The sequence below is a fragment of the Urocitellus parryii genome, chromosome 2 (genome assembly GCF_045843805.1).
Source record: "Urocitellus parryii isolate mUroPar1 chromosome 2, mUroPar1.hap1, whole genome shotgun sequence".
NCBI lineage: Eukaryota > Metazoa > Chordata > Mammalia > Rodentia > Sciuridae > Urocitellus > Urocitellus parryii.
Genome location: NC_135532.1, coordinates 26,349,770 through 26,471,665, shown reverse-complemented (window position 1 = coordinate 26,471,665; position 121,896 = coordinate 26,349,770). Strand labels below are relative to the sequence as shown.

Sequence of the window (121,896 nt, the reverse complement as noted above, 5' to 3'; positions counted from 1 at the left end):
ATCGGGGGACTATCACAGAGGGCTACTGGCCAACTCCCAGGGCCCTCGCCTGTTACTCACAGGTATGTGTTTTCTCCCACCCCCCATCTAGGCATTCTCCCACCAGCTGCAGGGATTCATAAAAATGGGCCCCCTTTCTTGGCTGGGGTGGGGGGCACTGACACATTCTCTGTCTCCCTTCTCACTTGAGCGGATGCCCCTAGAAGGCCTTGCCTGTGCTTGAATTCCTCTGGGTCTAGTCTCATTTCCGCCACCTCTGGACCCAAGAACCTGGATCTGCTAGCCGTTGTACAGAAGGAAAAGCAACTCGTGCCTCCTGCCATGTACCTCTGTAGGCATTTAAGTTTGAGACTTGCTTTTGCAAACAGTAACTGCAGGGCCTGTGCCTTCAAAAAAGATCTAGGCCTTGCCTTGTTCAGAAAACCTTTTCTGCACTATTAAGAACTTCACTGATCACAAGTGGCAGAAGTCCAGCTCAGTCCAGCTTGAATCAGTGCAGAAATGAATTGCACAAGCCTGGGGTGCAGATGGCTCAGGAGCGGACACCCCAATCTCAGCAGCTTTCGCTCTCCTTCATTCATTCATTCTCTCTCATGTCTCCATTCTTTTGAGTTGTTTGTCCTTAAAAGGTTGGAAGAAAGACTACAGGTAGCTCTGAAGGTGTCCTCTTACAGCCTTATTAACAATAGACAAAAGACTGCTCAGCCCACACCCCCCTGAGGACCATCCTAGGCAGAGGGTAGCATCCTTGGTGAGGTACCAGTCCAGGGAGGGCATGGTAATCTCCAGTCGCCCTCAGCACCATATGGCTGTGGATGAGGATAAGAGGGTAGCCCCAAGCAGGCACATTGCTCTGAACTAATTAAAGAATGCGTTTTTATTACATTTGTTTGTCAGTTTGAGCCATAAACTCCTATATCTTTAAGAATAGTTATTGTGTCCTTTATCTTTATATCTGGCCCAATATGACATCTGGAAAAAAAGATCTTTTAAAATATATTCTAAAAGAGATGTTAGATAAAGTCTAAGTTGTCATAGTCATGCACTCCAGAGTTCTTAATAATGCAATAATAATTTCAGTAAAATCCGAAGAGAACAGTCACAGAGCCACGCGCAGGGTGCTGTGAGATTTCTGTGGAGATTTGCCTAACCCTGTCAGAAGGATCAGAAAAGGTTTTCTGAAAAAGACAAGATCCAGATCTTTTTTGAAGGCACAGGTGCTACAGTTACTATTTGCGAAAGCCAGTCTCAAACTTAAATGCCAACAGAGGTACATAGCAGGAGGGACGAGTTGTTTTTCCTTCTGTATAACGGCTAGCATTTCCTAGGATATGAATGCAGTCTTTCTTTTTCTTTCTTGGCCTTCCTCCCTCCCTCCCAAGCAGGAGGCTTCCTTACATTCTAAACCATATTTGTCATCCACTCCTGGGTTGGTTTGGTTTCTGCAAGCTTGGCCAGCAGTGTTGGTTACATTTTGCCTGGCTTCCACATCCCTTTAACATCCTTCTCTAGTCTGTTGGGTGCCACCAAAAGCTACCTGACTCTTTGGACTCCATCCCTCTCTGGACGTTGCTGTAAAGCTTCCATTGGACTTGGTCCCTCCAGCAGATTTGGCCATTGGCAGGAGATGAGATTGTATAGAGGGAAGGTGAAGGAAAGCTGAGGTATTTCTTTCCAGACTCTCCTGTCTCATGTGTCCAGCAGTGGCTCAGTCCGTCCCAGGGGACAGCAGCTCCTCCATAGCTCTGGACCTCCCTGGGCTCCAATCCATTCAGACCCAGAGAAAGTAACTGCTTCCTTCTTGTCACCAGTCTCTGGGAGCTTTTTCTTATTTATATTCTCAGTAGGTGATCCCTTCACTTGATCCCCAGATTTGGAACAAATGGGGTGATCATGTTGCTTGCCAAGACCTTGACTAAACCAACTTAACCTTAGCAGGTGCGAACTTCCCATTGGAACACTCCTCTAATTCACTGCTTCTTCCTGTCTGCTGGGCACTGGAATCACCTGGGGACCTTTAGCATCCACTGCTGCCTGGGCTCCATTGCCAGGATTTCTGATGTAATTGGTCCATGGAGAGGCCATAATCTCTCCATGTCGTTCTATTGTGCAACCAAAGTGAGAAAGAAGCCTTGCTTCTGGCTCATATGGTTCCCATACAGAGAGGGGATTCTAATACATAATGGGAATGCAACTGCATATAACCCATTTTATTTTATATATCTACAAATTATTGCAATCTCTGGTTTAAAGTGACAGTGTTTTCAACTTTTCCATTCATGAAAGCACTTTTGCATTTTTTTAACAAAATAGAACAAGTTCAAACACATTTACCTAAGTTTTCTCAAGAGGTTTCTAGAAAACACAGTCTCTCTCTCTTTCTCTCTCTCTCTCTCTCTCTCTCTCTCTATATATATATATATATATATATATATATACTCACACATATACACACACACATATATATGTGTGTGTAATTCATTATGTATGTGTATATATATGTATATATTTTAAATAAAATACATATAAATTTTATAGGGTGAGTTGAGGGATTAAGTTTTGCAGGAGGCTAAAAAGAAAATTATGGAGCCATGGGAGGATATCATAAGAGAAAATATTTCTGAACCACTGTGTCAAATATAATCATAGAGGTATTAGTAGTAGGCAATGAATTCACATGAGATGCATGGCTGATCCAATCTTTCCAATCTTCTCTGAGAAGGAATCTCATTAAACCAATCATTCACAACTTCTGGCACATTAAAATAAGCATCAGCCACTGTCCTCAGGAGAACTTTTGAGATGTCCAGTGTTTAAAATGCCTTCACCATGTAGCAGGTTTTTCAACAGCACCACACCCTCCCACTTTGAAACCCAATCATTTTTTAAATACACGTTTGTTAGTGGTGATTAGACTTACTTAATATTTTTAAGAGAACTTGTACACCAAGCCTTCCTTCTCATTTTGAGTGTTCCAGGGATATCTCATCTAAACAAATACTGCATTGGTCAGCTGGTGCTCCATTAACTTCTGTGGCATGAAACCAAAAGCATTTATTTCCCACTGTCTGTGGGTCCAGCCTGGGGTGACTTTCCTCCACTTGTCACATCCTCCTCCAGGGATCCACTGGCAGCCCAGGTATGGGTGCTAACATCCATTGACCAAAGAAAGTCATGTGACCAGGATCACAACTGAAGGCTGGAGAAATACACTGTATCTTTATGAGGAAGGGATACAAGGTTACAGAGCCAGGGGGAGGGATACAGAGAGATGAATTGAATAGGAAAAAATTTACCACAATACCTCAAGCAAATATATGTCAGTGTGCACCCAATCCTGTATGTATGGTAAAGAGAATTTCTGGCTCCAGATTGGCCAGTCATCGTTGAGTTCTAGAATCCTACTTATAGGATGGCTTTCTAAATCCTGACGGATGATGGCAATCCTCACCCACGTGGCGGGGAGCCTCAGGGCAAAGGAGCTGTTGGCTTTTCTCAGCTCTCCTTCCTGAAAGCACAAAAACCATCTTCCAAGGAGTAATATTGCGAGAGGAGGAGAAAATGAGAATGGTGGAGCGCAGGATTTTCAGGGCCGTGAGGTCATCCCACACGGTGCTACAGTTGTAGATACCATGGCACCGTGATTTTGTGAAGACCCATAGAACTTTATAGTACAAATAGTGAACATTAATGTATGAGAATTTAAAAAAATCCTCTAGGTGATCAGGGAATCCCACTTGGATGTGGAGGTTGGTGGTCAGCTGAAGATGCATGCACAGACATGTCCCCAACGGCTAACAACTGGAATTCCTCACAAAGCTTTGTCCCCAGAGTTTGAAAGAGAGTGCAAAACCCAAGTCATGTTCATGGGTGATCCACAACTTGACTCAACAGAAATCTAGAAAACATTCTAGAATACAGCAAGTAGAATACAAGGGTCCATGATCTCAGGAATATGAAGGCACCCAGGCCCCGACTGAACTCCTGTCTCCTTGACCTTCTTTTGCATAACAGTCCCTCTGTCCCTTGTTCCTGACCAACTCACTAGACTTCAGCCACCCTGCCTTCTGCAGGTTTCTAGGACATTTCAAGGTCTTTCCTATTTCAATGCACTTCCTTGTTGCTCCCCAATTCTGGAAAGCTATTGCCCCATCTCTACCTAGCTAACTCTTCCTCCCCATGAAGCCTCAGCTTACAATATTTGTTCTCAGTTGGAGCCTCCCAAGAGGCTTCTACTTGGAGATAAGCTCTGTGCATTTTACCATCACCTAAAACAATTCCTGGCACACAGTAGGTATTAAATATTCATGTAATGTTTGAGATTCTGATGGAATATGTGGACCTCTGAATTAGCGTGGGTGCTGTGAAGACAGTTGGGAAGTCCTACACCACGCATACGAAGAGAGAATCCATGTGAAGTTCTTGGGTGGCTACTGTTATAACGCTAACCCTCTAAGAAAGACATAGAAGCAGCTTTATGCTCAGGTGCTGGAAATTTAATCTTCCAATTCATATTTTGACAGTATTTGGAGGAGGGGCCTTCAGGAAGTAATCAGGGTTAAATGAAGTTATGAGGGTGGAGGTCCCATGATGGCTTTAGTGCTTACATAAGAGAAGGTATAAGGACCCAAGCTAGTATATTCCTCCTATTTCTCCATGTGATGCCCTCTGCCATGATATGACACAATAAGAAAGCCTTCACCATATGCACCTTGGACTCCCCAGCCTCCAGGTCTGTGAGAAGTAAATCTCTCTCCTTTATACATTCCCCATCTTGGATATGTTGGCTTAGCAGCAGAACACAGCTTAGGACACAGGTACTGGGCATATCTGAAGCTGTGAATTTTCCAGAGATTTTGAATGGGTGAAGCCTTGACTTTCCTTCAACCCTGGTGCTGTGCTGCAGCCATCAGTTCCAAGCCATGCAAGAGAGGTGTCTGCTGGATCCCAGGCAATGATCTCAGATTTGCAAATCCTGGCAGGCCCCACGTGGGCAGATGTGGGATGACCCCTTCTACGGGGTCACAGCTACCCACTTGCTGCTGGAGGATCTGTCCAAGGCTGGAGACCCTGGAAAACCTGGTGGAGGATGAAATCATGAGATAAACTTCTCCCACTCTGTGCAGCTGAGAGAGCTGTTCATCCCCCACTTGGAGGAAGCAGAATGGAACTCTTACCTGCATGTCAGCAAGTAAGGGAACTCTTCTCTCTAAGCCCGGCTCCTTTGCAGCTCACTCACTAAGCCAAAGCCAGCCATTCTTCCCCTGAGGCGCATTTTCTCTGACCAAAGAGACCACAATAGACCCACCTTCCATGAGAGCAAGGACGAGCCATGCTACCATTTCTGGGTACTCCATAAGTTGATGGAGAAGACAAGAGCCCACCACCAGAAACATGGCTGCAATTAATGCAGAGTCAATGGAGAAAGCAAAGAATAAAGTCATTTCAACAAACTATGATAACTAAAAGGGGATTCAAGTACAGAGAAAAAGACTTTCTGAAATTCAAGCTCCATAAAACACGATACCCTGGTTTATGAATGGCTGCTGCTGAGAATCAAACTGATGCTTTGAGTGAACAAAAGGAAGAAATTTCATACAAAAAAAAAAACCTTAAAAAATGGAAATCTGTAAACAAAAAAAAAAAAGAAAATCTGAGAACCTCTGATGTGATTGTTGGTTCAGGAAAGAAACATGGAAAGAGACAGAGGGAAGAAAAGTAATAATAAAAACAGGTGAGATAAAAGAAGTTTCCCAAAGCTAGAGAAAGATCTCAGATAAAGATGAATGTCAAAAAACGATGGACATATTATCCAAAGTACATGTACGAAGACATGAATTGGCGTGAACATACTTTATATACAACCAGAGCTATGAAAATTGTCCTCTATATGTGTAACAAGAATTGTAATGCATTCTGCTGTCATGTATTTAAAAACTAAAATTAATTTAAAAAAAAACACTGAAATGCTATGATGGAAAGAGAAAATCATAAACTTCTGGGGGAGGGGACAGGCCACTTAGAGCAGTAATAGAATAAAACTTAAAAATCATATTTTCAACCAGAAGAAAATTAACACAGTGACTGGGAACTCTGAGAAAATAAGAAAAAGTCCTGCTCATTCTATAGCTAGCCAGGACATCATGTAGAGAAAAAGAATGTGTTTGACAAGTAAGGCTTAAGAGTATTGCCCATCTTGTAACCCATCAGAGGAGGTACATAGAAAATATTCTAACCAAAGGAGAGTGAATCAGAATATGGAGCTCGTGACACAGAAAATCTGGGGAAGCAGGAAACCATGACAGTAACGAATAACTAGACAACACGGGTAACGTGGCTAAAATGTCATAGGTTTTAAACAGAAAAATAAATCTTTAACAAAACAAAATTCCACACTCTCTCAGCGTGCAAAACTATGTATGCGTGTGCATGTGTGTGCGTGGGTGTTTGTGCACATGCACACGTGTGTGTGTGTGTGAGCATTTACATGCAGATGATGGAGTGGGCAGGACAAAATTAAATGGGAAAACAAAAGTTCTCTTCTTGGTAAGCAAGGGTGGGAGGAACGGGGAAGTAAAAGGCACTGTAACATAGGGATTGTGTAATTTTTATATATGGTGGAAGAATCCAAATTTAGTAATGACTATATGTGTTAAAGACTATAAGTATAAAGAAAACTAATATATTTTAAAAATTCACACTAGAGGGGGAAAAAGGAAATTAGGAAAAATAAAACAGGAGAACAAAGACTAGAGGACAAAAAATATTGTGAACAACACAAAACCCAGTATGTAAAACCGTGTACTAACTTTATCAAAAGAATAATTTTCATATTAATTATGATATAAAACTCAGGCCTAAAGTATTGCTATAAATACATTGAAGCAAAGTTACAAAGAAAGATTGGAAGTAAAAGGGGTTCAAGAAGGTACTAAGCAAATGCAAAGGTTAAAAAAAAAGTATGAATGGCAACATTTTAATATCAAGTAAAATGCAATTCAAACCCAAAAGCATTAACCAGGTTAAAGAAGACAGGGAAAAACTTAATCAGTGAAGAAGCTCTGTGTAAGACATAAACCTCAATAGAATAAACAACGTAGCTGTCATGCATATTAAAAAAATCCCAGAAATACAAGGAGAAATTGACAAAATTATTTATTGTGGAAAGTTTCTAATATTAATATTTTTCTTTCAAAATTTGACAGTTCAAGCATACAATTAAGGCAAAGATACAAAATATTTGAAAGGTACAACAAATTAAAATTTTCCCTCATATTCATGTTAACACAAAAATCAATCATATATTGGATGAATGGCATTGAAGAAAACTTTGATAAACTTCCCAAAGCAGATGCATTTATTTTACTCCATTCAAAAAAGAAATCAACAATCAGAATATTTTTAAAAATCTTCTAGTTATTGGGAAGTTAATAAATCTGTTCCACACAAATCATGGTTCAAAGAGGAGATAAAAACTGAAAACAAAAAATCAAGATCCAAAGGTAAAAGACATTATATCAAAATCTATCATATACAGCTAAAGCTATGTGCAGAGGGAAATTTGTAGCCTTAAATGACTTTATTATTAAAAAAACAAAACAAATCCACAGGCTCAAAACCATCACAATGCATTTGGAGTAATACGTATCTATTTTTTCTTGATTTTTCTAGGTAGGCCCCATCGCTTCCACTGATTTTCTGGTTTTCATCACTGAGCAATTTCCCTCTTTCATTTCTTTCTTGATGCCACAGTAAGAATGGAGAAAGTGATCAAGAATTTCTCTGTCTGAAAATCACGAAGAAGAAAATCCAGATGACAATTTCATGCAAGTATTTAAATGCTAAATAGAAAAATTCTAGGAAGGAGGCGAATATCTGATAATAGTACTAGATTTACAAATTTTTTTGATGGCAAATCAAAAGAATCAAAGGATAATTATGTTTAATACCTAAAGAAGTACAGATGCATAATCGTTAAGAAGAGTAAATTTAATATTCAAGGTATTAGAAAGATTTTAGAATGGAACAGAAGTAAGTCTCAGTGCTGTGCTGGCCAGTGTTAACAAGCCACTAACTTCTCTCTCCCCTTCTCTATTCCCTCATCTTGGAACACAGCCCACAGTACTTACCTTACCCTCCCGTAGGGATGGGTTAAGGATGTGTGTGAGGCACCTAGATGATGCCTGGCCCATCAAAGACATCTAACAGCCCTACCCTTTATCCTGGCTATACCGTAATAAACATTGGTGATAAACAATTGAGACTTACACCTAAAGTTTCACAGAAGCTAGCCTGTTTTTCTATCCACCAAAGCCGGTACATTTTATTATTCTTGAGAGATGACTGTTGAACCCTGGGAATGTCCTTCAGCTCCCTGGTTCCCACTTCCTCATCTATGAAATGGAGGAGTCTTTTATGGTTCTGAACATCTGTGATTCCCAAATTTTATTTTCATGTCTTGTCAGCAATACAGAGTGGAGCTGTAAAATTTGGTTCACTTCTAGAAATTGTCATGTGTGCAGCCAAAGCCAAAAAGAAGAAGAGTGCAAGTGATAACATGTGAAGCTCAATGTTTACATCATCCTGCTCAATGTCACAAAAGGCAGCAGGAGTCCCTAGATCCCTAGATATGTGTGGTATGTGTGTGTGTGTGTGTGTGTGTGTGTGTGCACGTGCATGCACACATATGCATGTGTTTTCTCTCCAACTATATTTGCATTTATTTGTCTTTGCAGTCTCATGTTTAATTTTGAACAGCCTCTACCTTTCCCCATACTTTTTTTGATGCCAGTACTTTTCCATTGAGGTACCCTTTCTATAAAAATTAATGCACTGATCTTTCATGTACAGTTGGATCAACTGATACTTACACACTTATGTGCCACACCCATATGAAAATGTCAACTATCCCACCATCCCAGAAGATCCTCCATGTTTCTTCCCAGTCAATAGCTTACACCTCAAGACTGCTGCTGTTCTGATTTCTTTTAATCAAAGACAAGATTTGCCTGTTGTAGACCTTCCCCATCAGTGAAATCATATAGATGGTGTTTTGTGTCTGGCTTTTTTCATTCGGCATGTTTTTATGGCTCATAAATTTTGTTGTATACATTAGTAATTTGTTCCTTTTTGTTCTCACTATGTTAATATGTCATAATTGATCTATCCATTTTCCTGCTGATGGGGATTTGAGTCATATCCAGTTTGGGGGTACTGAGAATAAAGGGGTTATAAACATTTTCATATGAGTCTTTTTGAGGACCTGCGCTTTCTTTTCTCTAAGGTGAATATCCAGAAGAGGAATTTTTGAGTCATGAAAGAGTCATATGTTCAACACTGCCTGATCTGTTTCCAAAGTGATTATACTATTTGATATTCCCCCAAAGTCTGGGAGTTCTGATTGCTCCATGATTGCTCCATGTCATCCACAACTGCTATCATCAATTCTTTTCAGTTTAAGCACTGTCTCTAGTTTTAAACTTTATAGTAAAGATTTTATTTTAAAATAAGCAAATCTTGTATGCATATCTTTCCAATGCCAAAGATATGCATACAAGATGAATCAAGTATGGCATGCATTAGTGAAAAGGATGAGATTGTGTAAAATATAATGTCAACTTAAGTTGACAACTACCCCCAAAGACTGCCAATTGTAACTCAAGGGCTACCCATGTTTATCATATACAGATGCAGTTTTGTGTCTCCATGATTTTACCAATGCTGTTCCCTTTGCTAGGAAGGGCCTTGCCTCTTCTCGTTGTGCATCTAGATTCATCTCTTCTGAGTAGCTTTTCCTCATTCCATAACCCCTGTGCATTGTCAGGGTTAAGAGTACCCCACGTGGACTTCCCATATACCCAAAGATCCCTTGCTTACAGCCTACAACATTAAAACTACACGTCTGTCTCTCACACCAGGCAAGGAGCTTCCCAATAAGAGGGTTTATTTTTCACTCATCATTTATCTTTGTATCAAATGAACATTATAGGTCTTCAATTAATAGAGTTTGTTGAGTGATTAAATAAATGCATTTTGGGTAGCACTGGAGATTAAAGCCTGACACGTGCTCTACCACTGAGCTACATCCTCAGCCCAATAAGTGCATTCTTCATTACTGGGAGCCATCCCTGACCCATGCGTAAACTGAGTGACGTTGAAACCGTTAGGCAGGGAAGCCTGGTTTGGGGAACTCCCAGTCAGAATCCACTGGCTTGAGAACTCCCAATCCATGTGGTACCCTGTTCTAGCTCACCATTTAAGTTCTAGCTTGGCTATGGAGATGGGACTGACCCGTTAGAGCCACACAGCCTCCCAGAGATGGGGAGATGGGTATGGCTTGCCAAAACGCCATTCAACCTCTTCAGTGCAGGACCCCCGCCATACCAAGAAGCAAGCACGGAACCAAGACTCCTCCCGCTGAAACTTTATCCCTGCCTTTGATGTACTCCCCCCTTAAATAAAGAACTGGGGCCTTTTCGGTGATTCAGTCCTAGCTCCCATCAGGACTGGAAGACCCATCAGATGCTCCCCTTTTTATATCTAATTTCTGGCTTTGTTTTTATTTCTTACTGATTATTTCAGACCTTTTATTTTCCCAGGCAGCTCATACCTCCTGAGTAAGAACCTATCCTGCTGGGGTTGCTGGTCACCTCGTTATAATTAATACTACAAAGAGATACCTTCTTGGCAGCCGTATTCACAGGAGTTTGTGTTGGAAAAAAAGATGGGGAAGGAGTAGTAGCTTTAAAATTTCATAGAAAACCAGACTTCAGAGAAATTTATCTTTAAAAAAAAATGTTGGTGGTGCTGGGAATTGAACCCAGGGCCTTGTGCATGTGAGGCAAGCACCAAGTACTCTACCAACTGAGCTATATCTCTAGCCCCAGATATTTTTATCTTTTAAGTGGGAAAAATGGGTAGATTACACGATATTTACCAATGGATAACAGACACCCAAAGAGAGTAATAAGGGTGGTCTGAATCAGACCTAGGGATTAAAACAATTTGGAAAACAGACTGGTCACTAAACAGATCTAATCCAATCTCTTCAAGTCACAAATGAACTGTGGAGGATCCCTTATCAAAAATGCTTAAGACCAGATGTGTTTCATAATTCTGTTTTTTTTTTTAAAAAATTAGAATGTATTTGTATAAATACAATGAAATATCTTGGGGATGGGACCTGAGTGTAAACATGAAATTCACCTGTGCTTCGTATACACCTTATCCACATAGCCCACAGGTCATTTTATACAATGTTTTTGGTGCACCTGGGTTTTAAGTGCAGCCCATCCCATGAAGCCAGGTGTGGAGTTTTCCACCTGTGGCATCCACCTCTGTGCTCACAAAGCTTTGGAGTTCAGATTTTTGGATGAAGGATGCTCAACTTGTACCAAATATGGCAACAGAGTTAATGGGAATAGAAGGTTCGTTCCCCTTAACCACTTTCTCCTCCCCTCTCCTTCCCCAGGATCTTTCATCTTCCTGGAGTCTTCCCTATCCGTCCTCACCTTTCCTTCTCTCCAGACTATTCTCCACCCTGGTCTCAGGCCTTTACTGAAGGTGAAGGCTGGTCTTTCCACCCTTTGTCTCTCTCTCAAAACATTCCTGTTCTGGGCTCCTATTCCATCAGGCCTACGACCCATGAAGGGTAATCCAGTAAAATGATTCAAACTGAGCTGATAATAACTGAGCCCGCCACATCTGCCAGGTGTTTTATTCTCTGCTTACTCACTCGGTACCATCAAAAAAAGGGGGGGAAAAAAAAGCACCTCTGAGATCTTCACCAGCTGAAAAGCATCCGTGTCACCCCTGACATTAGAAAATACAAGAGGTTTGGGGCACGATGCAAAGGTAGCCTCCTACTTGCTAGTCAGTGTCTGACCCAGCCAGCACGGATGAGTGAGCCATTCTAAAGTGAAGAGAGATGCGAAACCCACAGGAAGCAGCTCCTCCGTCCGCCCACGTCAGCGCAAAATAGCTGAAGGCTGGGCCATGAGCTTTCAGGTACCTGTCCCCAGTGCTGTCCGAAGGCAACCCAGGCACCTTGAAGGATGAAGATGCAGGCTGAGCAGAGGTTCCACCCTTAGGGGACATCACCAAGGCTCAGGCTGCATACGACACAGAGAGGAGACCCAGGTGCCCAGCAGCCACCATGGCTCCCCAGGGGCAGAAGTGGTGGCTGCGATTCTGTGGCCAGTCCCTGGGCAGAAGGAAGCATCTGCTGAGGGAAAGACAGAAATGGTCCTGCTGTAGGTCCCCACAGATGTGCCTCCTGGGAGTGCAATGAGCTCTTTGTAAAGCACAGAGGACGGTTTACATGTCTGCCACAAAGCTGAGCAAAGAGTGAGGAAGCAGCTCGGGCTTGCTCTGAGCTTCCTCTCTGCTTTCAGGATGAGACCAGAAGACCTCCAGGAATCTCCTGTTTTCCTTCTGATGTGACAAACTGGCCCAGAGACATCTGTTAAGAGGCGTCAGGATCCCACCTGAAAATATCCACTTCTGCCTCAGTATGAGGCAAAACATCTGCTTTTCGGGTTTCCCTGAAACCTACCATTCAAGCACTTTTAAGGGTAGAAAAATACCTGCTTTTTCTCCCCAACCTAGACACACGCGTGTGCGCACACACACAGGCATGCACACATGCACATACCCCTCCCTTTCAATCTTGTTTGGAGCAGGAAAATCCAGAAACAAAGGGTGGGTTTCAGTGAAAACTTCAGAAGAATCATGGGTCTGTCTGGGGACAACTGGGAACCCAAGAGAAGCAGGTGGACGACAGAGCAGCTGGAGGGCTGCAGAGGAGCTGGGGGAAGTCCTGACCTTAGGCCTGGTCAAGGGGCACGAAAGAGCTGATGACCCCCACATGCCCGTGAGCACAAATATGGGTGCAGGAGATGACCCTTGGGTGCAGGGGAAAACAGCAGAACCTCTGTTTATATTTTTTTTACTTCCTCAACTCTAAGTTTTCTAATGGCCTGATACACTAGTTCATGTAAATATATATATTTATCCGTCTTGGGGCATGTATTTAAACAGGACCTCTGACCCCTCACAGAGGGAACATGGGAAGAGCTCTGCTTCCTCACACTCCTTCAGTCCCCAAGTTCATATTTTATACACACTCAGTTGGACAACCAGCTACCCCTGCGATGTTCCCAAATCCATCCCCACCCCACCCCCGCTCAGCCTGGGGATGGGTAAGTGTTATGAAGAGGAGGAACGACTTGCCATCCTGAAAATGGAATGGCTCTCTGGCAGGTGTGAAAAATGGAGGTTCTCAGATACTGTCAACAGCTGTCACAAAAATGTGCCACCAAATAGGAAATAGTGGGGGGAAAAATAAACAAAACATGAGATAATACAGTCATCCACTAGAGAAATCAATTAGCTGGAAGAAAAAGAGAAGCCATCCTGGAATCATTCAACTGCAGGCAAAATGGATTGGGAATGAGTGGAGAGCTCTACCTCCTTTTTAATAAGTGGGAAAAAAGTCACTGGGCCTCTCTTAGGGAAAAGGTTCTCAATAGGTTGAGGTTCACGCAACACTTGGGGATTTTTTTTTTTAAAGCAATTTTTTATGGCTAGAAATGGGGACAATTGCTATTTTAGTATAAAGCAATGTGCTACGATCTGTAAATGAAATGGGAAACTTCAGACTCCATCTCACCTTTGTCAGAAACAGTCTTAAGGTAGTTATTGATTTGCCGGGGCGTGATGGAGTTCAGGATCATTAAGAAGTCCAGGCGGTCCTTCCCGTAGTCGCTTTGGTAAGTGGTCTGCTTCTTTGTACGTTCTTGGGTCCTCATGTAGCTGTGTAGCACCGAAGGGACTACAGAAACACAAGGGAAGGACCGACGCAGCGGCTGTCACCCAAGCAGAGAACTCTTGTCCCGCTTGTTAGAACCTGCCCCTGGCAACCCTGACCGCAGTTGGAGGTCACTCTGCATCACTCTGCATACTTCACGACGCTGGAAACTAAGGTGCTGTGTGAGTCTGCTTCCTCCAGTAACTAGGGGCTGTGCAAAGCTGCTGCGACTTCCAGACCGTTGCCATTAGAAGAGGGAGGGATGGGGCACAAGAAGTTGTTCTGACGTGAGCTCATATGCAGGTCAGTGTGTTGGGATGGCAGTGGGCACCACCAGGTTAATAAACAACCACCTTCCTAGAAACACCTTTGTCTTTCAGGACATGTCCTGTGCAAACTTGGGTTGGTACACTGAGACACCTCCTTCCGGTGGCCTGGGAATCAGTCTTGGGATGAGCAGTTTGGAAGAAAGATGATATTTACAGCCAGCACTCACTGTCCGTTCAGACTAGGAGAGGTAAGAGGTGTGGGCAACCCCAAGGCACTTATATAATGAATATTGTTATTCTAATGTGGATTCTGATACTTATAGAGCTAACATGTTTTTAAAATGAAGACGTGATACAAAAATCCAATTTCTACAACTTTCTCAAGCTTTTGGTAAACTTTGGAAACACCTTCAATACTGTTTCCAGTCTCAGGTTCCCCTATTAAAGGGGCCATTGGCCACATAAAAGGACCAAACTATTGAGGGGTTTTGATGCTCCTTCCTGAGATGAGTGTCTGTAGGGTCTGGAAATGCTTTAACTGGAAAAGAAGACGACTAAGAAGTTCTACGATGACCTTTATATAGAATAATAGATTTCTGCTACTAGTTAACCCCCATGAAAAGAAGCAGAATCAATGACTAGAAGTTTAGCAGGGAATATTCCAGCTATGGGAACAGTGCAAGGCTTGGAACATGGAGCACACCCTGAATGCGAGGGGCACGTCAACCCTCAGCAAGGATGAGGTGCAGGCAATTCACGAGTGCCCTGAGGCTCTAGACGAGGTATCTTCTGGACTACCCTTTAGCCCCAGGATGCTAGGCTTCCACTCAGCAATTCTTCTGTCTCAGGGACCATCTGGTCCCAATTCTTCTTCAGAAGACACCAAGTTTTCTTCTTAACCAAAAGCTTGGAGAGGACTTGGTCATGGAACTTTTAAACACTTTCGAGATTGCCCAAGAACACTCAAACAGATGAGTGCTAAATCTGAAGACGCTGGAGGGAGGGAGGGTGCCCTCTGAACCCAGCAAGGTTCGGACTGCCCGCCAGGATCACGGCCCAATCACAAAGCATCCACAAGTTACACCTGGCCTGGTGTGCAGGGTGCAGACTGCTCCACAAAGACTCGGCATTACACCCAGGCAGCCCTCTTACTCCTCACCCCTGCTAAACTTCAATTCCTTTGCTAAGGGCCATCAGGGAGACAGATCTGAGTAGGCCTCCTCCCACCCCCTTGTTGACTGATATACAATAAATTTCTCTCTTTGTGCAAAAACCTGTGCCACGGTACCGGCTTCCGTGTGTGCCAGGGAGCAAGCCCTTGCGTGGTATCTACGGGATCTCTGGAGTTATTTTTAAAACCACAGGTGTACTTACCTAGTCCTTTAGAAGCAGCTGACAGGTTGGAGTAGCATCCATATCGGAAGCTAAAATCCTGCGACTCAGGAAGTTTAGCTGGAATTTGGTAATTCCGTCGAAATTCAGTGTCTGGGGGCCGGGGAAGGTACTTTTTCCAGTCCAAACACACCGGAGAACTGTTCTTAATCTCCTGAACTGGGGTAGAATGGAAAAGGGAAGAAATTAAAAAAAAATACTCCTTGTAACCTATTTCTGAGTAGCATTTCTTTCCTTTTTGCTTCTGGCAGTAGCTTCCAATTTGTCAGACAGACCCCTCATCCCCACCCCCCCCCCACACACACACACACGCCTCTTGTATTTAGAAGAATGGTCAGTGTGCTTTTTATGAATACTTAACTTATTTTCTGCTTTCTCAGAAGATAGGGTATCCTCACATAATTATAAGCAGTCCCTAATGAATATATCTGTCTGCCCCTTAGAGTACCCCTTGTTCTGCTCTGTGAGCACAGAAGGCGTTGATTATCCCCCTGCCAGTCTCTGGAGCAGGGGTGAGGGGCAGAGAGGGAGAAGGGATAAAGATTTTGGATATGACTCATGTTGCCATTTGAAACACAGGATGCCCAGTTTAATTTGAATTTCAGACAAACAATGAATACTTTTTTCATATGAGTAATTACTCATTATCTACTACATATCATTATTCATATTTAACTGGGCAGCTTATATCTTTATTTGCTTAACCTGTCAACCCCAGATGGGGTGGTATGTGTCATCCTCATTACCTGGAAAAGAACCATTGAAAGCTTATCTGGTAGAGGGCTAGGGGACATCATTGTTATTAGTGATAATAACATTATTTGTTTGAAATAATAATCTACTAAAAACATTCATTAAGTATACCATCATTAAATGAAGCACTGATTAAACATGAGTTTCAAAAACATGACAGAGGAGCCACAAGCCAACTCATTTAGTTATGTTCACCCTTCGTTTTTGCTGGCAAAGCCTTAGTTCGGGGGCATATTATAAAACACCATCTTTATTCAGAAAGATAAAGATGTTAAAAAGATGGGTTTCATGAGCAATGTCTAAACAGTGGAAATGCTTGTTGACACTAAACTCAATTCTCTTGGAAACTAATCTTCAATAGGTCTTTTCCAAATAAAATTCTAATAAACACTGTACGTCAAAGGGTTCATACAATGGCATCTACTGGTCTACACTGTGTATCAAAGGAAACATTATTGCATCTACCAGCACATGACAACATTTAAAATACTGATTTTTTTAAAATAAGCTCTCTGTCTAGACCAGCGAAGGTGAAGTTCATTGCACCAAGCTACCTCTAACTTTGGATGACCCAGGAGAAAAAAGATGCAGGTGCTCAATGGCCTCAAAATGACCTCAGAAACTGCCCATGGAGATACTTTGGAAAACCATCTGGTATTGTTCCCAGTAACTTGCATCTCTAACTTGTTTTTTGCCATTTACTAATAGCTTTATAGGAGAAAAACAAGTTTATGTTGAAATACATCATGCCTGTGTCTCTCTCCCTGTCCCCCAGGGCAACCATTCAATAGCGAATGTTTTCATTCCCCAGATGTGTTGTGTGCTGCTTGCCAAGGTGATCAATAATGAAGTCATCGTTCTACCTTCAGACAACCCCAAACCAGTGTGATTAAAGAGATCTCTCCAGGACCAACAGATATGGGACACGAGAAGTCTTGCAACCACAACAGGAGGAACTGTGGAGAGGCCGGAATCTCCCGGGAAGGGTCTCTAGAACAGATCCCTGTGGATCCTCATCTCAGACGCTGAGCAGCTCCCGAAGTGGGAGTGCCAGGCTCTTCACTGTGAACAGACTTCCCGTGTTTTTAGGAATCACTGAGTCAGAGCTCTGCACAGGGTGCCACGGAAGCCCAGAGGAGAGTGAAAGAGGAGGAAGACGCATGCATGGCAGATAGACGCTGGGAGGGGCCCTGACAGAGGGTCAGCATGGGGCGAAACACACAGTGGGCCCCTGGTGTGTGGCTGGCGGAGTGCAGGGCGCCCTGGGCAGGAGGAGGAGTTGAGGGTGACGCGGAGAAGTGACTTGGGAGCTGGCTGGGGAGAGTCTTGGAGGTCTTTTTACATGGACCAGGATGGACCAGCACAGAAGTGGGATCAGTGGAGATGAGGACCTAGAAAAGGCACAACTCGGGACCTACACATACTTTAAGTTCCTCTGAAGGCAGAGATTAAGCTTTATTCTTCATTTATTCTCTGTACTCATCACATTAATAGGCCTCATTAAATATTTACTAAATTTATGAGTGAATGACAAAAACCAGCCGGAAACATGATTGCTATGGATTAGCACTTAAAGTCTTTTGAACCGCACTCTGGCAACTGCCTCTGTGATATATGTGTCAGGTAACTCCCAGTCTACTGTGTCATCTTCCTCCGTAGCCTGGGCTTAGTGTTTCTCAGCTAATACATTTGTTGTCTTCATAAAAGTTTCTTGTTAATGAGCTCCTTCAGGCATTACTAAGAAGGGAGGTTCTTCATACAAAGGGACCAAATGAATGACTGAAGCCCCCCCATCCTGGTACTGAAGTAGAGACAGATGAGGTAACCATGATCCAGAGCTAAGCTGGCTGAAGGCCTCACCCAAGGGGTCATCTGTGCTCCTCAGAGGCTCAGTTCCCTTTGGTTTCTCTCCACTTGAAAACTGTACCAGTAAATTTTCCCTAAAAAGGAAACCGGCCCATTTAGATCAGGCAGGGCTCTGCAGAAAGGCTCAAGCCAAAAGGAATGTAGAGCAAGGAACATTCAAAACAATTAGGACCATCGGCAGCGATACTCTAAAGCCAAGTGGGATGTGGTTCTAGTGTCTTTACCAACTGTTCTAACTCATCAAAGCCAAGTTCTCCAAGTGTGAATGTGAAAACAAGCATCTTGCTGGGTATGGTGGCATGTGCCTGTAATCCCAGCAACTTGGGAGGCTGAGGCAGGAGGATTACAAATTTGAGACCAGCCTGAGCAACTCAGTTGAGATCCTGATTCAAATTTTTTTAAAAATGAAAACAACAGGGGATGTAGCTCAACAGTAAAGCATCCTTGGGTTCAATCCCCAGTACCAACCAACCAAACAACAAACAAAAAAGCACCTTTTGGTGCTTCTCATTCATTTGCCTTAATTCAATATTCAATAATGAGGATACCAAGCTAAGACACAGTCCCCATGCCTCAGAAGCTTAAAGTCTTAGAGAAAATAAGCACACAGAACATAACCGCAACACTATGTGATAAATGCAATGCTATGTGATAAGTCCTCCAAAAGAGGTTAGAATGGGGCTACGAAAACAGTTGGGACAGCCACTGAGACAAAACTGGAGACCAGAGAAGCTTCCAGGACAGAAATGACACCTGCGTGTAGACTCCAGTGGTGGGCAGACATGCTGACAGGAGGAAGGGGGACACTCTGCACAGGAAGCAACAACGCGTGCAGGCAGGAGGGGGCTGTGGAGAGTGTGGGCAGCAGTGCAGTCTCAAGAGGGTTGTGGGGACAGGCGGGGGGAGACTGGGGGGAGGCTGGACAGGGGCAAGGGTATCCATTATGCAAATTAAGGCATTTAGCTGCTGTCCAGAGGACTATGGGGGAGTCCCTAAAGGGAAGTAGAGCCTAGGTGACCTTGGTTTTCACCTCCAGAAGTTCACTGTGACTGTAGTATGCACAGTGGGTTGGGGGAAGGAACTAGAAAAGGGAATTGGATCAGAGGTCATCCAAGGTAGACACTGGTAATTAAGGCAGGGCTGTGGGCAGCTAGAGAAACAGATGGATTTGAGAAATTTAGGAGGGAGTCTTGACAGGTCCTGAATATTTACCAGCACTTGGGGGACATGGTGATTCGCTGAATGGACAACTTTGATGAAAACCCAAAGACATCTTGAAGAATTTTGGCATTTCCAATGTTTTTCCTCGATCCTTTTTGTTTATCTGCAGGTACACTGGTCTTTTGACCCCGTGCCCATCTATAATCTCAAGAAGGGCATTTCCCATATATTCTCTCTGACTTTCAACAAATATGTCCCGGGCTTCTTCTATCCACCAGGCCCTGCACTAAGCCCCGAGTGGGCAACTTACTGCATCAGAGATGAAGGAGTAAAACAAGAACAACAAAAGACAAGAATCAGGAACAAATGATTTCAAAGTGCAACAGGCTAGATGAAATGAGACGAAGGATAGAAAGTCAGTGGAAAGAGGCCATAGAATAACGGGATCCAGTCTAGATGTTTAAAGATCATCCATCTGCCTTGTGGGGGAGGGACTGGAGGGTCCAACAGGTAACATAAGATCAGTTGAGGGAAAGGAGGCCATGTGTTGGGACCCTCCTAGACTTCTCCAAATATATGGAACTGAGAGGTCTGGGGGAGAGACCCGAATGTGGGAGTCCAGGATAGCTGCTACTTAAGGAATCAGGATCTCTAGCAGATACCAAATGGAAAAATGACCAGAAAGTAAGAGACAAAAAATAGGAAATCACAGGGAGAAGGTGACAACACAGAAGTTCAAAGAGAAGGGTGTCCCAAGGTGTTCCAAGAGCGAGCGAGTGGCCAGCAATACTGACTGCTGCTCACGGGCTGGGAAAGACGCAAATGGGAAGATCCTAATGAAGGGCCATCGAGCACCTTGACAAGAGGAGTTTCAATAACTGGATGGGGACAAAACCCAACCTGGAGGGGGTTGAAAATTCAAAGGGTTAGCAGTATCTCACATTGAACCCAGGGGATTGTCTCCACTGTATTCCTGCCTTTAGGACCCTTCCATGCCCAAACGTCATCAGAGTGACTGTACGGGAAACATGCTGACACTTGGCCAGATGCTGAAGAGCAAACAAGATACAGCAACTGAATGAGCAAAGCAGAGGAAGCGGAATCCTAGGGACTGCAGAAGGAAATAACAGATAAGTGAGCTAAGCCACTGTATGGAACTCCAGCAGGCTCAGACTTGGATATGACAGCTACCGTGGAAGACAGGGTGTGAGGCTCAGGACTGGACTTAGAGGCCTGGCTGGAAGCTTGGATGCAGAGTGGTTCCTTGCTTCACCTTCTTAACCCATGCAGTCATATGACGATGGCCCCTTCCTACTGTGGTTTGAAAGTCCCCTCCGAACTCATATTGAAATGTAATTGCAACAGTGACGGTATTAAGAGGTGAGACCTTTAAGAGGTGATTAAATCACAAGGGCAGAAAAGGATTAATAAGATTATGGGGGACTGGGTTAGTTATTGCAGGAGTGGACTCTTGATAAATTTGGAAACCACCCTTCCTCTCTTGCTTTCATGTCCTTTCATCATGCAATGCCTTCCATCACGTGATGATGCGTCATGCAGGCCCTCACCAGATGCAGCCCCTAATCTTGGACTTCCCAGCCTTCAGAACCACTAGCCCCAAATCTTCTTTGTTTATAATTTACCCAGTCTCGGGTACTCTGTTACAGCAGCAGAAAATGAGTTACGACATGGTATGGTTTGGATGTGAGGTGTCCCCCAAAAGCTCACATGTGAGACAATGCAAGAAGGTTCAGAGGAGAAATGATTGGGTTACAAGAGTCTTAACATGATCAGTGAATTAATCCCCTGATAAGAATTAACTGAATGGTAATCAAAGTGGTAGGGTGTGGCTGGAGGAGGTGGGAATTGGGGTGTGGCTTTTGGGGTGCATATTTGTATCTGGCAGTAGAGACTCTCGCTCTCTGCTCTCTGATCATCATGTGAGCTGCTTCCTTCTGCCACACACTTCTACCATGATGTTCTGCCTCACCTCATCCCTGGGGAATGGAGCCGACCTTCTATGGACTCAGACCTCTGAAACCGTGAGTCCTCAAATAAACTTTTCCTCCTCCACAGTTGTTCTGATTTGGTCCTATAGTCACAGCAGTGAAAAGCTGACTAAGACAACTTGCAACGCTGTGACCAAAATGCCCAACAAGAACAACTTAGAAAATGTTTATTTGTGGCTCACAGTTGCAGAGGTCTCAGTCCACAGATGGCTAACTCCATTGCTCTAGGCCCAAGAGGAGGCAGGACATCATGGGGGAAGAGCCCAGTGGAGGAAAGCTGCACAGTTCAGGGTGGGGTAGAAAACAGAAAGAGACGAGGAAAGGGAACACAGGGAAGATGCACCCTTGCAGGGCACACCCCAGCGACCCACCTCCTCCACTCATGCCCCCCCTGCCTGCAGATATCACTCAGTCCATTCAATCTAGGAGGAACTGATGAGTGACAGCTTTCAGGATTCAATCACTTCACTTCAAACATTCCTGCGTTCACACAGGAGCCTTCGGGTGACACCTCATATCTGAGCCATAACACTTCCTAACTAGAAATTTATCTTCTGAAAACCTGAGCCAAAGAAGCTCTGAACTTTTTAAAAAAGTTTCCAAGAAAAAAAATACAAAAGGATCAGAAATTAAGATAGCATCAGTCTTCTGTATCCTAGATGCTAGAACATATTTGGAAGAATGTGTTCTGAGGGAAAATAATCATCAACCCAGAATCTGTATCCAGCCAAACTATCAAACAGATGTAGCAAAGTAAAAAAGACTTTCCCAGATTGGCAAAACCATTTCTCCCTTCAGCAAAATAAAAGGAGGAAAGAAAAGGAAAGATGTGGACTCAGGAAACAGGGGATCCATTGCAGGGAAGATACAAAAGAAAATTTCCAGAATGATGAAAAAGAAGGTCCTGGGCCCAGTTGGGTGGCAAACCTATGGAATGACCAATTGAGTCCAGGAGCTAGGGGCCAGCCTGGGCAATACAGCAAGACCCCATGTAAAAAAACGAAGCAAACAAAAACAGAAACATCTATGTCTTTCACCCTTAAAATTCCTTTAAGGGTCAAATTACATATGCTATTTTCCAATTCTTGTTGATCACTATTTTTAAGAATTAAAAGTTACTTTTATTAAATAAATGTAGACATATATTTTAATGGTTAGACTAACTAATCTAGACTCAGCTAGCCTAGATTAGAGGACAATGATGGCGGAGAGAGGGGTCGGGGGCGGATCAGAGGATCTCCAGGAGAACTACTAGAATGGACAGAACGTACTGTTGGAAAAAATCTTGGCAAGTGTATGACAAAGTATTTGGGGGAAAAGTAGTGAAAGGCACATAGAAAATAAGGTATATGGAAACAAAGTCAAATATTAAATGGTAAAAACAAATAAAAAATAATAATCGTGTAATACACACTGGCTCAGTGATAAATGTTACATAATCATATCATATTATGTGATCATAATATGTCCTGTCATTATAATCATAATGTAAGCAGTAATGATGTAATGTAACCAAAAATTTGGAATATAATTCTACTGAAAGGCTGAATGGAGGAGGTAAGAGAAATAGTTATAGTACCAGATCCTCCACTACCTACAGCAGGATCAGTAATAATGCCTAAAATTGGTGACTTAAAAATAGCAGCAGTATTTAAAATTATGGGGAATCACATAAGAAGAAACTATTAAGAGGATTAAAATTGATCACTCAGGGCAGGTAAGGGTGTCAGTGGAAAGTGGCAGGTCAGGAACCATTGTGATTTCTTTATACGTCTGAGTAACCACTTAAATATATGCATGTATTTGTTTAATAAAAATAACTTTTAGTTTTTAAAAATAGTGATCAACAAGTTAAGAATTGGAAATAGCATATATAATTTAACTCCGAAAGACGCAGATGTTTCTGTTTTTGTTGGCTTTGTTGTTTTAGATGGGGTCTTGCTATATTGCCCAGGCTGGCCCCGAGTTCCTGGACTCAAGCAAACCTGCCACCTCAGCCTCTCGAGTAGGTAGGACAATAGACATGCACCAGTGTGCCCAGCTAGGGATGTGGGTTTGACACAGGGTTCATATCCTAGACTGCACCTGTCACTAGCTGGGTGATCATGGGCAGGTTGCTTCACCCTCTGAGTCAGATTTCTCATCTTGGATTGGGGGTGATAACTTCATCGCTTGTTATGAAGATTCAATGTGTTAAATTATGAAAAACTAAGGGGTTAGTAAACATTAGCAGTTTTTGTGAAGAGAATCAGAGAAATGCACAGTTGCCAAACAGAGACGTGAGTCAGGAAAAGCTCTTGTTCTTGTTTGGTATTTTAAACACTGCACTAGAGCCGAGTGAACGCTGGTGGGGGGGACAAGGATGCCACAGAGACAGACGGAAAGGTGGTTTAGGAGGAAAAGCCAGATAACTGGAGCAGAGTAGCTCCTGTTCAGGGAGAAGGGAGGAGCAACCTGAGTTCTCCAGGGTGGACTGAGCTGTTGAGACGGAGGGGGCAGGAATGAAGGTGGAGACAGAGGACAACATAGGCATCATGATCCTCCCTTGACATCCAGAGTCTCAGGGAGATAGGGGCCCTCCGTGCTCCACAGTTTATGTTCAAAATCCACAAGGCTGCCAAGCTTCCTCAGGGCCATGTGTTCTTACCAAAGAGGTGGGAGAGCACCAGGCTCCAACCGCCATTTTGTCACAAGGCTTGGAGCAGCCAACCAGAGAGCACTGCATTCTCCACTACAGGGAAGAGTTTTAAAACACCTATGATCAATTTTCATGAATTCTCATAAAGCAAACTTCTTGCCTATATAAAAGACCAAAATTGCACTGTATGTATATATATGTCATTTCTGGAAAATGGGTCTGACTCCACAAAGTTGATTTGAGTCCCCTGAGAAATGGCGACAGTTATGGCATCATCTCCACTTACCCTACAGAAAACCAAGGCAAATGTTATCCCAGCTACAGAATCCTAAAGGGCAGAGCCAAGTGAATCATGGGAGAATCTAGATTCTTGCAGGGGAAGATTTGTATAGCAAAAGTCCAATTCTAGAAAGAGGCATGTGTTTTTCTAGGAGGCAGCATGAAAAGAGTGCTAGACTCTACCTCTGAGCTACAGAGAAATTGAAGTGGGCCTTGATTAACCCTCTATTGTTTTTTATACCTGTGTACAAAAGGTCCCACACCATCCCATCCCATCCTTAGTTAGCTGGCTCCTTTGACTTCCTTATCCCTGTCATCCACCAGTCACTCAACCCTATGGTTCATTCATTTGTTCTACCAATATTTCTTTTCATGCTTATGATGAATCAGACACTGGAGTGGGCACTGGTGGTACACTGTCTTAAACAGGTAAACCATCCTCCACCATGCTGATGTGGACAGAAGTGCCCATATCATCATCCTGCTGGTGCCACACCTCCATCCCCACTGCACAGCCCTGCTTCAGGCACTACTCCCCCCCGGGGGACTGTTTTGACAACCTCTTGGTGGCCTCTTTCCTCTAGTCAGGACTACCCCCTTCATGCTAGAGTCTACATCTGAACTATATCGCCACTCTAATATGAACCTTTTGATTGCTCCTGGGATATTCCTGTGCTTTAGATCACCCTTTCAAACTGAATTCTCTTTGCCTGTGCTGATTTCTTCTCTCATTCCTCCCACTTGCCCTTGACTTCATCTCTACACATGAAGTCCTTTTAGTTCCTCAAATGTTCCTCTATGCCTTCACAAGACAAAAGTGACACTCTCCCCCACCCCCTTCATGTTTACCTGGATCATTTCTCTTCATCCTTCAGGTCCAGAAGGGAAGCCTTTCCTGACCTCCACTTCCACCTCCCACTTCACCACCTCGTGATGTTTTATGTTGTGCCCATGGAAACCTGCATTTCTTAAAACATGCACCTGTTTATGCCTGACTCTTTTTGCACATGACATTTCCTGTTTCATGTCTAGATTGTGAGTTCCTCAAGGGAAGGGACCACAACCATGCTGCTAACTACTGCAACTCATTGACCAGTACATGATCAGGGTCCAGAGGAAAACAAACACGTTTACCTTTGTCTAGATCCACAAAATCTCTCTTGGTGTGGGAAACAAACTGATTTGCTATGGCCTTCTTAATTTCTTCCATAGAAGCAGGAATTTTCCAAGGAACGCAGCCCCTTCTTGTCTCACTTGGTTGCTCTGGAGGTAGTGTCCATTCAATGTAGCCCTATCAATGCAAATACAATTTTCAACAAAATTGATACAGATTCACCTAATGGAATCAAGAATACGAGCATTGGTGTGGACATAGTCTCTGGAATCCTTTATATCCAGTTAGAACTCTCTGGTTGCCTGAGTGCAGGGAGCCTGTTAATGAGATCCATTGGTTTACCTAGCTGTAGCACAGTTAGTTGTGCATTTCTTTGACTTTTCACACTGATGAAAAAAAAAAAATGTGATTGCAAGCACCAAAAAATTGTGCTTCTAAAAAGAATTCTCCTACAGATAAGACCAAAAAAGGAGAAAACCCATACTATTCTAGTTCTGGCTACCTGGTCCCAAAAGAGCAGAGACAGTGGCTGCTTTCCCCTTGGGAGTCCTAGAGAGAAACATCTCAGAGAGAAACCCTGGCTCACAGGCAGAGGCCTTAGCAACACTGTGGGGGTCAGGAGAGAAAAGGCACTGTCTCCTCTTTACCTCCAAAGCAATTCTAGGATTACAAAACGTGAAACCTGCACTCCCTGCTGCCGTCTTCCTCTTTCATGACCTCACTCCCTAGCTCCCTAGGAAAATGGAAGCCATCAGGAGAGAAGCTCTGTACACCAACTCCCATCTGCCACACCTGCCCTGGCATCTCTGATGAGAGTACCTGCAGTGCTGCCAACAGGACCCAACCCACTTGGGCAGCTAGATCCAGTTCCCTGTAGTGTGCTCCAGCGACCCTCACTTCTAGAAACTTCAGTGTCTTCCTCTCTGTTGGGTGGCTGCCTTTATTTCTTCTACCTTGTAAAGAAACCCTTCTCTTTGCCTAAGTTCCTGGGAATAGTTATATATTCATACTGTTTCCAAATTATCTTTTAAGTCTCTTTTAATCTTCAGGTTCCCTCTCAATCCCCTTCTTTCTCTTATCATTTATCTACTGAAGAAACCAATTGTAAATATGCCAGCATCTATTGAAGCAGCTCTTTGATGCATAGAGGTTCCAAGTCTGGATTTTGTTGATTACATACCCACAGTGCCATTTAAAAAGTCTTTAGGATTCAGATTCAGGGTGGATCTCTTGGACCATTCTCTAAGTGGTGTTCAGCAAGATCATGGGAAATGATATTGAAATTATATTGCTATTTCTCTTTGGTAACAGTTGTTGAGGCTCAGTGACCAGATCAGTAGGGTCAACAAATCTGACTTGCCAAAACTCATTGGCTCGGGGCTGGGGATGTGGCTCAAGGGGTAGCGCGCTCGCCTGGCATGCGTGTGGCCCGGGTTCGATCCTCAGCACCACATACCAACAAAGATGTTGTGTCCACCGAGAACTAAAAAATAAATATTAAAAAAATTCATTAAAAAAAAAAAACTCATTGGCTCAAAGTACAAAGGACCATCTATAACACTAGCTCTCATTGGCTGAGAGCACAAACGACAGTCGGCCGCACCAACTCACACCAGCTCTCATTGGCTGAGAGAACACAGGGAGGCAGCCATGCTAGCTCTCAGGGTGAGAGCCTTGGATAGCACTTAGATAAATGAATCACATGTCTATTTGTATGTATACACATACAAATACAGCATAATGTAATTAACTCTTTCATATTTATTTTAGGATTTTAAGGAAAATACTTAAGACACATATAGATGATAATGAAAGTGTGCCACGAGGAACCAAGTTAGATGGGGTATGAGTGTATGTTCTAAGGATTCCCAAGTTTACCTCTCCAGCTTCCCACTCACAGGAGCTCCAGACCTCTATGTGCAGCTGCCTGCCTGCCGAACAGATCTTCACCAGAACTCCCATTCCCTCTTATTCCTTTCCCCATCAAACCTGGTCTTCCACCATGTTCCAGCTCAGAAAACAGCATCAGCACACACCCAGCCTCCGAGAAAGAAATATGAACATCCTCCTTCCCTCTCTCTTCTTCATCTTTCACATCTTTCACCAAAGCTACAAGGTGGAATCAACCCAAACATCCAACAGGGTGGTATGGACAAATAAATTGTGGCCTATACATACAACAGTATTCCATCACAGAAAGCACTGGTACTTGCCACCCCAGAGGTGAACTTCAAAAATATTATACTAAGTGAAAGAAGTCAGGCACAAAAGGTTACCTGTTGTATGATTCCACATGTAAACTACTCATAATAGGTAATTCATAGAGATAGAAAGCAAATAGGTGGTTTCTAAGGGGAAGGTGACAGGGATTTTTGGGGGGGCGGTGGGTCACTCTTTAATGGGCATGTGTTGTTTTGTTTTTTTCTGGGATCATAAAAATGTTCTGCAACAAAACAGAGAAATAAATAGAGATAGAGATAACATGGTTAGAAATAAAGATGAGAAGGTAGGAAGGAAATCGTCCCAGAAGGACCATATAGCTCATCACAGAAGAAAGTGAAGAGTGTTTGTGACATATTCAAACTCTTATTCTCATGGATTGTTGACACAGTATTAAATTCGACACATATAGAGCTATTATCTTACTTGATTGGCTTACTTTTTTGTGTCTCCTTAGTCCTCTTGAAGACCCATTTTTTATGGTATTTTCCTTAGAATATGATTTCCAAACGTACTCGTCACTGTATCGTGTATTCAGAATGGGATCACTAAGTGCATATGCATATCCTAATCTTCTGATACTTTTTTGACTACAAAAAAAGTAGAAAATAGAGTAAGGGATTAAATGCCAGATCTCACAATAGTGCACATGTCAAACCATTTGATTAATGATATATTTTTTAAAGATGGGTTAACTTAAGACTTGATGCCAGATATAATTTAATTTGAGGGTTCCCTGATAAGAAACGATTCTGTGACAATTGTAGGATGGCTTTAGCAAATGTACAGGGATCTAAAATGAAATTAAGAATAACAACCTAAGTTTATGATATTTTTTAAAGATACTCTCATAGACAAAAAGTACCTCAATCTAACCACAGAGTTGGTAAGGAAAAGATTAATTCCAGAGACAAAAAGAAGCAAATTAGGATGTTCATTTTTGGCTTGCAAGTCCTCAATGAAATGATGCATCTAGGCCATGATCAGCCATGTCACCTAGAACTCAAAAGGAGGGGTTCACCGGGTGTGATGTGCTTCTGGTTGAATATACTCACCTCCACCTGTTAAATGTTTTTGCCAAAATATGGAATCTGAATCAAATGAAGTCTGCAGAATATTGAATTACAAGAAATGGAAGAGAAGAGAAATATTTTAAAACACATGATGGGAATGGAATCAGAAAAATTCCAAACAATGATTCTGTTTCTTCAGAAAAAAAAATGGTCAGGGAGAAAAAAAAAAGTGCAGAGGTAGATTAAATGAGAAAGGAGACATAATAACCAAAAGTAATGTGTGGACTTTGGATTCTACTTCAAACCTTTTTAAAATTTTGAGACAAATTTTTGGAATAAATTTGATTGCTGACTGGCTATTCGATACTAAGGGATTGATTTTTTTTTTGAGGATGAAATAATGAAATTATATTTTTAAAGCCTCCGATTTGGGGATTCTATTTTGATACATAGAAAATATTCAGAATTAAAATGATATGCCTTGAATTGATCTTGACAAAATCCAGTATGTTTATTGTCATAGATGGTGATTGTGTTTATTCCTTTGTGCGTGTTTAAAATAGTTCACATTGACTTTTTTTAAAAAAAAATTTTTTTAAGAGTCTAAGCAGATTCATGTGTTCGAAAGAAACAAACATCTGGGAAGTTGGGCACATCTGGATGATTGATGATTTTCCTGTCATTCAGATATAAACTGGAGGGAGATTCTCCAAAAGGGACACAGCAGAAATAGCTTTAAAGGAATTAGTTTTCAGATCTCAATTTCTCAATATTTTTTTTCCTAAATTATGTCTGCCTGATAGGTGGGGAGGGGTGGGTGCTGACTATGTAAGCAAATCCTTTCCTTCTTTACCACGCCCCTTTCCCAGGGCTCTCTTTCCTACATTATCAGTAGGATCTTTCTAGGGTGCATTGCCTCCAGAGAGGCAAAGGGGTATACCCAAGGGGCAGCTTGGCCAGAGAGGCCTCCTGGTCATTGGAGCTCCACACCCTTGTCCAGGGCTTGTCTTATCTAGGAGTTTCTGCAGAGTGAGAGATGGTGCTGTAACCGGGCATCGCCTCCTGTGTGGGGTGTTACAGATTTTGGTAGGCGTGCTTCAAAGTCCTGCCCAGTTTTCTGTCTCCTACTAATTGCCAACTACTCATCCATCTTCAGGGAGAGGCTCTAAGAGCATGTAGAATGCTCCAAATGGCTTTTTTCCTCATGTACTTAAAGATAAGCATTTTTTCAGCTTAAAAAAAAAAAATCCCTGGGAAATGTCATTAGCTGGAAAGAAAAACATGTCGAGTGGGGAAGCAGTACAAGTTGGTGATGATGATCGCTTTAAATATAACTAGAATCTTTTCTGGGACATCACACTTTTTAAAGATTACTGGGTAAAAACTGGTAGATTAAAATCTTGTGGGATTTTTTTCTAGATCTTGTATTCATCACTTAGTAAGGTATTTAAATCTTATTTTTTTAAATATTTACTCCAGTGTAGCCAATCCTTATTTCCTTTTATGCTGTAAATTATTTAAAAATAAAATACTTAACAGTAAGTAAAAACATATGCTGGCTTGTCAGACCAATTAATTTTCATACTGTATAACTTTTTCCTTCATTAAATGCATAGGAAATGCCTGATGTCTAATGAAATCAATGAAACTCTTCCTGACTTTCACATGTGACTATAATTTAATGATTACTGAAAGTCAAACACCAGAGTTCTGCAGACATGAGAACACATTTAACTTTTTTTTTAAAAAAGCATATATTTATCAGACCCCTTGCTTCACAGGTAACTTGCACATTTTATGCATTATTTTTGTTACTTAGATATAATTAATTTATCAGACTTGAATCTTTTGGTACTTCCCCTATTTTTATAACCTTCCCTATAAAAGATATATACAATGATTTATTTTTCAGTTATTTTCATAACATTCCTCAAAACATATATTAACATTTATATGAACTGAAAGAGTAGGTAGATTTTGACAGGGAGTGAACCGAATTTCGCTCATTGGTTTGACAAATAGGACTGACTTAACCAACTAGTTATAGGCGATATAAACTGTATGAGCTAAATCTTCAGCTCCAAGATTTTGATAAGAATATATTTAAAGTAAGTGATGATAAAAGTCTTTTATACAAAGAATATTGTGTTGGAAAACATTTATTGAAATTAATGTTTCTGTGTTCCAATCCATATAATATTAAGCAAGCTAGCTACCTTCGAGGGAGAGGGTAACGGTGTAACTTAATGGTCATTTGTTCAAGCCATGCCTTCTGGGATATTTCTCAGAAACTGAAATCGGGAATAACTCAATAAGTGGATGACAAATCATCTCATTACTTGCTTTCAATAAAATCAGAGGAGTACTACTCCACCAAGTAGGAGGAGGATCCGTCATTAAAATCACCTTGTGATTTCTGACTCAGCAAAAACCAAGAAAGAGTTCAGAGTGCTGAGCCTGGTTCAGTAGCACACAACTGCAATCCCAGTTACCCAGGAGGCTAAGGCAGTAAGATCACAAATTCAAGGTCATCCTAAGCAAGCTAGGAAGAACCTATTGCAAAATTGCAAATAAAAAAAAATAATTAAAAAAAAAAGACTGGTTATGTGGTTCAATACCTACCTATTACTACAAAAAAAAAAAAAAAAAAAAAAAAAAGTTCAGAGCACTGGATGACACTGCTATGCTGAAATTCCTTTTCATATATATGAATAAACTTTCTCAAGTCTAACACCTATAAAATGGAAAAAAGAAACAGAAAAACTGATGCTACATATGGGTCATTCTAAAAACAATAACACTCACAGTTGAATGCATGAACTAACTGAAAGCAAAACAGCCCATTTATCTTTTTAGGATGCAGTTCTAAGCCAGGCATAGTGGTGCACACCTAGACTCCCTGTTACTAGGGAGCCTGAGGCACACGAGGATTGAGTCCAGGAGGTTGAGGCCAGCCTAGGCAACACAGGGAGACCTCATCTAAAAAAAAAAAAAAAAAAAAGGAAAGAAAAATACATACATAAATAGACATATGGTGGTGGGGAGGATGTAGTTTCAAAAATTACTTTTTGTATTTAGTATTATTATTATTAACATTGTAATTTATTTATTGCTCTGAGCAGTTGGGTACTAAAAATAATGGTGATGATACTTAAAGTCACATAGCATGTTTAAAAATTCACTTCAACTAAAATATTGAAACAGTTGCAAAGAACCACGAGTGGACAATAAGTTGCTTTCAAGCATAAAATATCTTATAGCATGGGGAAAATTCTATTGAGGAAGTGGAGTGGAAGAAGGAAAAGGAATGAAATGAGTTTTCAAAAAAGAGCTTGTTTGAGTATTTTTTTAAAAAAGAATCCTAATGAGTATTAATTTGCTAGGGCATTTAGACTGTGCATTGGTTGCATTTAAAATTTTTATTTTAAAATGTCAATATTTAGGATGGACTGGAAGTTTTATTTTCTGCAGCTATTTAAATGTATGAGAACTTTAAAAAAAATGTGAGTTTGAAAATCACTGACTTAGATTCTCCAAGTACATCTTTATTTTTGGCTTTTAACCCAAATGCTTCTTCTTTAGAAAACTGTTACCGCCTGTGAACCTGGCAAATTTATTTCAATCAAATGATAAATGTCCCAATTAAGGAGTTAGTTGTGGCCCCGTGGGGGTAACCAGTAACTCAGAAATCGGGAGTCTGGGAGCTTTGCACTTTTGAGAGCCTATCATATTTTACTAGGGGAAATGAAAGAAAATTACTGAGTAACCCCCTGTGTTAGTCCTTTACCTGTGTCCTCCTCCTCAAAACACTCTCTTAGGGATCATCAGTCCTGTTCCACCAATAAAACTGAGCCGTGGATGATTTGTTACTCGCCTGAGGGTAAGGGTGGGGCAGAGCTACCGAGGGTCAGCCTTGGCTTGGACGTGCCCATAATCCATCTGACTTCTCACTAACTTGAACTTACAAGGAGAAAAGATCCTCCTTCTGGGAAACAATTCAGAGTCAACACCAGCAAGGAAGGCTCTCTAGGCTGACTCCACACCTACCTAACAGGGACGGAAGGGATATCCTGGCACTCCCCTCCTGCTGAGCTCAGAGAGGCAGCTGGTGGCTAGGAATTCCCACAGCCCTCAGCTTGGGTGGGAATGGAGAAGTTCCAAGCTGACACTGCCGTAGCTGGAGGAGTGCAGGTAAGGAGAGGGGGACTGTGCACTTCCTTCAGCTTCCAGAGATGAGTGTTGGTGACAGTAGGGACAACAAGCATTCATTCATCCACTCAGCCATTCATTCAGTCGTCGAGGCCTGCTTCTATAACAGGGAGTGGCTTTGATTTGTGCATGGTGCTCAGGTGGCACCGTCGTCAAAGAACCTAAATGCTGGGTCAGTGGTAAAGAACTAGTGGGACCACTTTCTCTGTGGTCCTGTGGGAGGTCTGGCTGCTGTTTGAGAGGAGGGGCTTTCAAGATGCTTGGAGGGGAACCGTGGGCACAATGGCCCTACTCCACTGCATTTTTTAATGCCTTCTCCAGTTACTCTATTTGTTATGGATTCTGAATCGGAAAAGACAAGTGAACCAAGCCGCGAGTGTCTGTCGGGCTGACTGAAGGGGGATCTACCGGATCAAAGCGGGCACTGCTCCTGTCTTGCGGGTGAAATCCGTCTTCGTCCTGGTGGCATAGGAATCCCAGTCGGTGCCACCTGCTGAAAGGACAATAAAGCCGTTTTTTTTTTTTTTTTTAATTGTGCAACATTCTCACTTGAATGTTGCACAATTAAAATAATTTCTCAAAAGACAGGAACCTTCTGGATAGTGATTTTATATTACAGTCTAAAGAGCCATAAAGGCCAAGTGGTGGCCTGGAATAGGAGAGAAAGGAAGCACAACTTAATTAACTGAGTTTATCTCAAAATAAGAACGGCCTATTGTTTTCCCCAAACATTAGCACCCACTGTTTTAAAGAATTCAAGCCAAACATAAAAATCCATAAAGAAGGAAGTAGTTAATGGAAATTCTATCTTTGTTCATTATTGCTTTCTAGTGACCCATTTCCATTACATCACGTATATCTGTGCACACACGGAATGATTGTATACACAGGAGTCCATATTAGACATGCCAGCTCTTACCCCGGGCACCTCTTTGCTTTTCCTCTCCACCCGTCATTATCCTTTTCTGGGCTAGGCCGAGTGAACAACCCTGCCTGCTTCTCGCCATACTTGTATACACGTAATCCTCATATGCAATCACATGAGGATTTATGTGTACGTACAATTACAGAGACAAATTGTGATTTAGTTCTCACCATTTTGTTTTAAAAAAAACGGGCTCATATTACACCAAGTGTCCCAACTAACAGTGTCTTGGGGGAAAAACACTCCCATTCACCTGGTGCAATGCTAATTCACCGTTTGTGATAATGATTGTAACATTCAGTGGTGTAAAAGTTATTGACAATTATGTGCGTGGGTAAGAGCATTGAGGGGCAGAGTGGAGTTGGAAGAGAAGTCCAGGGCTGAAGCCCGGGCACTCGAAGGTCAAGGAGAAGAACAGCCAGAGAAAAATACAGTCAGTTTGGCATGAAGAAAAACCAGGAGCATGTCTCAGGTGTCCTGAGAGCCCAAAGAAGAAAGTGCTTCCAAAGGAGGGAGGAATCATCCATGGCAAATACTGTCGATGGCTCCAGAAAGATACCAGCTGTGAATTTAGCAGCACCCAAGCTGATCTACCCCAACTCCCTATTTTTAACAAAGTATCACCAAATTACTTGAGAATACAGTTGTCCCTCCTTATCTGTAGTTTCACCTTTCATGGTGTCGGATACCTGTGATCAACACCAACGGTCCAAAAAGATGAAATGAAGAATTCCAGAAATTAACAATTCATAAGTTTTAAATTGTGCACCATTCTGAGCACCATGATGAAATCTCATGCCATCCAGCTCCATCCTGCTGGAAATGTGAATTGCCCCTTTGTGTAGAGTGTCCACACTGTATGCACTACCTGCACGTTAAGTCATGTAGCTGCAGTATCACAATGCTCGTGTATAGAGTCAGCACTACCCAGGGCTATGCACTGGGAGTGCATAAGGGGGGGGGGGGGCTACTATATATATATTTAAATTTACTCATTCTCTCATTTTTTTAATATCTGGGCAGTTACCTGTGGATTTTTACATTTCATAAGCAACTGGGTTGGAATGTCTCTAATTTTTTAATAATAGGTACTGTCTAGGATCTCATCATCTCATCCCAAGAATACTGGAGCTATTCCCATTGGTTGAATTTGTTTCCAAGCCTGTATCCTATTAAAATGACACTAAAGTATCCTTTATCTTCCAATTTCCCAATATTCTTAAAAGCTATCTGCCTCCTGCCTAGCATAGAGAGCCCTGGCTAAACATTAACGGTTTCTGTCATCTGTGAACTTCTTAGTATTCATCTCCCCATCTCTCCCAGCCAGGTCGTTTTTAATTTAACAGGCCCTGGCCCCAGGCAGGGAATGGGATCTGCTCATCTGTGACTCTTCCCTGCTGCCTTCACACTGGTTTAAGCTTCGCGTCCACCCAGAAGCATCCCCGAGGGAGAACTCTTGCCTTGGCATTATCCTTGGAGACTCCTGCTTTGGTGGGAATCACTTTAGGCTTGAAAGCATTTTATTCCAATAGTGGATTTAAATGATCTTTGTGAAAAGAATTGCAAATGTGGAGAAGGGAGAAAAAAAATCCTGAGTAGCTGCTCTTAAAGAAGCCTCCCTTAGTTTGATTGGAACCTCTGCCTTGGGCTTTTAGGAGGACCAGGAAGGATCTCTGCAGAGATCACACTTCCCTGTACCCTTCTCACTTCTGAGAAGTGAGAAGTTTGCTGATAGTTTCCTTCCTCTCTCATTTCCCGTGCCTTCCCATGGACCAGGTCCTGTGCTTAGCACTGGGACACACATCCTGTCCTGGCTTTGGGGAACTTAACAGCTAGTGGAGGAGCTATGTATCCTATGAACATCAGATTAAGATTGTGTGTCACAGGAACCATGAGGAGCATGTGATTCTTCCTCAAAGGAGAAGAGGGGACAGCAAGGACAGGTCAAGGAGAGATTTCACCACATAGACAGCTTTCTGAACTTGGATTTTATCTGGTAGAAGTTTGACAGGGAAACATGGGAGATAAGGATGTTCTTGGCTGATTTAACAGGCAGAATGAGAATCCGAGACAGCAAATTTCAAACACAAATTTGAAATAAAGAGGAAATGACTAAGGATAATTCAGTGGGGCCCCCTGTGCCTAAGCCTACTCTGCTCAACTTAGGACCCACCAAAGGTGTTCACAGTTATGAAAAAAATTTTATAAAGCTTTGAAAATAGTATAAAACTAATATAATTAATATGTATATGTATTATACTTTACAAAGAATTTCCATATATATTATGATGTTCTATTCTGATGAAAAATGCAGGTATTAATGACCTCTAATAATCCTGACCTTACCTTATTTTGAGGAATAAAGGCATTGGTAAGTGTACATGCTTGTAGTGTGCTGAATGATGGCCCCCAAAAGATATGTGTATATCCTAAATCCCAGAACCTGTGAATCTGACCTTATTTGGAAAAGAGATTTTTGCACATGCAATTAAGGATTGCAAAATGAAGCAGTCATCATGGATCATACTCATGGATTTGAAATGCAATTATAAATGTCCTTAGAAGAGGGAGGCAATGTGACCTCCCCGTTGATGTATCTATCCACAAGTCAAGAATATTGACAGCCAGCAGAAACAGGAGGTAGGAAAGATTCTGCCCTGGAGCCTCCAGAGGGGTTGCACCCCTGTGCACACCTTGTTTTGGGATGTCAGGCCTTCAGAGCCAAGAGGGAATGAATTTTTGTCATTTTGAGCCACTAGTTTGTGGTTCTGTCTAGCAGCTATGAGAAACTACTAAACTGCACTTGAGTGTCCAGTCTACAGCGACTGCTCATCAACAGTTAACCATCATTGTCAACCATTTTATCCTGTTTTTAGACCAAAGTTGAGCAGTACCACATCAAGCCCACCTTTTAGAAGGTGAATGTCCTAGAGTGGAAGATGGAATAGCACACAGAGGCTCTCAGAGACCCCACACTGGAAGGGCAGAGTCAGACCTGCGCATGGAAAGGAAAACTTGATGGCTAAATCAAAGAAATCTGGTGATCACATCGAGATATCAAAGCAGCTGCCTCCCCTTCTGATTTCAGCAGCTGGGACCCTCCTCCTAACTGGTCTCTCAAAGCTTGGAAGGTTTGAGAAGGAAAGGAGTATAATTTTGCACATGTTGAATTAGAGGCCTTTCTGTGACATCCAAATGGAACAGTCTAGCAGAAAGCTGGATAGTTTGGTCTGGAAATTGGAAGAAAGATCTAAGTTAGAGACAGAGTAGAGAGTCACAGGCACCTTTATGAAGCACCTAAAGCTTTATGGCAGCATGTGGCCACTCATGGAGGATGCAAATTCTCAAGGAAAGTCTTGGAAGACTCTGGCATTTCCCAGCCAAGGACAGGGAGAGGAGACAATGAAAGAAACCAAGACGGAGTAGCTAGAAAAGGAAGAGGAAATTAAAAGGAGACCCCTCAGGAATCCCGAGAAAGCACTTCTCTCTCCTTTCTGCTTACCTTGACATTATATGGAAACTGAGTATATTTGATATTTTTGTGCTAATTAAGTATTTCCTCTTTCTATTCTTCATGTTCAAAGAATGAATTGAAATGAAAGTACACATTTCACTCACTCTCACGGGAGCACAATTCTAGGGAATTTGCAGCTGAACAATTCCTCCCTGCTCTGGAGCCAGCGTGCAGCCACAATTACCCAGCTAGACAGCAGCCACGGGCCATTATTGCCAAGGGAAAGGCCACGGTGTAGCTGACTACACAGTAATCATGCCACTAGCATCACAGCTAGAGCGGCTCTCCCCCCGCAGACTCGAAAAGCTGAGCTGGTAACCTGCTGCATCTGGGAGCAAAAACGAGGATGCAGAGCTCCCCATCTTTACCGACAGGGTCTCTTTGAAAGAGAAATGGTCCTACTCAGAAGCTGCGGCTGAAGACCTTAGCTCCATCTGTAACCACCTAGCTCCCCCAAACCACAAACCCTATTTCTTGGCTGTTTCCCAGACCCTCCATGGGGGCGGGGCTCAAGCCGATCTTGTTCTCTTCTGGGAGTCCCAGTCGCTCTGCTCCTTCTTTGCTTTTGGCCCTGTTCTCCTCGGAAAGGGCCCAGCCCTTCATTCCCTGGGTCCCTTCCTAGGCAGGCATGTCCTGGAGTGTTTTAGAAAGAAGTATGGGCAGGTCAAAGAGGAGGTTTAGCACAAGTATGAAGGGCTGGAAAGGGACAAGGTCATGAACATCGTCATTCTCCCTGACTCCCCAGCCGTCCCTAGTCCCTCAGTGGGGCCCATCCCTAAGAGGGAGACAGCATCATTAAAGATCGAAGTCCCTTGGCTGGATGCTACCCCTTCCCCAGGAAAGACCCCAACCCTGTCTGCAGACAGGTAGGGTACACAATCTTACTTGGCTGGAGCTTGTGGTCGTTTAAAGAGGGGCACAAAGCCATGAACTCAGGCTGGGCCATCCTGCCGAGGAGGCAGTGGAGCCCGGCTGAGGCTGCAGCCCGACTTGGCTCTGCAGGCGGCGCGCGGCTGCATTGTGACGCGTCGCCATGGAGACACGGGTCTGGTACCGGGCAACTTAAGTCGGGAGACTCAGATGGCTAGACCAGGCCCGCGCAAAGACGCGATGCAGAAAGCTAGTCCTCGCCTCCTCCTGTGGATACCTGACTTCTGTCTATTTGTATAGTTCTTGCAATGAGCTCTCCCGACTCTTGTGTTGTATTATCTGGGGACATAAACAAAAAAGGGGGAAGCAATTAAACAGAAAGCAATGTCAGACTTGGGGGGGGGGAGGGGGCACATGACAACTGAGCCACATTCCCCAGCCCTATTTCATATTTTATTTAGAGTCAGGGTCTCACTGAGTTGCTTAGCACCTCCCTTTTGCTGAGGCCGGCTTTGAATTTGCCATCCTCCTGCCTCAGCCTCTCCAACTGCTGGAATGTCAGTCTTTCAACTGATAATTTTCATTGATTCATAGATTTCAGTTTAAGCAAATGGAGGGAAAGTTGTCATGGATCTGACAAAATCACCAGTGGGGCCTGAGAAGCATCGATTCTGTGATGATCCATGCTATTCAAGGGGTCATCCTGTGTATCCGTCAGTTTCAGGTTACTACAAGGAAACACCTGACTAAGGCTACCTATGAAGAGAGGTATATTTTGGCTCATAGTTTTGGAGGTTTCAAAGGCCTAGAACAGGCTGGGCAAGGAGCCCCTTTACTGCCTCTCCTTATTGCTGGGAAAGCCAATGGCAGGTGTGGATGTCAGAACCAGCGATCCTGTGTCCAGCCAGGAAACAGAGGAAGAGACAGCAGTCCTACAGTGCCTCTGGGGAACAGATCACCCAATGACCTAAGAACCTCCCACTAGGTCCCACCTCCTGAAAGACCCAAGAGCACCACCATGGAGACCAAGCTTTTAACCCAGGAAACCTGGGGGTGGAGTCACTATTCAGAGCCAACCACAGCATCCCAGCTCATAAATCAGGAGAGGAAGCAGCAAGTGAAAAATGTGCTTAGAGACCAAGGGAAGAGGACCTATGTGTCACAGATCTCCTTAGCAGGCCATGATCCTGGCACCCACCTTAGTGCTTTGTGACTATCAATTTAGTTGTTCTTCCTCTCCCTCCCCCATCGACCGAGCTGTGTCTTCCACCCTCATGTGCGTTAGGGATGCTTAACTGGATGAGGAACTTCCTTTATTTTCATATTCTTGGCCACTCCCTGGTAGTCTGACACGTAGCAGGTGCTGAAGAACTATTGAAAAGCTCCAGGTTAAAACAGAGCCACCACTCACTCCTGTGAGGAGAAGAAGGAAACCCACTGGGACGGCTGGCAACAGTTTAGGAAGGAATCAACAACAGCCCCGCATCCTAAGAGGGGTTATCCTAACACCAGGCCTTAGTAAAGAGGGAGATGTAACAAGGGAGTTTATTAAGGGAGACAGAATAGACATCCAACCAAGACCCCAAACATATATGCAAGGAACATCTCTGAAGTGAAGAGCTAAACTAGAATTTTCTGCGGGTCGAGTCCCATCCACACAGCAAATGAATATAATAAATCTTAGACTCTCCGAGCAATGAATGGTGAAACTCAGTAGAAGGCAGACTTCTGTCGATGTTATTTAAAGGAACATGTCTAAATTAGGATTTAGTAGTGGCATCTAAATTAAAGAAAGTCGCACCCAATAACAGATTAACTGTCTGGAAATGGTAGAGCTAATTAGCATAGCATAATTTAAGAGAAATATGTTTTTAAAATAGAGCAGTTAGTATATAGAATTTTAAAAGTGAATTCTTATTAATATCTTACATTTGTTTCTTCTTGGGCTAGCTGAAATGGTGGGGTATGCACTGAACCAAGGGAGATGCAAAAGAACCGTCATATTCCCTCTGGGACCCCTTAGGGTAAGGCAGGTACCTCTGTGAGCCTCAGTTTTCCTTATTGTACAATGAATGTACTAGCACCACCATGCTGAGCTGTCAAGATACCGATCCTTACCGTAATCTGTCTATAGGAGACCGTGCAAACCGAAGGTGTTGTTCTTTTGTCTGATTACTATTCTGATCTTTTTTTTTTTTCTTTTTATAGTCTCCCATTTCTGCTTCAAAATGTGGTTTCAGTGAGGGTCTGCATTATTGTGAGTGGTATGGCACTGTTGCCGCCTTTGAATTGTGATCACCCGAGGCAATCCCTTTTCATGATTGAGTGCAGGGTTTTGGTTGTTTTTTTTTTTTTTTCTTTTTATTTCTTCTTTCCTTCAACTAATGCTGACTGTGCACTGGAAATGAGTTGTCTGGGGACATTAAGGGCAATGCCCTGGATATGATAAGAGCCTGGGGACAACTTCCTACAAGAAAAGATGCTTGAGCCGAGTCCTTGAGGATGTGCAGGGTTGACCAGGTGAAGAGGGAGAGGTGATATGGGGAGAGCCAGTCATAGCCTGCGGAACCCAAAGCCCTGAAGTTTGATGTTGCCATGTTGAGAAGATCGAGGGGGAGACTGAGAACAGGCTGGATGGGGAAGAAGGCCCTGCAGGTCACACTGAGAAGCTAGGACTTCACCTGAGCAGGTGGAGGATTCATTGAGTGGGTCAAGCAGCAGAGTGAACCGGCCTGGTGGCAAGTTTGAATAAATCCTGACATTTTTCCCAGAGCAAGGAACAGCAAAGTTCCATATCATCCTGCCAAAATAAGTTAATCATCCAGAAATCAAAACATCTAGGTTACGAATATGCCTTGTACAAGCTTCTCATTGATCCAAAACAATTGAGAATAGTTTTATTGAATGGGTAAAAAGTTAACTGGTTGTTTCCAACTGAAGTTATGATAATACATTTAGTTCTGCGCGCGCACGAGCGCGCACACACACACACACACAGAACATGATGTGAACTGCTAAAGACAAGGATGGGTGGCAAGGGTGAGGAGACAGCAAGCATAGAATACTCAAATTCTGGCTGTCGAGGAGAAGAAAGCCTCCAACAGGTGGAGAGAGAAAAAAATATGTAGGAAGCAGTATTACTTAAAACCGAAAGAAGTAAACAAGTTCACAGAGCAAGAGTAAGGAGCAGGGAAAGAGAACTTGAAGCTTCAGGAAAGACTAGAGGGGCCCAGGTATACTCTAGAGCTACCTCCTTCCTGCACCTGACCACCTCACACCTGGGCATCTGTGAGAACATGGACTCTGTCCAGTGGGGCCTGAGCTTCTGCATTTCTACCAAGACTCTTAGGTGACTCACAAAGTTAGAGAGAGACAGACTTAGAGCCAAGGAGAACCATAACAGCAAGTTAGAGCCTTGTGAGGGCAGCCTCGGCCTCACCTGGGAGTCTTTTATAAATGCAGAAGCTGAGGCCCCACCTAGAGGGGTTGAATCCAGATCTGCACTGTCACACGACCTGCAGAAGATTCCTTGGCACAGTTTGAGAAGCATTGCTCTAGATAATACAGGAGGCTGGCTAGGTCATCTCCTGAATGAAAGGGAGACTAGAAAATAATTGAAGGGAGAATTAGGAGAACAAGCCAATGAAGGATGTGTAAACAAAGATCAACAGGTGCCTATTTCCAAAAACCCAGAAGGTGATGTCCAGCTATCTTGTGTACAAAGATACTCAGTGAAGTTTCTCTGCCTCAATTTTTATATTTGGGCAAAAGAACTTTCTCTCTCTCTCTCTCTCTCTCTCTCTCTCTCTCTCTCTCATATCTCTCTCTCTCTCTCTCTGTATCAGAGGTTGAATTCAGAGGTGCTTAACCATTGAGCCACATCCCCAGTCCTTTTCATTTTTTATTTTAAGAGAGGGTCCCACTAAGATGCTGAGGCTGGCTTTGAATTTAGGATTCTCCTGCCTCAGCCTCCCAAGCTGCTGGGATTTCCGGTATGTGCCACCATTCCTGGCTATGCAAAAGACTTTCTACAACTATGTAATATGCAATGTTTCCTTCAAGTGTCCTCATGTTTAAAAAAATGGAATATTGCTTGTTCTCTCTCTCTCTCTCTTTCTCTCTCTCTCTCTCTCTCTCTCTCTCTCTCTCTCTCTCTCTCTCTCATTGATGAACTCAAAACATATTCTCAATTTCATTGAGGGACTATGTTAGGATTCTCCAGAAAAACAGAACCAATATGGAGTATCTACCAACCTATTGAGAGATTCGTTTTAAGGAGTTAGATCACACAATTGTGGAGGTTGGCAAGTCCAAAATCTGTAAGATAGACCAACAGGCTGGAGACACCTGGAAAAGCTAAAGTTGCATCTCAAATCCAAAGGCAGAATTCCCTTTTGCCTAGGGGAGGGGATTTTTGTTCTGTTCTAGCCTTCAGCTGATTGGATGAGGCCTCCCACAGTAGAGAGGGAAGAGTGCTTTACTCAAAACCCACCAGTTTAAATATTAATCAATCTCATCCAAAAACACCTCCATAGAAATATCCAGAATAATGATTGACCAAATATCTGGGCACTGTAACCCAGCCAAGTTAACATAAAAAATTAACCATCACCGATTCAGATGTTTTTGGTGTCATCCAGATCATAGCTGCCACACAGAGAGGTTGTGGATAAGTAGTCCCAGGGTAATTACTAGGATCTTATGGAAAAATCCAGAAAATTCTATGATATCCTCTATTTTATTCATGCAGTCTAGTTTAATGGGGATACATTCTAAACTCTGCTTCTAACTTGCAATTCACCAAATTTATTTCTGTTTCATCCAAGTAGAACCATAACAGCAAATTAAGACTATTAAGTCTATTAAAATCTTATCAGTCCCCTTTAAATGTGACCTCCCTTCTGGTCCATGTGGTCCCCTGGTTCTTGTGGTTTTCTCTTCTCTGAACTCTTAAGGAGGAAGCTGGCTGGGCCAGCCATTGGGTTATTATCAATGGCTTCTATTGTTAGTTCTCCTTTCAGGTCTATGCAAGTAGTGAACATCAGCCTATGCAAGCGCTGACGCTTGTTTTAAATCTGTTCTACCAATGAACGTATGTATATATTCGTTCATGCACATGAATGTTCTCTTCTTCAAAGCAATTTATTTTAATGATGCTTCCATTGCTTGAAGCATTTTTAAAATTCTTTAGAAACTCCCTTCAGAATCTGACACACATATTCTTTAGAATTCTTCATTAGGGTCATAACTTTGCTCTCCAAGTACAGATTGGATATTTAAAACTGTAAGCATACATTCAAGTTGACAATTAAGGCAGGTGACCAAGTTGGGCAATGTTATCCCTTAGCCAGAAATCAAATTATTTCCATCAGGTAATGAGAAAAAAACAGCTCCTTCATTCTGTAAATCATTTCTGAACTTGCATTCTTATTGGAGTAAATCGATAGCCTCCAAGGACACTGACAGCTTGTATAAATCAATCACTTGGGTAAATCAATCCATGTTTGTTTTAAACTAAATTTTGCAGTTATACTTCATTAATTTTATTGCCCAGACTGGATCACAGGTATCTTGGGCATTTTCCCTTTGGAACTTCTCTTGTAGCACATATTTTATTGTTCTTGTAAGCTTGTACCCCGGTGTGTTTGCTTGTTTGTTTTGGTGTTGGGGATTCAAAACAAGGCCTTGTGCATGCTAAGTATGTGCTCTACCACTAAGCTACACCCTTGCTCTGTCTTCTTTTTTTGTTCTAATTAGTTATACATGACAGCAGAATACATTTCAGTTCATTGTACATAAACGGAGCACAACTTTTCATTTCTTTGGTTGTACATGATATAGCATTGTACCATATTAGCAGTCATACATGCACCTAGGGTAATGATGATTACCTCATTCCACCATCTTTCCTACCCCCATTCCCTCTTCTCCCTCTTCTTTGCCCAAAGTTCCTCCATTCTCCCCACGCCCCGCCCCCATTATGGATCAGCATTCACTTATCAGAGAGAACATTCGGCCTTTGGTTTTGGGGGATTGGCTTACTTCGATCAGCAAGAGATTCTCCAATTCCATCCATTTTCCTGCAAAGGCCATAATTTTATTCTCTTTTAAGGCTGAGTAATATTCCACTGTATGTATGTATGTGTGTATATATATATCACAGTTTCTTTATCCATTCATCTCTTGAAGGGCATCTAGTTTGCTTCCACAGTTTAGCTATTGTGAATTGAGCTGCTATGAACATTGATGTGGCTACATCACTATAGTATGCTGATATTAAGCCCTTTAGGTATAAATGGAAAAGTGGGATAGCTGGGTCAAATGGTGGTTCTCTATCTTCTTTTAATAAAATTGGAAACTCCTTGACAACAAGGGTCAATTTTAAGCTCCATTATACACCAGGATCACCTCAATGCAACGCACAGATCATGACAGACACTCAATTATTCGTACTGAATGAATGAACTGAACAAATGGACAAATTGCTTAGGTCTTCATCTATATAGTTCATCTATACAGTTGTGTGTGGCTGTAATAGACTACCTGAGGCTAGGAAATTTCTAAAAGGAAGTAGGTTGAGTTGGATCTGAAGTCCAAGAGCATGGTGCCAGCATCTTCTAGAGTTCTGGTGAGGGCCTCCTGCAGGTGGGGACTCTATAGGTATTGAGGTGCCGAACATCAGAAGGACAGAAAGAGCAAGTTTGCTTGGGTTTCTTTTGGATGTACAAATCCACTAATACAATCACGAGGGCTCCTTTATCATGACCTCATCTAATCCTAATTACCGCCCCCAAAGGCCCACCTCTAAATTCCATTGACATTTGACCTTGGGGGTTAAGTTTCAACGTGAGTTTTGATGAGGACAAAACATATCCAACCATAGCATTGTCCTATAGATTTCTATGGATCTTAAACTGTTAAAACATACACATTGGGCCACATGTATATGAGATTGAGGCCTTTTCTGTCCAGGTAGATCTTTCCTGGACTTTTTATCAATTTTACAGATTTCTCAACGTCACTTCTTTGTAATATTTGCTAATAAAATACAGTAGGTAGCACGGTGCATATTTCCTTATAGGCAGTTGATAAAACTTGGCTAAGTGGAAATTGAATGCATTTGGTTCAGAGTCAACTAAAATGATTTTAATGATGAAAGAAACCTTCCAGATCTTTAGTTCATTCCTGATGTAATTACTAATCATTTTTCTCAGTTCAGCTACTTAAAAAAAAAATCCTTTGTCAATTTTGTGAAGAGTTTCTATTTCCTTTGGGAAGCATTTAATACTTTATATCCACCTAAGGTTTGTTTGCACTGGTATTAAACTTATTTTATTATTAATATTCTGCATTTTTTACTGAAATTAATGCTCATCCTCTCCTGCTACTAAGAAGCATTTCTTCCTATTTTTCTGAAAGATCAGTATCAGATCTTTCTTTCTCCACATACTTTACAGCCCTGTTCTTCAAAGGCTCTTCTTGAGAAAGTGACTGTTGAAAAAATTCTTATTGTAATTTAGTAAGTCATAATGCAAATACACCACGCAAAGACACCACCTGCAAACCACAAGGGAATGATCACACACACAAGGGAATTGGTGACCTCGAGGTTGAATGCTAGGAAAAGTTTTAATTGTGCAAATGTACCTCATAACATTTCAAATATAAATGTCAGGACCATCAGTAGTGTTATCAAACATATAATACAGGAACACTTTTTAAAAAAAAAAGACAGAAAAAAAATGATATTCAGGATCTATAAATCTCCCTCATTATGAGCAAATGTAGTGATCCATTCATACAAGTTTTTATATGTAGGATATGTTTTTTTTTTCCTTTTTGAAGAATTCCATCATAGCTATAAGATGAAAAATATATGGATAGAAAATGTAGTATGGTAATTATATAGATTTCTTCTATTTTTCTTTTCATGTTAGGATTACAAAAAGCTTATTTTAAATGCCCAACTGACATGATGTACTTTCAGTAAGGAGGATAGTGCCATGTACCTTATCCTTCCCCTGTCATAGTTGGTACTACAACACCTGGCCTCATTCTCCATGTGCCACTTGGAGAAGAGAAAGGCCAAGGGACCTCCCATTTCAGGCTGTGGGTGGCAGGATTGCTGTCCTATCTGCCTGGCCAGTCATTCAGCAAACCTTACCTTGAATGTTTCCTATAAGGTTTCACACAGGCAGGATGAAAAACAAACTTGCCTCCCGGATGGAAGATGGCACAGGTTTTTTACCCACCAGGTTTGCAAGAGAAGAGCACTGTGAACCCCATGCTTTCTGGGTTGGGGGATAAACAAGGAGATCTCAAGCAGAGAGCAAACCCTGAATTATGAAGCATCCCAGGTTGACAACCAAGTCAGAGGACTCCCAGAGAGGTTTCCAGGAAAGTTCCCAGGGTGCCAGGGCACTGAGCAAAGTTCAGGGTGGCAGGACCCTGTGGCTTCCCCTGCCTCTTTGCAGAAATGTTCAAAGCATGCCACAAGCCAAAGCCCTTCCATCCAGGGAACTGTAGCCTCGAAGGAAGCCAGCTACGTTGGGCCTGCCACAGCATCACACCCAGGGAAATGGGAGAAAGGAGCCCCCCACAGAAGCCATGGGGGCGCCAGGAGTTGGCAAAGGGGTGGAAGTGCCCACCTCCCACCTCCTCTCGTCCCCTCAACCTGCAGTCTGGCACAGGCTTGCAACATAAAAGTGACAGCTAGAATGTTCAGTCCAATTAGATAAATTGGTTTGGTGTCTCTTCAGATTCCAGAACACTTGGAAATGGTAATTCTGCCAAAAGAGGCTCTGTCAGAGATGATCTGGGTGACAGACTGCAGTTAAAAACATCATCTATTGAGCCTAAAAAAAAAAAACACACACAGTAAATAAGGCAATCATTATTACCAGCACTGCAAAAAAAAATCATACAACATAACCATTTCAATAATTAATAGAGAATCCTGGCTTCCACGGAAAAACTCAAAAGGCTAAACAGAAATGTGTTGCTTTTTTGTTTATCAGCGGGACATGATTGTCACTTGCTTTCCTGCAGGCTGGAGATTTGCAATGGGCTTCATACACTCTCTCACTTAACAGAAAAGTCTCACATTTGAAAAATAGATGCTCAGGCCAGAGGTCAGTTTGTGAACAGGATGAAGCTGTATTAGCAGCATCAGGGGTTTGGTGCTCTGCCCAGGGGCTGGGAGCCAAGTTCAGTCTGCCTGCCAGGCCTGCAGGTACATCTCAGCTATGCCATCTGCAGTGCATGCGACAGCTCTCAGGAAGCTCTGGTCAGGAGTTGAAGTGGACTCAGGGATGGTCCAGGGTAAACTTTCAAAGAACTGCTGCCAACTTCACATGCACTTTGGTGTCCCCAAGATGACAGTGGACACCAGAGGGAGGTTACATGCCAGAGAAGAGCCACAGTGAAACAGGAAAGTTATCCAGGCTGCTGTGGCCAGTGGGTGAGACTGAGGGTACCAGAGAAGGACTGGACAAGGGTGATGCTGTCAAAGAAGGGCCAGTTAATCTTGTCCCGTAAGGGACCATCTCCACGTGGCTGCAATTCAGCAGAGCGCAAAGCTTATTGGTGACAAAGTCCCAGACAGAGGAATATGGAAATTGGGATTGGAACAACATGGAAAGCGTGAGAGACAGAGGACTGCGGAGGAACAGAGACAGAGAGGGAGCGGGTGGGGAGGAGACAGAGAGAGAGAGAGAGAGAGAGAGAGAGAGAGACAGAGACAGAGACAGAGACAGAGACAGAGACAGAGACAGAGAAGCTCAGAGAAACACAGAGAACAGAGATGAAGAGACAGACGTTAACAGATAGTGGGATGGAGAGAAGGAGAAATGAAGGAATTAAGAGAAGGATCACTTCTAGAATAAGAAACAGCTGAGAGTAAGAGGTTTTTGCTATAAACACTGGAAGAAAGCAACTGTCATTAAACACAATTAATGAAAAATCTCTATTTCCCATCTTCACTTTGAGGACACTGCGAGTTTACAGAGACTGTTGGTTTCCTGCAATTAGCAACAAGAATCCCGATTCAAGGAAGCTGCTCTCCAGCCCAGACGAGCATGAGGCAGAGAGAACGGGCTCCGCAAAAGACACGCTCAGACAAGACATGATCCGTGCCATCTGCGTGAGCCGCGTGGATACCAAAATCAAGAATCCACCATATGCCATGGCTAGTTGATTAAATGAAACCTTCTCAAGAGTTATTCTTTTTTCTTTTGTGGTCTTACAAAATCTGGAGAACCCTTCCACGTACTGTTAAAGATAGATACCACGACCATCTAGACTTCCCCCGACTGGCAGCTTAAGTGAACATTCTGTGGTCCAGACTATGCACACAGGGAAAGAAGCATTATTTTACAATGTTAAGAAGCCAATAATATTTAAGTGGGCATTAATATTCATTTGAATTAATGATAATCTTTAAGATTGTTTTGGAGGTAGGCTGCACAATGTAATTATTATGTCAGAAGACTAAAAGGAAAAGTCCTTTTATCTCTTCTCTCTCTTTTCTCTCTCTCTCTCTCTCTCTCTTTTTTTTTTTTTTTTTTTTTTTTTGAAGCAGCGTCTTGCTCTCTTGCCCAGCCTGGTCTCCAGCTCTTGACTCAAGCAACCCTCACAGCGCCCCAGGTAGCTGGGACTACAGGTGCATGCTGCCTGGCTTCTGGTTTTGGGAGAGCCATTTCAGTCCTTTCTGAATCAGGTGACGTTATGTTTCTGTTTTATTAATGAGTCTTGCCTCTTGCTCCCTCCCATTGCCTCTTTCACCCTTTGACTGGTCAGCATCCTCCTGTCCTTGAGGATTTTTAACATACCTCTGGAAGTTACACTGAATTTTCGGTCAGAGAAACTGCTCCTTCGGATTAAAGGTTCACTCATTTTTTCCAAAAATAACTTAATTGTCTCCTTCTTTTCTGGACTTGTGCTCGACAGATTCAGAACTTTACCATTCACTTTCACAGTGGAATTGCTGAGCCCAAACCAATAGAAGAAATCAAATAAGGCGTCAGCTTTGAATTCATACGCAAAACTCAAATTTTCTCCATTAATCACCTCAGTTCCTGGAGGGAAAAAATTCTTCACTACATCTTGGAAATCAAACTGAAAGACAGAGAAACATTTCATTGACTTTGTGGATATAATTACCATGTAGACATTTTAGAATCAATGAAAACTACCCAAATCTCCAAAATGTGACATTCTCTCTTTCATTCTGACAGATACCTTTTAACAGTTGTCTTTATTTAAAAAAAAAAAAAAACACACCTTTGCTTTTGTATCATAAGATTTTGAACTGCTTGGCCAAAATTACATGTATTAATATTCTGTTTCTAATAAGTTGATAGAAACTAAGTTTGTTTGGGGGCTGGGGCTGTAGCTCAGTGACAGAGTGCTTGTCTAGCACATGTAAGGCACTGGATTCAATCCTTAGCACTACATAAACAAATGAACCAATAAAAGAAAAGCATGCCATCCATCTACAGCTACAAAAGAAAATTTAAAGAAAAGAGAAACTAAGCTCACTTTATTGGTAGCAATAATGACGTAGTAAAGAACAAAATATGGTTTTGCTTTCTGCAGTTGCAGTTACCTAGGGTCTGAAAATAGTAAATGGAAAAGTCCAGAAAGATAATTTATGTTTTAAATAACTTTATTATTATTATTTACTACTATTCTTTTATTATTATTATTGGAATTGATGGATTTTATTATTAGTTGTTGTTCATCTCTTTCTGAACCTAATTTAAAACTAAAACTCCGTCATAGGTATGTAGAGAACAGAACACAGTTACAGAACGTCTGGTTTCTGTAAAGTTCCAGGCATCCGTGTGATCTTGGCTGCTTACTGTAGTTCAGAGAAGGCCCTAGACACGCAGTTCTTGCAGGGAGTTCTTGGGCCTCTTCCGTGTGGCTGGGAGCCCTGGATTCACAGGCTAAATCTTACCTGAAGTCGGTAACTTTCTCCGATCACTGAAGAGATGACCATGTCCATCCCCTGTTCTATCTGTCTTCTTATCTTGGGGTGCCTTGTGTTCACAAGAAATGCGTATGTCCTTTCTAGAAATCAGCAAGCAGAATTCAAAAGTATGTACTTGTGTTATCAACATGCTTCTCGGGATTTGCTAAAGCAGGGGTCTCCACCTTCTCTGGAGATTTTATCCATCGATAACCTTCCCTCTCTGCTCCCTGAGACCCTTACCACAACACCTAGCCAGATTTCTAGAAATGTTCCAGAGATTTGAAGGGAGCTCTGGGCTACTGTAGAAGAAGCAAGTTGCAGCTTGCACTTATGTCTCAGAAATCAAAAGTCCCACTCTATGATTATTGCAAATGAGAACTGTGCCCCCACCACGTATCCAGCATGGGAAAAGAAAACGGTTTTTATGACCCAGCCTTGCTGCACATTTAAATCACAACTTGGCTCTCACCAACACTTTCTCATTTACACAGCAGAAAATCAGCTAAGTCCAGGGAAGAAAAGTACTCTGTGCCTTCCACCCCCAGCGTTCTTCCTGCCAAATGGTTAGGCTAAGGTTCTAAGCATCAGAGCAACTCATGATTGGTTCTCCTTCCTGCTCCTGACCCAACATCATCTCAAGTGAGAAAAAGTATCTTTCTCAGTGTTTAAATAGCACCACATCTCTGTCCTGGAAGACACTTCTTCCCCCTGTTATTATTGTTTTTTTTATCTTGTTTTGTATTATTAACCCCTTAAGTCTGATTCAATTCAACTTGCATAATATAAGCAAAGGGGAGGTTGTTTACTTATTAGGAAATTTGGAATCTCTTACTTTTCTAGTCCCCAGAATCAAGCTCCATGACTTTAATTACTCAAGCACATATCTGAGGGAGAAACCGGAAAACCCACTTCACACTGTTTAAAGGCATGGACCAGCCATTCACAAAATCTCCTAGTGATTTCAAGAACTGAGCATTTGGTACTGGCTTTGAGATAGCTCGGAGGCAATAACAAACGAGTGCCAATAAAAGAATCTTCTTATTTTTCCTACTTGTTTGCCTTACTCCAAATTATTTTTTGGGTATTTCAGATGTAAATAATCTTATATCTTTTGGGAGACAAGAGATAAATAAAAGCCTAGTGGCTCTGGAGGTTGAAGCATGAGGATTGTGAGTTCAAAGCCAGCCTCAGCAACTTAATGAGGCCCTAAGCAACTTAGCAAGACCCTGTCTCTAAGTAAAATATAAAAAAGGGCTGGGGATGTGGCTCAGTGGTTAAGAACCTCTTCAATCCCTGGTACCAAAAACAAATAAATGAATAAAATAAAGCAAAAGCAAACCATTTGTAATTTGTTGTATTTTATACAAATAAAACCACAATCTTTAGATTCTAAAGACCCAGGGTTACCATGTTCCTCAGTTGGGCTGGGTGGGCAGGTTGTGCACTGCACAACTGCAGAGGAGGCCCTTCACATTTTCAGACAGGTCTGTTTGTGTATTTATTACACCAAAATTCTGGAAATCATTAGTAATTGCCTTAATGAAGTGGTGGCTTTTTAAATTTGCATATAATTCCAGTTTAAACCAGTGGGCGGACAAGTTACCTTAGCTGCAATTTTCACAAGTTTCTAAACGTTATCACCTTAAGTTTCTAGCCTATAAAAATATCTTCATTTTATAACTTTTCTCAAAATTAACCAGATTCTGTACTTTCTTCCACAACAATCGCCCTACAGCTGTGTACTTCCTGTAGGACTCCCCACAAGGACCTTTTTGTACCATCCCGTACTTTCAAAATGTTAAAATGGAGAGGTCACTCATTCTTTCCTCCTGAGAGATCAAGGTGGGAAGTGTACTTGACACAGCTGTGAATTATACTCCAAGAGAACTACTGGCCCTCTGGTCATCACCAAGCCAAAGGACACGCAGGGCTCAGATACTCAAACAGGCGCTGTTTGTTACGTGCATTCTGTTCTGGCCTCTCCTGCAGAGAGAGAGTGTCCTGACTGTGAATTATGACATGAGCAGAGAGAACTCCTCCGGGTCTGAGGAGAGTGAATGCTTGAGAAAGTCCATCTGAAATTGGTAGATCATTTCTTATTACCTTGGACTCATTTTAAGAATGACATTTAGAAGCAGTTGGAAGAAATTCTACCCTTGCCACAGAACATGATTCCCATGAGTCTACCCATGTGTCGCTCTGAGCAGGAAGAAAATGGGAAAATGGAGAGATGCTCATATTGGAATTTGAGTTGTAGAGTCGTTACCAGTTCATCTGCTTTCTTGGAAGAAACAATGGTGAGATGTGTCTAAACATGAAATTCTGTGTCTAAAATACAGAAACATGAAACTTGAAGCATCTACAACTGCAATTCATTTTATCTTAGTTTCCTCATCCATAAAATAGGGAGAGTCTATGTGCTTCATAGGTAGGATAACCATGTACCCTACCTTTCTGAGTCATCTCAGTTTATGCCTTTAACCCAAATTACTAACTATGAAGACTTTCATCCTCAAAATGTCCCCATTTGGATGATAAGATCTATAGACCTACAGTGTCAATAATGACATTAGAGTGTGCCTCGGACATATTGTTGGATGACCCTCATGGAGCCAGGCTTCGAAACCCTTGAAACCCTGGAAGGCTCAGAATGTCAGACTACTTCTTGTCTGGACAGGAAACAGGAAAGAAGCTCAGAACCCGGTGGCTTCTGCTCTAGGATCATCTGGGGTTTGTTCCAAAAGCTTGAGCAGTGCTTTAGACACCAGGCTCCTGGCTGCTGATCTTGTCACGAGCTGACATCTATCCTGCTTTCTCCATGGCCCGCTCTTCCCTCATCAGCCTACAACAGCCCATAGCCCAGCAAGACAGAACCACACCAAAATCATGGATGCACCTACCTTTCGAGGTGTCTTTTTTGGTCTGTACATTAATGAAGAACAGCATTGGTTTGCTCAATATAGTTTCCCTGTAGTCTTTATAATCACAGTAGTTGGTCAGTTCCACATACCTATGAGGAAGCAGAGATAATTAGGGCTGTAATATACTCTCCCACCTCAGTTAAAATGAGAATATATTGGATATATGCCTGCCACAGCCACGGACCCTTTGTGGGAAGTCCCATAAAATGTATCATTTCAGAGGTCACCATATTTTGGGACAGTATAAGTAAATCTTCTCCTGGTCATAGATGACTGGCTGAGAGTCCAGTGTGCAACTCAAAGGTAGCCACGGTCCTTAGGGTGGTTTAATATCAATGCTTGGCTCGCAGGGGAGTCTTTACCAGGTGATGACCAATTCTATCTATCATTTGGGGCCAGAAACTGGTAACAGCTTCATTTGAAAAGTTCCCAGTCCCTCTGGATTGAGAACTAAACTCAGTGAGTGGAACTGGATAGGTCTTCTCCAGTGGATTCACACTATTTAACTGGTAGGTTTGGGATTTTCCTTTTCTTCTCTTTCCTACTTTCCCCCTCTAATCCCAAAATAGACCCAGCCCCCTCTACAGATGACACCATCAACCAATATTCATATGAACCATTCCTAATTCACATGTTCTCAACTCTCAGACAATGTACAATTAAAAACATAAAACTACTGTTGGATTTTTTTTTCCCCATCTCCTCATTAAATTTAGCCTCCTTGGTTTTAGTTCATTATTCCGGCCTAGAAAGATCTGAGTCTCGATTCTGTCAGCTAACATGTTAGCTTTGTCTCCCTGCCCTACAAATTTTCCAAGCAGCCTTTCCATGTCTCTACCTCCGTTGCTTAAAAAAAAAAAAAAAAAAAAAAAAGATCCAAGTGCAAATTAGCTTCCTCCAGGAGATGGCTAATTTTCTAACTACAAGCTCGGATGCTGTGTGAATGCAGACAGGCTGAATGGCAGCCCGCGGCTGGAGGACACCTTTGCCACAGTCCCTCTGAAACACGGAGCTGGCTCCCCATGGACACAGCTGCGAGCATCTGCTGGAGTGAACCGGCTGGCTGAGCTGACAGCTCCCTGCACCGTGGTTGATTCTTCTATCTGGTGGCGAGCAGACAGCTCCAGGCATTTCTTTCCGAGGGGTTGTCCTTCCCGCGCCTTGACATGAAAATCACAGCCTTGGAAAGCCAAGGGTGGCCGCAGGGAGCTGTGGCCACACAGCCGTCTTGTCCTTCCTCCCGGTACCCACTTCCCACAACCCCACGGAGAGGCCGGCTTACAAGACAGTGACCAGGTGCCGGTCAAGAGCGCGCTGGACAGTATCCACCCCGAGGCAGAAAAACACAGCTTCTGCTTGGCTGTCTCCCGGCTTGATTTCTTAGAAATCTGTGCCATTTTCTTTGTGCTGCATTGTCAGACCTGAATTTTGAGAGCTTGTAGACTGTAGCTCCTGGTGGAGCCTCTGAAGTGTTTCCTGCCTTCTATTTCACCAGGCTCTGAAAGTCATCTCCGCCTCCTAGGCCCTTCTGCACTGGTGGTGGCTGGAGGGCTGGTCCTGGAGTTGGTGGGGGACAAAGAACTGGAGTGTTCCAGAGCAGGAAAAGGGGGTGCAGGTCTGTGATGGAGGAAGGAAGAGGCTGGGAATGGAGAAGGAGCATACGTACCCAGGGAATGGGTGGGGTCAAAAATGTGGACCAGGGTGTTGTATATGTCTTTATTTGCCCCTTCCCCATCCTCACCCTCATCTGGGCAGAACATGAAAAGGGGGTGCGGAGAGGGATCCTCAAAAGACTGAGAGGGTAGCAGCTGTGTTTCCTGTCAGCTGGGAGAGAATCCTGACATCCTTGTTTGTCCCAATGGACCAACTTCAAAAGGTCCTGGAGAAAAGCAGCAAAGGAGAAGGAAGGAAAAGGAAAACCAGCGCCTTCTGGGTTCATCTCACTCATCCATCCGCTCAACAATTCATCAAGCCCCATGGTGCGCCGGGCGCCAGTAGGCACAGGTGCCTCTTTACGGCCGAGCAGCTCAGAGCCCAGGAAGCACACAGGGAAGAGAGCCTCCTGGACTCACCCTCGTCCTTATTCAGCTGTCAGTGAGTGATTGGGCACAGGGCAGCCAAGAGTGGCCTGGGAAGAGGGTGAGGAGAGGCAGCTGAGGTCTGCGGTACAAAGGGAGGCAGTGTCAATATCAAAAAGATAGGTGTGAGTGACCAGTGTGAGTGACAGACACCACCTGTGACCCATCCAAGGCAGGCCGCACATTCTCCCGCTACCCATTTATCATGGAGTTGACAGTCACGTAAGCACCTCTCCCCAAGGTGATTCCTCTAAACGTCAACATCCATGATCCCATGGTCCTTCTGTAGAGCTAATGCATAGTGCCTGCACAACGCACTCAGAAAATCGACAGTTTCGATTACTTTTCTGATGACCAAATGACAGTGCAATATTTCCCTCTGCCTATGAAATCAATTGATATCTGACTGGAGACATTGATGAATCTGACTTCACTGGATTTTCTTCCAATGAGCACACAGCTTAAAGGAAAAATACAGCAATCTCAACCTAGAAATGATCATTGTTAGTTGGGTGTGGTGGTTCATGCCTGTAATCCCAAAGGCTTGGGAGGCTGAGGCAGGAGGATCATGGAGTTCAAAGCCAGCCTCAGAAACTTAGTAAGGCCCTTTAACTTATTTAGACCCTGTCTCTTGAAAAAATATATACATATATATTTAAATAAGGGCTGGGGATGTGGCTTACTGGTTAAGCGCCCTGAGTTTAATCAATCCCTAGTACCAAATAAAGATAAAATAAAGCAAAAGCAAGGTTCAATCCCTGGTACAAAAAAAAAAGAAAGAAAGAAAGAAAGAAAGAAAGAAAGAAAGAAAGAAATTATCAGTGTTGTAAGAATAATCAGTTTCCACCAGAATTCTGCAAAATATGTGTTTTTTTAAATGCTATAGACTCAACAAGTGATTATTTGGATGATCACAGAAAGGGGCCCTCTGGATAGTCATATATTGACTTTAATGTATAACCTTTATAGGAATTATTCATTTTGGAGTCTGAATTTAATAAAGTGCCTGAATAATAAAAGTATGTGTGACATAATTTGATATTCCTTTGATGATTTGGAGGTATTTGAAGAACATTAATGGGCGGTAAACCTCATCATAGAATACGTCAGTTATTTCTGTATCACACATGTGTGAAAATCTGCTTATCCCAGAGCTTTAATGCCAGAATTTACAGACAAGAGATTGTGGCAAGATCCTTACCTAATAAATTCCTTATCTCTAACCAGACTGCAAATAAGAACTAGAGTAGGCTCTCCTTATCCTCCAGAGATAAGTTCCAAGACCCCCAGTGAATACCTGAAACCTCAGATAATACCAAATCCTACCCACAAGAACTGATCTTATAACCTAGAAAGTAACTAAGTGACTAACAGGTGGGTAGTATATACAGCGTGGATACACAGGATAAAGGGATGATTCATGTGCTGGGCACTGGAAGGAATGGATAGTAGGAGATTTCATCATGCTACTCAGAATGGGTGTCCAATTTAAAATTTATGAGTTATGTTTTTGTTGGGCTTTCCATTTAATACTCTCTGACCACAGGCAACTAAAATCAAAGAAAGCTAAACCACAAATAAGGGGGGAAACTACTACTGTATTTCATTAATTCCCCCAATTCCAGCCTGCCAGTTATGGTCCAATTGTTAAATACCTTAACATTCCAGTGAAATAAGTCAATGTGAACATTCCTTTGAAATTCACTGTTACAAAGTTTGGATACCTAAGTCACTAAAATATGAAAAGATCAGAGGATCTAGTTGTTAAGTCCTGTAGATATTCAAGTATCTGACATTTAATCACTGGTTTAAGATGAACCTTAGGAGAGTACATTAGGGATTGGTTATTTGATCTTTAATCATGAATATTTCTGAATTAGTAATGCAAATATCACCTCTGTGTATTGAATATTTATTATATTTGCTGAAGTTACCATTAGGGATGAAAATCAAACAGTTTAAGATAGACAGTTCCTTTAAACTCTCATTTCTTCATTGCTTTTACCCCAGCACCAAAATGCTTCTAGATTAAAACTTTCTAAGTCTGACTTGAGAGCAAAGATTGGAAGGCAAGACAATGTCAGGGGAAGCAGAGAGATTCTAAATAAGACCTAATTCATGTCCTAACTGGCTGACTGTGTGAACTCCGTCCCAGGGTCGTCCCAAGCTCACTGTGACCTTGAGTGAGTTACTTGTCTGAACCTGCTCCTTTATTAGTCAAAGGGGCAAAACAGTATTTCCTTGAGCCTGATGTTTAAATGCATGTTGGGGAACATGAACTCATGTCCTTGGGCCCATAATAGATCCTCAGCAAACACTATGAGTATCTTTCATCCTGACCAACTTGGCTGGCTTCCAAGGTGAAGTTCTGTAAGTTTCTGACTCCCAACTGGGCTGTGTTCACTTGAGTTACCAGGAAGGGAGAACAAAATGAATATCTGAAAGGTAAATGAGCAAGAATTTCCACTTCCCTGCTCCAACTTCTTCCCTCATCTGTCCCATTTGGAAGGCTAGACAGAACAGCTTAAAGAGGCAACCTCTAATAGCCAAAACCAAAAAAAGAGCACTGTGTTTTGCTTCCAGCGAAATTAGAAGTGTCTGAAAGATCCACTGTCCTCCAAGATACCCACCTTCAGTCTCCTTCAAATTTCACATCATCACTAGCATGGTCTAGAAAGTTGCTCCAAATGTCTTTTGACTCTAACAATTTATTGCTCAAAGACAAACAGGAATCCAAACCCACAAACTCCACCCAAGGGGGTGGGCATGTGTGTGTATATTTTAAAACAGCTAAACATATAAAAAAACACCACATTTTAACCCCACATATAATATACATATATATGGATATTGATTATATATAATTACTTATCAGTTAAATAAAAACTTTGCCCCCCCCCAAAAAAAAGTAAATATAGGGACCAGGTATTTGAACATCCATGTTCGTAGCAGCATTATGCACAATAGCTAAAAGGTAGAAGCAACACAAATGTCTACCAACAGATGAATGGATAAACCAAATGTGGTTTATACCTCCAGTGAAATATCATTTCGCCTTAGGAAGGAAATGCTGACATACGCTACATCAATGAACCTTGAAGAAATTACACTAAGTAAAATATGCCAGTCACAAAAGACAGATATGGCATAATTCCATTCCATTCGATACCTGGAGTATTCAAATTCATAGAGGCAGAAAGTAGAATGGTGGTGGTTGCCTGGGGCTGGGGGACTGAGAATGGGGAGCTGTAGTTTTATGGGTGTTGAGTTTCAGTGTGGGAAGATCAGGTTCTGGAGGTGGGTCTTTAATCAGGGTTGCCCAATGGTGTGACAATACTTCACGCCACTGAACTGCACACCTAAAAATGTTTAAAATAGGAAACTTTATGCAGTGTACATTTTACCACAATTAAAATGAAGGCAAGACAAAGGCAAAAATGTATGAAAAGTGGAGCAGAGGAAAAAGGAGCACACACGGCAAATGCTTTTGTGAAGGACCCCACAGATTGACTGTGGTGTTCATAACCCTTTGCGGGGACACTAAGTGAAAGTTTACAGGGATAGTCTACTTTGGGGGGCAAGCTTCTATTTCCAGTTTTTGTTTGTTTGTTTGATCTCCTTCTGCACAGCCTCACCCCCTGAGGCTCTCCAACAATTCCTTACCTTTCACTTCTTTCCCTCCTCCTTCTGCCCCAGTGGTAGTGAAACTAAGCAAAATTTTCAGACTTATGACTATACGACATCTGCGGCTTGAATCCAGGATACACCTGCTCCTTCTCTCACTGACGAAGCAGTTTAAGGATACGGAGTGTATATGAAACACTGCACTGGGGCAGAACGTGATCCATTCATGCATGCCATCAGTGTTTACTAAGCACCTACTATGTGTAGGGCTCCGAGGATATGAAGATGAGGAAGGAAACAGTTTTATGTCCAATATTCTATTGGAGAGACAGATAAAATATACCATTTCAATATAAAATGATGGATGTATAAAACCTTGTTGCTCATAGTGTGATCCTTGGACCAAAAACACCAGTCACTGAGAGCCTGTTGAAATGCAGAATTTGGGTACCTTCTAAGTTTTATTCAATCAGAATTTATGTTTATCCAGATCCCCAGGAGACTTGCATGCTTATTTAAACTTTGGGAAGCACCGGTGTATGATGCAATTCCCGCCACTCAGAGACTTACAAACTGGTAAATCCTTCAAATGTGCAAATGCCAAATATATATATATATATATAGTTCCTTGTATTCTGTGTCCAAGCTCCAGTGAGTTGTGTCCTGATTACTTAAATGCAAGACAGCAAGGGAGAGAGGCCTGGAGTGAGAGCCATTTATTAAGGTGAGACAGATGCTAGAAGAGAGATTGTTCTGTTAGTCCAAACACACCATCAAGGTCTGGGCAAGAGGGAACACAAGAACCCCAGGAGGAGTCACAGCTTAGCCAAGCCTTGGAGAGTTGGCTGCATCCAAGAAGACAAGCAGGCATCAGCCAATGACAAGGTGAGCTAAGAGTAGGAAGTAGACCAGGCTGTGGCAGGAAGTCAGAGCGAGGCTCCAGAGGAAGGAAGCCAGGAGAGGCGGCATGGCCTGTGGCTTCAGAATCTTCAGACCTGAGCATCATTCCAAGACCCGCACCCCCCACCAAGTGTTTAGCCTGACAGAGATCCATTTTCTCCACCTATAAAAATGAGCTAACAAAAGATACTCCATGAGGAGGCTAGCAGATTAAATAACACGGACAAAACACTTGGCTTATGGAGTTACTTAATAATAAAATAAAAACTGACATCTGTCAGCATGTGCTAGTTCTATATATTTTTTCCAGCACATTTGAATTACACCAACAACCTGGTAAAGTTGGGGGGATTATTATTCCCATTTAAAATCTGGGGAAACTGAGTCACACAGACATTAAGAGTGATTAAGCCTCTCGCCAGGCTCACTCAGCTGGGACAGTGCACAACCTGGCACTCACACTCATCCCCACTTCCTGTGGACGCTTGTTAAACATCACAGCTCAATACACAGATGGGTATTATTTCATCAGTGTCATGAAGTGTCCTGCAAAGGGGCTGCTGCTGCCCTGGGCAGTTTTCCACATCTGAGACTCCAGGGGAAGGAGAGATTACAGGACAGCGCACCCACCCACAAGCCCCACCCAGAGCTGTGACAACAGGGCCTGGGCCAGCACACGGAGCCAGGCACTTCCCTCTGTGAGGCGGGGTGAGGTTTCACCCAGCTCCCATCTGAGCATGTTCTAGCCCTACTTTACGGCACAAGCCCCATTCCAGTCCTGCTGTACTCTGCCCAGGCAGCTTGCCCCAGGGTTGCGGGGGCTTGTGATGGTCATCCATCTCCCTGACAGCCATGGCTGCGGGCAGCAACAGGTTACAATCTCGGCTCTTAAGAACCATCCTTAAAACCTGAGCACTTACACCCTCTTTTAGGCTGATTATACAAAATGGAATCCCAGGTATCAATTTGTGGGCTCCAGAAGTGTGAGAAGCTGCTGTGGGCTACCGGAAGGCAGAATTATTTCAAGGTAGTGGCAATTTGCTGAAAGCATCGGCTTTGCAGTCATACAGGGTTACTTAGAAGGCCTGGGTCTATGGCCCCCAGCATCTTACTTAGGTAAATTGCCCAATCTTTCCGAGTTCTAATGTTCCTGTCGATAAAAAATGGCAACCAAAATAGTGCTGACTTTGTAAACTTTTGTGGGATAATATCTGTGAAATACTTTACACCTTTCCTGGTACTCAAGTAAATACTAGCCGCCACGATTATGATTCTTGCACTTATTTTGATTACTTAAGCCACCTCTTTCATGCCAAGGCACCAGCCGAAAGAAGGAATTAGAGGTCCTCTCTGCCAGATGTGGCTGTTACATGTCACTTAGAGGCTGCATTACAGGAAAAAGGATGGGAATGTGCTTGTGGATGCATGCACACATGTGCACGTGTGTGTTCTAGAGATGGTTAATGGTGAATTGGACTTTGAATGAATAGCTTGTTGGATAAGAATTACATACATCAGGTATTCTGAGCAGGCTTTTGTGATACCATGGATGGAAGTCCAGAGCTTGAAAGCAAAAAAAAATAACTATAAAGATCTTGCCACAAATGCTGCAAAGGAAGACAAATATGTTTAAAGCAGGCTCTCAGGGGAGCTTTATAGCTCTTGGTGGCCATTACTAAATCATCCCATCACCCAAGGGCTCCATGGTTTATTTAGCAGGTATGTATTTAGAATCAATGAGTAAGTATTAGAAAACAAATCTAAGAAAGTAGGACCAAAATCATCCTCTTGTTCTCTGAGCAAGAAAATCATGAGACTGTCAAAGGCCATACTCTTTTCGGGGAAAGGACCTTGTAAAAGGTACAGCACACAGTTTGGAGGTCCTGGATGACACTGGGGGCTTATTCCACACCAAGAATACGTGTTAAATAGGGAGAATCCTAATTAATCCTCATTAATAGAGCTAGGATTCTTAACCTGAACCCAGGATCTCATGAACTACCCGAAGGGTCACATTGGGAATTCATCTGAATTTCTGGGGAGAAGGTCTGCATACAATTTTCAAAAACTGTATGACCCAAAATGTCTAAGAACCAGCACTTTGCCGTTCTCTATCCCTGACAGTCTAGGAAGCCACTATTGGCTGGAGGCCATCCCACATCTGAGGCAGGAATGGGGTGGCCACAAAGAAGCTTCTTTGTGGAGTCCGTGGACTCCAGGCTCATAAAGACAAGTGGAAGTACACGTTGGGGGACAAGCAGACTCTGAAGGTACCAGAACAGGCAAAGCCAGACTGATCATCTTTGCCAGTTACCAGCCTCGAGAAAATGCAGAGTGCTATGCCCTGGACACAGGTGCCTCCCACACCACGGAGGGAAGGAGATGGAACTGCGCCCAGCATGTGGAGAATAGTATGGAGGATGTACCCAGGCTGTCACTGACCCAGGTGATTCTGAGCTTTTTGAAGTACACCTGAACAGACTGGTGTAAAGTAATCCTGCAGGTATTTTCATTAATAAAACTTGCCAGAGCTGGAGAAGAAGAAAAAAAAAAGGAAGAGAGAAGGAAAGTAGGGAGGGAAGGGAATGGGGGCAGAGAGAAAGATGGAGATGTGTGTGTGTGGTGTGTGTGTGAGGGAATAAGTTCATGCAACCACAAAGACAACTGGGGACCTTTTGCAGATCAGAGGAATAGCAACTTCAGATATCTCCAGCTTCACAAGGACAAAACATCTCTCTCACTCTGCACACAACCTAGTCCTCCCTCTCTTTCTAGAAGTTTCTCTCCATTTAGGCCAAATCCCCTCCCAGTCATCCTTAGGGCTGCACACCCAGTTATAAAATCTCTCTCCCCTGCCATAGTGTGTCCCCCAGAGGAAGAAGCCCCTTGATATTTCCCAGGGTGCAAAAGCCCTCACACAACTGACCAACCAGCTTATCTGATGCAGAACTATTGTGTGGAGTGTTTGTATCCCAGTCTGTGTCACCTGGTCTTTGTGGCCTAGGTGTTTATTCTAAACTCTAAACTGCCTAGAGACCACTGCTGTTTAGTTTTCTTTTATGTAGGAGGAATTCAAAGCAGACTTCAAAATTGTTCTAAATTTTGTAGCACTGTTTGCTAAGATTGGGGCAGTTGGTTCTTCAAAAGCCTTATCCTATGGCTTCAATTAATTCTGCCTATTAAAAATATTCATACCCTTTTCTCCAAAAAAATTGTTTTCTTTTTAAATTTTTGTAAATCTGATTTCTGACTCAGTTCCTCCCACTATCCCTTACTCATGGACTGGAATTTTCATTTTACTAAAAATGAAAAAATTCTTGCTGCCGAATGATTTTTTCAGGCATTCAAAGCCCTCACTATCTTTGTTTGGAAAAAGCAAGGTTGATTCCCCCACCCAAGCAGTTTTAAAGACCACACTCTAAATATCTCATTTTCTGTGTTTGCCCCTCATTGCTCCATCCCACACACAGTGTGCCCAGTGCTCTTTCCCAGAGCAAAGGCATTATATCTAAGAGCTTGCTGGCTCACTCATCTCTCAAACTGCAGACCACCTGGCTCTTTGGAGCACTGGGCCCTACAGCATGAATAGAAGAGGGCTTTGCAATCTCTTTCCACAGGATGACCCTTGAAGGCCTGCGATGACATAGAATTACCTTTGAATTGTCCTCACACCACCCATAACACCACCACACAAAGCCTGCTTCAGCTAGATGGAGCACATCCCCTACCAGCTTCAGGTCTGCCCAAGTACTTCAGTCACTTTGGTCACAAGAGTTCAGCATTCTGGGCACATCTACTCAATTAAGACTGCAGATCTGGCCCAAACTCTGCACCAGACTCCAGGAAGCTAACTTATTTCCTCATAATTTATCTGCCCATTCAACAGCCCTGGGCAGGACTTCCCCAGGCTTGGTTTCCTTCCACACCGTGGTTGGGTGGTTGGGTGGTTGGGTGGTTGGGTGGTTGGTTGGGTGGTTGGGTGGTTGGTTGGGTGGTTGGGTGGTTGATGAAACCCTAACCTTGAACTTCTGCGGGCTTCCCCACTGGGTCTTCTCACTGGATAAAGCTAGCAGTGCTTGGAACTGTGCATCTCCCCACCCCACACTCACACCCCCAGACTGAAGCCAGGGTGTGAGTTTTTGCACGACAAACATCCCCTTCAGGGTGTGACCTCAATCTGAGCTCATCTGACCTTGTTAAGGAGCCAAAATGGAAAAAGCGATGGCCAGTTATGTGCTTTGGGTGGGGACCCAGAGAATCTGCAGCACCCTCATCCTGCACGTCCCCACGCGCTGGGCCTGGTGCTCATCTGTTTCAAGTTACAGTTGCAAAATATCTGTGCAAAGGGCAGAAAAGCCAAGGTGGGGAGAGATTGCAGGTTCTAGGTGATGTTGGCAATGAGAACATGTAAAAGAAGCAAAAAAAGGGAAGGGTCCAGGCGGGATTGGGGGCACATGGGACAGCTAGGGCTCGCAGGGACCAAGATAAAGCAGAGAAGTACTCGGGAATCAGGCGGCTGGCCAGGACGCGCGGCAAGGTCACCCACCTCTTGATGTAGTTGCTGAGGCGGTAGAGCTGCCCGTCGAGTCTCACTATGCCGTCGCCAAAGACATTGAAGCCCCCGCGCGCGACCGCGGGCTCCTCGGGCCCTGGCACCACGAGCTGGTCACCGCGCAGCTGGAATGCGCCGGGCTGCAAGCGCAGCAGCTGCTCCAGAGGTAACAGGGCCAGCTCGCAGTCGCACGTCCACAGGCTGCGCAGCTCCCCCGACGAGATGGAGGTCAGACTCGGCCTGGCCATCGGCTCGCACGCCGCCGCCGCCATGCGGGGTCAATCGGAGCTGCCCCACCTGCTGGCGTCGCGGCCCCGCCCAGCCCAGCCCGCACCTGACTGTCCCCCGAGAGGGCCCCGCGTCCTGCCCGCGTCCGCTGGAACAGGGGTCGCTCTGTCCGCCTGCCCGAGTCCGGGCGCAGTGGCCGTCCAGGTAGCCTCTGTCCGCCGGGACGGCTGCCTGTCCCCAGCTGCCGCCCGCCCGCAAGGAGCGCTGCCAGCAGAAAGCGGTCCCCGCGCCGCGCGGCCCCTTTTATGGCCCTCCAGGCATCCGCCGCGCCCCTCCCGGTCCCGGCACGACCCCAGACACTGGGGGCCGAGTTATCGTCGTCGTCGTCTCATAACTTGGCACGCTCCAGCCCTGTCTTGCCTGCTGGCAGCCAAGATTTAGTCATCCCTCCGGGGTCAGCTACTCAACCCCCGCGCTGGGCCCCGCCCTGCCTGCAGGACACTGCGGGGGAGGGGACAGGGGTGGGGAGAGCTCCCCGCTTGCCCCGGCCTGGCCCCGAGCGGGCGGCGCGCAGCACCCACCCATTCCTAAGGCGCCACCCCTCTGGTACTAACTGGAGGGCGGCTCACAGTCCCCGGCCCACCCTCTCTCTGGAACCCAGGGGCTGACCCCGAGCAGCACTGAAGCTTCCTCCCCAGCCCATCCCCACTGTGAGTTGGAGTTGACCTCCCTCCTTGCTCTTTGGGCCTCAGTTTTCTGCCCTCCCCGCTCCAGATCAGGCTTTCCATTTTCTTCCTCTCAGACTTTCCTGATTCAGGTTCCCATAGCCAGATGTCCTCCCACTAAGAAATTCCACTGTTCATCTTTTCGCTTTTCGGTAAGGTCCGAGCGAATGCGCCATGAACCTCACCCCTTGCCTCTCTTGTTTCTGTCCTGATGGACCCGAGACCAATGTGTGCCACAGACTGGAGCTGGAAGGGCCCTAGATGTCTTCCTCCTCCCCTGCCCCCCCAGCAGTCTATGAACTCCTTGAGTCCCGGAATACTTGCATTTGTTCAATCAGTCTATAAATATTTGAGTGCTAGCTATGTGCTCATTATCCTCCTGAGTTATGAAAGGAGGAATATGTCACTCAATTTAATTAAACAACTATTTCCAGAGCATCTAATAGTGGATAGAGAGTTAGCTAAATTCTGAGGAGACTAGAATGAGCAGACACAATCCCTGCCATCCCCTAAGGTACAGTCTAATAGCGTGGCAGGCTCGTGTTCCAACAACTGAAGAAAGCACTAACTGAAAAATCTGTGCCTCAAATAAACATAAACAATATAGGAAGAGAATCTAGCCCAGTTTTGAGGCTTCCCAAATTACTGTGATTTAGATCTCTAAGGTAGAACCCAAAAGTTAAGTGAAATTTAGAAAATATCTTTTTGTCTTTGGGTGCCTCCAGCATCATCCCTTATTTAGGTTTAATTAAATAGAATGAAAGTCCAGCCATATCTCACTTAAATACTTAAGTGATCTCCATTCTCTTCACCTGTTCTAGAGAGTGGTTGATTTTGCCAGGGGGGCCCCAGGACAGATACTCAGGGGAGATGAGGCAGGGGCTGGACTTTGAATGGTTTTGGAGAGCTCCCAGGTGAAGGAGCACCCTCAATAAGAAGTTGGGAAAGATTCTGGACCAGTTCTACACAAAAGAGAAGGTATGTTCTGTTTGGAGAAGAGCGGTCAATTTTTAATGGCTAAAGTGGAATACATGTGAGTGAGAGAGGTGAGTTGTATAACACAGGAGGCTAGAAAGGGCAGTTGGGGCCAGATTATGACAGGCACCCGGAATTGTCTGGGGATTTGGTCCTTAAGGCAATAGGGAGATTTCAGTGTTTCTAAGGAAGAAAATAATATAATTATGCCCAAGTTAAGACAGATACATTTGGTTATGGCCATCTGGCTGTTTTGAAACAAACAAAAAGATTGAAGGAAGAAGAGAGACTTAGAGATGGATGTAATAATCTAGCAAGAATGATGAAGGTCTGAAGTAACAGAAGGCATGGGAATGGAGATGACAAATTTGGGACATTTTTGAGCTACAGTCAGCAGGGTTTCATAAGCAAATAAATGGAAGGAAGGAAAGAATGACATTTAGTGTCTTCCTCTTGGGTACATAGACAGATGGTGCTACCATTAATGAAGGTAGTGTTCTGAGAAAAGGAGCAGGTTTGTGAAGAGAAGACAATGAGTTCAGGTGGGGACATTGTAATTTTGAGTTACTTATGATATGTCCAAGTGGAAGAGTCCAGGAGGCACCTAGCTAGTTAGCTAGGGCTGGACTTTTGGAGAGATGGCACTGTTAGTGATTGAGATTTGAAAGTCATTAGCTCACAGATGGGGTCATTAGCTTCCAGAGAAGTGGAAAGGTATGTATTAGTTAACCTTCTGTTGCTGTAACAAATAGCTGAGTTAAATAACTTATAAGAAGGAAAGACTTATTTTGGCTCATGGTTTCAGTTCATGGTCGGTTGACATGTTGGTTGCTTTTGGATCTGTGCAAGACAGAACATCATGGTGAAGAGTACACAGTAGAGCAAATCTACTCAGCTCATGGCATCTGGAAAGTGAAGGGAAAGACCAGAAGGGGCTTGGAAGAGGGTCTTAACATCTCTTTCAAGAGTATGGAAAGCAGGTTGTGCCCTGCTCTTAGTCCACAATGTACAGAGCAGTAGTTCTCAGATTATGCCTAAACTGTGTTACTCTATTCTATAAAGCAATAGTTTGCCATCAGCGACTCCATTTTGAGTTTAAGTGTAGAGATTGAATGACTCCACACTTTGTTTGTACAAGTAAGAAATGACCATCTGCCTGGCACAACCATAAACACAAACTGATAAATCAATTATGCTAATAAAAATGGCCACCTGTGAACTTATTGAATTAATCAGAAGCACATGAATGCATGCATGGGTGTATCAAACTCATACTGGAAAAACCAGGCCCAAGACCTTATTGAACATACCATAACCCCTCATTCAAGACCCATAAAAAGAGGAGCACCTGAACCCCTGGACATGGCAGCACCCTGATCCAATCACCTAGTCACTCCCCCTCATGAGCCTTGCCCATGAAAATTGCCCCAGCAATGAATTTCCAAATCTCTGTCTTTGGGCTTCAACAGAGCATGGTTTCTCCTACCTGTGACAACTATGCAGGACCCACTCCACGCTGATATCTCGAGCTAATGGTCTGCAACTGCCATCCTTTTGGACCTTGACCTAGACTCATTTCCTGTGCTTTAACAGCTCTTTACCTGAAAAGCTAGCTGGTTCATAAACTTACCTGACCACCAACAGTGACTCTCTGCATTTGTATCTGTCTTTACTCTCAATTTAGCCTCCTGAACCTTTATGGTGGCCTTAATCCTTTCTTAACCTTTCTGTAACATATATATACACTGTAAAGTATGATATGTGACTTGAGTATTATAACAAATTAAGTTATATTGAGTATTATTATAAATTAAGATTGGAATAAAAGAACTTATGATTGCCCAGCTTGTGACACTTAGGTGACCCACAAAGTATTTGGTGAACTGCCACCAATGAAAGTGGTATAACCTGTGAATTTATTGCTATTCAGCAAATTCTGACATTGCGGAAAGGCGCAAACACGTGTGGTCCATGTTGATGGCATAGCTGGCTCCTGATAACAGGCACATCCCCAGTGACCTCACTTCCTTTCCCTAGGTCCCACCTCTCTAAAGTTCTAACACCTCCCAACAGCACCATAGACTGGGAAGCAAGCCTTTAGCATATGGGTTTTTGAGAGAAATTTAATATTCAAACTAGCTAATAAGTGATAGGATAGGAATTTGAACCCACTTTAGTTTATTTCACCAGATGGTAATTGAGCATCTGCTGTGTTCCAGGAAAAGTGCTTTACTGAATATATGGAAGTGACTAGAGGATTTGCCCTCATCTTCAATGACAGAGGGAATGCCCAGATCAGCATAAGCTCATCTTCTGGCTCCATATCCAAACACGATGCTAAAATCTAGTTATATTTTGCTTTCAACACATCTGTGATCAATTGGTAGGTATACCCTCAGCAAAAACATGATGGCTACAAAACTTACTTTCCCAATTAGTAAGGTCAAGGAACGCAAGTCTACTACAGAGCCCTGCCCAGTCCCAGCCGAGATGGACTTCAACAGCTATTGGCTGTGCTTTAGTGACATCACTGACTTACAGGCTCTGCATCTCAGCTTTGAAAGGCTCAAAGTTGGTCAAAGTCAGAGACCCTAACTGAAGTCTCCTGAACACACAGATTGGAAACCAACTCCATGCCACCAGTAACTTCATTCTTCCATTCTCTCTCAGCACACAAATACCTATAGGTCTTTCTCATCTTTATACAGTTTTACATGCCTCATTCCTTTTTATAGCTATTTTTCCATGTCTTGTCTTCTTTCTGTGGTTAAACTCCCTGAAAGAATTGTCTGCATTCCTTGTCAGCCGTTCATTCCCCAAGACTTTACACCCTGACCCCTTCCCATGGCACCACTGGACCCACCTTATGTAGTGCTAGTAGCCTCCGTGTTGTCAAATCTTATGCGTGCTTTCTGTTTTAACACACTTGTCCCTGCAATTCTCTCCTCCCTTAGCTTGTGAAGAAGTTGCACCAAGTTATTAAAAAGCTCAAAGCTTTTAAAGTTGGAAACCGACTCTGTATTTGCTAGCCATGCCATCTTGCACAAATTTCCCAAACTCTCTGATCCTGGTTTTACTCAATTCTAAAATTCGTGCAATACACACAGAATAGAAGAATAGCAACACAGTGAAAAGCTCAGGCTTTGGGTTCAAGTTCCACGTTAGCTCTCTGACCTTGAACACATCACTCACGTGTGCTTCCATTTCCTCTTGTGTAGACAGCAGGCTCTGTGAAGATGTAATGAGCTACTGCGAAGCATTCAGAGCAGCGTCTGGCACATAGTGTCATGTTCACTGTGTTCCCGATGCCTACCTCAGGGGACTTCTGTAAGAGTTCAGTGAGGTGACAGCCCACGCCGAGCATCTAGCACAGTGCCTGACACATAGCACACCCTCACTTCATAGTGTCGGCTCCCGTCTTCTGATCTTTCTCCTGAGTTCCAGGATTCCATCCTCCTGCCAGCTTCCCTTTCCCTAGGTGACTCTGTTTAAGCCTTTGACTCCAGTGACCCATAAAACCCATGATTCCCCAGGCTCCGGGCCAGACATTTTGTCAGATCCTCAGACTGACCTACCCAGCTCCCTGCCCAGTCTCTCTGTGCCTTTCCAAGGGCACCTCCAATGGGACATCTTCCTGCCACTGAAGTTCTTTTTCTCCTGTGTTCCTCTTCCAGGGAGGCATCTCCATGCTCCACCCAGAACTTTGAAGGCATCCTAGAGTGAACCCTCTCCCTTCCACCCTCTCCCTCCCCTATCATCCTCCTAACACTCCACCCCAGTCCTGTGGCCAGCTGGCAGCCTCTACCTGCTGGCTCTGGCTTCCAAAAATTTCAGGCATCTCCTGCTGCCTTCCCACTCCTTCCATGTTGATTTTGTTGGGTCTTCTATCTCTCTTGCCTGGACTATTTCAGCAGCTACATTTTCAGCCCTCACTGCTCTCCATCCGCCTCCCCATGTGTTATGCCCAAACGGTGTCCCCCTGCCTCCAAATTCATATACTGAAGCTCTGACCATCCCCAGTACTACAAAATCGGACTCTATTTGGAGATGGTTTAGGGAAGTAATGAAGGTTAAATGTGGTCAAAAGTGTGGACCTAATCTCATAGGACTGGTGTCCCGATAAGAAGAGAAAGACTCCGGAGGGGTTGGGCACAAAGGAAAAAGACCACGTGTGCTACAGTGTGAAGCAGCCACGGGCCAGCCAGAAACAGAATTTGCACCTTGATCCTGGACTTTCAGCTTCCAGGACTGCAAGAAATTAAATTTCTGGGTGTTTTGTTTGACTTTTTTTTGTCTGCCCAGTCTCTGGTACTTCATGATGGCAGCCCAAGCTGACAAGACTCCCCCTCACCCTCAGATACACACCCTGGGCTTGAGGCTTGTGGAACGTGACCTGCCTACAGTCCTCTGGAAGGTAAACTGGCCTTCCCCTCAATGCTGGGCCCAGGTTGTTCCTGTTTTGTGGCTCTTTTTCCTCATTTTACAAACCCTCGCTCATCTTTTAAGACCGTTTAAACATCATCTACTAGAGATTAAATTAGATGTTCCCCTTCCTTGACCCACACTGTGCCTGCTGCTATCACTCCATCTACTACAAGTGTTGTTATTGATTGGCTCGTTCTTCTCTCCCGCTAAACCCATGAGAGGAAAACAACATCACCAATAACTACATCTAGTGCCTTTTGGTCCCGGCACAATGTGGATTCACAGAAGTTATCCAATTTATTCTTCTTAAATGAATGAATAAATGTATGATAAGCAGCATCGCATCATGGTTACATATTAAGTTCCTAGAACAGTTGCCTGGCATAAATAAGTACTGTTGCATGTTTGTTAAATAAATGAACAAAATCTACTGAACATGCTTTGGATCTTTTTTTTTTTTTCTCTGCAATTGTAACTGTTGAAGTTTTGTGAAAACCTAAGTAGGAACATATGGAGAAATAAAGGCCCAGATTTGCAAAGAGATCTATTCATGCAAATAAGTTCAAATCCGTAATTGTTGCACTGATTCCTGACAACTTTAGTCATGGCTGAACTAGAATGGAAAATTCTCCTTCTCTCCCTCTGTGCTGACCTCACTGGGCTCTGGCTGTTATTCTCTGAGTTCACTGCTTTCTCTCAGCCCAAGTAAACACTCCTCCGGTTCATCAGGGAGCCTTCCCAGGCCAGGGGCTTGACCCTATTCACGTATGTTCTTTGGCACCCTCGTTACGTTTTTTAATTGCTGGTGGGTTGGACACTCAGTGCGGTGGGGCACTGAAGCCAATGTAGGTTAGGATACCGGTACAGCCATGAGTGTCCCATGGAGAAAGTCCAAAGGAACTGCAAACGAGAAGACTGAGTCGGTCAGTGAGGGCCAAGTGTGCGTGCAGGGTACCATCTGGTCCTACAAGCACTGGCTGAACGCTTGCACAGGCAAGGAGATGGGGACTCAAAGGTGACTAAGGTCTGTTTCCTGTGTTATGGAGCTGGGGGCCTTCCGAGAAACGGGGGCAGTGTGAAGACTCCCTCTTTGAACCCCGATTCTTGTGATCAAGTCAGAAAGATTTCAGACATGTTGCTCAGAGTAATGGGGATGAGTTTATTGAAGGGATGGGAAGGGAGAGGGGATACTCTCAAAGAAGAAAGTGGGTCCTCTCAGAGAAGAGAGGGACAGAGTGCCTCTCCTGCACTCTAGTTTTAGAGAAGAAGTCTAGAGAGTCCCAGCCAGATCCACCTCTTGACTTTTGGCATGGTGACATCAGACTTTTAAGTTCCCACTCTCATGACAACTCTAGGTCCCCTCGGTCCACGCTGGCCCATTCTAATTGGATTTTTATCCATACATTCTTACAGATTTTAGGGTTAGGAGGAACTGTCCTTACCTCACAGAGTTCCAAGATCTGGTCACAAAAGTCTCCTCCTTCGGGATCACTTGGGTTCCTCTTACCAACATTATTTGGGGGCCTACATTTCTCCTGCAGTGAAGGGTAGTTTGCTGAGGAATGTGACATCTCCTGTCCACTCAGGCCAGGAAGGGCTGCGGGTAAATTGCTTCTTGGCAAAGAAAGCCTGTGGGCCCGTTTTATAGAATTACTCTCTTAACCTCATGTTCTCACCATCCTCATCTGTCTGTCCCCTAACACCTGTCTCCAGGGACTTCAAAGTCAGGCCAGCTACAAGTGGTCAATAACTTCTGGAGGAAGTGATAAAGGAGGAAGAATGGGGACATGAGGTCAACCAGATATGTAGGAGAATGTCAGGGTGGAAGGTAATGAAGTCCAAGGAACAGAAGTGTTGGTTAGGTATGGGAGGCAACCCAGGGTGAGTCCATAAATCTTAATGAGGTTAGATGCAGTTGAAATTTCATTTGAGAGGGTAGATTGTAAATATTTTCAAATTTTTTTTTTTTTGGACTCAGCCTTTGACTCAGGATCATGCCTTTGATAAGCAAGCTCACCAGTGCACAGCTGAACTCCTCTAGTTACCCCACGCACCCTAGATGGCAATCTTCCTCTGCCTTACTCATTCCAAGGCCAGATGCCAGGCAACTAGAAACCAGTCTAGTTAGCCCAAAGTCTGCCATAATTATCCTAACCCATCCTAAACTGTTTATCCTGCCCTGCCTTGCTTTTCTGGAGAAGAAGCCAATAAAGGCCATGACCAAAGCTTCCTCTCACTGTTGTCTGCTGTCTGCTAACCATCCTGGTGTCTTTCCCATGTGACTGTACATGGCTGGCTCTATGTGGCCTGCTGTGGCCCCATCTCTAGGACCTGTGAGTATAATAAAGTCTGTTCTTTTCTGAACTTCTCCTTGTGTCTCCTCTTGTAGCTGTACCCAACCAGCATCTTATTTAAAAAAATGCAAAACAAAAGTTTGGCTCTTTGTAATGACAGCTGCAGTTAATATTCCCTCCTTGGATGGTGAGGGGTACACCAGAAGGCTCTGAGATCCCTTCCAAACTCTAAGGGTTTCTTACTCTAAAACGAGCAATATGGGAAGGACAAGAGATGGACCCAGGGGACTCCAACTATACCCTCAACATCATTGCTATCCCTGGAAGAAACAAATGGGCCAAGCTGGTGTAGGGATTTGACATCCTTCTGCATCCATGTTAAAGCACCAACCACGAGAGTAATAATGGTAATGGCTGATAAAATAGCTAATGTTTAGTGAGAGTTCTCTGCGCCATTCTATGTGTTTTCAAAGGATGATCTTATTTAATTTAGTCCCTTTCAGGCTAGGGACTATTCTTACCCCCATTTTCTGGAAGAGCAAACAGATACATAGAGGGCTTCCAAAGTCACACATATGGGACAATGGAACACTTTTCATAAAAGTTTGCCACTCCAAGGGTGTGAGTTATTTTCATGAAACACCTTATTACCTTGGTGTGAGTTATTTTCATGAGACACCTTAGACATGGGTAACATTATAAACCAGGAACATTTTCACACTGGTGGAAGCTGGGAAATCAAAGGTCAAGGAACCAGCAGACCTGGTCTGGCAAAGGCTGATCTCTGCTTCATAGATGGAGCCTTCTAGCTGTGTCCTCACATGTCCTCTAGCCTCCTTTATATCGGTGCTGAATCCATCATAAGGGCTCCATCCTCATGACCCGGTCATCTCCCAAGTGCCCCAACTCCTCATGCCATCGCTTTGGTAATTAACTTCAACATATGAATTTTGAGGGCACACAAATATTTATCCACAGCAGCAGCTGAGCCAACATAAAAGAAAAGATAGACAGGTCCCTCTTCCTGTGTGCCTGGCCTCTAGAGCAGCAGTGGGCAAATTACAGTCCCCAGGCAAGCCCAGCTTGCTGCTTGCATTTATATGACCATGGTGAAGAATTTCTTTTTCTTTTTTTTTTTTTTTTACATTTTTAAATAGCAAAAATTAAAAAAAAAAAAGTGTAGCTCAGTGGCAGAGCGTATGCACATTTGCCTAGCATGAGTAGGGCCTGGGATTGATCCCCAGCACCCCACAAAAAATCTAAAGAAGAGTCATATTTTATGACATAAAATTTATTTGATGTTCACATTTCAATGGCCATAAATAAAGTTTAATTAAAATACAGCGGCACATGTTCATTTACATATGGCTGCTTTCCTATTACAGAGGCAGAACTGCAGAGTAGCAATAAAGAATTCCTAGCTGCCAAGGCCTAAAACATTTACTGCCTGACCCCTTCCAGAAAACGGTTGCTATTCCCTGCTCTGGAGTCCAGACTGGGATCTAGGATGAGTTGTTCCTTCTCTACACCACTCGTCGCCTTCTCTCTCCAGAACTTCAAGGACCTTCCTGTTTAAAAAGAGAATCAGAGCCACCACCAATACCCAGACCTCCTACTCCGCTGTTTAAGAGAAATATCTTTTCTAAATTAAAAAGAGTAACTTTACATACTGGTCTTTTTATTGATTGATTTTTATTAATTTTTTAAATGCACAACAACAGTGGAATGCATTACAATCCTTATTACACATACAGAGCACAATTTTTTGTATCTCTGTATATAAAGTATGTTCACGTCTTTTTTTTTTTTTCCTAATTGTCCACAGTCTTTGACATTTTTTGGTAGTGGCCCTGTTCATGCATGCATTGATTGATTCATTCATTCATTCATTCCACAAACAACAAAGAACACATCTCTGACTCTGGTGCTTTCTAGGGTGGGTAGAGGAGTGGGAAGTGACACTCGGTCTCCACATCATCAGTAATCACCTCTGGTCTCTCAATGGTCAGGCAGAGACTGAACTTGGGCAGATTGGCTAGACCTGAGTTATAGGTCTTCCATTTCTGAGTTCTGTGACTATGGTCCAGCCACTGAGCCACCAGGCCCTGCAAAAAGTGGGAATGCCCTTACTTCTCACTGGTGCCTGCTAAGAGCAGTCATTAAACTAGTGTGTGCAAAGCACTTTGCATGAGGTGGGGCCCAGGACCAGTCTCCAGAGAGTTATAGCAGCCATCACCATCACTATTATGCTGAAGAATCTAATTAGGTCCACCTCCTTCCAAATGAGAACAGGGAGTTGTTAAAGCTGATGCCAATTTCAGAAAAAAATAACTCCTACGGTCCTCTCTTTTAAAAAATTTATATATTTTAATACCAGGAAACACTGTACTATTTCTAGTCCCTCTTGGTATTTGTTACAATCTCAAGAGGCACAATTGTGTTGAATTAGAGGAAAAAAAACCAAGAATTTTCCTCACACCAGTGTCCTCTGGGATTTGAGAAAACACTGAGCGTAAATAACAAGGATCTTAAGCAACGCCAGGCTGACAGTGGTGGGAAGATGGGCCTCACACCATGTGCGTGAACTCAGGGTCTGGGCGTCAGGTCTCTGGAATGCTGGGCCTTGTGGAATAATTGCTTTAGAGAAAAAACTGACAGGCACAGAATGTTCAGGAAGATATGAAATGAAATGGAAAAAGCAAAAATCCCTCTCACACATATTGTGTTTTTTGTGAGGCTTACAATCAAGGACTTAGCTCAGTTGTGTTTAAGGGAAGCTGAGCCAGGCCTCCTTAGTTTTATTGTGACCTTTAAATTACCAAAGGAATGGAACAGGATGGCAGGGAAGAATGAATATTTCCTCAACTTTTCAACTTAAAAAAAAAAAACTTGTAATGTTTTACCACTAAGTAACTTGGGTTAAGTGCAGAAAAATTAGAAAATATTGATTTCGTTTTTTTAATTAATAGAAAACCCCTCCAATCATCCCTACCAAAGGTCAGCCGATGTTTGGCCAGTGTGTCTCCCAAGCCTGTACCTATGTCAAGCAGAGCACAGAGAGGATATTATTTCACCTGGGATAGCAGGGTTAGTCCACGGCCAGGACTCAAGAGCACAGGACCTAGATTTGAATCCTGTCTCTGTCACTTGCCAGCTGTCTGGCTTTAGGCAAGTGCTTTCCTCTTTCTGCCTCAGTGTCCTCTTTAGTGAAATGGACTTTATTATATCCCCTGCTATAATAAAGCAGTGAGGATTAAATGCATTGCTGAGTAAAAAGCATTAAGAACAGTGACATACTCTCTTACTCTCTCCACACACCCCCTGGTGTGTGTGTGAATGCATGTATTCACTAGTGTATATGCATTTTTCTTAAATAAAATTTTATTAAATTTCTCATAACATTGGTAATGTTTTTATGAGTTGATTATGATATATATGACCCTATATTGTCAATATTTTAAGCTGTTTCTTATTTTTCACTATTATAAACAAAAACATAGTGATTTAGAAAAATTGTTGTGCTTGGATCTTTGACAACTCGTTCAATTACTTGCTGGGAATTCATCCCTGGGCTGAGTCAGATATTATGCCTTTTTAAAAGCAGTTTGATACATAATGCCAAATTGCTCTCCAGAAGGTTATATTAATTTAAATTCTCAATGCCATCATATGAAGGTGCTTATTTTCCATATATCCTTGCCAACAACACTGGGTATTTTCATTCTATTTTATTTTTTCCTATTGGGTTGAAGAATTTTATTGTTTTAAATTTTAAATTTTTGGTCCCAGGAAGAGTAAAATTTTGTTTATGTTCATTAGCCATTTTTTTTCCATTGTGAATTTGCTGTTTGTGTGTTGTTAACATATGGATCCATCTATTTTTTTGTAAGAGCTCTTCATAAAGATATTTACCTTTTTTTTGTTTGTTTGTTTGTTTATCATTTACTTTTTTATTTTAAAAAATGCTGAAGTATACCAAATCATACCTTCATCATTCAATTTGTGTGTGAGGTGTATGTGTGTGTGTGTGTGTGTGTGTGTGTGTGTGTGTATACACTCGTGCATGCGCACAAGTGTGGTATGGAGTATTCAACTCCACCAATATTTTCCATCATGATTTTTGTTCTGGGAGTCCCAATTATAAAGTCCTTCTTCACCTTCCCTCCAAATTATAGCAACATTATTTTTTACTTTCTTGTGACACATTTATAATTTCATTTTTATACTGAAAGATTAAATTTACCTCAATTGTTTTGCAACTTGAATCCAATACGTGTAGTTTCTCCTCTAGACTCAGTGATTTTATAAACTCATCATCATCATCCAAACCACTAATGAATATATGAAACAAAATCTGTCAATTGCCTTGAACATCGATGTTCTCCTCTAAAACAGGAAAATTTTTAAAAATTCTTCTGCTTGTTACATTGTGAATAAATATGTCTTGCGACTGACTGCAGGATATGAAAAGAGTGATACACAAAAGTGAAAAGTTTGGGAATTTCTCCCAAGACCCAGGGAAGTGAGAATCTTCAGCTGTCAGTTTCCCTGATTCTGAAGGACTGATAAGCTCACTAAGATTCCTAAATAAGGCACAGGGATGTTTAAGATAAACACGAGGTTTAAACATACCAATGTCACTTTAGGTATTTAGAGTATCACAGAGTTGACTTTTTATGTACTTAAAAAAAAAAGTTAGGTTTTTATGAATTAAAAAATAAGATGTGGCTAATTATCAGGTACTTCACAGCTGAAAACAATTTACATTGCCTAAGTTGTTTTCATTGTCTGTTTACTTGCCAACTTTTTTAGTATTTTGCAAGACTGCTACTTCTATTGCACAATATTTGCAAACATTCGCCCTGCTGTTTTAATAAAAAAAAAAAAAAAATGCAGAGAAGGAACAGGTCCAAGTGTCAGGCCAGGCCCAGGCTCCACCCTGATGTCCTGGGCTCTGCCCAGAGCAGCCTCAACTCATCCGGGTCAAGCTCTAGGACTCGCATGTTGTCTGCCATTCACTCCCGTGTGGGGTGTGGGGAGTGGCCAGTGGGAGCGCTGTGAGCAAAGAGCAAGTCATTCCATTGACATGTGACAGGACATTTCAAAGACAAGAAAAATTACCCAAGAGAAAACAACCAAGTTTATGAGAGAAGAGTTTAAAAAAAAAAAAAAAAAAAAACTCTTCTTAAAGATTCTGAAAGATAGAAACTGATGAATGAATAATCCACAGTCATCCATCTCTTTTATTGCTAGTTTGTTCAAGGCCCCAAAGAACATTATCAGAAACATGAGACATTTGGGTTGGCATTCAAGGATATGAACCAAAGCCTCCCTTGTTTTCTCAGCTGAAAGCTAGTAAATCTAGCAATAAGAGATACCAGAGGGCAGAGTTCCATTCTTATTATGCAATTAGGATTAAATTTGAGGAAGAAATCTCGAGTCTCTGAAAAGTACCATGTGTCCCTCATTTTCGTTTTTCTTTCTGAACCATTAACACTCTAGGAGACATCCTTTTTTCTTTTGAGAAAGGCAGGAAATAAGTGTGACAACACTTTTTCTAATGAGCCCCAATTTTTCCTACTTTCATAAAAGGTACAAAATAACAGCCTCCATTTTCTACATCCCTGACCCTACTAAAGTAAATAATATCCGTTTTTCAGATGAGGAAAATGGATCTCAGAGAGACTAAATAACTTGCCTAAATTGCCAGAGCCAGGATTTGAACCCTGGTTGGTCTCACTCCAAACTCTTCCTCTTCGCATTTCTCAGGGCTGACTTTGCCAAACTTGACCTTCAAAACACACTGAACATGCATTTCACTTTTCTGTTTCCCGAGCAGGGCAGGGCAAGAAGAAATTGAACCCTGCTGAGTTTTTAAATCTTGAAACAATGTTTATTAATCAATTCCATGAATTTAATCTTTCAAAGTTTCCATTTAATATAAGAAGCTAAATTACTGGGTCCTGTCTTCTTTCTGGTCTACACCCCATCCCTGGGGAGCTACAAGTCAGGCCATTCTCCTGATTAGTTAGCCCCTCATTTCTGCAGACTGATCTTCCTTCTACTCTCTTGTTACTCTACAGTCTGACAGTCTCAAATCTATATATTGCCTTCACCTTAGAATTATAGATTTTTTTTTGCCTACTATGATGCATACTGAAATAGTAAATTCAACTCTTAATGGCTCACCATAAATTTGAATGACTAGACAACCTAACATACTTCCGGAGACTTAGATTGACAAGAATATAATTCAACATTTCTGAGAAGGTCAGACTGTACTAAGCACTTATAATATAAAACAATTGGCATGGCTTTCTACCTGAGAAGTGCCCATTCTCAAGGTAAACAAGGTGAAACTGTGTGTAGCCTATATAAAATGGATTTTAACACAAGGAACCTCCTTAGCAAGTCAATTCAAGACTTTAAATATAAATAATCTGTTTGAAGCTTTAAAAAAGGCAATAGAACATTAAAGGTATCAACAATTCTGTTTTTTTTTTTTTCTTTTGTGTTTGGGATGCTTTCACAAAGAATATTGAATTTGAGCACTTAAGCTCATACTTAGCACATACCAGGCATTTGGTAAATATTTGCTGGAAAAAATGAGTGGATCATTGCTTCAGTCCATTTTCTGCCGCTAATAACACAGTACCACAGACTTACACAAGGTAGGTTTTAAAGGAAAGACATTTATTTTGGTTCATGGTTCTGTTCCAGAGTTAAAGGGCCATATGATGGCAGAGTCCCAAGGCAGTGCAGGGCATCATAGAGCAAGAAAAAGGAAGGGTGAGAGACCCAGGCAAGCTGGCTTTAGTGTGCACCCACTCTCCAGATAACCCAAACCCATTCACTCATGAACGCCACAATCCATTAACAAGGGCAGAGCCTTAAGTCACCTTTTAAAGGTTCCACCTTATCCCACCTCTTAAAACCTCATAATGGAGATTAAATCTCAACACAAGTTTCAGAAAGGACGAGTGATATTCAAACTGTAGCAATAATGAAAAACAAACCCATTATTCTTTTTATGATTCCAACTCCATTCTTTGATTTGTTCATTCATTCAATGAACATGCACTTTATCTAGGTGACAAGTACCATAAATGATGCTGAGAATACAACTTTTAAATATATACACACTTCCCGTTCGCATTTAACTTGCTGTTTCTACTTAACCATCTGTTTAACCAGGGGCAATGCCTTCCTGGTCCCTTTTCTTCATGTAAAATGAGGGGAAGAGCAGCTTTTCAGAATAATCCTATGGAGATGTTGTGAAAATAAAGTAGACTAATATGATTTGTAAACTGTCGAGTTGTACACTAATGTGTCATCAATAAAGTGTGTCTGTTAGCTACCAGGTATTCTTTGTTTTCACTCTTTGGACACATTTAACAAAAGGACAGGGGGTCAAGGAGGGACGATAAGTTGGCCTGGAAGGCAGGATGAGTTGCTGATTGTGGATCTGAGTCTTTGAGCACAAGGACAGGCCCTGAGAGCAGTAAAGCCACCTCCTTAGTCACAAGTAGGAGGCAGCAGAGTGTTGGTGAGGAACCCTCTGCTAATCCTGCAGAATCGTTGGCTCTGTCCGGTGTGAGGGTCTCATCGTGATTCTAACAGGCTCCCCAGGGACTGGCCCTGTTACTGTGGAAGTTCCCAGAACCTCCGAGGGGCAATCTGAGCCTCATAGGGCCCCAAACACAGTGGTGGCACGGAATTACTCCTCGAGGCAGTCGGTGGGGGTCACTCTCCACATTCTCCAAGGCTGTCGGTGTATCAAAGCCCCAGGCCATCTACCCAGAGACAGTGTTGTCCACTTTCTGAGACTTCCATGGTGGCTTCGAGAATCTCATGTGCTTTGAACTCCTTGTCGAGCCCCTGCAGGATTTCTCAGGTATCCACGTTTGTGTTTTTCAAATAATAAGAAGGGCCTTGTTTTGGCCTTTTCTTATCAGAGTCTGTAATTTTCATGATCATTGTTTTTAACAAAAGAAATTGGAGACATGGAACTTGTCCAAACTGGTGAGGTCCTGGAGGGTGATGATGTCCTGCTAGTAGAAGAACCCATCAGTCCACCTGTCTCGGAAGTTCTTGACCTTGACACTTTGCTGCTCCAGGGCCTCATCGGTGTAGATGTTGCTGGTTGTCCTGAAGGCCACATGACAACGGGCGGTTGGAAATGAGCATGGTGAAAGCACCAGGCAGCAGAATTTTCAAATTTCCCTTCTTTATTCTTTGCAAAATTTGGCTTCATAGGGACATTTCTTCTAGTTTTATTTTCCATTGTTGATAACTAGTCCCATACTTAAGATATAGAATGATGGTCAGCAAGTCAAAGATGTATATCCTTTTTTTTTTCTTCATCTTCAGGGTGCAGACCAGGTAGACAAAGGGCTGCAAAGAGGGACTGCAGTAGTCAAATGTCAACCAAGAAAGTGTGTGCCATACTTGGCTTCCTGCCACCAAGCAGCGAGTGCATTTAGCCCAGGTAACACGCAGCTCACTTATTCATTTATTTATTTATTTTTTGTACTCTGGCTTCCCCATGGCAACAGCGACAAGAGGAACCAAGTAACACGGAAAAGAGATAGCAGACACCCCAGGCCCCAGAGCCTCTGCTGTCTTTGGATGACTTCTGGGTTTTGTGACCCTGCCCGGAGTGCAAGTGGGGACTTGGCAGCTGAGAACTCTGGTCACAAAAGCAGGACAACTTCACGGTGGCGGAAAGTCAAATAGACCCTTGCCAGACCCCTTCTCGGGGAAGCAAGGCTGTGTCCCACCACCCTCAGCATCCTTTCCCCAGTCCCCCAGGGAAAACATGGATCTGTCCACACCAAAATCAGTAAAAGAATGTTTGTTTTTCGTTGTGTGGCCTAAAGGTGAAAACAAATGAAATGTCCATCAACTTGTGAATGGATTAAAAAAAAGTAGCGTAAATAAACAGTGGATATTATTAGGCTGTAAAAGGATCAAAGTACTTACTGATTCATGATACAACAAGGATGGATATTGAAAACATTATGCTAAGTTAAAGAAGCCAAACACAAAAATGTTACATACTTAAATCTGTGAGCCTGTAAGGTGGATATTTTACATTTTTTTTAAATATGTAGATTTCTAAATTACAAAAAAATTCTTTGGCTGGGGTTGTAGCTCAGCTTGTAGAGTGCTTGCTTCCCATGCACAAAGCCTGGGTTCAATCCCCAGCACCACAAAAAAAAAAAAAAAAAGAAAGAAAGAAAGAAAGAAAAAAGAAATTTTAAATCCAAATGGCACACTTGAACAAATATATTTGCAAGTTAGATCCTCAAAAGATAATTTTCCTAATTAATAAGAATATTAAATATAAGAAGAATAGCAGTCTTCAAAAGAAAACGTGTCAGATGCTTAGTGGAAAGGCCACTGGGCAATGTCACATCTGTTCTCTGTGACAGTGGTGGAGCTGTGGCTGGGAAGCAGGAGCCATCTGTCCCAGCCCTCTCATCCCTCGTGGACTCAGGTTAGACTGGACTCCGAGGCTCAGGGGAAAGGGATGTGTTGTACTTTTCCGGGAGGGCCTGATTTTTCCCAGACTTCCAGCCAAATGGAGATGAGACAGTGCTCAGGAATCAGGGCCCCTATGTGGGTGGAGCAGAACCCCTCTGGTACGTGCTGCTATCTGGGCATGAAGGGCCTCAGAAGTAACATCCTCCTCGTTCAGCCATCAGTCCGTCCCTGAAGGACCTTCCCCTGGAGAACAGGCTCCACAGTCAGAGGCCAAGGTCACTGACTTCAACCCACCCTCAACTCCTCAGCCCTCATCTCAAACCCCAGCCCACAACCCTAACGTAAAGGGTGAATGGCACTGCGGTACGTCAGTTAGAATACACTCAAAATGGCTCAAATGATGAAGAGGATTGATTGGTTCCAGTCCCGGAAGATGAGGGTTGATCCAGTAGCTCAGCACTAACCTGTTTTCTCCCTAGCTCTTCCCTTGGACCTTTTTGAGGTCAATTCTCAGGCTTACTTCCCTTAAGACGTCCTCTGCTTCCAGCCACTCTTAGGGTTGTGTACTTCCCTACTCTAGTCCAGAAGGGAAGAGAACATTCCTGCCCAACCTCTCCAGGGCAGATCTGGAGCTTCATCCTTACGGGCCTCCTGAGAGTCACATGTTCATGGTCTGGATCTTAAATGTCCTCCAAATGCTCGTGTGTTGATAGCTTGGGCCCTCTCCCCCTGCAACCCATTCTGTGTTCCGAAGCAGGGAAGGCTCTGAGTGGCTCCACCCAGGAGAGGAAGTGAAATTCCTGGAACCTCCCAGTGGGAAGCAGTTGGCTGCTGGGAAAAGAACAGGATTGGAGAAGGGATGATGAACAAACTTCCTGATTAACTGGATTTGAGGCAAGAGTCAGGCAACAATCCTGCCAGGAGTCCATTTGATGATCAGCAACAACTTAAAAACTCAATATTCAGAAAAAAAAAAAACAGTCATGATTAAATTTTCTATGACAATGAAGATTACATACATAAATAGGACTCTTAAAAATAAGAAAACAAACAGACTTACTGATATAATCCATTATTCAACTCTAAATAATGGCCATCTCGTTTAAGTAAATTTTTGATACATTAAAAATTTGCCAATCTAATGATAGACACTTTTGAGGATTTAATTTTTTTCCCCTGTTTGGAGCTCTTACTGGAATCATTAGTCAGATATGATGAGTGATTTTTCTAGGTAGTTAAAATGTCTTTTAACTCTGAATAAGTTATCTGGATATGGTTGTGTTTCCCCAAGACCAAAATAAGGTTGGGATAGAAGCCAAAATAGAAGAAAGGCTAAATCCTTCAAAGTTTTAAAGTGCTCTAACTCCCCAGTGAAGTTGTCTCAAAGGCCCCAAGGAAGGCTGTACCTACAGCAACACACAGAGGAGCTTCAACAGGTTTTGTGTTCAACCGTTTTCCATTACATGTGCATGAGACAACAGTGACCCTCAACCCGTGCTTCTGGCATCTGGGTCCTATTCCAGCCGGAAGAGTTCCACAGAAAATAATCACAAAGCACCTCTTCCACAGGAAGAACCCAGGCACGATCCTCTCTGCATGTTTTAAATACTGTGGTTTGGAGGGATGGGAATCCACCTGACTAAGTCTTTAGCTAGAACCTGGGGGAAAGATGATCTGAGTAAACACAGCCAGCTATAGCATGAGAATCTATTGAGCTCAGAGAATGTCCGTTCTATTAAAATAAAAGCTTCAGACAAAATTAATATAACTGAGCTTACTTGAACCAAGAATAATTCATGAATTGGGCAGCACTCAGAAGCAGAAGAAATTCAGAGAGCTCCAGGTCAGCAGCATGAGCTGCAGAATTTTATCAAAGTGCAAACGTGACTTGATTGGTTCCAGGTAGGGCATTTACCTTACTTGGACCTGGTCTGATCTGTTGGCTGTTGGAGCCTGGCTGAAGCTCAGCTGCATGTGGTTGGCTGAGTCTGGTTATGGGTTACAAAAGTTAGGTTTCCGTTTGTTGATTTACCAGGTTAGATGAACAGTTCCTTACATAAGAAGTCACAGTAGAGATGCAGCCTCAGGCCAATGGTTTTCTGCTTAATTGGACAGTTCTCTGCAAATAAACTCACAGACTAAAAATCTAAAGGTTTTCCTTGCAACCTCCTCACAGGCCACTGTGAAGGAGAAGGCCTCTGGAGTCTCTGCCCCTGCCTTAACCACTAGGCCTCACTTTCTCTCTTTTAGACCTTGAACTCCAGGCTTTATCTGAAGCCTTCTTTTTTTTTTCTCAAAATGACCGAAACATACCACAGCCACCTTGCCAGCACTAGGGTTTCAGACATAATAGAAAATACACATTGCAATACTCAGAAAACTAGAAGGGAGAGGCGCTTGGGAAACTAAAAGCTGGAAGTCTATACAAACACTAAAAGATTTACATGGAAGAGGAGGAAACACAGCTTAGGATGTGTGCAAAGGGTCGTCCCGCAGAAGGTAGCAACAGCCTCCAATATGTGAGCCATCTGGTGGGTGGGATCCAGCAGCAGGATGGCTTGGGCCCAAGGAGGCAGGGTATTTATTTGGGAGAGAAAGAACAGAGCCACTCTGGTGGCTTCCCATCGTCACTGTGAACAGAACAGAGCACCGCATGAGGCAGCTGTGCCCACCCCTCCCTGGGCCATCCGTCTGTGAAAATGGTGTCAGTACGCAGCATCGTGAACAGGGGAACCCAATATCCCAAGAACACAGGCAAGGGAGGGGGGACTCGCCCAGAAAACAGCACACAGCGGTAAAGACCTGGAAAGTCAGAACAAAAACTAAGGGTTATGGACTCGGGAGGTCAGAAAGTCCTCTTCCAAGAGTTCCAGAAGGAACGATTTAAGAGAAGAGGGCAGAACTAAACTTTAAAGAAGTGACAGAGAAGCATTTCCTAAAACAGAAGCCCTCAAATTGAAAGCACCCTGGAAAGACACAACGGGAGGCACTTAAGAACAAAATTGAAACAGATCCACCCCGAACGACATTGGAGTAAGATGTCAAAATACCAAGAATAAAGAAAGACTTCTGTCTTCAGAGAGGGGAAGAAAAAAACAAGTCACCACCACAGAATGTGAATCAGTCTCATGTCACACTTCATCACCAACACTCAGCGCAGGAACACAGTGGAGTAGTCAGTTCCTGAAATGCTGAGAAAAAGCGACTTTGTCCTAGGATCCTATGCCTTGTCACAATATCATTCAGGTGTGAAAAAAAATTAAGGTTTTTTTTTGGAGGGGGATATATCTGATCTGAGAAAGCATCTCCCCGACCAATGAGAAGACATAGTCCATCCTGAAGAAAACTTCATCAAAAGGGAATAACAGTAGAAGCAGCAATATGGCCGGCAAAGAAATTAGCAAAAGTTACAGTTGAGGCTAGTAAGTATGGAGTGGAAAACTATATACAGTCCTGTGTCATTTGGCGAGGGGGAGACATGCTGAGAACCGCTCCATGGGGCAATTCTGTAGTTGTGGGAGCATCGTGGAGTGTGCATACAGGAGCTCCAGGGGTACAGCACCCACACACCTAGGCTACTTGGCATACAGCCAAGGCCATGATGAAGGAAACGTGATTATAAAGAAGCACAAGAGAAAATGATGTGACACAGAGACCAGTAAACAGGTGCATGAGGCAGCTGCTATGTGACACAGCACATGTGTCACAGGAGTACACTGCAAAAATAACAATGCAAATAAGTAGAAGTCAATAAACAAACCAACAACTTAGTTGTTTATCACTATGATCAGGGACTGTATGTAATCATATGAGTTACACTTTTATGTGGCTACTGCCCAGTAGGTTTGTTTACACATCACCACCATGAGCACGTGAGAAATCACTGAGTCCTGCATGTGATGCTACAATGGCCACCACAGCACTAGACAATAGGAGTTCTCCAGCTCCATTATAATCTTATGGAGTCAGCATCATATGTGAAGTCCATCATTGACCAAATGTCATTATGCAACATATGACTGAGTATATGTGAGGATTTGGAAGCAATTGCTTTGTTGTTGGTGGTGGGTTTTTGTTTTTGTTTTTGTTGTTGTTTTTTTTTTTAAGTTCAAAAAGTCCTAGAAGGAAAAAAAAAAAAGAAAGAAAGAAGGAAAGCTTCTTTCATTTGACAACTCTGTGGTTGTGTTCATCAGTATTTTATCACTATAATAAAATACCTGAGGTAGTTGACTTATAAAGAGAAAAGGTTTATTTTGGCCTGTGGTTTGGAGTTTCCAGTTCAAGACTTGCAGACTCGTTGCTTTTGGACTGCTGATGGTACTGCTAGATAGTAATGGTGGGGAGCACATGGTGGAGAAAACTGCTCACTTGATGACCAAGAAACAGAAGAAAAAGGAGAAGTTGAGGACCTCCAATCCCCTTCAGAGATACATTCCCAAGGACCTAAAGACCTCCCAACAGGCCCCATATTCTAAAGATTCCACCACTTTCCAATAGCACGAGACTGAAGACCAAAACATTAACACATGGGTCTTTGTGGGCACTACCCAAACCAGAGCAGCGAACTCTCTGTTCACAGGTTGTTACCTTCCCTTGTCCTCTGGAGGGAGGATGTGAATTGGGAAGTTGCTCCTACAATCCCTAATGGGCCTGGTCTGTCCTCTCTGCCATCTGAGTGGGACAGGAGAGATGACCCATCTGAGACATGAGCATGGCCAGACCTATCCTCCTTTATCTCCCAGACCAAGCACCCTCTGGAAAGGGGTCCTGAATGGATCTTCTGTCACAGAGCTCGGAACAGGAGTGGGTTCCTCTTCCAAGGGGCAAGTGGGCCTCCGCCGCGACGGAGCAGCACCCAGAGAGCATCCTCCCCAGAGAGGACTCCAGAGCCTCTCTCCTCCAGACGCCTCCATCTCACTAGGAATTCCTCTCTCTCTCTCTCTCTCTCTCTCTCTCTCTCTCTCTCTCTCTCTTCAGAGTTGACTTAAATTGTGATTAAAAATACATTTTTAACGTTCATTTCTTACCATCTTAACCATTTTAGGTTCAGTAGCAATAGCTACATTTCCACTGTTGGCCACTGTCACCACCAAAACATCTCAGAACTTTTTCATCATTCCAAACTGAAACTCTGTCCTCATTAAACATTCCCTCCACTCCCTCTTTTCCCCCAGACCCTGTCAACCACCATCCTCATTTCTGTCCCTATGAATTTGATGACTCTAGGTACCTCCTATAAGAGGAGTCACACACGATGCTTTCTTTTGTGTGTATCCCTACAGTGAACAGTCAGTAATACAGAGGAATGTATGACTGATACTGTTTGAAAACATGAATGGTTCTCAGAAGCATTTTGTTGAGTGAAATGAATTAGAAAAAAAAAAAACTACATAGTGTTTATTTTCAGTTAGATACAATTTCCCAACGGAAATGCTGTCTCGGTAAACAACAAGTCCCCATTTTGTTTATTCATTCATCATCAGTGGACATTTGGTTCATTTCCACCTTTTGCTATTATGCATAATGCTACTATGAACATAAGTGTACAAATATTTGTTCGAGTCCTTGTTTTTAATTATGCCATAAATACACAAAGAAACTGCTGAGTGATAGGGAATACTATGGTTCACTTTTTGGATGTATAACTTATATATGTTTTTTTTCCCAGCAGTTGCATCATTTTACATTCCTACTAACAATGTTCCAGTTTCTTTATCTCTACAATATTTTCTAATATTATTTTTATAATAGCCATCCTAACGGGTCTGAGGTGAGAGCTCATTGTAGTCACAATTTGTGTTCCCTAGTATTAGAGATGTGTTTATTTAGTGGGGTGGGCTCCATCCTGACAAGTGGAGGGTGGGAAGTGGTGGGAGCTTTCTTCTTTGGAGAAATGTCTATCTAAACTCTTTGCTGGTTTTTTTTTTTTTTCATCGTTGGTGGTTCTTGTGTTAAACTGCAGGAGTTCCTCATATTTTGAATACGAATCCATCATCAGATACATGATTTGCAAATATCGTCTCTTATTCGTCTGGGTCACCTTTCCATTCTGTTGATTGTGTCCTTCGATGCCCTTGAAAGCCTCTTTAAGTCTTTACCTCCAGTGAGGAAGCCCTTCTCCCAGGGTAAGTCTCAACCCCTGCAGGGTTCTCTGGTCTTGGGGGTGTTGAGTCAAAGTAAATGTGGGCTTTAGGAGCCTCCTTAGAGTCCTGCATAATGAACTGCCACCCGAGTAAGCACATGGCAAAACTGAAAACCTAACTTAGAAATTTGCTTTTGTAACAAATAGCTAAGTCTCAGCCAATGGCAAAAGCCTGGGGACCCACTAGCAGTCTCCATACCCCACTTCCATTCTCTCTACTGTACCTCACTTCCCTTTTTCTGTTCATGAGTGTTGTTCTACCATATGGCAGCAGCTGACTTGCTGTGAACCCCTTCTGGTCCTAGGGGCTGCCTGATTCTCTAATCGTTCTTTCCTCAAACTCTGTACAATTTGATTTGTTTGAATTTTTTTCTTTTAAAAGTGTCCTGCTGCCTCTTGGGGTGGGCTCCATCCTCCCAGCGGTGGGAGGGTAGGAAGTGGTGGGAGTTTCAGTGGCTGTGATTTCTGCAGCCACCAGGGGTGCTGTCCCAGGTTGTCTCCCAACAAACAGGAACCTGAATGGAATATCCCACCAAGAGAGGTGGCTTTTAGCACCTTTTAAAAAATATGGTAATGCATTGTGAGCCCATTCCAGAGACAATATTTTTTTTCTTTAAGTAAAAGATAGATGGATGGATGGATGGATGGATGGATGGATAGATAGATAGATGAAATTTTCACCCGCTCAGGAAAGCAACAACTCCTCTGTCCCAGTCTGACAAAAATAAGTCTGTGGAAGACTCATGGGCAGCAACTGAACTAGATTAAAAAGTGAAGTCACTAGTTTGAAGGTAGACAGCAGGTTCAGTGGGATGTAAACCAGGTCAGGAAATGCCCCAAGGACAGGGCTTCAGGCCCTACCCTCTGGGAAGCTTCTGGTGAGGACCCAGACCATCCACTGGGGAAGGCTCTTACAGAACTGTTTGGTTTGAAAGTTTCTTCCTGCCTAATCCACAGCCTAACTGATGTGTGAACAGAATGTAGGCTCCTCTGGGAAGAAGTAATCTCAGCCAATCACCAGTGTCCCTCCTTTGAACGCACCAATCAGGCCGTCTCTACCTCACTTCAGTTTTCTGCATCTCATTTCCTTTTCTCTCACTGTAAACACCACCTGCCCATGTGGTGAGCATGCTGAAACATTTTTAGTCCAAACTGTTGAGGGATTCTAGAATGGCAAAGAAAGCCAATTAAACCTGCAAAACAAGATTTGCTGTGATTTTCTCTTTTCACACCCCCTGTCAGGGGCATCCTCTGCAGAGGAGGGAGCCCATCCAGGGTTCAAAAACAGACCTCGGCCAGGGCCAACCTCCCTACTGTAACTTGGGGCTGTGACTTTCCCTCACCGGGCCTCAGTTTCCTACATGGAAAATCAAGTTGATAATTGTCCTAAAAATCTTGCCTTTTGTTGTTGTTGTTGTTGTTCTGTGATACAATTTACACAGCACTTTCCTATCCATTATCCAGTTTAACAAAATACTGTGGTGCGGAGCACTTGGGAAAGAATGAAACGCTTAACACATGTGAGGAAGTCTTTTCTTCCAAAACTGCTCTGGTGGTGTGGATATTGTTTCAGTTAAGAGAATTAGACAATTTTGAGACATGGTTCCTTATCTTGTGTAGACTGAAAGGCAATTAAACAATTATTCATGTCAGAATCCGAGGTAAGGAAAAGGCCACTTCAAAGGGACCACTTACACAGTAAAAAGCCTGTTGAGTAGAAACAGAGAGAGGTATGTCATTTCCTCCTGGCGTATCCACTCCATATGGCCTCAAGCAAGAATGTTAAACTCGTCTGTGGGGAGAAGGAGAAAGAAATAAAAACATTAACTTTTTTTTTCTTTCTTTTTTTTTTTTTTTTTTTTTTTACTGATTTCTAGCAGCCATTTTCTGAATAGCCTATGGAAACCATTCAGTTCCCCTAAACAGAAAGGAATTAAGAGACTAAAAGGATGTTTTTATCTTTGTCTGTAGGAATTGTTCAGCCATGAATCAATGTCTTTTTCCAAGAGGAAGATGTCAGTAACAAAAGGACATTGAACTCTGGTTGTCCCTGTATTGTTCCCTCCCGTTTCCAATTGTCCACAATGGAGACAACTACAAGAATACAATAAAATGAAGTTATCCACCCCACCACGGCCAGGTAGCCAGGCAACCGAGATTCCAGGTTTCCTGGCAGAAAAAAATATATATATATTTATAAAGTCAACCACAAACCCAGTTTGAATGTAAACCAGGGCCATCCCCATCCCACCACCTCCACCTGTTGGGTACACCCAGTGCCCAGCCCCACTGTCTCCTCCGCCTTTCAGGCCTTTCAGTTTAGCTCCAGGAAGGCCACAAACTGTCCCAGGCTGCCCTGTTGAGATGAGTCGGCTCATAATCCCCTCACATGTGTGACCCTCCCATAATCCCCTCACATTCGAACCCTCCTGGATCTGCTAGAAAGACACAGTCCTACAAACAAAATAACTTGGATCTTTTACCAATATTCCTAAAACCAAAGTCGGTCCATGGACCTCATCCACAGCATACTTTAAGAGAGCATCCTCTCCTGTGTATTCTGAGTCCATCTCATAGTCTCTCTCTTCCTCTCCCTATATCCCTCTCCGTCCATTTTCTTAAATCACAGAATTGTCACTTGACTGAGCGTCAAAGTCCTTGTCTTTTGGAGGAGGGAGTGAAGAACAACTGTTCTTGGCTGTCACGTCATGTTTTTGGCAGACCAAGAGGGTAGAGACTGTGATGATCCCAGGACAAATTATTATAGGAGTCTCAAGTTTCTTTAGTTCCTGGCCGGGGAGTCCAGCTCCCTGCCTCCTCCAATCCACCAACCTAGGAGCAGTGGCCGCCTCAAAAAACCGGAGTCCCACTGAGACTTCTGGGTGAAGTGGTAGCACAGAATAAAGCTGGCTCTGACAGATTCGGGGAATGCTAGAGAAGGTTCTCTCACTGCCTTCCCATCCCCAGTATGGATCCTTCCTAAGCTGCCATGGAAATCTACTCTGGCCAGAGCAAAAAATGGTGATGGTGGGCAGCTTTTGCCAATGGTGAGTTTGTTCCACCCTGAAGTCATGCCTCCTGTAACATCATTATTACTCATGGAACTTGGCCCGGATGTAATGGACACCGCCATTGTGCTCACTTCTGAAATCTTCTCATCACATCCTTGGAGAAGTAAAGGAGATGGAGCAAAATTGGAACTTTAAAAAAAAAAAAAAAAACTATATTCAACCTTGGTTCCAAGGACAGATGTCAGTGTTTGAAAGTCTCCAATGAGCACTTGCTCTGCCCAGTAACCCTTGGTGCATGAGGTGGCTATTAACATTAGTCACTCCCTGCTGGGAAGGAGGTTTGAATTCCAGAAACAAGGCTATTGCAGAAAGGCTGTGTGGTTCTCCAAACCCCAGGGGAAAGGGTGGAGACACAGCTGGAGCCCTGACTGAAGGTCACAAAGCACAGTTTCTACTTTAATAGCCACAGTCCAAGTGGAAATAAACTCTGAAGGTTAAGATCTAGGTGAAAATGGACTCTCTGAAGACGCACTTGCTGTAAGAGAGAGCAACCACGCTAGTTATCATTGCATGAACACAGCTGAACAAGGAAGAGGCAAAAATAAGGATATGGATAAAGACAAATTACATATTATTGGCAACAAAAGGTGGGGGAGGGATTTCCCTCCTTGGAGACGTGGGAACAGCACAGAGGTAGGAGTTAGATGTAGCTGCACCTGGAATCGAACTAACTTTGTTCCCTGAGATGTAACTCAGTACTGTGTGTCCCTTAATTCTTTAGGTGACTACAATCTGGTGGGTCATTTTAGGGATACAGGAGGCAATAACCATGCTAATGAAAGTCCATGGGCTCTGAACCCCCATCCAGAAGGACTGTGGGTGCCTCCAGCCCTCCTCTCCCAGCAGGGTCTCGGGGAGCTCACATCCTTTCTTTGGCAATTACTAACAATTTCCTGGCTCTCTCCAGCCTGCCTGCCAGTGGCCTTAATTTGCCATCATTTCTGTTGCTAATGGTCAGTCTTGCATCAGAATTGACCTAATTACTCTCCCAGCTGTTGATGTTGGCTTTTCCACAGGGCCTGTTCCCAGAGAGGGGAAAGGTAGTCCTTACCAGAGCGGAGGCTTTGCATTCTCAGTGTGTGGCTGAACCTCCCCTGGTGGAGCTAGTCACCAGGTTCCAGGGGTTGGGGGAAATATGAGGGCACTTTCCCCAGTACACTGCACACACCGCCTTCAGCCATGGGTTCGTGTTTCAGGATGGTTGCTAGGAACGACAACTCGTAGATGGCAAGCGCTTTGCGTGCACTGGACTCTATGCCCAGTGGTTGCCATAGGTGATCTCACTTCATCTTTACTTCAGCCCACGAGTAGGCATTATTATTGTCCCTGTTCTACAGATAAGAACACAGCAGGGTAGACAACCAGCACCTCGACTCTCTGACCTCAAGTTGAGAGAGTGAGGAAGGTCTGGTCCACCCTTCCTATTTAAGGGAACTCTACATTCTGTCCCATCAAGTGTCCTCTGGGTCATCAAGGCTATAGTTCCCCAGTGGCAACCATTTGATGTACCTGATGAGCAAGAGGACATATGACCTCATTATATTATACATGCAGATAACTCTTGGTTTCTTTTAGCTTCAATGGAATTCAAAAATGTGAATAAAGCCTCAACAAATATGCAGACTGAACAATAAAAATCACTAAGATATTGAGTATTTAATATTGTTAGTCTCTGTTCCATGAGGACTCAGTCCTTGTAACAACCCTAGAAAGTTATTATTATTCCTATTTTACAGGTACAACAGAGAGGTTAATAATTTCTCTAAGGCTTTACAGCTCTGAAGTGGAAACATTTGGCATTTGAGTCCTAATAGCATGAGCCTGTTCCTTGCATGAGCCAAATAGGACAAGACTTTCAATCTTCTGGTGTGTTTGTTTCTTACAGCAATTTAGAAAAAAAAAAAAAATGGCCAAAACTCCAGAATTAAAATAAGTCTCATGCAAAGTAGTTAAAATGAGGGGCACTCTTTCAATAACTGTGTGGTCTTGGCTTTGTGGTCAGCCCCTCCTCTTGGTTCAGTAGTAAACACGATGAATACTATACATAAAAATGTATCAAAATAGGAGGAGGTAAATTTCCTAAGAAGGATTCAAATTCATCCCTCTAGGAGCTTAAGTGATAGGGGAAGCACTGTTGAGCAAGGTCCCATGGAATCACTGGGATCTCCACCAGTGGAGATGGGGAAGACAAACAGGAGTAGTCTAAGCAAAGAAAGCACTTTGATGTAATAAAGCATCCTCGGGTCCAGAAACAGGAAGTTACTAAGAGTTGATGGGCCAGGAAGAAAAAATGTCTGAATTTATCTGAACAATGAGCAGGTAAAATTTTGCATCATTTCCAAAACCTATGCAGTCTTCAAAAGCCCTTGGTGGTAGTGGCCAAGGGGGTCAGAGAGTTGCATATATCTAGATGTCCTGGTTCATACTGTTGCAAGAAAGCGCTGGCTTACACCTGCTGTCCATCACCCCTGTCCACTCCCAGGAAGGTCCTTGCATGGTCAATAAACGATAGGGCCATCCTGTACCTGGCAAATTGGAAGAGCCAGCTAGAAATTGTAACTGACACATTGAAAGAGCTAACAATAAATTATATGGCTGCCTTGTGTCTGGCAAATTGAAAGGAAGGGTCCAAAACTCAGGTTTACTAAAGGTACTTAATAAATCATGTTTTTAAAAGTCTGCATCACAACACCCGCAAAGATGTGTCAGCACTGAGGTCTCTGATTTCTGTACTTGTACACAGTTGGTTTGGGAATCTAGAGTCAGTTTTTCTTCCCTCCACCCTGTTTTGTCTGGGCCCAGTTTTATTTAAAAAAAAAAAAGAGTTGCAAATTTCTCTCACAAAGATATGCAAGAAAAGCCAGTCTTAATAACTAAGTAGTTTCCCATCTATCTGCAATTAGCAGATAGTAAAGAAAAAGCTTAATGTAGTGTTAAAACACACTGATACAACATAGGTCATAGCTCATTTTTATACAGGACCACTTTTGCATTTCAAATCACTCAGTTTAAAAACACACAGTTGACAATGAGTTTAAAAATAAAACACACACACACAAAAGTAAAACACAAAGTACTTTGAAACAATGAGACTTACTAACTCTGTGGTTGATCAGTTGGCTAGTACTTTTTTTTTTTGCTGATGAATTTGCTATTTGTGTATGACCTAAAAATACATCCAGGAAAAAAGAGAGAATTGCAAAGTCCTTGTGGAATGGAGAAATCAACAGGAGGGCAGCTGTCCCCACCATCCTTTCAACTCTGACATGGACTCTGGCTCCCTTGGGCTGAAGTGCAGGCTCTTTTCTTTTAGCAAAGTCTGATTTTGTTGATTGACGCTGTGTTGCTGCTGGGTTTTATTACTAAGGGAAGTTGAAAGTCATGATGTTAATGCATCTTCAACCTCAAGACTCGCAAGGCACACTCCCATTTAAACTTGGCTGGCAGGACGAGGTGTTTTGATTGGCTGAATGTGTTTTAGCCATTCCCTAATGTGTGTGGTATGCTTTGAGCTCCGCAGACAGGGGGCTTGCTTTTTCCCTGACTCTTTTTTGTGATTCGTCTGTGGTGCGTTCCTTGGAAAATGGATAAAACGATCAAAAATGATTAATAAAGCCCTGTGCCTAGGAGACTTATACTTAAGAGAACAGGAAATAAAAACAATGAAAATCAAGCAACTTGAACTAATTTTCACTATGAATAAGGGACAAAGAATTTAGATCTTCCCTGTTTGAGGGTTCCAGATTCCAAACATTTATAAATAAAATATGACCAGCTGTGGAAATTGCAAGTTACATACCATGTGAGTTACATACACAGGGAGAGGTTGTTTAAAAAAAAAAAAATTCTGGCTTGCAAAGACAGATTTATTCTCATTGCCACTTCTAACCCTGTCAAATAAAACTGTTCCAGATTGTGAGGTCAGGAATACTTCATGGTACGTTTTAATGTGAAAGCTTAGAATTTGTACTCTAAAGTAGGGGAAAACATGATTATATTCATTTATTCTCTATTAGAAACATCATACCATGCTATATATTTTAAAAGAAAGATAAAGCATGTCACATCTTTGTACATGTATCTTCTAAATGGGCACATGGAAGTCACTATTAGGTGTCAACAAATAGCCACACAATCGAAATAAGGTGACCTGTATATAAACATATAATTGTACTCTTATAAACATATATTGTTGGGGCTGGGGATATGGCTCAAGCGGTAGCGCGCTCGCCTGGTGTGCGTGCGGCCTGGGTTCAATCCTCAGCACCACATACAAACAAAGATGTTGTGTCCGCTGAAAACTAAAAAATAAATATTAAAAAAAAAAAGTTCTCTCTCTCTTAAAAAAAAGAAGTAAAAAAAAGATTAAAAAATAATAAATAAATAAGTATATATTGTTTTAAGCTAGGTGGAACATGTCTATCCTTCTAGCAACTCAGGAGGCTGAACCGGGAGGATCACAAGTCAGCCTCAGCAACTTAGTGAGACCCTGTCTCAGAATAATAATAAAAAAAAAAAATAATAGAAAGAGCAGGAGACGTAACTCAGCAGTAAAGCACCCCTAACTTCAATCACTAGTACCACATACACACATACACACCCACAATGTATTGCTTTTCCTCATAAACATAATGAAATACATACATGAGAGCTATCTTGTAAATAAAATTCAATTTATTTTCACACACTGAGGCTCTGAGAAGAAAAAGACTTTCCAACATATTTTCTTTATGCCTATGTAATTCCTGCATACTTAAATAAAATACTCTCTAACAGAAATCCCGAAGGGAAATAAACTATTTACTCTAATTAGTCTGGCAGCTATTTTTATAGTCAAGGAATGCCAAAGACATTGAGTTTATTTCAAATACATTCCACCCTTTATTCAGACTTGGGAATGCAGCATATAGAGCACTTGGGTCCAAGTTTAAATCCAAACCATCAGAAAGAAACAAATACATGAAGGAGCGGTGAACTCTGACTCTGCGCCAGGCAGCATCCGACACGGAGATGTAAGGAAGCAATATTGTAGAAGGTTGGGTGGTATCCCCCAACCCCCACCCCGAAAAGATATTCCACATTCTAATCCCTGGAACCTGTGAATGTAACCTTACTTTTTAGAAAAGGGGTCCCAGGCCAGGCACCGTGGTGATCACCCATAATCACAGTGACGTGGGGGGCTGAGGCAGGAGGATCACAAATCCAAGGTTTGCCTGCCTGGGCAACTTATCGAGACCCTGTCTGAAAAATTTAAAAAGGGCTGGGAATGTAGCTCAGTGGTAAGAGCACACCTGGGTTCAATCCTAGTAAAATCGGGGAGGGGCTTTTGCATAAGTAAGAAAGTTAAAGATCTTTCAATGAAATCATCCTGGATTAGCCAAGAAGACAAATCCAATGACAAGTGTCCTTCCATGAGATGCACATAGAGACAGACAGGAAGAAGGAGGAACAGAGACAGGAGTGATGTCCTAGCCACAATCACGGGACAGACAGACTCAGCAGAGTTAGAACAGACTCGAGAATCCTGCTAGAATCTTCGGTGGGAATTCAGCCCTGCCACGCACTGATTTCAAAGTGTGACCTCAGAACTGTGGAGATTTTTTTGTTGTTTTAAGCCACCAAGTCTGCCTTCCTTTGCTACAGCAGCCCCCGGATCTGAATACCTGTAGCATCCCAACATCTAGAAGATGAAGGATAACAAGCAGGACAATGGAAAGTTAGGTAGATTGATTTTAGTTCACAACAGAGAAAACAATAGGAAGAAAAATTTAATTGTACGAGTGATTTAAAAAAAAAACAACTCTAATTAGATTAAGACTCCCAGAAATATCTTTCCCAGGGTCATTGCGTTTGGGACCCTTGAACACCAGGTGCTGGAGTCCCGAGCTCTCTAGAGTTTGGAATGTGGCCTTGGTACTCAGCCTCTCAGAGTTCCACGAGAGACCTAGAAGAGCAGCCTTGAGGAGAAAATCATGTCTTTCCCATGCTCACTTGAACCCAGCTCAAGGGGAATGAATATGAGATTGGAAAATAAATGTGCGGCTGGTGTCCCCTGGGCTTGGGCCTGGGCCACATCCACTGCGGGTTGAGCCCTTCCTGGGTGGGTCTGGCAAGTGCTGAGTCGCCTGCCCGGTGAGGGAAAATTCCTCCTAAGGCAGGATTCTCACCAGAAGGCCAGGAACCCCGGGGGTCTCTCTATGGAACGTTAGCTCTGTGTGCACTTTTCTGAGAGAGGGTTTGGGCCCTTATCATCTTTCCAAAGGTCTCCACGGCTCCCAGAAATGTAAGAAATTATGTCCTAAGAATGCAAAGGAAGCCCAAGTGAGCTTGAACTACTAGAAAAAACTGTGGTGAGAGAATATTTTAGAAAAAAAAAAATGTTGATTTATTCCAGGAGCCCACTCTAGGGGCAAGGCAGGGAGAACATTATAAGCAAAAATGAGAAGTTTGGCCCAGGGAAACCTAAGCAACCTCGCATACAGCTCCCTCTCAGGGGCTCACACAGCAGAGTAAGGCATTTTATGCCCGCTCTCTCTCTCTCTCTCTCTCTCTCTCTCTCTCTCTCTCTCTCACACACACACACACACACACACACACACACACACACGGCCAGTTCACTGCAAAGCTTTGGCACACAGAGCCTGCCAGAGTCACCCAAGGAATATGGCCACACCCTGAAAAATAAGTACAAACAAGATGGCCCCAGAGATGCCCAGAAACACGAAGATAGACCAGGAGGTTCAATGTCCTGCTTTAATCCGCAGGATTTGGGTTTAATGTTACTGTGAGCTCATTGCCACCCTGACATGGGCATACTTGGAAAACTCACTATAAAAGGTGACACAGGACTTGAACCTGCCCCAAATCATACAAATATATTTATGAAGATCAGTTCACCTTAAATTGGTGGCAACTTTTAATATTTAGTCCCACTTGAATAATCACCAAGAATATTTTTCAGATTAATGCTTATACCTAACATGCCCCAAATAGAGTCATTTATTTCAGTCAACAACAGACGGCATATATGTAGGTAGTCCTGTAAGATTATAGTGGAACTAAAAAACTCCTATTGTTAAGGAACAGACAGGTGTGAATGGTGAGAACACGAGGTTAAGAGAATAATTCTATAAAATGGGCCCAGGGTGCTGACCCCCACATGCTTTCTTTGCCAAGAAGCAATTTACCTGCAGCCCTGTCTGGCCTCAATAGACAGGACATGTCACATTCCTCAGCAAACTACCCTTCACTGCAGGAGAAATGCAGGCCCCAAATAGTGTTGATAAGAGGAATCCAGGTTACCCTGAAGGAGGAGACTTTTGTGACCAGATCCTGAAACTCTGGAAGATAAGGATGGTTCCTCCTAACCCTAAAACCTATACGAATGAATAGTTAAGAATCTACTTAGAACGGGCTCAAGTGACCTAGGGTTGCCAAGGCAGTGGGGTACTTGAAAGTCTGATGTCCGTCAAAAGTCAAGAGGTAGACCTGAGCAGGACTCTCTGGAAACTTCTCTGGGATCCCTAGAAAAGCTGGAATGCCCGCTAGGCACCCTGTCCCTCTCCTCTGTGAGAGGACCCACTTTCTTCCTTGGGAGTGTCCCCTTTCCCTTTTCCTACCCCTTCAATAAACTTATTCCTGTTACTCTAAGTGACACATCTGAAACCTTTCTGACTTGGTTACAAGAATTAGGGTTTGAGGAAAGGGTCTTCAAGTTGCTTCAGTTTCTTGAAAGCCCCCAGCTCCGTAACACTATCACCCAGAGATATTGTATCCAACACAACACGTTGCACAACACATCACCCCCATGTTTGCTGTGTGCTGGTGTAAACACACCCACTGAACTAGCAGTTGTATCAAAGTACATCACATACAATTATTTACAGTATGTGATACTTGGTAATGATGATAAGCCACTATGTTACTGACTTATGTATTTATTGTACTTATTATGGTTATTTTAGAGTGCACTTCTAATGACTAAAAAGTGTTTACTCAACCGAATGTCATGTTCAAAGACAGCAGCTTCATACATCTTGTATTTACTGAGTCTCTGAACTGCAGCAAGAGACCATGTTGAGTGAGTGACCCATACCACATAGGTTTGTAAGAGCGCACCCTAGGAGGTTCACACAGTGACGAAATAGACCTACAACTGACCTCTGGAAACACATCCTCATCATGAAGCAACACGCTACATAATCTACACATGTGGACATCACTGGAGACTGTAAGAATACATGACCACGAGTGGACGTTTGCAGACTCCAGGTCAACCTCTACAGGTACCAAGGTTGGCTATTGAGGCCTCCATGCCCTGGGCAGAGGCCACAGGCATCTCCATTCCAGACCAGAGCAGTTCACCCAGAGCCTTTTCACTGAGGGAGACAGGAAAACCAGATCCCTTTTTAAAATGCTTGCAAAGAAAAAAATAAATAAACACAACAAACACATGATTTTTTTATGGTCTCAACAGAGACAGGTAAAGACTAGAATGTATATTTATAGAGAACGGGGTTTTGATAAAATAGAATAAGAGCTGGGGGAGTTCCCATTTTATTATTTGTTAAAAAAAAAAAAGTAAAAAAACAACCCTCAAACCTCAGCCCCAGTCCCTATTGAAAAAGAAGAAAAAAACATCAGCACAGAGGAACTTGTAGAGTGAATGCCTATCTCCCTCAGGCCCACTCAACCCCGTCACCATGGAGACTCCTGAAGGTTCCAGGAATGACTCACAGATCCGCTGGTAAAGCCTTTGAAATGCAAGCAGCACGGAACACAAAGGGGAACTTGGTCTGCAGCCCTTGAAGGCTATGCCTGTGACTCCAGGCTGACAGTCTAGAGAGAAGGTGGCAGGCTTCAGAGAATATGTCCTCCCCTGCTTCCAGTCCTCATTATTTGGAGGCACTCTGCTTCCCAGAGCAAAAGTTAAACAACACTTTTGCCTTGGATCAGCCTTGTCCTCCACTACAGGAGAAACACCGAGGTAAAGCCCAGAGGTGTGAGTACTTGAAAGGGGAGGCCGGGAGCCTCCGGATTAGAGGGGAGGCAGTGTTCAGAAACTCTGGGCTAGAAAAAGGCATGTAGGCACTGTGGGCCAAGGTTTTCCTCGGGCAGCTGAAGTCTTCTCCTGGCTGACCACCCTCTGGCTGCATAAGACTCACTCATCACATTAGGTTCCTTCTGAATTCTAGAGTGCAGACTCTGAAAATGGCTTTGCTTTTATCTCCACCATAGCAAGGACCTGAAGTCAGAGAGACACAGGAAGAAGAGCAGAGCAAGGAAGGTTCTCCCTTCAGGTCAGCCTCGGCCTTGGCTCAGACTCAATAACAGCCCTGAGTCTGAGACCCAAGGGAATTTCCCAGGGTTATCTCTATAACCCTTCCTAATTTGCTTTTTTCGTTTTTGTTTTGGAACTTTGGCATTAGAATCCAGGGATGCTTTATCACTGAGCTATGGGTATCCCAGATCATTTTACTTTTTATTTTGAGACAGGGTCTTACTAAACTGCAGAGGCCAGCCTCTAACTTGCCATCCCCCTGCCTCAACCTCCTGAGCCACTGCAATTACAGGCCTGTGCCACACTGCACCTGACTCCATAACACAGATCCGTAAGGAGGAACACCAGAATTCTCTAGTCCAAAATGCATGGAAAGTACCCCCTTTTTTTACATCTAGAATAGAACCCACATGAAGACATGTTTTCTTTACTTCTCTAACCTTAATCAGTACATCCTGGTGAATGCAGACCTGCCCAAGCACGAAAACAAATCAGAAAGAAAGGAAGGGCTGAGCCAACGCTGCAGCAGTCGGCTCCTCTAAACTATTTATTCTGATTTCTCGACAAGTGAGTTAATTGGATGAGCCCCTGTGACAGACATTCCTTACTAAAATTCATAGCTTCCTGCCAAAACAACATATTGTGCGCTGCTATATTTTCCTGGTTGGATCTCGGAGCTGCCCTGGGTCCTGAGCAGTTTCACGCGGGAAAGAGAAAATTGAAAGCACAGAAACCAAAGTGGCATGTTTTGAGGCTCCGGGTCGCCTGGCCGCTGCCCTCTGCCCAGCACCTGTTTCTATTATTATTGTTAGGGCTTCGGAGGGCTCGAGTTCCCTGGGAGCCACGGAGAGTGAAGAAGCAGATGCCTGTTGTGAAGCATCACCAGCTGGAGCTTCCCTGCAGCCTGTGCGACCTGGGAAGGGCCCCTGCTGTTTGGCGGCTGCCTCTAGAGCTGGGCTCTTTCCAGCAGGTAGGTTCCCACCAGGCAGCCCTGTCCTCTGTCCCTGTCCCCGTGCTCAGGGCCCATGCTGGGCACCTGGATGGCCCTCCTGGGCAGTGCCACCCCAGCCTCGCTGTTGCCCTGGGGAGCAGGGCTGGTCCCGCCTGCCCAGAGCCAAAGATGGACCGACCGTGGGGTGCAGGGCGCATGCTCGCCCGCCCTGGGCACCCCATCTGCAGCCTCCAGCGCTGACAGGTTCCTTCTCCTTTTAACAAAATTCAACAGCTGCCTTCCAGGACCCAGTGATTTCCCCTCTGAATAGCATTCCCTTTTCACCTTCGAGGACTTTCATCTCAGCCTCCCTCCATCCATCTGCAGGGGTCCAACAGCCACCACCCCTCTGCTTCCCAGGCCCCTTCTCTGATGCCCTCAGAATGAAGGAGCAAGATGCCAAGGCCTCGGCTGTCCTCCCAGGACTTGGGGCTCCCCCACACGCCCTTCTCCACTCTCTGGAACGCGTACTCTCCGCACTGAACACGCGCAGAAGGGGTCTTTGCTGCGCAATGAGGTTCCCCGCGCATGCGCAGAGACCCATCGGCAAGCGGACAACAGGCCAAGGCGCACTTGCACTCCAGCCCCAAGAGCCTCGGAGTCCGCCCCACAGATGGGCCACCAGTTCACTCCAGCGTGGGCCACCGAGCCCTGTGGCTTCCCATGCCTCAGATGTCCCTGTTCCCTGTTCCCAATCGGTTTCACCTTCATGACCCCATATGGCAGCTTCTCCACAACCTCCACGAGCATCTAAGGACAGCATCATCTTTCGAGAGGAGACTGACAAGTACCACCGTTTGCTGGTCACAGCTTATAACTGACAGCAGCTCCCGCCCAGGGCTCTGGGCTTGGATTCTGCACCCCTCCACCCCTCCTGGCTCCCAGGGAAACACAAACCAGCCCAGATGGCTCATTTCTCCTTCTGGGACATCCTAGAGAAGGGGTTACCCAGAGGGAAGAGGTAGGGAGAAATGGTCTTCCAAATGAGAGAAGACAGCTAAGGAATGGAATCCATACGAAAGGGAGTGGCTTTTGAAACGAGAGAAATTGACTCAATAGGAGAACAAAGTCCCTATGTGGAGAAATATTATTATTATTTTTGCCCCAAGAGAGCAAAACGTCTCAACATTTCTGCCTGAAATCATCTATCATTTCTGAACAGGGCTTGCTCTTGTCCTGTCCTGGTCCCCAGCTCACTCTGATCCAGATGCCCCTCCCTTGCCTCTGCGGTGGCCCAGGTTCATTCCTTCCTGAAAACCAGCTCATACACACCTGTTCCTGACTCCCAGCCTCCAGGGTCTTCATTTTGCTAAACACCTTCCCATGTCTACACTGTTTGAGGCTAATTTAATGTCCTAGTTGGTATTTTGTCTTGAGAGAGTCCATTGGTTGTTGTGTGTGAGCTGACCAGAAGGAGGCGCACATATCTTCCTACACTCATCCTGCTCTCCTTGCTGGGGACCCCAGGAGGTGGAGAGAACCTGTCCATCCTAGGTCCACCGAGCTACTCTTCTCATTTCGTATAGCACAATCTACCTTGTGGGAATGGGCCTCCAAGACATTTGCCAGGGCTTCCTTCTGTTAAGTGACTATTGAGTTTAAAATTTCCATGTGTTAGGTATGATTATCCCAGTGATGCTGGGCAACCGTTCATTTCCATGGATTGAGAATAAATAGAAGTTTGGAGTTACGGTTATAACTCAGTGGTAGAGTGCTTGCCTAGCATTTGCAAGGCCCCGGGTTCAATTTCCAGTACTGAAAAGCAGTTTAAGTTGCAGTATGAAAGATCTAAGCTTTATATATATATATATATATATATATATATATATATATATATATATATATATATATATTATTCTAGAGCTGGGCACAGTGGTACATTGCCTGTAATCCCAGTGGCTCAGGAGGTTGAGGCAGGAGGATAGTAAGTTCAAAGCCAGCCTCAGCAAAGGTGAGGCACTAAGCAACTCAGTGAGACCCTGTCTCTAATAAAATTCAAAATAGGGCTGGAGGTGTTGCTCAGTGATTGAGTAACCCTGAGTTCAATCCCTGGTATCCAAAACAAAAAAACAAAATTTGGAGGGTGGGTGGGTGGTGGCTGGTAGATTTTGCACTCCCTTGCTAAGAGAGTCTTTAAATGCAAACTCCCCACTCCCCTCTTTTCAAATGCCTCAGTGTTCTGGTAGAAACTGAAGGAGTTGGGAAGGATCTGACTTAGAAATAACCCTGAACAAGGTTACAAACAGGGTGGATGCTTTGGGTTTGTAGACCTATTTGGTTTGGCATGCCTAGTGTTTCCCATGAAAATCCTAATTTCTGCTTCTTTTGAACAAAACAGTTGATATGACAACCCAGGGCTGTCTGCCCTGGTTGGCTACAATGCCTGCTGGAGTGAGGTCAGTCTGCCTCCTTGGACAGGTCCTGCCCATTCTCTTGGCTTTGGCCCCTCAGGGCAATTCAACTACAGATGCTACTTTTCTGGCCTATGAAGCATTTGAGTTGGTGACCTCATACAATATGCATCAGGTCAACCTTTCCAACATGCACCTTTCCATTTAAGCCAAAATCTGAGCTTTGCCAAACTTCACTAGACAGCATAAGAGTACAGGGTACAAGCTGAACTGCTTTTGCATTAACGGTTCTGATTCCCACACTCTATTTTAACTCTCCATGAAAACATGGCAGAATCAAGTTCCCTTCCTGCTTCCCTTCTGGGGAAATCAGAAGTATTCACCAGGTGTGGAAATACAAACTTATTTCTTGGAGTTGCCAACTTTGCTATACAGAGGCACATGTTGATTTCTACCTAATGAAAAATCCAGAGCAAGCTGGAGTCTGACAGATACAACCCAATCCACTGTTTACTCTGGTGCTAATCACAATCATGTTTACAGGAAAATGCCCTCATCTGCTTCCAGCAGCTCCAGCCACTCAGCCATGTGAGAGCTGTCTTCAAAGTCAATTGCCTGTCATTTTGCTGATTTATGTTGAGCAACTGCAAGGACCCCTCGAGGTATTTGTAGCTAGCTTGATGATTCCCAGCTTATAAAGTGGCACTGGGCAGAGTATTTCAGTTCAAATTCCCATCAAGACAGAATTTAAATCCCCAGCCCTGCTGCTCATGTTTGCAATGTGAGCACTTTAGATAAGCAGAAACCATCAAACCCTAAATGCTGGGGGAAATACAACCTGGATTTCTTCAAATGGAGCCTGAGCCCAAATCTTCCTTCAGACCTTGGTTACGGAAGTGATTCTAACCGTCTTTAAAACAGTGATCACATATGCTTTTTCCCAAGAAGTATGCACTACTGAGGCAGGCAAGAGAGATCAGATAGGAAGGAAGGAACCGAGAAACGCATTTTCCTGACCGCCTGCCTGGATTCTTACATTTCAAACCAGCAGAATCTAATTTCTTTGGAATTGCTTGGCCCTCAAACAGAAATTCTCTTTTTAAAATGAAAATATGACTGAGAAGAGTGAAGTATTAAATTACTAGCCCATTAGCTTCTGGTTCAGCTTCAGTTTTAATGGAGTACAACCTCCTTTTCGATGCCAGTTCCCTCTCGGCCCTTCCCCCACATGCACTGAATATGCTGGAAGCTTCCAGATCTCCAGGAGCGAGTGGGCCTACATCTGTTGATGCTGAAAGGTTGGATGGCAGGTTCTTTCTGAGAATCACCTGCACCCAACGCCTTGTGACTTGTTCCCTGCACTGTCCCAGCAAGTCCTGAACCACCAAGAGGTGAAAATGGGTGACATATTTTTTTTAGGTTCTCCCTTCGAGCAGTGGGCAGTCACACAAATGATGCGAGGATCACCCAGCTCTTGCATTTTCTGTATCTCTGCATTTTTTGCCTACTTGGTGTCTCAGATAACATATTCATACAGTGTTAGAGCTTCATTTCGAGGTCTAACTCAGCTTCTTCAGGTGAGGAAACCAAGGTACTGTGACTTCCCTACAGTCAGAAGAGACTGAGGATCCTTAAGAACCCAGACTTGCACAAGACTGACTCATCCAAATTAAGGCCGACTCCAAAAGGAGTTCCATTGAGTCATCTTCCCATCATCTCTCTCCAGCTCTCGCTTAGAGAAAGCATGTGTTTCTTCCCTTTAGAAAAGAGACTGCTCAGATGTACAACCTCATTACATTTGTTAATTCCTCTCTTTATATGCCAGCTGTCTTTTTCCGGGTTTCTGTCACCTGCCCTATTTGGCCATCTCCAAACTGGCTCGTGTCTTTGTGCCACACAGTGAGCTTTCCTGCAGCTCCACTTCCTGTTCCAGGGCCAGTTTTGCCCCCATGCCGGCGGCTGCTGCTGCTGCTGCTGCTGTTGCTGTTGCTGCCTCCTCAGCCTGGAAAGCTGGGTTCCCTGCTCACTCGCTGTGCTGCCAAACGCCACTGGGTGGCAGTGTTTCAGAGCATTCCTGGGCCCTGCAACGTGGCTTTTGGGTTGGGCGGCTGATTGCTCATCTTTTACAGCACAAATAGGACTGTGTGAACAGGCAGAGCACAGATTTGCTTTCGCACTTGGGAAAGGATGAGTATTAGATTTTATGGTAACTAGGGACAGAGGTCTGCGTACTGTCTGTGTCCTTTTAGAGCTTGCTCTATGCACCAGGCTGACATCTGCCATCATTTTAACAAAGGAATCACAAATCTGAAGTTGGCTTGGGAGGTACCCTGGGAAAGAATGGACATAACCCTCTGCCCTCCTCATTTTGATTTTTCAACCCACCATTGGGCTCTGATTCATCCATAAAAACAACAAGCAAAGGGGAAAAAGGCAATTCCCATGAGCATTATGTGTTTGCTGGACAGGATAGTAATGGCTAATCCTTCTAATGGCTTTGGTCACTGCAGGATATTAGCTATTAGGAGGGTCTGTTTTAAGGGGGGTGGTGGGGGAAGGTAGGCCATCTGCTGATTACAGCATGTACTAGGAATGGAAAGAACATTTAAAGAGACACAGTCCGTGGATTTGGATGCAAATAATTAGTTTGCCATTTAAAAGGTATATCCGGGGCTTGGTTTTTAGTATCTGAGTTGTATGCAGAGTTCAGACTCTAAATGTGATGCCTCCGATTGGAGCCGATCCCAGGAACTCTTTGGTTCAGCCCTTGTGCTTTTTGTAAAGGATTTCTCAGGGGACGAAGGGAAATGCAGCCTGAAACGCTTCAACATTTACAACAGGAGTTGGAGCCTGTGGAATTCAAGCCAAATGTTTTTATTATAAACAGGGCAGCCCAGGACCAAACTGTGAAGAACACGCTTAATTGCCAAGCCTCCTGCCCAGACCCAGCCTCTGCACAGGGAAAGGTCCCCTCCATCTCACTGGTGGCCCCCTCCCCTCTTGGGGTTCTCCATTTTTTTCCACTGTGCTTTACCTTCCCTTCTAGGCCTGAAAAGGAGCTAAAGAAAGAAAAATCTCCCAAGTGTCCTGGGATCACAGGAAATGAATTAGGCTCTCAGTTCAGGAAAACTAGGGACAGGCTGACTGCTCCCCCCTCCCAGATGGAAGTGAGCAGAGTCCTGGCCTCCCTACCTGGCCAGACCCTGGCTCCAAGGTAACCCCTGTGGCAGCCTCTGGGGATTGTATCCTACAACTCATGAGAAGGGAGACTGTGAGGGTTTATTCGGTATCAAGTGCATCCTGTCGTCACGCAAAATATCAAACACTTGGCCCCTGAACTGAGAGAACATAAAGCCTTGAGGAGAGAGAGTTCCTGAATATTGAGAAGTTAATATTGAATGCGGGCAGTAGGTGATGCAGGTGTTCCCAGAAAGAGGCAATTGCCCAGGAAGGTGGAGTCATGAAAGTCATCACAGGTGAACCTCCAGTCAGACCTCGGAGAAGGAAGAGGGGGTTGAACCCACAGAGGGACTGGAGGAGGGCATGCCTAGGGGGAGACCCTGGGTTAACAAGGTCCAGAGCACAGAACATAGGGGAAGACACAGACAGTCCATCTGGCCGGATTTAAAGGTCTGAGAAGCACAGTAGAATAAAAGGTAGGAGAATCGATACAGATCTGCCGTGGCATCCCTGTGGATGACGTTGGTTTTTTTGTTTTTGTTTTGTTTTTTAAGATTGCAAGCAACAGGGACACTGGACTTACCTTAAGCGAAGGGGGTTGAATCTACTAAGACAATGAGGGGTACGTCAGCCAGAGAACCTAGCCCTGCCTCTAAGAAAAGTTGGGACAGGCATGTCACCAAGCTCTAGAGACAGGCATGCTCTGTGTGAGAACTGAGTGGTTTAAAATAGAGATACTTAGAGATGTTAAGGTCTAGTAAAGCCAACAGATCAGGCAGAGACGGGGATTTTAGTTTATTACGGTTCCCAAGAGGACAGGGGGTGCCATGCTTTGGGGACCACCTTCTCACCAGGGTGAGAGGAAGGGTGGGGAACCGCGGGCAGGAGCCTAAGGCAGAGGTGGGAAGGGGATGCAAGTTGAGCAGGCCCAGGATTTGTAGGTCGAATACTTCCCCTGGGACCCGGAGTGTAGGGGCTACACCTAGTTTTGAATCTGGCCTGGGGATGATTAGGGCAGGTCCACAGTAATCCTAGAGTAGTAGGGATAGGGACTCTGGATTTGTTGGTTTGCTTCTGAAAGGCATTCTCTAATGGGATGGGGAATGCAAGCCATTTGCCATCTCTAAGACTTGACTACTCGTGGGACAGGCAGTCCCTGTCAGGTCAATGAGGCCCCAGATCTCAAAGCATCAGAATACAGAAAATGGTCATGGTCAACACTGTGGAGATCAGTTCAGGACACAGCCATCTTGTTGTTATCCCCATGACAGCCACGGCAGTGCCCAGATTGGGTGACTCATCCTCAGCCCCTCCCTGACTCTCCTCTGCTGCTCCCATCTGGAGTGAGACTCCCAGGAGAGGATCCTATTGATTCTGAGGCTCGTCCAGCCCTGGCTGTTCTTGGGCAGCCCTTGATGTCAGGCCCCATGCTGGCTGCCTAGGAATCAGATGCCCCCTCGTGGTCTAAGGAGTTTAATAGTGAACCTCACGGCTTGGCCAGCCATGCTCAGAGCCCCTGGTGGGGGAGGTCCTCCTTCTGAGGATTCCAAGAAGGAGGAAACACAACTGGCCAGCATTTCACATGGCCTTTCCCACACAAAGCTTTTGGAAACCAGGAATCGAATCTGGATTACAACCGTAGATGTCCCCAGGGATTCTAAACAGTATGGTGACAGAAGACAAACTTTGGGGGATGCATTGGAGAGGAAGATCCTAGAAACAGAAAGACTCACCAGGATCTGATAAGGTCCTCATGGTCCTGGCACCCAGAATGAGTGGTGGCCATGGATTGGAGAAGAAGGTGTCCTTCCCAGAGACAGGCCACAGGGGGCATTGACAGGGATTAGTAACTGACCAACCAAGGAGGAAGGACAACACCAAGGCTGCAAGCCTGGGGAGGGAAGGAAGGGCCCTCCCTGACAGAAACAGCCCAGCATGAGAAGAGCACAGACGGCAGGGTATCCAGTCTGGACATTTAAACCATACCAGGTGGTGGACACTGACAGTCCCCAACCCTGGCTGAGCAGGAAACACTGGCTGTGGCCACGAGACCCACCTCTGTCCCACTGGGAGTTTAAAGGATGAAAACATGACTCTCTCTCCATCCCTCTGTTGAAGGGCACCTGGGTGGCTACTGTGAGTGGAGCTGCTATAAACACCGACGTGGCTGTGTCATCATGGTCTGCTGATATTAAGTCCTTCAGATAGAAACCTAGGAGTGGAAGTGACTCAGCCATAAGGAAGAATGAAATTACGGCATTTCCCAGTAAATGGATAGAACTGGAGAATATTGTGCTAAGTGAAATAAGCCAATCTCAAAAAGCCAAAGGCTGAATGTTCTCTTTGATATCAAAAATGGGACCCTAATTAGAGAATGTTATATTCCATGTAATGTATAATGTCAAAATACTCTTACTGTCATGTAGCGCTAAAAAGAACAAATAAAGAAGGGGGAAAAAAACATAACTCTCATGCAAATATATACTGAGCACCTGACACAGACTTGCTTCACTGACTGACGAGGGGCCAGCAGGATGGAAAGCCCAGCTCAGAGAGGATTGTGGAACAGGCGCTTGTATACTCCCTTGGGAAAGGAATGTGGAAGAAAGTTTGCTAAGCTGGATAGACAAAAATATTTACTGTCCTACAGGGCTGTAAAACTATCCCTTTAAGCCATTTTTCTATTGGGCAGAAATGTTTGCATCTCTAATGGACAAAAAATCATTTGCAACTTAACAATCTTCTACAAGTTAATGTCTAACTCCGCACTGTTTGGTCCCTACTCAATAGTTAATTGTAGGCACAATTCCCTAGAAAGCTATGTCATTGGAGGCTGGGGATATAGATAACTCAGTTGATAGAGTGCTTGCTTTGCATGTGCAAGGCCCTGGGTTCAAAAAAAAAAAAAAAAAGCTAGGCCCTTTTGCATAGGCCTCTTAGACAAGTTCCAGAATGACACTGAAAGGCCCCGCAGTTATCCTTTAGCTTTATTTCTAAGTTTTGGTTAAGTTCTAACTTCTCCATCCTGCTTTAAGCGGTTAGATCTCAATTCAAGCCAAAATAAACCTTTCCATTTTATAATTTGATTATCTCACATATTTTGTTACAGTAACACAAAACTGACTAGCATAGCACACATGGAAAAGAGGAAGGTACAAAGTAGCTAAACACATTTTAAGAAGCTAATTCTCATAAAGAATCAGTCCATAAAAGGAGGAAGGTATCAGTCCTTCTTAAAGGCCGTACCTCCCACCACTGCTACATTGACAACCAAATTTCAGCACAAGTTTGGGAAATGACCAACCACATCCAAACTCTAGCACCACCTTCTTTTGGCCTCCCTGAAAGATTCATTCTGTTCATTTGCTTCGACAAAGTCAGGTTTCACCCTTGCAGCAATTATGTCAGTCAATTCTGTGACACCTGCTAAAATGGTCAGGAAGGCTTTCTTTAGGATTATTGCAAAAGGAGTCGCGATTATCATGAGAGGGGAGAGTGAGCTCCCTCCAAAACAAGAAGGACAAGTGGAAATTTCCAGCCAATGAGCGGGGCTAAGGGGAGAGCAGATGAAAAATGACAAAGAAGAGACCTGGAGAACGGGAGGTTTCTTGCTAACCCAATTGAACAACATTCTCACCTATGGCAGACCCGGGCAATCAGGGAGTGAGCGGGGATGAAGTGTTTGATCCCTTATGAGGAGGGTGATCATATATCAAAGGGCAGGGAACGCCTAATAGACTAACTTAACAGGATTATAGCAAAGAGTGGGTGGTCCAGGCCCAGTAAGGGCAGAAGAGGAGCCAAGTGCGTGATCTAAGTTCCAGACCTGGCTGAGGAGAGAGCACAGAGAAGCCTAACTAAGGTTGTCAGTGCCCCTGCTCTATGTTTACGTATTTGTGTGGCCGTGAAATTCTGTCTTCATTTCTACACCGTGAGCTCCTTGATTACAGGGCCCTTCTGCCTCTGCTTACCATGTGCTATGATCTGGGCGTGGTTTCATGCGCTGGAAGACTGGTGTACTACGGGATACCAGCATAGGGTGTTAAAAGACGGTGGAGCCTTTAAGAGGTGGGGCCTAGTAGAAGGTAATTGCATCATGGGGGACACCACCTCAGCAGGATTAATGCTTGTCCAGCAGGAAGGAGTTGGTTAGAGCTCCAGGAAACGGGTTGGTTACTACAAGCTGAAGAAACCCTGCAGCTTTCTCTTCTTGCTCTCTTACTTCTGCCCTGACCATGTGCCATCTCACTCTTGCACGTGTTTCCCCCATGTGATGCTATCCAGATGTGGTTGCTGGACCTTGAACTTTCAGCTTCCAAAACGATGATCTAAATCTACCTATTTTCTTTAGAAGCTACCAGTTTCAGGGTTTTTTGATATAGCAACAAAAAGATGAATTAAGACCTCATGATATCCCAGCATCTATGCTGGACTTGAGGCGTCAAAAGTGTTCTTCAATACTGACTATTGATGTGATGGATTACATTTATTGATTTCCTTATGTTGAACCAACTTTGCATACCTGGGATGAATCCCACTTGATCAAGGTGCACGATCTTTTTGATATGCTTTTGTACTCGATTTGCCAGAATTTTATTGAGAATTTTTGCATTTATGTTTATTAGATAGATATTGGTCTAAAGTTTTCTTTCTTTGATGTGTCTTTGCCTGGTTCTGGAATCAGGGTGATATTGGCCTCATAGAATGAGTTTGGAAGTGGCCCCTCTTTTTCTATTTCCTGAAATAAATTGAAGAGTATTTGGTGTTAGCTCTTCTTTAAAGGTCTTGTAGAACTTGGCTGTGTAACCGTCCAGGCCTAGGCTTTTCTTGGTTGGTAAGCAAAATGTGGCCTATATACACAATGGAATATTATTCAGCAATAAAAGAGAATAAAATCATGGCATTTGCAGGCAGATGGATGGAGTTGGAGAAGATAATGCTAAGTGAAGTTAGCCAATCCCAAAAAGACAAATGCCGAATGTTTTCTCTGATATAAGGTGACTGACTCATAGTTGGGTAGGGAGAAGGAGCATGGGAGGAATAGACAAACTCTAGATAGGGCAGAGAAGTGGAAGGGGAAGGGAGGGGACAGGGGGTTAGCAATGATGGAGGAATGTAATAGACATCATTATCCAAAGTACATGTATGAAGACACGAATTGGTGTGACATACTTTATATACAAACAGAGATATGAAAATTGTTCTATATGTGTAATAAGAATTGTGATGCATTCTGCTGTCATGTATTTAAAAAATAAAGCCAATTTTAAAAAATAAATAAAAAATAAAAAACATTTACTGAATAAATGAATGAAGGAACACCATATACACCAAGCTAAGGGAATGCCCTGGAAGACAGGAAACAACCCACACTGTAGCTGATTCCTTGCCTGCCTGCCGTTCCCCCTCTTCTTTGTTTCTGTTTGCTAAATTGCACCTTTTCTCATTTGGCTGCCTGTCTGGGAATTCAGCTGGGGGAGCCGCGCAGTCAGACTGTTTGCTCCTGCAGTTCTGGCACTGACTCAGCAACCCAAAGGCCGGCCACACAGAGCAAGGTCCCAGGAAGGGGTGTGCAGACACAGCCGGCCTCCTCTCCCTTGGCTGGGGCTGTCTGCGGTGCACAGGCCGACCTCTGCCTGAGCTGTTCCTGTTCCCCCACCAGCCAGAAGCTAGAGGAGACCCAGGAGGACGGCCATCTAATGGACTGTATGCAGTCTGGGGGTGGGGAAGGCCTGTAGAAATCTGAGGACTCCTCTTCTTAGAAAACCACCTCTTTAAAACCCAAAGATGGAGAGAGGGCAGCTGCTCCCTGGTCTGGACGCCTTCACTCCCCGTCCCTTTGGCAGCACTGCCCACCCCCCATCCTGTCCCACCTATGGGAACCTGTGGGCCTCCTTTTCTTGCTCTTGTGTTCCTTCCTGGATTCTGCTTCCTCCAGGCCGGGGGGGCCTGCGCTCAGGGCTCAGAGCATCGCTCTGCACACTCACTCCTCCTGGTGAACCCCTCCGTAGGTGATCTGACCCAGACAGCATAAGGTCTGAGTGCAGCCCAGACCCTCCCGGGACACCAACGGTGCATATTGCACAAGGCAGCTTCCACGATGGGCCCCCCGCCAGGTGCAGAGGCTCACCCTGCCACCCCAGTGGCTCTGGAGATTGAGGCAGGAGGATCTAGAGTTCAAAGGCAGCCTTAGCAATTTAGCGAGATTCTAAGCAACTGGGGGAGACCCTGCTCCTAAATAGAGGGCTGGGGATGTGGCTCAGTGGTTAAGCACTTCTGGGAAGGGAAGAAGGAGAAGGAGAAGGAGAAGAAAAAGAAAAATCAGTCCTCAGGCCCCCCACCCCCTGCCTGGTGCTCAGCTCTTCATGCATCTTCTCCAGTGGGGGCTGCCCCATGGCAGGGAACTGAGGACAGTCTCCAGCCAACAGCTGGTGAGGACTTGGCACAAGCCATGAGCCCACAGCTGCCCACAGGAGCTCAGAAACAGCTCCTTCCCAGTAGAACCTTCGGATCAGACGGTGGCTCCAGAGGGCAGCCTGCTGTGGGACCCTGAGCCGGGCTGTTCAAGCTGAGCCCTGAGCAGATAAGCTACGAGACGATGGTCAGGCGTGCTCTGGGGAAGGGACCTGAGGTCAGGACCCAACCAGGCTTCACCCAGACTCCTGACCTGTAGAGACTGTGGGATACTAACTGTGCTGTTTAAAGCCACTACATTTATGGGTAATTTATCACACAGTAATGGGTCGTCGGTGCTCCCTCCGACTGTCTGCTCTACGTGGATGGCTAAGGGACACCTCGCTGCTAAGCCAAATCTCCATTTCCTGTCATAAGACCAGAGGGAAGAAAGAAAAGAAACACAGACACAAGTGGAATCGCTATGCTGCAGATAGTGAGGGGGACTCTGCAGACCCTCCTGGTGACAGATCTCAGAGGAGGAAATAGCTCGTGTGGGGAGTCAGAAAACAAAATCTGTCTGGGGTGCCAGCATGGGCACCCCAACTCAGGGGAAATCTGGGTCAAACCTCCTGCTGATTATCTGGCTACATCACGTGGACTGGTCACTATGGGTAACCGTGAGGGTCCTGCACAGATGCTGTCCACTGGGTGCACAGACAGCCTGAGCTGAGAAAGAAAGGAGGTGGCCCCCATGACACAGAGTCACCAAAACAGCACCAGGTGCACATGTCAACCTTTAAAAAGAATAAACAAACCTAATGTTCAGTCACCTGTTTAAACACTTCTTTGATGAGAATGCGACTGAACACTCACAAAGGTAAGGAATGCTCCCTGCTTAGGTAAGCGATTCTGGAATTCACTCCCAGGATCCCTCAATAAAAAATGGCAAAATTTTAGTGATCTCCAGCACACCTCCATTCTGGGCAGACTCTGGAGAGAGTCCCAAATCTGAAAACTAGGACGCAATCTCCTTCTGTCTGTTTTTTTGTTTTCCTAACACTTTATCATGAGATCATGTTTTATAAACTGAAGTCTGTGATCTCGCTCTGTTCGCTCACTTGAGCCTCCCACAACCCGTGAAAGAAAGAGAATCCATGACTTCGTGGCCACTCTAAGTGGAAACTAAAGCTCAGCAAGGTGAGTGGCCTGCCTAAGGTCACGTGGCTGGTTTGTTCTGGAATTCACCCGGGAATCAGGTTCCTGACAGCTAAGCCAGGTGTTCACTTGTTCTTTTGCAACGGAGGCCCTGGGGTGACCTTGAGCTGCATCCACTCCAGGTTTCCCCCAGCATGACAGAGATCAAAACCAGCCACAACCATGTTTATCAGACCTCCCAGCCTTGAAGGACCTCCTGAGATGATCCTGCCCTGGGAGCAGAGGAAGACATGTGGGTCCTGCTTGTGTGGTCAGAGGGAAGCGAACCCCCCCCCCCCTGCAGGACCTCGTGGTGGACAGTGGACTTTTCTCCAGCGCCAGTGTTTCAGGGGCCTGAAAGATGTGCGCACACAGAGTGGAGCCCACAGGGGACGAGTGCAAAGGGCAGCAAGGAACTTCCCCTGTGGCAGAGCGGAGGTTGGGCAGCCTCGGCACCTCTGGAGTCCCAGGGTCTCGGGCACAGCACTGGCGATGGGTAACGGGAGGTGGCATTGGAGGTTACAGTGTTGTGTTCACAGACACCTCAGCCACACCTGGAGGCTGACTGTGAACCTCACACGCTCACCATGGAAACAAGATGAAGCTGCTGGCCTCACCGATGAAGCATCCCGTGGTCTACAGATCTTTGTGAGAAGGGGTGAGTTCCATGGGGGCCGGCAGGGGGAAAGACAACCAAGGAGGCTGAGTTTGGGTCCAGTTTGCTGCACAGGGAAAGGGAGTCGGCATCCACAGGAAGGCAGAGAGAGAATCAAGAAAAAAACCTTCCTAAGTTTCCATAAACTCCACAAGGACTTTAGACACTCAAGCTGGAGAACTGGAGATTTGGGACGATCCTATTTCAAGATCCAAGGAGGTCCCCAAGGACTCTGATTATGAAATGAAGCTCCAGGTAATCCAACTCCCATTCCAGGGTTCTCTTTATCTGTCATGATCTTCCAAGTTACACCAGATCACTCAACTCCCCAGCTGTCTGGAGGTGACAGCCTGACTTTCACTTGACGGACACCCAGCTCTCCCCACCCTCTCTGCCTCAGCCGGATTTTTTCTAAATGCCAGTTTCTGCCTGTCCTGCGGATGTTTACTGAGTCTAAAGGAATCTTCATTTTCTAAAGGTTTGCTCTCGTAATAGGTGAAATGACAGGTCTTTGCAAATCCATCCCTGGTTTATTGATTCTGACAGCATGCTCCAAGGGGCATGGAGTGAGCGCAGACTTCCCGTGTGGAGACCACCCAGGAGCTGCAGGGAGGTTCTCTGGCGGTGCCGTCCTAGAAGGCACCGGGGACTTCACCATTAAGGGGCAGCAGGCTACTCGTTCATTTGCTGGCAGCTCATCCAACAGCTGAGATCTGAGCTGAAGATCTATACAGGATGAAAGTTGCAAGGTCCCTGTTCAACGTCCCCTAAGTGATGGAGAATGGAGACCAGCGCTAATCACCCTGCAGAGCAGAACCATTCTCAGTGGCCATGCATGACTTCCTTCCCACTGGTTCACATGTGCCAAGTGCTGAGCTGTGAGCTTGGAATTCACTGGTGAGAGAGATCAGCACATGGCCCTGCCCTCTGGACAGAAATGGGGGAAGACAGACCAATAAACACTTAGACCACAGTGTCCAGTCAAACCTGGTCATAAACCTCAACGGCACAATCCCAAATGGAATAATCCCAAATGTTGAAATCCTAAAAATCAATTCCCATTGGGGTGGGAAGCTCTGTAAGAAGGGTGGAGCGCTGAATCTTGGAGGAGGGATTAGTGCACCTTCTGTTGGACACAGGATAGCTGCCTCTTGGAGTTGAACAAATACCTAGCAACCCAGAAAGCTTTATTTTGAGGGTGTTTGCAAGGGAGTTTCCAGAAGGGGGATTAGTTTGTAAATCTGAGCAGACCAGGTGGGCCAGGTCTGCCACATGGAGCAGGAATGTGAACGTGTTCTCTCAGGAGAGCCATTGAAAGAAAAAATAGTAATGCAAGGCTTCAGAATATAATTAATGTGACTGCAAAAGCCACCTCTGGCCTCCTGCAAGGACCCCCACCATGCACCTGCCCATCATCCATCCCTGAGATACACTTTTTCATATGTCAAACTTCCCTTTTTTTGTTTTGAGGGAGAATATTCTGTTTTGTTTCCTTTTTCTCTTCCTTTTTCTTTTCTTTTCTTTTTTTTTTTTTTAGTTTTTTTTTCCCCACGAATTTTTAAATTGTTAGTATTAAATTGTTAGTATCATTTTTTCACAATTCACTATGATATATGATATATATGATATATATCATTATATATAATAATATATATAATATTATATACATATATAATCTTTAAAATATCTTTGCATCATTTCAAATACTGGCCATGTAAATTGCATAAAGACTTTTAGAGAGTTCTAGACTTTTTTGTGCCTTTTTGTGAAAGTGCATTACCACAATGTCACATTTTTAAGTAAGCAGGATGCATGTATGTGAAAATGTTGAATTATCCTCAGTAAAGGAGGGGATGTCCTTTTCATACACACACATTTATGGAGATTAAATTCTGGAGGTCTTGGCTCTTTGGACAACTCCATACAGAGTGGTGACCCATCCTGGCTGGGGGCCAACCTCATCAAAAAATCTCAGGTTGCTTAACCTAGGATTTTGTATGACCACAGTTATAAAGCTGGACACACACAATTACCACCCTAGTGATATGTGTCTGTATATTTCAGTTTTGGACCTATTTATTTGTAAATACTTTTCATGTGCCCATATATTGTATATACCTATGTGACTATTGTTAGAATACCTGTGCTTGCAAAAATACATTATTATTGTGTAACGTGGCCTATAAAGTGCTCTGTTAGGTTGTTATAGGCTTCTCAAATAAATTCCCTCTTAAAATCTAAATAAATGTCTTTTAAATATTTTTTAAATTATTCTTTCTAGATAGTATGTATTTGGGGATTTCAAAATCCAGGACTATGGTGATTAGGATTGCAGATTAAGGCTCAAACCAACCTAGAAAAACCCCAATGCATGTTCTCTTGGGAAACTTTATACCAAGATAGTGCATGAGTGTGTATGTGTGTGTGAGTGTGTGTGTGAGTGTGTGTGTGTGTGTAAAAGAGAGAGAAAAAGTGTATGTGTGTGTGTAAGAGAGAGTGTTTGTGTGTTTGTGTGTGTGTGTGTGCATGTGTGCACTTCAAATGAGACATGAATTCAAAAGGAAAAGGAAGCTGATTATCCAAAGTGAGATGATCAAAAATAAACAGGCTCTTGATGCGGCTAGGGAGGCCACATCATTAGCTAGAAATATTCAGAACCGGCAGTTAAGGACGCTTGGAGGCAACACTCACCAGCAAGACAATAGAAAGAGGCTGGGCACTAACTTGTGCCTTTGAGAGGGAGACTGGGGACTGTCTTCCCTGGGGCGGTCGAAGGGCTGCCCCCATGACGGATCCCTACTCAGGGCCAGGATCTGGAGAAACCAGACAGATCCAAGGGCCTCCTGCACACGCAGCGACTCAGGCTCAGCCTGGGGAGTGAACCTGAACGTGCAACAAAGGAACAGGACCAAGGAGAGGATGAGAGCATGCTGGGTGTGCAAGAGCCGGCCCTGAGCCTGCGCCCCAGCTGTGCTGTTCATTTGCACCCCACGCCCAGTCTGTGCTCCAGATTGACACGTTCTGCTTCAGAACAGCTCCGGGACCTGAACCCCTGCCATAGACACCTGCCAAAGACCAAGTTCCCCCCCCAGCTCGCAGCCCCCACGGCCACCCTTATTCCCAGTTTATAAAGAAATTGCTGAATCTCTTGTGAGCTATCTAGCCACAGGATTTTTGTTGTTGTTTTGAGGTGCTTTTTGGGTTTTTTTGTTTGTTTGTTTTTTTACTGACCTTAAGCAAGCACTTTCTCAACAACAAGAACAAAATTCAAATACTAATGTATTTGATGAATATTTATTAAGTGCGTGATGTACCAGACACTCTTCTAGGAGCAGACAATACGGCGGTGAACAAAAAAAGATCGTGTGACCTCTTGAAGTTTACTTTCTAGCTGGGAAAGACTGGCCAAAAATAAAAATAAAAAACTTGTAGGATGTTAGACAGCTGTATGTTCTACTGATAAAATAAAACAGCTAATGGAGAGTGTCACTAGAGGGTGGTGGAGTATAATTTTATGAACAGAAGACAGGTGACCCTTGGCTGAGAGGGTGACACTGGAGCCACTACCTAGGGAAAGTGAGCCAATTGAGTATCTGGAAAAAAAAAATGTCCCAGAGAGAGAGAGAGAGAGAAATAGGATGTGCAAAGGCCCTGAGGTAGAGCTTACCTGATGTCTTGAGGTGCAAGAAGGGCAGTGAAGGTGAGTGGGTTTAGCAAGGGGAAAGAGACAAGCAGGGAGGTGGGTGTGCAGACCACATGAGTTCTGGAGGGTCCATGCCAGTCTTGGACTGGCAACATCAGCATCCTTTGAAAGCTTGGTTGAAATGCAGAGTCCTAGGTTCTACCCCAGAGGCACCAAGTCAGAGCTGCATCTTCCCAAGATCTTGGGAAGAACTTGGCTCATGGGCAGTTGGAAGTTCACCCAGCACTGATGGAGGGCCTGAGGGGCCCATGGTGGCCTCTGCTATTGGCTTTGAGCAGCGAGCAAGGTGGGATACCAATGGAGACCTCGAGCCCTGGAGGATCATGAGCTGAGGATCCCCCCAGCTGGTGTGAAGAGGATAAGCTGAAAGGGAAGAAGAGCGGACACTGGGAGCCAGTTAGAAGTCTGTCACTTGGTGAAAGATGGCAACCTAGATGTAGAGGAGGTGGTAAGGAGCGATGGAGTTTGGATGTTTGAAGGTAAGATTGGCAGGACCTGCTGATGGGTTGGGGGTGTGTGAGGTGAAGAGAAGACTTGGGGGTGACCCAGGGTCTCAGGCCAAGCACTCACTGTGCGCCAGCCACCGTGCTTTTACTTCCATTGCTGCTTCTAATCCTTGCAAAGACCCTCTGAGATCCACTCTTGAGACTCCCAGGGCCAAGTCACAAGCCCAGGTGAGCTGCCTCCAATGACCAAGTTCCTCCCCCAGCTCACATCCCCCGCGGCCACCCTTACCCAGGCACCATGCTGGAGGGATGAAGGCTTAGAGCCAGACTGGCTTCACGGTATGTCACCCGTGTGGCCTTGGGCAAGTTACTTATTTTCTGGGAGCTCAGCATCTCATCCATAAATGGGTCTATTAATACTTTACAGGATGCCAACGTGAGCAAGGTACCAAATATCAAATAATGGGGCAAGGCTGTTCATCTGTCTCCAAGCCCCTCTGGGGCTTTGGGCCGACTGTATTGGGTTTCTTAAAAGGCTTACGCCTCGCACAGATATCACACACCTGTGTGCAAAGAACTCAAGGGAGAGGAAGAGACGCCAAAGGTCAGAAACAGAGCTGCACAAATTGAAAACGTGACCAAGAAGAAGAGAAGGTGGCCCCTGAGCAAGAGAGCCAAGAGGAGACCCAGGACATGGAGACACAGCCAGCCAGGAAGACAGGAGTGGAATGACACAGCCAGAGGGGCAGGCACCTCCCAGCAAAAAGTGCCAGTGGCTTCAGGCTTAGCAAGGCCCTTCGCCAGTGGCTGTGGCTTTTTGGACTCCCGGGAGTTCCCATGGGAACTCAGTGCTTGTCCTCTTTGTATTTTGCAACTCTGATTCTCCTAGCAACCAGGTAAAGATGAGCTATTGTGCAGCTTCACAAGATGTCACAGCTGTCCTGGGGCTGTGTTGACTGTGGCGCATGGCAGCCAGATGAGGGGATCGGTCTGGCTTTGCGAACTCCCTGTAGCACCCCCTCAGGGATTGACCGCAGGATGCAGGTGCACCTCCCCCTCAGGCTCTGCCTAAGATCCCACCCAGCACCTGAGATGGGTGTGACCTGCAAAGATGACCATCAATCTGCTGACCACAAGACATCAGGATGCAAGACTCTGCCCTGGAAACCTTATCCCTGCCTTTGATGTCCCCATTTTAAAATAAACTCAGGGTCCCTCTTTCCAGCATGAAAGTTTGACCCTTAAGGTCAAAGAGCCATCCTGCTCCACTTTCTGGATATGACTTTCTGTGTTGTGTGATTTTTCACCGCCGCCTTCTTAGCTTGATGTCGCAACCAGCCCGTTTAAACCCAGTTTGTCTGGTCTGCACGGGTCATGGTGGAAAACAAGGCTTTTGGGTTTTGTTTGGGTTTTGGAGTTGTTTTGGGGTTTTTATTATTTTACTCCCAACCAAGATACTTTATTTATTTATTTATTTATTTATTTATTTATTTATTTATTTATTTTTTAAAGAGAGAGTGAGAAGAGAGAGAGAATCTTTAATATTTGTTTCTCGGTGGGCACAACATCTTTGTTTGTATGTGGTGCTGAGGATCGAACCCGGGCCGCACGCATGCCAGGCGAGCGCGCTACCCCTTGAGCCACATCCCCAGCCCCCCAACCAAGATACTTTAAATGACTTTCTGCACAAATATTCCATCACTTACTTTAGCCACATCAAGACCCATTCACTGGCAGGTTGGAGACTGAGATTCTCTAGGGAAAGGGTGAATCATCCCTTCACCTGGGGGTCTCCCTCTCACAGTCATGAATTTCCCACAGAAATGCCAGGACAGAGGTTGAAGCTAAAATTGGACACAGGTGCGTTGGAGCTGTGCTGAGAAGACAAGGAAATGAGGAGTGTGACGTTCTCCGCTCTCCAGAGTGAACGGCGAGCCGACTGCATTCCCTGCTGACGGAAAGACAATGTCACTGTCACCATTGAAGGACAGAAATGTCAGGCAGGAAGGGTGCAGGGAAGAACTCAGCTCTAGACTACCGCATTCTCCTACCCCATTCCCACTGGTCCCTCTAAAACCTGCCCAAGTGAATGGGGACAGACATGCTCTGGGGTGGAGGCTGACCTTAGGGTATTGGTCACCCTGGCTTCAAAATGAATTCACTGGGAAAACGGCCACTAATGCAGAGTAGGGTTTCCTCTCAGGAAAAATCACTCCACACATCTTTGCTAATTTTAGGTTTTCCCTTTCCAGTTACCACTTCTTGC

At 43.9% G+C, this 121,896-nt stretch overlaps 2 protein-coding genes across 3 annotated transcripts; both read right to left on the bottom strand.

Annotated features, from left to right (window-relative positions):
• Nucleotides 1–7,667: 7,667 nt before the first annotated feature.
• Nucleotides 7,668–34,332, bottom strand: Tex26 (testis expressed 26). The gene is made up of 7 exons (XM_026388415.2): nt 34,326–34,332; nt 33,139–33,223; nt 27,948–28,098; nt 25,309–25,465; nt 15,451–15,627; nt 13,670–13,831; nt 7,668–7,786 (listed from the first exon to the last, which is right to left on the bottom strand). The coding sequence occupies exons 1-7, from the start codon at nt 34,330–34,332 to the stop codon at nt 7,668–7,670; spliced, it is 858 nt and encodes a 285-aa protein (XP_026244200.1).
• An 11,329-nt stretch (nt 34,333–45,661) lies between these two features.
• Medag (mesenteric estrogen dependent adipogenesis) lies at nt 45,662–64,734 on the bottom strand. Of its 2 annotated transcripts, none has more exons than XM_026388367.2 (5): nt 64,083–64,734; nt 52,914–53,023; nt 49,999–50,111; nt 48,869–49,154; nt 45,662–46,894 (listed from the first exon to the last, which is right to left on the bottom strand). In XM_026388367.2, exons 1-5 carry the CDS (start codon nt 64,358–64,360, stop codon nt 46,770–46,772), a joined length of 912 nt encoding a protein of 303 aa, XP_026244152.1. In that variant the 5' UTR covers nt 64,361–64,734; the 3' UTR covers nt 45,662–46,769. The 2 variants fall into 2 exon arrangements, with proteins under 2 accessions (XP_026244152.1, XP_026244153.1); XM_026388368.2 differs by having other exon boundaries at nt 46,810–46,894; nt 49,107–49,154.
• Between the last annotated feature and the right edge of the window lie 57,162 nt (nt 64,735–121,896).

Coding starts and splice junctions, on each gene's coding strand:
- Tex26 (XM_026388415.2), bottom strand. Junction 28,099..33,138: donor GCAGTGCCCGCTTTGATCCG/GTAGATCCCCCT, acceptor CTTTTTTTGTAG/TCAAAAAAGTATCAGAAGAT. Junction 7,787..13,669: donor TAAGACTGTTTCTGACAAAG/GTGAGATGGAGT, acceptor CGTGATTTTCAG/ACAGAGAAATTCTTGATCAC.
- Medag (XM_026388367.2), bottom strand. CDS start 64,360: ATGGCGGCGGCGGCGTGCGAGCCGATGGCCAGGCCGAGTCTGACCTCC. Junction 53,024..64,082: donor CTCAGCAACTACATCAAGAG/GTGGGTGACCTT, acceptor GCTTCCTCATAG/GTATGTGGAACTGACCAACT. Junction 49,155..49,998: donor GAGAAAGTTACCGACTTCAG/GTAAGATTTAGC, acceptor TCTGTCTTTCAG/TTTGATTTCCAAGATGTAGT.